Source organism: Miniopterus schreibersii, assembly GCF_964146895.1.
Source record: "Miniopterus schreibersii genome assembly, chromosome: 3".
Lineage (NCBI taxonomy): Eukaryota > Metazoa > Chordata > Mammalia > Chiroptera > Miniopteridae > Miniopterus > Miniopterus schreibersii.
Window position 1 is genome coordinate 33,545,169 of NC_138103.1, and position 144,179 is coordinate 33,689,347.

The following is a 144,179-nucleotide window of genomic DNA, read 5'->3' on the forward strand; positions in this document are numbered from 1 at the left end:
GGGAGGGGTCCCCCGCAGGGAAACTGGACGCCTCCTTGGTGCTCCCACATGTACAGAGGACGCCAGGGCCTCCGGGGCAGGGCTGGGCAGCCGGGGTCCGAGCGGGCGCAGGGCGCGCACCCTGCCCTGAGCGGGGTCGCTGGTGGGCGCGGGGGTGCGCGCGGCGGAGAAAAGCGAGCCCGCAGCTCCCGTCCCGGGTCCTTGATCACTGAGGCCAAACACCTGCCAGAGCCCTGGGCGCGGGGATGCTGGGAACTCCCGGGGGCTGGGGGCGGGGAGGTCGCGTGGGTGCAGGCCCGGCCTCCCCCCAGCTCGCAGAGGTCGCCGTCCACGGGGAGGGACGCCGCGGCTGTCGGGGCTTTGCAGTCGTCATTTCCAGGTAAGGGCGAGGCCACCTTCGTTTGTATGAGGCGTGGCTGCGTCTGGGGAGACAGAAACGCGGACGTGTCTCCTGTCTGCGGGCTCAGATGCGCGCAGCCGAGGGGCCGGCAGAGCCGAGGGGCCGGCGGAGCGCGCAGCAGCCGGTGGCCGGGCCACTACCTCCTGGCGCCGAGCCCTGCCTTCTAGACACGGCTCTGGGGCTAATGTTGAGGTTCTTCAGCCGTGGTTTTGTTTGCCGGCGCCTCCCTCTCAGATTCTACTAATGCAGGCCACCAGCAAGAGCCTGGGAGGCCTGAAGGGAATGAGGGGTCGCGCCCTCCTGTTTGCTGCCTGAGAGCGCCTTGAATTTGTCCTGTTCCTGTGAGTGTCACCTATTCGTACTTCACCTTGGCAATGGCAGTCGCGTCCTGTGGCAGCAGCTGACCCCGATTTGCAGCTTGCCGAGCGTTTGCAGAACAGGCCTCATGGTGCCCCGAGCCCTCAGCCCCGCCTGGTGCGCCCCTTCCTCAGCTGTTTCAGCTCCCTGGAGCCCCTCCTGAGCTTCCAAGCTTTAATAGTTTCAGCCACTTCTCATGGTCCCCAGACCTAGGTTTGCTACCTCCAGCTATCTCAGTGTTGTGTTTCCCTTTCCTGTCACCAAGGTAACAATTCTTTCGATCTGGTTCATGGTCCTTGAGGTCAGTTTTTCTCTGGTGTGGGATTTCTGTTTTCATCCCAGATGGGCTAACGGGGACTGGATTTGATTTCTCACCTGTGTGTCAGAAGTTCAGCAACAGCTGAAGAAAACCCCCATGAATCACTGAAGTAGTAATCAGTAAAAGTTTATTGTGCACACATCAAAAAGTTCCCAAACTGGGAGCACTCAAACCAAACATGGATTGGGCCTCCGGGGTTTATTGTTCTAAAGCAGCTTATAGAGTGAGAAGGCAGTGACTGTTTACTTTTCACTGTGATTGGTTCCAATGTTAGACTTTTCTTTTTAATGATAGAGGATTGGTCCGTGGTTACCCCGTATCAACCTTGGGAAACAGTTTAGGTTTTGCTTATAATTTCCAGAGGCATAAACAAGAAATGACCCAGGTCAAGTTAATCTTGCAAAATGAGCTAAATTAAGTTTCTCTTATATGACTTAACTGGTTTTGTCCGGATGCTCAGGGAATTTTCATGGCTGGTCTCCATTTGGTTTTTATTTTAATGTCTGAAACAACTAGAAAATCCAGACAAAACATATGAACAATGTTTTTCAAGATACTGGAAAGCAGGTAATGAACAACAGTTAACACCTGAGAGACGGGAAACAATGGAGAGGGGCCCCGTGACTGCCTGGAGTTTCCAGGCTGTGATGCAGGGCGGCAAACCCAGGCGGACATGAGCTACAGAAATGGAGCTGGGAGTAAGCCTAGGTAGCTGGAGTTTGTAGAACAGAGCACCGGAGAGGAGAGGACCTCTCTTTGAAAGACATAAAGAGAATGAAAAGACCAGCCACAGACTGGGAGAAAATGTTTATAAATTACATATCTGATAAAGGATCTTTATCCAGAATATATAATGAATTCCCAAAGCTCAAATAGTCCAATAGAAAATGGGCAAAAGATTGGAACACACGTCATCTGTATATCTTCTTCACATAGCACATGAAAAGATGTTCAACATTAATAGTCATTAGAGAAATGCAAATTAGAGCTACAATTAGATACCACAACACAGCTATATTAGAAACTCCCTCGAGTGCTGGCCGGTTGGTTCAGTGGTCAGAACATCGACCCTCGGACCTACAGGTCTTGGGTTTGATTCAAGGGCACATTCCTCTGTTGCAAGTTCCCTGTCCCTGGTATGGGTGAGCGTGGGAGGCAAGCAATCGATGCTTCTCTCTTTCTTCCTCCCTCCCTTCCACTCTCTCTAGAAATCAATGGAAAAAATATCCTCAGATGCTGCTTAAAAAAAGAAACTCCCTTGAAAATTTGAAAGACTGATCATATCAAGTGTTGGTGAGGATGTAGAGGAACAGTCACGCTCATACACTGTTGGTGGGAACGTTAAATAGCACATTTTGGAAAAACAGTTTGGCAGTTTCATAATAGGTTAAACATATACGTACCTTCCACAGACCTAGCCACTCCACTCCTGGGTGTTTACCCAAGAGAAATGAGTGTGTATGTCCATACAGAGGTTTGTACAGGAATGTTTATAAAGCAGCTTTATTTGTCATAAATAAAAAATAGAAACACCCAAAATGTCTGTCCATAGGCTGAGGAATAAACAATTTGGAATTTTTTTGGTCTGACTCCATGAATTTATGAATTAGAATGAGTTGTGGAAGGCAAGGAAAAGGCATCTTAGAAAAATGCCTGGGATGGCTTTATAGAATTGCATAAATGCATACCTGGGAAACGCCTTGGAGTGCTGTGGGGAATAGGTAGGAAGGCATCTTTAATATTTACGAAGCTTGAGAAGTCAATAATCATCGCTTTTCCTGTTTACGTGAGACTGGTATTTTCTAGTCACCAAAATAGTATATAATCATAGATTAAAATATCAGAATGTGTAGGAATAGTGTAATAAGCAATAATCTTTTCAGGTTTATTCTTTTCTGATTCTGTAAAGGTAATACTCAAGTTTTAAAGGGCAAGGTATACGGGGAACATTTGCTATTCTTTTGGCCACTTGGCATCTGAAACCCCTTCCTGTTAGAATTCCCTACTTTGGTAACTAGGTGTTAGAGCCGAAAATCCCAGATGCTTGCTTTCCATGCTGCTTTGTAGTTAATATGCAGACATATGTCCTGGGCGTCACCCTTTAAGTCTACTTGCACCAGGTTTTTTTTCTTAATTCTCACCTGAGGATATGTTTTTATTGATTTTTAGAGAGAGGAGACAGGGTGGGGGGTGGGGGAGAGAGAGAGAAAAAAAACCTGATTGGTTGCCTCCCATAGGCACCTTGACCAGGGATGGAACCTACTGTGTGCCCTGACCAGGAATGGAACCCATAACCTTTTGGTGTACGGCATGACACTCCAACCAACTGAGCCACCCAGCCAGGGCCACATGCACCAGATTTTGACTTAGGAGCTAGTTATTAAAAATAAAACAAGCAGTAAACACACAATACAATATACAGATGATGTATTGTAGAATTGTATACCTGAAACCTATATAATTTTATTAACCAATGTCACCCCAATAAATTCAGTGAAAAAAAAGACAAGCAGCAACATTCCCCAAAGGAAAACAAATAAATAAAATAACTAAGTCAGGGAATGATGGAGCACTTTCTTTCTCTTTGGAAGAGTCAACTGTAGTGATTGTCGAAAAAAACACTAAAAAAGTGGCTCCTGGTACAGAACTAGCAAAGATGTTGGGAGGGGGGGAGTACACAGTTGTAGGACCTGATTCCTTGAAGACCACTTAATATTTTAAATAAACTTAGCTGATTAAAAAAAGGTAGCAACTGTTCATTGTGCAAAATTTAGAGAAAATAGAGGTCAATGTCTGTGTATGCATGTGCACACACAGGTATGTAGGACCTTATACAATTGTGTTCAAACCACCTAGTTTTGTGCTTTTAATGCTGCTTTCTATGCCATTCTTTGACAGTACTTTTCTAAATAACTACATCATTTAACTATTGCAGGGGTGGGGAATCTTTTTTCTGCCACGGGCCATTTGGATATTTATAACGTCATTTGAGGGCCATACAAAATTATCAACCTAAAAATTAGCCAGCTATATTTGGTCAAACATTTAATTAACTCACCCCTAATGTGATGGCTGGACCTGCTTCTCTTTGGTGAGGCCTTGGCAGGGCCAGACCAAATGATTTCGCCGGTCTTATATGGCCCGCGGGCTGGACGTTCCCCACCCGTTTGAATATTCAGTGTCTCTAACGTTTTGCTGTCATAAAGTTTCAAAGAATATTCTTGTATATAAATCTTTGATTAGATCTCTGCTTACTGCTTTAGGATAAATTCCTAGACAGCAGATTAGTAAATCAGTGGAAAGTGAACCATTTAAAGGCTCTTCATATAGTTGTAAAATTTCTCTTGAGAGGTGGCTGACCCACTTTTGAATCTCTAACAGGTTTGACCATAAAGCAATGACGTAGAACTTTTATAAAACTGGAATGCCAGACAGGAAACATTTTTAAAAATAATGGACATGGTACCTTCTATGAGAGTATTTTCTACTGGCCTGACACGGCAATGTACTTTAGAGACATTATCACATTTGCTTCTCACAGCGACACTTTTCGTTGGTCCTTCCAGCCTCATCAATAAAATGGGGGGAAATGGCCAAATATCTTGCTTAAGGTCACACAACTCATAAAATATGGACCCAGGAATCAAGCACTGGTTTTTTGAATTCAAAGTTCATTTTCTTTCTCTCATTATTGCAACACAAGAATTTAAATACTTTCTGAGTTCTGCAGTGAATACTGGGAGAAAAGGAGTGCGGGTGAGGTGAAGTAGTAGAGAAGGTCCAAGAAGCAGTTGAAAAGCATATTGTCTTAGTTAAAAGAATTAAGAAACTGACAAAGCACCATGTTAGCAAGGTATTTTTAGCAATGGGTATTTATTAAAAGCCAGGGTGCACCAGGCACAATTCTTGTCCAGTAGGCTAACAGATACAAATGATGTAACCAATTCACTTATTAGCTTATCTGATTAAATAAAATACATTTCATAGAAATGATTATAAAATGCATTGCAGACAGAAACAGAATATCTTTTATATTATGGATCTTATGGTACCTAAATAATTATTAATAAAAACCAGGCAACCCTATGGTAAGTAGAAGTTAGCAAACCACCAGTTTCTTCATTTTTGTCAGCAAAAGAAAAAAAAGCATGCTCTCGTCCTGCTGAAATGGATTTCAACATTCAATACAGACATCCTTTTTCAAAAGTAACATAGTCCACCTATAATCTTAAAAATTTGGTGTTTTTCATCCTGTATCAAATCACATTATACCTTTTGGTTTAAAGATTAGTTTTGGTTTCAGAGTAAGTTTATTTAGTACTTCAGTCCCACATCTCACAGATTCTTGACTTGGGGTGGGTGAGAATCAGTCCAATTAAGCATTAGATAGAGGAACAAAACATAAACGGGATGGTTTATCTGCTTTGCCCAATATTCTCGCCAATATTCAACTGAGAAGATACACAGATGATTTAAACCAGAACATAACAGTAGACGGAGGAAAAAAAAGACAAAATGCTGGTGTTATTTCTTTGAAGCAAGCCTGTCCATTAGAGCTCTTTATTGCCTCTCGGAGAATTATGGCTAATTCTTTAAAGGACCACATCAGGTTTGTTGGCACATGATATACCCTTAGTTGGAAGGCTGGGGTGTAGGAGGGTGGGAAGGACTGAAAGGCGCGTTGTGGAGTGTGTTTGCTGACACAGTCACGATGGCCACTGAACCACAGTCATCCAAGAGCGTGTCCACCAGGTCCTTCCTGAGACCTCTGAGATGGGTCAGTTTCCTTCAGGCAGCAGCACTGAGAAATTCCTCAGAGAGTCAAGGTCAACTTTTACTTCACAGGAACCAGAATTATTCCCCCTCCCCCTTTCCTGAGCTGGAGACCTCCAAGTGCAAACGTGGCTGGGGTGCCTCTCTGGCCAGCAGGGAGCACTCCACCGGGACGCCTCCGCGAGCACCTTCTTCAAAGGGAAGCACGAGGTATCACGTTGGCCCAAGCAATCTGGTGGGTCAGTCACCATTCTCAAGCAACTTTTGCAAGTTGTTCTGTATCTTGAAATAATAACAGAGAAGCTCCTGTTATTAAATAGAATGGAGTATATTAAGGGCATATTTGCTATGGCCTATGTAATGCTTGAGATTATTCAAAAGAGCTACACGTGGGTTGAATGTGGATCAGGCAAACAAATGCTTTTTAATGGAATAGAACTCAGTTTGACAATCCACTTGAAAATGAGAAAAGGGAGGGCTGGAAAAGAAAGTGCCCAAAGATGAAAATGTCAGCAGAGACCAAGAGAAATCAGATGAAAGAAAAAGAACAGCAGCACAGGTGTGACCCCAAAGCATCCGGACATGATGGGGAGCTGGTCTTTACAGAGCCCGTCCGATAGTTCGGATCAGACAAACACCACACAACAATGTTTAACACTCCTATTGGAAATCATACAACATTTCCCAGGAGACCGAGTTTCACAGGGGGAGGGACCATGCCATATCACTGGATCTCAAGACTACAGTACAGCGTTGGGCGTTAAAAATGTGCTTAGTAAATGTTCGTTGAGTAAATGAACTTGAAAGAATCAGAGCAAAGAATTCTCAACCACCAGGTCTGTGACAGGAGTGAGGAACCCTGAGGGACAGAAGAAAGAACGTCCTGTTTTGGAAGAAGAGTCTGTGATGTCCTGCAGGCACATGCAGTGGGCGTGAAGAGGACGGGATCTATCACGTCTGTGCCAGGAACTCCCCACGTGCTCCCCTTAGCCACACACCACTACCACACAGGTGCAGGTCTCACACATGAGACCGAGGGCCAGAGAGGCTCTGCAACAAGACCAGTTACACAGATAGTAAATGGCAGAGTACAGATCAGAACAGAGGTGTGACTCCAAATTTATGCCCGCTCTTCTGTACTGCTCCACCATAAATGCCATTTCCAGTACTAAGAAAATAAGTATTTACTTCTTCACCCGTAAAAGCATTGCCTTCAACCTCCACATTCCTACCTCATGTCTTCCCTACCTCTCCCACAGGACCAAAGATAAAAGCAGGAGTGGGAAGATGGAAAAGAAATGAAACCAAAGACTGATGTCCAAATTATATAAAACATACCTACGATGTCAAAAAACCCAAAAGCAAAACAAAGGAGATAAATGGGCAATTTACAGAACAAAATCCAAATGGCCAATAAATATATAAAAAGCTGTTCACCTGCAGCAGTAATCAGGAAAATGCAAATAAAAGTCACAATGAGATCTGAATTCCCACTGTTAGACTGGTAGTAGGGGGTCAGAATGGACAAAGGTGGTGCCCCTGGGAAGAGAATCAGAGGAGACATCTGAAGATAGGCTGCATAGGACTTCTCAACTAATTAGCCAATCAGTGGCAAATGAAAAAGAGGAGGGAGCTAAAAGGTATTCTTAGATTTCCAACAAGGGCCGTGATGCCAGGAAGAGAAATCGGGAAGTTACAAGCAGGGCAGGTCAGGAGGCTCGGACAGGAGCAGTCCCTGAAGGCGAGCAGAAAGGAATTGGTGGCACCCAGTGAAACGAGCCGAGACATGGCTCCCACGGTCCCACCACCCGTAGCTGCAGTTTCACCACCAGGCTGTGCTGCGCTATAGCCAGACTGCCTCCGGCAGACCCATCAAAAAGAACACGGGTGTGGCCTGGTAACTTCTGCTTCCTTTCCTTTGAGCCATGTGTGCAATTTATAACTTTTTAGAACATCAACATATGTATTTTGACCCTAAATCCACTTCTGACTGCTTCTGCTTCAGGACAAAGGTTTCTATTGGCCTCTCAGCTGAGTGGCTGGACTCTATCTGAGTTGTTTTTCTGTCCCTCATTACAGAATGTGGTGTCCCAGCCAGGCCCAGCAGGAGAAGGGGAAGGAAGACAGGAGAGGGCAGCAGGATCCTGTATGCTTCCAGTCCAAAGAATATGCTAGAGTGAGCAAAACAGAAAATTAAAACCGGCTCATTCACTTGGTCAGCATGGAAGCCAAACATTGGTAAACATTTCATTACCAAAAAAAAATTATCTTTAATTCTCAGCAACTAACACTTTAGAAAACAGTTCTGGTTGCTACCCCAATCCCTTCTCTAGGTTGATTTTGACTGAGGAAAAGTTTTCGAGTCAGCCCACAGATACAATGATTCCATAGGAATTATCTGGCGTGCCTTGGTTTAAGGACAGAAGTTTGGAAACACCTTTGCTCTCAATACTTCAGTGGTTAAATGTTAGATAACATTTAGTAAAGCAAAACAAACACCTGACTCATTTGTATTTCATGTCCCTCCTCAACAAAGCGTAACTGCACTCCTATGGAAAGCTACTGGGTGTTTGTGAGTTCGAACTGAACATGTAACTCTAACACTTCCCTTAAGGATTAGGGTAAAAACAAAGTTTTAGATGGGAAGAGATAAACACGTTGAAAGCAGTAAGAAATGTTAATTAGGTTTTACTTTGGGATATTTCTCGCGTGACTAACCTTTTTCTCCTGTTCACTCTCCTATTGAGTTCTAAGAATGCCACAAGCATGGGGACAGGTCTGTCCTAAAGCTGCTCTGTAGGAAGATACCTGAAGCCCTACAGGTACATCAGTGGCCTTATCAGCAAGGACTAAGGTTGGATTCTGAGAACGAGTAAGGCAGGGGGTTTCCAAGCACAACTTTGCTTCAAATTCCAGGTCTGCTGACTTTCTAGACGTGTCTCCTTGGGCAAGTTAATAGAAACTTGGACTTTTCCCTGGCCAGACAGGATTAGTGCCATCCACCTCCCAGGGTTACAAAAGGGAATGAATGCAATATTTTATGTATGGAAACAATCAGCTTGGGTGGAGGTGGGGCTGCACTCTCTGATTGGGACACTCCCTACTGTGTCCCTCCCCTGAGTCCTGTGTCAGGGGTCACTTGCCACTGGGCTCTATGGCACAAAGAAATATTTCTAACCAAGGAGGAAAACCAGAGATAGACCAACAAGGAAAGTGAGACTGACACCCATTTCTTTGTGAAAGTGAAAAATAGTCTTTCTCATTGACCCCTGGCTGGGTCTGGTCATTCAGGCTGCCCGCTGCACTCCAGGAGTGTTTTAATGTGTAACCACTGACCTACCACAAGTGCAAGCGACAGGCATGACCACGACCACCCCCAACACAGGAAAGAAATCAGTCACCTTTTCTAATTTCATTATGTTAGCTGTAAGCTCTCGGCAGAGGACCTCCACATTTAATTGTACTTGTGACCCCAGGCCGGGTGGGGCTGCCTGTCTGTAAGAACAAAGAGAAAAATTATTTTGGCCAGGAATGGCAAAGAAAGAAGTGGAATAAACACATTTGAAGTGTCTTTGAACAGAAAACTGGGTTGTAATAGAAAAGAGGGAGCATTTCACTTGTTAACCTCAGAAAGGCCCCCACGGTAATCCACGGCTCAAGGCTAGAAGTTTGGGGACAGATTCTTAATGGCTCAGCTGGAAATCCCTTAGGCTATTTTTGTTTAAGTGGCTGTGTTGTGCCTTGGCTTCCGAACAAAAATCAGACAGTTATTCTCACCCCTTTTAATAGCCCCCACTATCCTCTCTATCGCAATGCAGCACACATTTGCAAGAACTGTGGCTCTTCTCAGCCATGGGTTTATTTTTTGTGGCAGCAGGAACCCTTTACACAGGAATTTTCAGAACCGTTAGGAATGTGTTTCCTAAAGTTTTGGTTGAAGTGTGAGACTTCTGTCGTTCTTTGAGACTCACCATACAAATGTAATTTGTCTTTGTCTTACAATCTCGCAGATGTATTCACTGTTTACCATTAGACTATTTATGGCATGGGCTCGTTCGATCTAACTCTGGGGCCTCCCGGGGTCCGATACCAGCTAAAACTGTAGGAAATGTAGAGATGTATGTACACTGCTCCCGGAGAGATGGTCTAAAAGCTCTTTATCAGATTTTTATGTTAATATTAAGAACCACGGTCTGTATCATCTCTGTATTTCTTGGTTGAAATTTATTTGTAGCCATTACGTTTTTAGTGGTTAATGACTGGTCTAATTTCTTTCACGTGTGATCCATTTTTGAAATATAGGCGCTGGCAATTTATTGATGATTATCTGAATATTAAGAAGGCAATCAGATGTTTTTCATTCACTAGTACTAAAACAGTTTTTTATCATTGACCCATACTATCAAAATCTTAGATCCTAAAAAGGAAACTGAATCTAAATCTTTCAGTTTCTAGGTGAGGGATCTGAGTACTGATTCATCAACATGAAATTCTGACAATATCTAGGCTATCCTTGTAGTAACAAAGCTGGTACAACGTGTGGGTTCAAAAGGATGGCTCTATAGCAACTAAACAATCAGGTGAGGTGTGTGGATTTAGTGACCAGGACAGCATGGCTGGATTTATCATCCTGGACGAAATAAGATACTGGGGAAGGTCAGGTGCTGTCAAAGTACTTTATTAACAGACCTTTCCATCATGGGTGTTCTCTGATCTCATGTCATATATGATCTGTGTGATTTTTCCTTTAAATGGTTATTTTTCAGATTGTACCTCTTCCTGAGTTGATTATTTAAATAGTATAATAAATGCTTAATTTGCCTTTGATAGTGGAATTGCCCTCTCATCATCACCAAGTTAACTGCATGATAACAGGTGTACATTTTCCTAGAATCATCAAGCCCCTATATGGTAGTGAACAGAACAGTCTGCTATAATCTAGAGGCACCTCCTAGTTCTAAGTGTATTAACATTCTGAACAAGACGGAAGAGAGTATGGGTGGGTATGAATCTATTCCAAACCATTCTTTAGGCTTCTGTATTAGTGGTTCAAATGTATATTTATGACTCAAAAAGAACCTGTATGCCAGCATACTATTAAGCCACAGAATAAGACTTTTAAGCAGTTGTTAGAGCATAAAGAAAGGCCCTAGAGCCCTGGCTGAGGTGGCTCAGTTGGCTGAGCATCGTCCCATGCACCAGAAGGTCACCAGTTCGATTCCCGAGTCAGGACACATGCCCGAGTTGTGGACTCAATCCCCAGTAGGGGGGATGCAGGAGGCAGCTGATAGATGTTTCTCTGTCTTTCTCTCTCTCTTCCTCCCTTTCTCTTACTCTCTTTCTAAAATCAATAGAACTATATTTTTAAAAAAAGAAAGGCCCTAGAATGATACAGCATAATTGTTCTCAAAGTGGAGGCCTCAGGCTGGTACCATCAACATTACTTGAGAACTGGATAGAAATGCAAATTCTCAGGCCCAATCTCAGATCCACTGCATCAGAAACTTTGGGGATGGGCCCTGTAATTTGTTTTAGCAAGCCCTCTAGAAGATTCTGAAGCACAATGAAAATAACCTGACCCAGTTCTAGGCCATTTCTCATAACCAAGTAGCCACTGGTAGTCTGGGCAGGCTACGGTCTTTGTACTCGCACAAATCTGCATTTGAATCCTAATTCTATTTCAAACTGTAAGACATTAAGCTAATTATTTCTCTGAGTCTCAGTTACTTGTCTATAAAATGGGAATAATAGTTATAAGGTATAGTGAAAGAAAACTGTGTGTGTATGTATCCATTCTAATAGAGTCAACAGCACACGGTGTGTACTCTGTAAAGGAGTATTCCTGCTTTTAAAAGTGTGCTAAAAGTATGTGTTTTTTTAAGACATGGAATAACTTATTTTACTTTTTAGGCAGTATGTAAAAATCCTCATGGAAATGGGTTGAGAGGAAAATGCTCTATGTCTGAATAGGCTTAATTAGGTTAGGCATGTAAAAATGCCTGTGATGGAAAAATTTCACAGGCACAACCAACCAATTGCTTGGTTACATGAATCCTGACAGCGATCAACAGTTTTGTAAATAAATGGGCCAACAGAGAGCTACCAGTGATGAAATGTGCTGAGTTACTTGAATTGCTTCTCTCCTATGAAGGTCTTGACTCCTTGCCATTTTATGAAGATAAACTTTTATATTGTAATAAATGGGCCAAGGTCACAACTGAGTCTGAGGATGACAGAACTAGATAATGTAAAATTAGGCTTGTTTCTTGCCTTATCACTGGCAACACTATAGCAACTCAAGAACATGCACAATCAGGTCACTCATTTCTGGGAGCTTCCCACCTCTTTACTCCCCAAATATACACTTAAAATGTCTCATACAAAATGTATCCTTAATTAATATTTGCCAAGAGGGTTGCTAAGCTCAAGTCAAACATTATACTAATCTGAATAGCAAGCAGATGACAGCACAGGAGGGAAGCCTTACTCAGTGTGATGGGTGTCCATAATGGAGGTCAATGACCCCAGCTGCTCCTCCAGAGTATTGATTCTGTATCTCATGTAGAAGGTCGAGACGATTAGTGCACAGACCCTGGAAAGGGATAACAGACAAATCTCAGTGGTCAATGGCCAGGCCTTGACGGTCATAAAATAATAAACCCAGTTGCTCAGTGGTTAGAGCGTCAGCCCACCCACTGAAGGGTTGAGAACTCGATCCCCAGTCAAGGACACGTACCTGGGTTGCAGGTTCGATCCCCGACCATGGTCAGGGCACATGCGGGAGGTAACCAATCAACATGTCTCTCTCACATCGATGTTTCTCTCTCTCCTGTTGCCCCCATCCCATCCACTCTCTCTCTCTAAAATCAATGGAAAAAATATCCTCAGGTGAGGATTGCACACAAAAAGCCACCAAAACCAAAATCAAAACCAAAATAAACCCTCATAGCCAATGTACATTCAAGGAAAGCTATTTTCTAAAACAACCCGGCCAAAGAGATTTTAGAAAAGATCTTTATTCAACAGGCTGATGCTTGTCACAAAACTTTAGAGCTCTTGGGGGATGTAAAATCCTTTAGCCCAAGTTCTTTGATTTATAAGAAATTCTAATAGGCTTTCCCGGGGCCACACCCAAGGGCCCTTCCTTCCATAGGGGCTGTCTCCCCGGCCAGTGAGTGCCCCGTCTTGTTCTCTGGTGACTCACAAATTCCCTGCTTTATCTGGAAACCAAACTGGGCAGGTCCTCCTTGGTGGCGAGGAATAGCCTAGAACTGGGTCAAGCTATTTTCAGAAGAACAACTGATTACAGACTGGAAGTGAGGGGGGAAGTTAAAAAAGTCAATGCCTCAGTTTTCAAGAAAGCGGATGACATTTTAAAGTTGTTTTGGCCTCAGTCCAGAGAACAAGGGTTGGATGGAACATGAACGATACGGACAAAGATGCTTCCTTATAATTCCCCACTAACACTGTCCGCTCAGGACTTAGTCCCTCTGCTGGACCTGGCAATCATTTCGCTTTTCCTTCCTCCCTTCTCACTATTTAACTGAGAAGGAGATGAACATGACAATGTGACTGAAGCCCAAGGGGAAGACATGTTGAGGCAGGAGACAAACATTGTAGAAAAAAAGATCTGGGTCACATTAGCCACCCCTGGTACTTATAATGGCTCTTGGCAACACAAAAAGATTATTTTGTTAAAGAACTGAACCGTTTTCTTAAGTCATGTTTAGTAAATTCATTTACTTACACAATTGCGTAGAATATAAGAATTTGGCTGAGAGTCGGATATTTCTGAGACTTGACTTTGTGTAAGATCCCAATGGATTCTGATTGACCTGTTGGGTAGAAAGTGAAAAGTGACTCCTCCGTCCAGCAATGCTGAGTGTGAACAGCATTTTTTGAATCACAATCTCAAAGTGTTCAGAATAACGGAGGGGCCTCCATGAAGGCTAGTCACCTCTGTACCCCCCACAGTAAGCAGAGGAGTGAATAAAGTTTGTTGAACTGAATAAATGAATTAATACACAAAGACCTACAATAGGAAAGAAGGGGCGGGGATGTGAAAGGCAGTCATAAAATGAAGTATGTGGGCCCTTTAAAAGGTACAAGCAGACCTTCCCCACACACACACTCCCCCAGAATCTGTTCCTTACCGTGTGCAGGGAGACTCTTGGCTTTTCCTTCAGGTACTCTGTTCCCGTGGGCATCTGCCCTGGCTGGCTTTGCTTCTCCTTTGGAGGCATTGAGAACTGTCTGGGACTCTGTCACGTGGAAATCTATCAGGTCAAAATGGGGCTGGGTGAGCTCTCTCCTCAAAACATTTAAAATGTAGTATCAACCACCAAAGCAAACCAAGCTCTCAACATACATAATGGCCACGTACATAAATGGGTCTTCTCAGAAGTTGGTTGAGTGGCTGGGGATTGAAATCCAATGATCGCGCAAATAAGTAATAAAATGAGGGCAGTTTGTCTTTACTCCATTGACTCATAGAGATGATGCAGGTATAACAATAATATTATTAACAGAGGGAAAGAAACATTATATGTTTCTCTTTTTCAATCAACCTAATATATAGATTTATGAGACATTTATTAAATATGTATAAATGGATTGGAATTTTACCACAGAGGCAATTCCGATTTCTGGAACTTGCAAACTACCCTTTCCCCAGATTCCCTTTCCAATTGTTAACTTGGAAGACAACAGTTTTGTGTGTGTGTGTATGTGTGTGGTTGGTTTTGTTTTTGTTTGTAAGGGGTGGGATGAAGATGTTTTGTGGAGAATTAGATTTTAGTCAAGATACAAAAATTTCCCAGACCTCTCGAGTTCTCGGATTCGGGAGTCTGAGAGCCAGAACTGCTGTATCCTTCCATGTCTTGCCTTCTTTGTTGAACCACTCCGTCCAGATCTGAGAATTCATCATTGAAATCCTGAAGGGAAATAATGAAATGAAGAGAGGCCAACTTCCCCTTATTAAAAAGGCAGACCTTTGTAACCCCTGGCCTTTTTACTTAGGCCTGACCTATAAAACATGGGAAAGAAGGAAGGATTACCCCATACCACTGGGATTTTCCCAATAGATTGCTAAGTATCTGGTTACTGAAACTGAGATTCTTCCGGGCAGTTAGAATTCTATCAACAAGGAGTGGCCAACTTTTTGAACCAACAAATGTCTAGAAGAAAACACTGGAATGCTGATGACTGAAAAGCTTCCAGGGTAAAGCTGCAGAAGCCGCAGTGAGCACTTTGTAATGAGCAAAGTGACTGAAATAGACATATGTAAAAGAAAAAAGGGGACAGAAAGCTCGAAATGCATGTTTGAATATGCAGACACAGAGAAAGCTATTCTTCGATTATAGTTTTAAAAGAGGTATTAGAAACAGACAAGGGCAAATGGCTTTAACAAATTGACCCTGAAAGGAAAACTTCACCTTTTTTCTTCCTGTCACCAAATCAAAACAGGTTCAGTGACATTACATTTAAATGACAGAAGGATGAGAGAGGAGTGAGGAGCAGGGGAGACAGCAGGAATGTTTTCCTTTGTATCCCACTCATTCAGAACTAAAGACCAGACCTGTCCTTGAGAAAACAGCCTGGGGAAGGCACAGTTAGGCGGAGAGCTCCACAGTTTACTTAGCTGTCGAATGGAGAGACCCAGCCTTCCACCTTCAACCAGCTGTTCTTTGGTCATTTCAACATTCATTTCAATTTCATGCAAGATTTTTACACAGAAAGAAAATGGAAAAATTTCAAGTCTCTTCAATTTAATGATTATTTATTGAATGCCTGTCATGTATGAGGCAGTATGCAGAGCTCCTTACACACACGACTGCACGTGACCTTCCCGGCCACATCGTGAGGCTGGCATTTTCCTGGGTGAGGAGCCCGAGTGAGAGCAGCGAGCGAGCCTGCCCGATGGCATAGCTCGGCGGGGCGGAACCCAGATTCGAAACCAGGCTTGTCAGATTCCAAGGTGTCTGTGTTTAATTCTGTTTTTTTACTTCTTCCCACTATTTTTTAAAGGTTTTACAAAAGGTTCTTAAAAATTTTTGTTTAAAAATTGAGATAAAATTCACCAATTTAAGTTACAATTCGGTCATTTTTAGAGTACAGTATTCACAGTGTCGTGCAACATCACCGCTATCTTATTTCAGAACATTTCCATCACCCTCCCAAAAAGAAACCTTTACTCATTAGCAGTCACTCCCAATTTTCCCCTCTCCCACATCCCTTGGCAACCACTAATCTACTTGCAGTCTTTGCCTATTCAGAACATTTTGTACAAATGGAATCGTACAACATAGTGGCCTTTTGTGTCTGGCTTTTTTCACTCGGCATGTTTTCAAGGTTCATCTGCGTTGTAGTGTGTAACAGTAATGCTTCGTTCCTTTTTAGGAAAATAATATTCCATTGTGTGGAGAGGTTGCAATTTATTTACCCACTCATGAATTGATGACCATGAGGGTTGTTTCTACTTTTTGGCTATTATAAATAACAGCTATGATCATTCATGTTCAAATTTTTGTGTGAATATATTTTCAATCCCACTATTTTTTTTAACAGTTCTCATAAAGAGATGTGTAGATGTTGAAACCATGGGCTCTACCACTTCACCAAAGTTATTTCAACATTTGACAATAGTCAACTTGGGAATAATTACTTGAATCATATGGCTAGGACTCCCCACTGGAGATTTACTCTACAGACAACGAAGTCTAAAGGAATCAAAGAATCTCTACCTTTCACTTGGGCATTAGAGCTTTCTTTTCTTAGTTATTTCTTCCCCACTAAGCTGTCAAGTCTCCAAAGGCAACAACTAGTCTAGATTTTTCCTGGTGTCCTTACAGCAAACGCTAGCACGGAGCCTTGAACACAGAAGACATTCAACCATTTGTGGGATGAATCACACCCCACCCCAAATAGACTGGTGAATCCCTCTAAACCAGCACTGACAAGCAAACACAGCAAGACTTCATGAATACCTCCAGTGACCAGTAATCCCCAAGGCAGCCTATTGTGTTTCGTTTTCTCTGCAGGACAACCCTTCAGTTACATGAACAAAGTTTATGACCTCCTAGGGTCCTCCTTTTCTTCAGGACAGAGATGCCCTGTTTCTTCAGCTCGCCTCGAATATTACTGTCCTAAGTTCCTCTTGCACCCTGGTTGTGGTGTAATTGCTGGACATACTCCCTTTCCTTTGCGTTTAGATACTGTGTAGGCAACTCACCAGAGGCAGAGACGAAGGGCGGTCAGCCCGGAAACTGTTTTCAAGAGAAGACGGATTAGGACTGTTACCAACGCTTGTATTCTGGAATGATCGAGATAAAATGAAACCCCAGATTAACTATGGAACTGTAAGAAACACAGCAGACAGACAGCAACTGAGGCTCGGCAATGTCATACTCACGTCTAAGTGTCCACACACAGATTTTAGTAGTTTGTAAGTTGAATCTCTGGAGAGCAGGGAGACAAATATGTACTGAAAAACAAAACACAGTAATTAATAACAGATATTGTCTGACAAGAAGTGAATATTCAGAGTTCAAAAACTTACTTGTATATACTTTTTCATTTAAAATGATATAGGCCTATATGCTCTGGTCTATATGCTGATTCTGCTCACCCACACCTTTGAGTTTTCATTTCCATTCCCACACTAAAGGAAATATACTCCCCAACAACAGCAACAAAACCCCCAAACCCAGTTTAACTCATTAACGCAGAGAAAAACAAAGGCTCCAATACCCTGATGAAGGTGCCCAAAGAAGCACAAGTAGGAAAAGACCTGAATACTAAAAAAAATGCCAGTGATATTTTCTAGACCCCTTTTTAAGTTTCTCTATCTCTCCCTCACCTCTGCTTTTTTTTTTTAAGGTATTTATCAATTCCTGAGGATCTGCTTTCTCTGCTCTGACCTAGCTTTCCACTGAAAATTTCCCAGGGGCCCTAATAGGCCCGTTCTTTTTCAGGCCACTTCCAGAGCCTGCCTTGTACAAATATAGAGATTTCTGTAGTGGATGCTTATAAGTGAGTTATGGGAAAGAAGTAAAACCAGAGCTAGACAAGTAATTTGGAGACGAATGACATAAGGAAAAATGCTTTTACCCGAAACAGGAGATTGAGAAAGTATTAAAACTAAATCTGTCTACTACTGTTTGAGCCACGGAATCTTTCCAGACTCACTTTCCAAAGTTTGTGATTACCCCTCTCATTCACCCATGAAAGGATCTGATACAATTTACAATACAATACAATACAATACAATACAATACAATACAATACACAGTATTGTATCCCAAAGTGGTTAGCATTATGGGTCCTGGCAGGAGACAGACCCAGCTGCAGATTCTGGCTCTGATGCCAAGCAGGCAGCATTGGGCAAAGTGCTTGCTTAAGCCCTCTGAGCTTCAGTTCTTTTAACAATACCTACCCCTTAGAGGGTGGTAGTATGTAATAAATGTGAAAACATAAGCGAAGTATTTAGCACATGCCGGGCAAAAGTACTTGATGCTTGTTAGCCGTTAGTATGTCTAAAAAAATTCTTCAAAAGTAGACAGATACTAATATATTTCTTAGCTCATCAGAATAGCCTGATTTCTCTTTCTTTCTGCCTCCTTCCTTCCTTCCACTATCCAATATGGTTAGGAATGGAATGTGGCTTCTATGCTTTCATAGAAATAATACGTAAAATATTAAAAGATAATTTCAAGTGAAATATGGGTAACCAAAATACTCGACTCCCTCTCTCTTCCCAAGCAGAAGCAAACACCTCTCAGTGCAGAGATTTCTGGTTGCATGTGTCTGTGTTATCCCAACAGTCAACAACAGCCTGAGAATCCCTGCATAGAAGTGGGATAGGGGAGGAAACCTGGAAGCCAAGAGGGGCTAGGAGCTGGTCCGAAGCTGCACGTGCATAGCAAGCACAAGTTTTATGTGTTTGGGATGCTTTTGGAGAGGTCCCAACTGAGGTTATGGGGCAGCTGGCCACCCCCACCCCAGGGACTCCCCAGTGTCACTCTGCCTTACCCTGTCAACAAAGTGGTGATGGTGGTTGTTTTAAATACTATTAAGGAAACTGAACAGCAGTTTAACCTGACCTACAAGATATTAGGGAAAGGGAAGTTGGGAAAGAATTTTATTTTTTTTACTTTGGTCGAGCAAATATAATTAAGTCAGCAGGAAATTAAATAATGGCAACAATTAGAAGATATTGTCTTGTGAGGGGAAACAACACTACAGGAATGTCTAAAGGCTAGGATTTTACAAATTAGTCTTACACGTATTTCCTGATTCCCTGTGGGGCGTAATGATATTTACGGTCCAGGGTCCTGGCCCTGGCAGGAGGCCCCAGCGCATTGGAGGGCAGAGCAGGAGCCCTTGCTCTGCTGCGTACTCACCCTGTCTGTGACCGTTGCTATAATCAGGGCATTTGGCACCAGAAGGGCAGTTTTGGTTTTCTTTATTAGGGTTACGGAGAAGGCCGGAATAGAGATCTGAAACAGAATCACCAAGTTAACACGCTGGTTAAGACGTCACAGAACAACGCTTCCAATCTTCATGTTAAAGGAAAAAGCAAACAGACTGATAACAAAGAAATAAAAAGCAGGCTCTCCAGCATCCATGAGGAAAAGTCCATCTTAAACAGTGGCACGGGCGGGTCCCTGAGCTCCTTAGGCTGGTGTGAATACAAAGCCACATAAATCTGGATCCTCAGTCCTGCTGAAGGGCTTCATGGGAAACCGCTATCTTTAGCCGGGGACTAGAAAGCAAAATTTACACTCATGTTAAAGATAAGTCCAAGGCTCTCAAGGTGTCACTTGCTGCTGGTGGCCATCTACTTCGGGCTAATTTCCCACACCCCCATCTCCTGTGCCCTTAGGCTTGAAAAGCACTGGTGTAACAGAACCATTATTGGACAGAAAGTCTGGGACTCGAATTCTCAGCTCGGTTCTGTTACTACCTATATGACCCCCTCTACCTTATGAGTTATCCTTTCTAGGCCTCAGTTTCCTGATCTGTAAAATGGGGACAGTTTTATCTACTTCCCAGGACTTTCTGTGGATTAAATGAGATAATATGTGGGAAATGCCTAGCACTAAATGAAAGCGTCCTTCATTTTCTCATTTGCCTCATGTAAACAGAACGGGTGAAATAGAGCAAATCTTATCCTAAGCGTAGTTTTTTTTTTCATACAATGTACTACAAGAATGTATCAGATGTCACAAAGAATAGTTGATGTTCCTGATACTTTTATGTTACATCCCTTGATCTACTCAGATAAATGGTGATATAAAAATGAGTCTAATTTTGTTTCTGAGCAACACCATGCACACACAGTGTCGAGGGGCTATACATCTGGATTTCTTTTCATAAACTAAGGCATGGAACATCCTTCAGGAGAAGTTTTCAATCAACTGCTTCATGAGTGTAAAATGACAACTACATAACAATTGAGAAATAAAGGAGAAATAACCTTTCAGTCTGAGCCTCAATGAAATGTGATACATGCATTTAATTTTATTAGCCTCTGAAAATACCAATGGGCTAAAAGGTCCTAATAAAATTAAGACTACACTTAATTAGTATTTTTTTTCCAGGGTAGGGTGCTTAGAAAATTCCCTTTCCTAGAGCAAACTGTTTGGCTGCCTTTAGTTCACACTGGACCATGTTGGACCAAGATCTGTTGGCAGGGAGGAAATCCTGCCACAGAGCCGAGGCCCCCATCTCCCCAATGTGATCCTTCCAGGGGAAGCAATGTACAAGTCACTGTCATGGTTCTATGCCCCCACCCTGCTAATTTTCAATCTCTTGTCTCTTAGATTTAGCACATGCAAAAGCAATCCGTGTGGTAAGTCTTTAAAAAACCAGGGTTGCTCCTCTTTTTAAATTTATTTTATTTTTTTTGATCAGTTCTCTCTTAAGTAGAAGTAGGATTGTGAAGCCACTGGCAGAACCATATTAGCTTGAAACTCACATATTGGCGTTGCAAATTCCCCTATTCTTAACAAGGATTACAACTTTGCTCACTAGTATCTTCAAGCCCTGCTGCTTCAGGCAGAGGTTCTGGCTTTCTCTGAGTCCCTGAAAATTATCTTTACCACCTTGAACTGAAGCTCAGTACTTCCCAACCCCCTTCCCCACTCCATGATCAAGTTCTCAGAATCCAGAAATCTAGGAATAGGGTGGAATACTGCTTAATATTACTTTGCATTATACTGATTCAGATAATAATGTGCCTCAGAATGTTTATCTAAACATAACTTTATCTAGTAAAGGAAGAATATAAAAAAATAACATGTTTGACCTAAAAATAGCATGCTAGGCTGCTGACTCAACACCAGCAAAATAAAGAATTTCCATTTTATTTGTTAAGCCGTCTTCATAAGATTGCCAGTGGCTTTAGGGAGAACACTTAAAACATATCTACCACTTAAAAAAAATTCTCAGTCAGCTACTTCGTGACCATAAAAGCTGCCTACTCATAATCGCAAATCAGAATACTGGAAACGCGATGAGGTCATGCACACCCAGGATGGTGTTTCTCTGACTCCTTCTTCTGGTGGCCTGAACATCGCAGCACAGCTCAGAGGGAAGGAATGTCAGTGGAATGGAATTATCTTTCTCCTCTTAGGCCACAGTCCCAAGGTCCCTGCTTTAGAAGGCAGTGCCTTGGAAAACTGCCAATTGCTTCAGGCAATTCTCCTTAGTGGCTCAGTGTGTCACGGGCCTCTGCTCCCCCAGCTCTGTACTTAATGGGAATGCAAAGGGATCTATCAGCATCCACTGGGGACTGTGGGCATACGGCTCTCTCAAACTCAGTCGTAAATGCTGCGATTCCTGCTCCTTCTGTGCTGACAACGGTCCAAAGTGAACTCTCATCAGTAGCTTATTTAGAAGCCTGTTTTTCTAGAGTCTTGGATGGTTAACAGAACAAAACAAAAATCAGTATTTCTTTAAAAAAATTGTTTTAGGTTAAATGTACATTTTTGAAACTGATTGTGAAGCATTTTTCATATGAACAACGTTGTGTTCTCAGGTGGCACCTGCGTAAGGATGGAGGGCAGGATTGTGGGAGGCAGGGAGGTGACATCCAGAGGCACTGAGAACCTGTAACGTTTGGAACCACCACAAAGGAAGCTTTGTATAGTGGCACCATAATGACACAAATATTTACAAATATTGCTACACTTAAAACAGTTCATATTCACACATACAGTAAAGTATAGGGCTAGCTGGCTTTCTTAAAAAAATATATACAAACCTTAGTGTCTTTTCCAAAGACCTTGGAATGAAAACAAATCCAGTTTTCTGATACGAAGAGCTTCCCTTGGTATAACAGTTCTTTCTGTAGAGCACAGGTAAAACCTGAGAAAATACATACAGGTGTTACATCAGTTAGAATTTACATTCAGAATGAGAATTCCATGTATATGCTGGTGACTCAGGGAGGGCCACAGACAATCCACTCACAAACTCCAAAGATCTATCACCCCCTTTTTCAATCACCTTTAGTGGAGATTAGAGTTTGTTTTTTCATTCAAAGTCTTACAAATTTTAGTATGAAAATCAAAAGGGAAGGGCAAGTCTATCGCTACAAATGAGGTTCAAGAATGGTGTTTCAAAAATCTCCAGGGAGGAAGGTGTGTCACCTCTGTGCTTATGTTAGCACTCCTGCCCCGCCTTCCCTGCGACTGTCACTAACGACTGCTCTAGAAACAGACGGTCCAACTTGGGGAAGAGCGCGTGCCCCACGCCTTCCTGCTTGGAGATCACTGCTGGAATCCAGCATCTTGCCTTAACACTGGCCCGAGAGAGGCTGGAAGGGACCCCTGGGCCCCGGTGAACCACAGCGGAGAGCGGGGTGCTTAGCTCGCCTGTGGGCAAGGTGTTCAGATGTGATCACTGCGCCCTGCACAGCGCAGGTATCGACGCACGTCTGCCCACCCAGACCTGTGCTGCTTTTTAACCTTCTTATCGTGGCCTCCCTCGCTCCAGTCTTGTTATCCTATATCTCAGGACAACCCAAACACAATGCCTTCCCGCTGTAAATACGGAAGGCAAGGACATCATTCTGGCATCATCTGGCGTCGATTCCATATCGTGTGGAGAGATTCACCTTCCCATCCTACTTCCCACCCAGTGAGGGCCAAATGAAGCCAGCATTGCTGCTGCATCGTGACTTTCAGAAACCAATCCCCCCTCGTGACTGAGTCCCCAGCCCTCTTCCTCCACCCCCCAAACCAATGAGCCTCTTTTCAAATATGTAGCTTGAAAAGTCAAACAGGTCAGAACTTACTTTGCCTCAGTGGTTCTTCGGTTGGGACATCGAGGAACAACTTGTGAAAGTGCATGTTTGCCTTGTACTACAGTGAGAACAAAACAGAGACATCGCTGCGCTCAGTATCTTGTGAAACATCACAAATCTGAATTACATAATACATTTTCCCTCCCTTATTATAGTATCTTCATGAATTCCATCTGTCTGATCGTACAGTCTCCATCACAACCCTTCAGTGAAAAACAGTGGATGGTTTCCTTTCCCAACAGGACCAGCGACCTGCTGGTCGAACACACAGCTATGACCACGATGCAGCAGGCGGTCAGCCTTCGCTGAGGCGCTAGACAAAGCATGTCCCGCGTGAGGCATGAGAAGAAATTCTAAGGACTCTCACCAGGGAAGGTAGTAGATCCCAGGGCACTGAAGGTACAAGTGAGGACTCTCAGAAGAGGATGGTGGTTAAAAACTTTGCAGTCACATCAACCCGAGTTTGAGTCCTAGCTACACCTCTCTTTTGTATGTGACAGTGGCCTAGTGGCTTAACCTCTCTGGGCCTCAGTTTCCCCTTCTGTGCCAGAGGGCAAAAACAGTACTTGCCTCAGTGGGATGCCTCAAATGGGACGTACAGCTAAACGACCCGCTACCTGGTATTGTCACTAACACAATTATTGTTGTGAAGGTGTTTCCTTAGCCAGTGCCAGGGGAAGATGACTGTCAAGACGAGTAGGATTTCTCTCAAGGGAGGCAGGAAGCCTGAGAGTCTGAAATGCTGACAGTCACTTCATGTTCAAGGCGTCTATTTCCACAACTGTGACAACATGTACAGACTGCACTTCACACTTTGCAAAATGCTTTCACAAACCACCCCCACGACAACCTGGGAACTGACTCCCCCAGTGCATGGGCCAGGACACTGTGCCTTGGAGATACTGAGTTAACTGGAACCAGAGCTACTCAGAGGTAGAGCTGGATCCTCCTGTCACAGGACCACACTGCCTGGCAGATGGTTTCGATGAAAAAGTCTTAGGAGCAAAACTGAGAGACACTAATTTAGGCACTTGATGCTCTATTATGCAAACTAGGTGTGGTCTCAATGGCAAAAAATGGCCCTACTATTGCTGGAAAGAAGAGCTTTAGATAGGCCAAGCAGATGACAGGCGGTCTGCCACAAGTTAGCTGTATTATAGATAAACGCCTCAGATAAAGTAGGTTACCTCACACTGTCTCCGAGGAGTAAACTTGCATCCAGGAAGTCACTCTGACTAAAGCTAGGTGTTAAAGGGGGTCTTACTGAGGTTTTGTTTTTAGTGGTTACAGTGAGCACTGGTTGCACACCTGACTTAAAAATATCCTGGGCCATGAACCCTCTTATATTGTTTTAAGAGGTTTAAATAAAGGTAGTGGGACTGATTGAAATGAAAAACAATATGACAAATACATGTAACACCTGGCTCTTGACTGGATGTTGGAGAGGGGGAAACAAAAAACCTTTATAAAGGACGCTCACTACTGGGATAATGGTGGAAAATCTGAAAATGGATTTTATATTAATAATATATATTTTATATTTACTATTTAGTTAAATTTCTTGGGTGTGCCAACCGTGTTTTGTAATAGTTCTTAGGAGACACGTATTCCAGTACCTAGGGATCAAGTATCAAACCCTGCTGTTGGCCTGTAAGTCCGTCACACTGTGGTGCAGAGCTGGGCTCTAAGCCCTGTCTGGTGTGTTTTAGAGCAGAAGCAAAATGACTTCTGGAGGAGAATCATGACTCTGTTCACAGGTTTTCCTCCTGTGTGCAGCTGGGGGGCCTTCTGTTCCCACAGGTGCCCTCCGACTCTCACTTTAGCGCAGGGATGTCACAGCTCTCCCGGAACTGGCCAATTATCAGACAAGCATGTGACTCAGTGCTGGTCCCTGTAGGGCGATGTCTGTGGGCACTTGGCAGAGTGAGGGGCACAGTGTGGAATTCGCCACCCACTCAACACGTTGAAAGGTCAGTTGTGAAATACGATATTGATGAAAAATCAACTGAAGGATCGGAGGCCTGTCCTTTTTCCTGGATTCTCTGAAATCGATGCCTATGCTAGTCCCGAGCAGCAGAAAGCTGCACACGTGTGCTTGTGCGCTTGCTCTTCCCATTGCTTTATGCTTCGGCCGCCCTCCGAGACCACACACCTCATTCCCCGATTACCTGGCTGGAAGACGAAGACTTTTTCCTTTCAATCTTAGAGTCATTTTTGCTTTCTGTTTTACAGTCGTTCTTATCACTTGCTAAAGAGACACCATCGAAACTGGATTTTGACCTGAGGAAAGAAAACCCAGGGAGGCTACAGAATGAATTTTTTTATGCTGCTCATTAATTTTACTGTAATCCATCTTGAATATTATACCATCTCACAAAGAAGCCTGGCATTTGCTTTTCTCTTCTAGATGTCAATAATCACTCGTAACCCTCGATGGGGATTTATAGAGCAAGTGTTGTAGGGCTGGGATGACTTCAGTAGGCTGGAATCTCAAACTGAAGAAATGGTCATTTGTAACAGAGAAAAATAACAATCTAGCTGCGAAAATAACTGTACCATCTCAAAAGTATTTTAATCAGCCTGGCTGGGCATGGCTCAGCAGTTGAGCGTCGACCTAGGATCCAGGCGATCGGGGTTCGATTCCCGGTCAGGGCACATGCCTGGGTTGCGGGCTCCATCCCCAGTTGGGGGCGTGCAGGAGGCAGCCGGTCAATGACTCTCTCATCATTGATGTTTCTATCTTTCTCTCTCTCTCTCCCTTTCTCTCTCTGAAATCAATCAAGATATGTTTAAAAAAAAAGAGTATTTTAATCAGTATAAAGAGTATAGGAGGCAAATTATGAAACAAAATTGCTGCTATAGTTCAATCAAAAATATTTTTATTTCAGAAATCTATTAATATTTAACCAGTGTTAATTAAGTGGGGCACTGTGTTAAATGCCTGGGACACACAAGACAGTCTTTATCATTAAGGAGCCTGTGCACACATCAAACATTTTTTAAAGTCCTCATCAGAAAAAAAAATTTGTTACTACGTATGAGGACAGATGTGAACTAGACTCACTGTGGTGAGCATTTCGCAATGTATACAAACATTGAGTCATGTGGTACACCCGAAATTAATATCATGTTATATGTCAATTATACCTCAATAAAAAATTAAAATAGATTAACAACAAAATAAAACTTCTTAGGAAGGCAGGACATGACTTAGCACCAAAACAAGACATAGCATAGGCATTAGGAGGAGGTATTAGTCTAACAGGAAGGAAGAGAAGAGGCCAATGGGATAATGTGGGTTTAATACACGGGGCCTAATTGGACGAGCAGGATTTGGGTGTGAGGAAAAGAGAGAGATGATACATCCCAGAGTGGGAAAACACTCGAAGTGAAATTAGGATAAAAAAGAACACGTATGGAAGTCAAGTCCAGGAATCCTTTCTCAGGTGGTTCTAGGCAAGGCTCTCCATTTAGTAGACGTGTGACTCTGCACGCAGTTTCAACCCAATGGCTCAACACAGATGACTGTGTGTGTGTGATTTTTAGCCGGGGGTGTGTGTATATATAAGTTTTATGATATGAGTATGCAGATTCTTTTGTTTATTGGGGGAAAAGGGCACATGAAACCCATGATTTCACAATATGATTCCTTAGAATGAAGCACAGTTAAAAAATTTTAGTTCAAAGTCAATATAAGAAGAATCTTAAGCAATTTGAGCAGTATATGGGTGTGACAGAGAGACAGAAATGACTGAAGTTAGAGAGACATCAGGCTCTGGTTTGCTCAGCTGTGAAAAGACGGACTATGTGATGCCCAGGCCCCTGCCAGACTCGGTGTGAATCTGTGATGCTCAAACCACAGGAGAAACACCTCTCGGCAATTCGAGGAACATTGATTTGGATTCAGGTACTGGCGACTGAACCTATTCACAGATAGACATTTCTTTAGAATTCTAGGGATTACTTTAAAAAAATTATGAGTAAACATTTGTACTGTACTTGAAAATAAAATAATTTTTTCAAATGTCAAATTACCTATTATATATACTATCCACTACTTTGAAATTTATCAACTCTACTGATTGAAATGAATAAACATCAGTGGAATTGTCAAGGCAATGATCAGGCCTTTTGAATAAGTATGGGCAGGAAGCAAATGTGACAACCGGGGAGCAGTACCCTAGACAGCTTCAAGGGGACCCGCAGAAGGGGCCCGTCTGCACAGCCCGGTCTCTGTAGTGGTGGTGGGGGAGGGGTGCGTATTTGCATAGTATTGATTTCTTTGAGTCTTCTCAACCGTGTTGTTCTCACTTCCCGCAAGTGACTATGAGCAGGACCAGTGCAAAATGAAAATGCTGGGCCCCTTATTCAAAAACTAAGAATTTCCAGACAGCGAGAGCAGAGCATTAGGCCAAGTGCTGGGATAGTTTTAACTGCACAGATCACACACCCTGCGAAGTTTAACAAGCATGCCCTGATGATGAGTGTATTGATCTCATCTAAAGCCTGGGGAAGCTGGAGTAAAACCAGCAGTGTTTTGGACGTGCATGCTGCAGCCAGTCAATAGTGGTGAAAGACACAAGAAACAACATGCGCGGTGCCTCTGTGGAGTGAAACAGGATGCTCGGACAGGAAACGGCTACAGAAAACATGGTTAAAGTGAGATATGAGATCAGGCATGCGGCACAAGTGGAGAGAGGGCGGGCAGTGACAGAAAGCTTTGGGGGAAGAGTGAAGACTTACACTTGGTCCTGCATGAAGTGTAGGTGTGGAGAGAAGGTATGGGCTGGGTGGCCAGGAAGAAAGGGAAAGCAGGAGTTATTTAATCACCCTCTAGCAGAGGCCAAAAGACCAGAAGGTAGCAGTTCTGACAGTTCTAACACCAGGGAGGAGAGCGATCACTCCTGAGCTCCTACAGATCAATGGCCGCATTACCGATCCTCGACCATTGGTTTAACCATTTGCTTTTAAGGATTAAAAAGCCACTCTTAAGTTCCTACTTCTGAGAGTGATGGGGACCATAGCTCCACATCTCAAAACTGCCAGTCCCCCCACAGCCCCACAACTAAACCGTGGTGCCAGCACTCACCCCAGGAAACGACCCCACCCATGCACACCCTGCCTGGGGATGCCAGGTGGGGTTCCGCTCCATCTGCTCTTTCCCCCTCCCCCGAACTGCCAGGAAAGTGAGACGCAGGTGTGCACACCCAGAGGCTAAGCAGACACTCCAGCCTGGGCGGGCCTCACCAGCAACCTGGCCAGCCTTCCCAGCTGCCTTATAAATCTAATCCGGAAAGAGGGCCACCCGGCTTTATCAGTTAGCAAAGTCAGTGCTTTAAGAAAAGGGCAGACACTGCAGCAGGCTGAGGCAGGAAGGGCAGAAAGGTGCTTCTAGGACAAGAGGAACAGGGAAGGCAGGTGCCAGTGCTGGGATTTCCACGGAAAAACACCCTACTTCTTTCTCAGGGTTATTTAAATCCTCAATCACTCTTTTAACCACCACCATAAGGCTACAAACACCAGCTCCTCCCAGCAACCCCTCCTCCCCAAAAGGGCAAGAAGGACAAGGTCGGGCATGAGGACTCACCGCAGGCAGATGACTCTCTTCGGGTCTGGGGACTCGGCCTCGCTGGACGGGGTGGGAGACTGGGCTGTAGGCGACCTGCAGGCCTTCTTCTTCTCCTCCACACCATTCTCAGCCTCTGAGCTGGAGAAGAGAGAAAACCGCTTCGCCTTAGACATCCAGAGGGGGTGTGGACTGAACAAAGCGGGGAAGCCGCCTCGCTTTCTGGAGAGTGGAATGATCTTCAGTGCCCACCAACAGGCTGAGGCCAACTCGGGCAGCTGCGCCCTTTCCAAACCTCCATTCTAACCCTCTCAGCTGGCTTCAGCAGGTAAACATCTGGCTTTGTGGGGACTCGCTGCGTCCCAGGCCTGCTCCCGTGAGCCCTGCTCTGCCCTGCCTAGCGCTGGAGTGGCAGATCACCTGGAGGCTGGGAGGGCCCTGCGCGCACACTCACTCCCGCGCTTCAGCCAGGTGTGAGCCTTCCTGCTGGGAACCCCCACCGCCTTTGTTTGCCCGGCTCGTGTCACTTAATCACCTTTTGTTGTCGTTATATGGGTCCCACTTTGGGTTGTTATTTTAAGCAAGTACCTCTTTCAGGCGAGTTATCTACCTGCACAGCCACCCGGGCCACGTGGGTGGGATTACTACCCCAATGTTACAGATGCGGAATCTGAGGCTCTCAGATATTAAATATCTTACCCAAGTGTGCAGAACTAGCATCTGTCTGAGTTGGGATTCAGACTCAGGTCTGTCCACCTGATAGGCCTTTCAGGACATGTGTTCTCTCTCTCTTTCCACCCTCCCCCCCACCCCCACCCCCTCAACCACCTATCTGACCATCTAGCCCCCTTATTAGCTCTTCAGTGTAAGAGCTCCAGGGTGGGGTGAGAATCTTACTGATTTTTATACTGACCACAGGGTCTAGGATAGTGGTGGTGTATAATCATGATCAATAGGCTGTTGGAAGACCAGGTCTGACCTTAGTAAAGAGGGAACAGAGTGGGAAGTCAGTCAAGAGGGTCTGCACACTGAATCACTATGGGTGGAGGTCAACCAGTGTGGTGGACATGGGAGTGTCCCCTCAACCTCAGGGACAGAAGAAACCATTTCCAGTGTGGGAAGAAGGAAAGGAAGGAACGAAGGAAGGGAGAATACAGGTGTTATACCTGGATCACACCTTCCTTGGTGCCAGCCTGCACGGCAAAGAACTCACAGAACATACTTCTGAGAATGTGAGAGCCCCATGGTGGCTGAGCATAAGGGAAGACATATTAACATAGCATTGCTATGACAGTTTAGCTAATTTTAATCCTAACTTAGTACCCCTTCGGTATCTTCACCTGCAGATGAACACGCAGGCAGGAAATGTTACTGGTTAGTTCAAGCTTTGTGGTTGCTGACTTACCACTTTTTACAGCACATGAACATTCCATTGTGGTGTCAAAATCAAGACCAAGTATCTCTGACAACGTACCCATTAATAATGCTCTCATTTTGTAGTTAGCATGTCTCTTTTCCTAGATTAAGTATTCAGCCCTCTACTACTTCAGTTCTTTTCAAAGTACTTAGAACACTTACGTACAATAAAAGGACTCAGTCCATAACCAAACTGCATTATGTAACAAAAGGAACATGAAAGCCTTGAAATATTAATAGGAAAACACTGCTTTGGTATAAAAGAGAGGTTTTTATTTCAGTTTAGCATCAAGTTTAATTTATGGACTCAAAGAATTTTAGAACTGCTAAAGGGCCTTCAAGCATATCTCTGCTTTTCCCTCTGTCCCCCAAGACATACATAGCAACCCTGTTCTTCAGAAGCATCAGGCAGAAATCCACATGAGAGCCCCTCCTGAAGTAGGGAGATGAGTGTGTGTGGAACTTCAATAATCCACCTCAGCATTCACTCAAATATTTACTGCATTTCAGGCAGGGTCAGATTAAGACTTAGAGGCAGAGCCACCACTGTCCTGCACAGCACCTGTGTGTGCTCAGAAAGAGCCACCCCCACTCATAAAGAGGTGCCTCTCTGTCTGGATGTAGCCCCCGATTCACAGCCTGGCAGAGATGAGGTGCCCCTTGCTCTGGGCAGAAACAGCCCAGCATCGAGGTGCAGGGAAGCAAAGCGTGGCTGGATTTCCACCTCTCCCTGCCTCTGCTGGTCAGGCACTGTGTGCAGGCCGAGAGCGCCGAGTGCCTCACCAAGCGTGGTCCTCCTGGTTCAGGGTCCCAGCTTAGCACTGGAAAGATGCAGTGCGCACCTCTGCATCAACCCACCCAGGCAATGCCTCGTAAGGACAGAACACACAGGTCTGCTCAAGTTAACCGGCTTCTTTCTAGGCACTCTCCACCCCACTTTTCCTTAAACTTGAACTTGGCCTCCAGCACTGGTTCTGTCCTTGAAGGCCGGCCTGGGGGAGGGGGGAGGCGGTGAGAAGGGCACAAGCTCTACAGAGTTTTCCAACCCAGTAGCCTGGGCTCTGCTGCTGCTGTTTCTGCTTTATCACTCACCAGGCCTTTAATTAATCAATGCCTTGTTCTGTCAACTTTTTTCTCACAAACGGCTTAGCCAACTACTAGGCTAAATTCTTTAAAAGCAGGGAACTTCTGTTTTGTTTTGTTTTTCCACTGTAGTTAGCTCAGCCTGTTGCTCATAGTGGACATTTATATGTGTTGACTGGTTTGGGGTGAATTCTGTAGTGTCCCAGAGACTACAAGTGAAATTCATCTATGGACCAATTCAGTTTTAGGTTTCTGTTGACTTAAAGACGCTATGGAAACTAACTCAAGCAAGGTAATTCCTACCACAGGAGAGACTGTCCCCAAGAACCCTACCCCTCCAAGGTCTTGTCAGCAGCAGACTGAAACTATGTAGAAGCCCAACAGCGGAGACTCCCATGTTGAGTGCAGTGTGGGAGGGAATGGAATGCTTCCTCAAGGCCTCTCGGTAACTAAGTTACTACAGAGGGGCTGACAATGGAGATGAAACAACAGGTATCATTTAAATCACGGAAATAAATAAATCAGGATTTTGTTTTGTTTTTAAAGAGGAAGCAAGGACCTTTCAGGGACACTAGAGTTAACAAAACAAAACTAAGAAAAAAAAAGCAGTCTTCTTTCAACACAGTTTACGGGAGAGTCGCTGATGGCAGGGCAGGACGCTCAGAGCTGGGCAAGTGGGAAAGATGAGTGAGTGACAATTACAAGTAGCCAGAGAAGCAGCAGAAGATGCTAGGAACACAGGGGCCACCCTCACCTGGCCACACAGCAGGTTATTTCTTCTCCCATCTCCAACCCAATTTAAGTATCCGTTATGGGCCCTGAAAGCTTCTCAGTAGGAATTTCCGAGCAGTGAGACCGACTGTCGTGCTTATACTGACCAAGCCTGACGTCCCCTATTAGGGGACAGCGTTTTTATTACCAGCTAGGAAGCGCTCGTTTTACTAAGACACTGCCGTACACTGTTACACAATCTACAAATAAAAAACAGGTTAGACAGTTCTTATCAACAGTCCAGTATCTGTCAATTCCCAAACCTCATTAATCTGATGACAGCTTGATTCGGATTTCACAAATATTCAGCATTAGAGTTCTTATAGGGGGTGCACCACCATTCCTCCCAGAGAGAGACTCTGGAAGTTTAAGGTAAACTCAGACTGCTCTACTGACACCTCAGCCTTCTGGCCCCACCACTCCTGCTGAGACTGTGTTGCACTCAGGCCTCCCCGCGTGCGGGTCTAAGCAGCTTCTGGGCACGATGGTGATTAAGCTGCATCTCAGGACATGCAAACAAGTGCCCCGCTGCGGCTCGGTCCAGGACGCTGTGCTCCCTTCTGATTACAGTGGCAGGCACTTGTGTTTGAGTCTACCCTCAAGGTAAATTAGTCTAGGCCAAGGCGTAAAAATGGCACCAAACTCCCTCATAATAGTATGGGGGAGGGTCGTTTTACATCCATTATCATTTTTAAAAACCCTGATCGCCATTTCCTAAAACCATAGTCTTGACCAACAAAGGTTTAGAAGTGACTTGAAAACTGGGTATGTTTCACCAGGGGGTCTCCCTAGGATTAAATCCTCGCAGTGGAACTGTCGTGATTCAGGCCAGGTCTGGGACAGCCCAGTGTTGCCAGAACCCTGCACGTGGACTCGCCAAGACCTGGGGCCTTGCTGACCCTGGCTTTTGGTGTGCTGCCTGCTTAGTGGCTCTAAGGCTGGCAGGCAAGGGTGGCAACACTTGGGAAGCAAAGAGATGGGCTACAGGGACAGGGGAGGGCGCAGGGGACTGCTGGGCAGCAGCCACAGTATAAAGACATCAATCAGATTGACTCCCCCCCCCCAAAAAAAAGCAGCAGAACAGGATGTGAAAGGTGCTGTGGAGACCAGGACCTCCCCAAGCCCCCCAGCCTCTAACTGCAAAATAAACTCAGAATCTCCCAAACTCAAAATTTATTTTTTAATCCTTACCTGAGGATATTTTTCCCATTGCTTTTTAGAGAGAGTGGAAGGGAGAAAGAGAGAGAGAGGGAGAGAGATGTTGATGTGAGACACATCAATTGGTTGCCTCCCGCATGCTCCCCAACTGAGGCCAGGGATTCAGCCTGCAACCAAGGTACGTGCCCTTGGCAGGAATCGAACCCGGGATCCTTCAGTCCGCAGGCCGACGCTCTAACCACTGAGCCAAACAGGCTACGGCTCCCAAACTTGATTTGTAAGTCAGGAAGAACAGCCTTTCATTCACAATTCTAATAATACACATTTTACTTCTTTATCCACCTACCCACTTATTTCTGAATAGGTACTAGAAGCACAAGTCCACAATTCAAAAGCTACAAATGGAAAAATAAATCCCCCTTCTACCTGTGTTTCATGGGGCCGTTTCTCTCCAGAGGGACCTACTGTTGTCCCAGCTCCTGTGCGTCCTTCGGGGGAGAGTCTGTGTGCCTGTGTGTATTTTTTTAAGCACAAATGATAGCCTGCTATTCTCCACCTGGGTTTTTTGGTTTGTTTTGTTTTTTAACTTACTGTGTCTTGGTGCTCTTTCCCTATCTCCACACACAGTTTCCTCATTCCTTCTTAATGACTGCACAGAGTTCACTGTAATGCGTGGATTACAGTCTAGCCAGTTCCTTATTGATGGGCATTCAAGTGGATTTCAGTCTTGTTACAAATATAAACAACACTGCAACAAACGTTTTTGTATGTTTATGACGTGTGTAAATATTTCCATAGGATAATTTCCTGGAAATGGAACTGTGTCAAAATGTACATCATTTTATAAGTCAGTCAGAGAAAGACAAATAGCATATGATCTCACTTACATGTGGAATCTAATGAACAAAATAAACTGATGAACAAAATAGAAACAGAGGCATGGAAACATGGAACAGATTAACAGCTGCCACAGGGGACGGTTAGGGACTGGATGAAAGAAGGTGAAAGGATTAGCCAAGAACATATATGCATAACCCACAGACACAGCAACAGTGTGGTGATGGCCGGGGGGGGGGGGGGGCTGGCTGGAGGTGGGCAAAGGGGGGGGAATGGGGACATCTGTAATAGTGTCAACAATAACAGTAAAGTTAAATAAATAAGTACATAACTAAAATTTTAGAGTTATCCCTAAGTTGCCCTCAGTAGAGGGTTTGTGACCCACAGCCACAACAGCGATTACGCAGTCTCACTAACAAAGTGTTAAACTTAAAAAAAAATCCCATTGTAGTTTTGACATTTACATTTCTCTTCTTATGAGTGAGGTTGAGTGTACTGTTTTCATATGTTTAAGATTTTGAAAATTTTCTGTTTCGTGAATTAGCCATTTGTATGTACATTTTGCCAATTTTTCTAGTGGGCTGTTGGATAAAAACATTTAGGGAAAACAATTCTTATCATAAATGCCTCACCAATTCTTGGCAATATTCTAGAATTGACTTTTTAAATGAATAATCTTAAATGTTTAGAAAAGTTAAGCAGATATTAGGGATGAGTGTAATGTTAAGATGAAATGTTAATGATGAATTAACTTTTGTTTTCCTTGATAGGCTTACAGGCCAATAGAAAAAAGGAATGCCCAAAACATTGTATTCTTTGGTTTCAGACCTGGCTGGTTTTGCTCAGTGGTTAGAGCATCGGCCTGCGGAATGAAGGGTCCTGGGTTCGATTCTGGCCAAGGGCACATACCTCGGTTGCATGCTTGATCCCGGGCCCTGGTCAGGGCTCTTATGGGAGGCAACCAGTTGATGTGTCTCTCTCACATCAATGTTTCTCTCACTCTCTCCCTTCCACTCTCTCTGAAAAGCAATGGAAAAAATATCCTTGGGTGAGGATTACAAAAAAAAAAAAAAAATCCTAAAATCTTTGATTTTAGCAAAACCTATAGTGGAATAGGACAGGTTTCCAGTTTAAGACCGAGAACAGGAGCACAGATGTTTGGCCCTCCCTTCTGAGCCCCTTTAAAAGAGTATTTATTAAAGAAGTAGTAACCCTGCTACAACATTGGAGGGTAACCGTCAACAGAAGAGTGATTTTCCCAAATTTTTAGAAAATGGAAAGTAGAAAGTGAAGTACAATTAAACTTTTGCAGGAAAGTAGAGGAAGCTGCGGTTGAGAACAGGGGCACACACGAGAGATAAGACAACAGTGATCTGTTTGTCAGTGTTCAGTGAGGTTAAATTAGAGGTGTTCTGGTGCGAAATCTCTGACTCCCCCACCCACTCTTGCCAGGTCAGGTACTTAGCCCTGCGGGGAAAATATCAGAAAGGTTGTCCATTAAAAATTGAACAACTTAGGTGCAGAAAACCAGAGAACTTAGTATAGAGGGTTGAGCCTGGGAGTAAATCTCTTCTCATCCTACCCATGCTCCTCCAAGGTTACTCTAGTCCCTCGTTTGTTCCCCCCCCCAGTCCTTCACTCTTAACTATGAAATGACAGCAAAGCATTGCTAGATATCTGAAGAAAATCTGAAGTCTTAAAGACGAAGGTAAACCAACAAGAAAGTAAACTTCTTAGGAAGTTGACCTCCGAGAACAGAAGAAAACAATACAAGGAAAGCAAAAACTCCAAACCTTCTAATTAACATCTTCAGAGCAAGAAGGCAGGGCCCATACATCAGATCACAATGTTGTGGAAACGGAAACCTTCCTTAACTCCTCAGTTCTCTTGAGTCCAAATCCGTAATAGCCTACAAGGCACTTCGTGACCTGCCCTGTCCACCCATCCTGACCTCTCTGATCCCCTCCCCTCACTCCACACGCCCAGGAGAAAACCTGTGCCTGGCTGTTCCCTGTGCCTGGAATGCTCCCCCCCCCCCCCCCCCCAGCCAGGTGGCTCTCTTCCTCCTCTCCTTTTTTACTCAAAGGTACCTTCTCAATCAGACCTACATATTGAACCAAAGTTGAAAGATAGCATCAAGACACAGAAACATAAAAAGAGAAAAAGTGAGGGGGAACAGTGAGACATGTATAAGCCATGCATTTCCATATCAAAGGAACAGAAGTTTTAAACAGAAAAAAAGGAGACAGTAGTGTTAAAGAAAAAATATGAGCCGTAAAAGAGTCAAAGAAGGACAGAGGTTAATAATTTCTTATCCAAAAAAGTGTGGAGTCAAGTTGATTTAAAGAGATTTATGCTGATGCATTCTTCAGAGACAAATGTACGAAAACAGGAACTAGAAAGAGCGGAATGCCTATTTAAAATTGGGAGTGGGAAGAGGGGGGCAGGGAGTTAGTGTGAGGTGACTCTTATGTTCCATCAAAACAGGAAGTTGAGAGATAAAGTTTAAAATGAGTAAGAGAGGAAGAGCAGGATGCATACATTTTTAGAGATAATAAAATAACCACTACACCTAAAATCAGGTACAATTCAAAGAAGCTACTGGGAGGCAGATGAAGAATGGGAAAGGGGATCGAGTTCATTATAAACTTTAATGCACTATATTATTTTGGTAAGCATCTACAAAACATACTTATTCATATTCCCATAGAGAAGATGTAAAATACAGAGTAGATCATAAAAGCGGGGGGATTTACTATCTTCGAGTCTTGGAGTTCCTACTACGTGTAGATAATGCCAGGTGCTGTGTTCTCAGGGGGCCTGGCTTCTATTGGGGATATCAGCTTATCACATAAATAAAGCATAATATAGGTTGTAAGAGGTATCTCTGGAGCATAAAGTGCCTTGGGAATTCAGAAATCTCTTCTAATGGTAAAGAGCAGAAACAGGAAAGTTTTGTGGAGGAAATAAGCATGAGCTTGTGTGTGTGTGGGGGGGTCCATTTCAGTAGAAACCAGAAGTATATATTATATCTCTATTTGTCCTATACAACAACAAAAATAAAACAGTTCCTTTGCATGGAAAAAATCAAAACCTTCCATTATCACATGGCAGTCATCCGTGCCACCTCTCTACCCAAAGAAACATTGTATTTGTGCAAAGCTTATTTGAGCTGGGTACATATAATCTGGACTTGTGGAGCTACCAGAAGGGCACAAGAAATACAAGGAAAGCCAGGAGTGAAAACACACAGACAGGGAAGAGTCACATGCACCAAGAAATTTGGTGCTTTGGTTTCATCTGGAGTCCAGGAAGTAGAAATTACGTTGTTGTGAAGTTTGATTCCCAATGAGAGAGGGCTACTTTTAGACTTCATTTGGTTCACAGTAGGGATTAACTGAAGACTTTTAAACAGAAGGAATGAAACAATGGGATATTAAGTGCCCACCTTTTCCCATACATACATCATTGGGGGCCTGATGAGATATGTGCTTCTGGAGGACTGACTATTCAAATCAGTGCACAAGAGTGGTGGGGGGAAGGGAAGGAGGTTGGCGACAGATAGGGGGACAAGTTTGAAGGCAAGAAGAGACTGCAGCCCGGCTGGCCATGGCTCAGCGATTAAGCGTCGACCTAGGATCCAGGAGATCAGGGTTCGATTCCTGGTCAGGGCACATGCCTGGGTTGCGGGCTGCAGCCGATCAATGACTCTCTCATCATTGATGTTTCTAGCTCTCTCTCCCTCTCCTTTCCTCTCTCTGAAATCAATAAAGATATATTTAAAAAAAAAAAAAGAAAAAAAAAAAAAAGAAGAGACTGCATCGGAGAGAGAATCCAGAAGTAACAACAGGAGTACAGAGAGCAAGCAATGGAGAGGAATATCCAAGATAACCCCAAGGTTATCTGAGGGATGGAGAAGATAGCCTTGCCACGAACAGACAGTTACAGGGAACACAAGAGGAAATGTAGTTTGGTGGGAGGGGTTTTGCGAATCTAGTTTTAGTATAATAGACTTACATTGTTAGCAGGTAGTGAACTGTATCTAAAACCAAAAGAGCCCCAAAGAATATCTGATTTTGCAGAGGAAGGGGTCTGCCAGTGAATACAATTTCTGTTGAGGCCCAAGCAGGTGGTCATGGCAAAAAGCAATCCCTAAAGCTCAGCTGCAATACCAGGGCTGGAAGAATGGCTTAGCGCAGGCCCCCAACTGCCCCCAACACACCTCTTTAACCTGGTCTCACTGAGCTCCTCTCTGTGCTCATGAAAATGGACAAGTCACAGCTCCATGAACAGCATGTGATTCATTCCCCCCTTTATATCTACTCCCAGTTCTGTTTTCCTAAACCATTGCTTTTCTTTCAAAGCCTAAGGCAGCTCAACCTCCAAAAGTATTTAAATGTCAGGATTCTGATTCTGAGACTATAGAAACCAAGCTCAAACAAGCTTATATTTAAAAAAAAAAATACACCCCACAGGACTTTTGTCACTGGTATAAGATGAAGTCAGCAGTGGAGAACAGCTGCAGATGTTTCCCTTTGACCCCTGGGACACACAGCAGTGACCTTCAGGGTCTCCCTCTGCAAGTCTGGGATATCAATGCCTGATTCATCTTCCGGAGACACTGCCTCCATTATGTCACGCCACAGGTCCAGAACCAACAATGGCTTTTCAGTGAGCATCACATTAAGGCATCTGGAGATGAGCCAAGACCCTCCAAGCTTTGCAGTCTCCCTCTACTTTTCAGAAAGAAATCTCCATGCCAGCCACGTTGGTTTCCTCACCTTGAACTCGCTTATACCATGCTCCACCCTGTGCACTGGCTCTTGCTCTTTTGGCCTGGAATATCCTCTCTGATCCCTCCTGACTGCCCACAACTATCCACTGTTCCATGCCAAGACATGTGCAGTTACATACCCTTCTGATATTGGCCCCATCGCTCCACTGCCAATGTCTGGATATAAGAAACTGTGCAGTTAACATGTGTTGACCAGACAATTTTGAGTGTATTTGCAGCACAGGACAACATGCAGCATTTAATAAAGGGCTTGGGCTTGAATTTTGTCTCAAAAGCTATGTGGTGAACTCCTTCCTGAGATTTACGAGTTCTTTTGGAAGAGGGCCATGTTGAAGTGGGAGAGGGGAGAGGAAGGCCATCTGTTCACTGTCTTTGTCTCTGAATCACCATGTGTGCAAACTTAGCTTTCAAACCGATCATTACTTAGGTGAGCAATAATCTGAAACCATATGGAAAACTTGATCACACTGTCTCCACTGTTGAAAGAAACAATTGTAAGCAAAATCATAATCAAACTAAAAAATTTCTCAGCAGTGGTATTTTGAGGCCAAACATCATTAGAAAACAACACGGATATGCATGAGCGAGGCAGTCATTGACTTTTCCAATTCCCAGAGAAGGTAGATTGGTGCTCTGATGTGAGCTGCTTTTCGGTATTAACAGCCTCAGCATGTAAACATTACTTAGTATACTGTACTGCTCAGTGCTAACAACATTTCTAAAAGTATATATTCAATATATCTCCTTCAGGCCAGAAGATAATTTTCTCAGGGGCGGGGACTTTAAGTATCCTTTTTTGTGTATCTATCTTCACTCCTGTTTTGAAGCTGTTCTTCAAAACAGCTACAAAGTCAGCATTGCTGAATGTCAAAATGAGCCACTTTTCATATACCTAAGATATAGTAAGGGACATCTATTTAATTAAGGCTTTGGGCCTGAAGGATGTATTTGGGGAAGAACTAGATTTTAAAAGTAGAACGAAAAACCAAAACAGAAAGATTGGAATGCAAAAGAACCGGGCATGAAATCCAGGAAAAATATTTAGAGAAATTATAATACTAACTTCTTCAGCTACCATGCCACATATTCACAATGTCATAAATATCAAATAAGATTGAAAAGTACCTCAGATACTTTAGAAATAACTCTAAGTAAAAACCTAGATTATGGAGAGCAACTGATCACTGGGAATATTTTGGGGGAAGGTAATATAGAAAAATAATATGCCATGCGATCAATTGAAATAGCCATGTGGAATTAGGGACAATTCTGAATGATAAAATGAAGCAAAGATGTTTATATAAACTGAACTTGCAACCGGTCAAATTCACAACTGTGACTTTAAGAATAATTAAGGAGTTCTTTCACCTAGCTTTGGGTAAGGCCACAAGTAAAAATCTCAAATGGGAATCTGGTCTCTTTGTAAGCACCTCTACACCAAAGAGATCCCATACCCATGATAAAATAGTCAGTGGGATGCTGAGGACTATCCCTGTTCTCAACAGATTTATAGTTGAAATGAAGAGATTAAGCACATATGAAAAACAAAACCCACTGTCACATCAACCGCGTTAAAACCCAGAATAAAAAACGTTAATGCCTCCATTTGGATTTTTCAGAACTAAGTGGGGGCCCATCACAGAGAACATCACTTTGGAGCCCCACTTTAAAGGAACCAAGGACCAAGGATCTCAGAACACTGGGAGGGTGAGGACTGTGTGAGGAAAGGGAAAGGAAAGAACAAATAACTCGTATATCAGGAATGCCAAAGAGAAGAGGCGTAAGAGGTATAAGAACCCGAGAGGTGAGCAGCAGTCTCGGGGCGGAGGGGTAGGGTGCAGCTGAGCAGGGGAGTGCCAATTTTATGAGAGAAAAATAGGGCACAGCTTTATGAAGATGATACTCCTGAGAAAGTTACTGCATATCTTCTGATAGATGGGTACTGGAAGAGAGTAATGGCAGAGAGACCCGAGTGAGAGGTACTGTGCTTGTCCAGGAAAGAGAAGGAATGGGGACCAGATGATAAGTGGGGCCGGGAAAAGGGAGGAGACAGAGACACCCCAGAGCGAGACATCACTAGTAAACTTCATGGGCAGAACATTCCTTTATGTCAACACATTTCCTCTTGAATTAAATTTTGCTTCTCCTGTTACCATACCTATGATAACTTATATTTGGAGAGAGAGAATGTATCCTGCCAGAAATACATGTATTTAGCCAGAAGGGAATACTTTACCTATTATTAGCACAGTAACATTGAAGGCTTAAAAAAAACCCACAATAAAAATACCCAGGGCCATTAGAAGCTGACTTAAGAAGAGAGAAGTGTTTGCTTTTGTTTTGAGAACCCCCCCCCCCGTCTCCACGGAGACGAGCTATGCTACTTTGGCGCTCAGCTGTTGGAAAAGGCATTTGGACTTAAAGCATCCAGAGGCAGGAGCACCTCCTGCCTACCACCCTGGCTGTCATCTGTGATGACTCAAGTGTTTCCTTTCCTCTTATACCTTTATTTCCTGAAACTCTATCTTTCTGTTCCACGTAGGGGGAGAAAAATCAGAAGCCAGAGAGCTCCAAGACCAAGGTTTGTGGGCATCGCAGCAGAGTTAAAAGTTGCCACAGGAGTCCAAAATAGCCCCAGAGAGCTCTCCCCAAACCTGTCTTTCCTTTGTTTCTCCCACTCAAAGCAGTCAGCATGACTTCCTCCACCTCCTGTGTTCTGATGTCAGGGGTCAGAATTGCATGTGTGTGAGGACAGCTCAGGATGTTCACTGGGCTGCCACACAGGAATTTCCCAGAAGTCAGCTTGCCCCTCAGGCCACAGCACCCACGGTGATCAAACCGGACAAGGGACGTATGCATCCCACTAGCACATGTGAACATTCTCTTTGCTTAAATGCTATGTATTATTAAAACCCAGATTCCTTTCTAATGAAAAATTAATGGGACTCACCTTCTAGAGAAGAAAGGTACTGTCACTTTTTAAAAATAGGTTATCTACAGGTTAGAGAAAACAGTTTTCTGTAAAAGGCTTTGGTTTAACTCAAACACTTCCAAACTAAGGAGAGAACAATTCATACTATTCTATGGCAAAATATAAAACAAGAGTATATTTTTAGTTATTTCAAGTTGTAAGGTTGAAAGTGTTAATGTAATGTACTTAAGAAAGTAAACCTATTAAATGTCTCTTACCTGTATTTGTTTTTGCCCTGAAATCTATCCCTGTGTTTTGTACATATTATTGTCAACGACATGGAATTATTCAATATTATTATCACAATATATCATATATGATATAAGTCATATATCATACTATTTATATTATGTTATATATTATAATTGTTACTATATATATAAAAATATGGAATAATTGTAGAACTAACAACTCCTCACTGCTGTTGAATGGAAATGTTTATCCTGCTATTTTAAAGACAACTAACTTGCACAGCACAGAAGAATTAGAATGATTGCAACTTATACATGACAATTAGTACCTTTTTCAAGGAAATAAGCAGTAAGTCTAAATAGATTTTTAAAAATCTTACATCTAACAGCCTTACTTCCTGTCCTTAACTTCTCCCATGGCAAGCATGCATTTTCTCTACTTGTGCTGAATCTATATTCCTTTGGAAAACACCTGTTCTCTGCCTCTTCCTCGCCACTCCTTCCTACTGGATTTTCCAGATGACTCTACCTTAGCATTGGTGTTCTCAAAGAACATTCACACCCACACCACGATACTGTACCAGCCCGCATGCCAACTTTATGAGGCAAGTATGTAACACAGGCGTTATCCATATTTCACAAACAAGCAAATTAAGATGAGAACGCTGAGGGGCCACACAACAATCTGAGTGACCAGAACCTCCATTACCCTCACTTAGACTGTCTCCCACCAAATCCAGTCAGACACCAAGACCCATGGATTTAACCTCCTTAATATTTTCCACTTATGCCCCCTCCTGTTGGCTTAGCTAGGGTCCTCAGTGTCTCCTGCCTGGACCACTGCACCTCCCTGCCTCATCTGAGTATGCAACACCCTCTTTTCATCTCACCTCCTTCCATCTATATGGAAAATCACTTTGCCCTGTGATCTCTGAAAAGCCCAAATATGATATGATATTCACATCATGTCCCAACCCCACCCCATGAAAATCTTTTGGTTCTCCACTGCTGCAGGACAAAGCTGAAGATGAGGACAGGAGGCCCTCTGCAATCTGGAACCGCCCTCGCTGGCTTTTTAACCTTCCGCCAGGTTCCCAAGCCTGTGTTCCGGCTGCCCAAGCCCTCCCGGGGCCTGGCAAGCACTGCTCGGCTTCCAAGATGTATCTCTGGCTGGGGTCTCCTCCTCTGGGAAGCCTGCCCCAACCTCTCCTGTGCCCCGAGGACTGACTCTCCTCCTCAGTACCCTCTAAGGTGTGCCGCCACAACTGTATGCTTTAACATAGGGGTTTGCTTTAAATGATCAATAGGCTATTGTTAACTTGTCTTCCCCCTCCTTAGACCATAAGCCCCTGGAGGGCAGAGTCTGGGTCTAACAGTGTCTCTGTATCTCTAGGGGGGAAGGTGCTCCCCTCATTTCCAGTAAGTACTCATGTTCCTTAAACCAGCACCAGAGGCCCGGCATTCTGATCTCCAGGCCAGAGCCCTTTTTGGCTACACCAGACAGTATAAATAGCAACAGGAAGGGATGTACTTCACTCGAAATTCCTGGGCTTGGGAAGACTGGCATGGGAAAGGCCGGAGACGTTTTCTACTGAGGGTCAGATCGTATTCTGGCAAACTTAGACTAAACGAGTCAGGGGCAGTTTTTGCAAGGCAGTGGCCCACCCAGTTCTTCCAGGCAAAGAGCTGACAGGTGCATCCCGCCAAGGTTGTGGGTGAAGAAGCAGCATTTTCCTTGCGGAAGCTTCATTGCTGCTTCTCACGAAGCTGGGTGGAAGTCAGCCGAGGCTGCCTTACTAAGGCCAGATGAGCTCCTTGTTAATGCTGGGGGGGAGGGGCTGGCTCAGGCCTTAGCTGGTTTTACTGGGTTAAGAGTTTAAAGGCAATGCTTAGATAGTATAGATTCCATTAAACTGGAAGAAAGCAGGACTGCTTTTCTTCATTTTACACCTCCGGAATGACACAGATAAGGCTCCAGGGGAAAAGCTATCCTATAATCTGTCTTCTTAAGAGTAGCCCAATGCACAGTTTCTGGGAGTGGCATCTTCACAAGGGATGTTTATCATATTTCAGTGTCTTAATAAGAGCCCAGCTTTCTCACCTCCACACCAGGTCCTCCCTCCCACAGCATGTGTTGCAGAGCTGCTATGTACAGTGCTGTTCTCTGTCACACTAAACTTGAGTTTAGAAAACACATCCTTTATCTTTGAAAAAAAAAAAAAATTGGGTATAGGAGCTTAGGGGATGTATGCATTTTAAAAAAATATGTCTTTATTGATTTCAGAGAGAAGAAGGGAGGGGGAAGAGAGAGAAACATCAATGATGAGAGAGTCATTGCTCAACTGCCTCCTGCACCCCCCCCCCCACTGGGGATCGAGCCCACAACCCGGGCATGTGCCCTGACCAGGAATCGAACCTCCACCTCCTGGATCCCAGGTTGATGCTCAACCGCTGAGCCACCCCAGCCAGGCCTGCATTTTCTTTATGACCCATGAAACTAGGTGGCATTCACAAGAGCAATAGTAGCAATGTCTGAAGATCAGTCACAGATTTCATCAGAGAAACTCAAACTGGTCTGCTTTTGGGGATTAATACTTAATTTACATCATAGCTGAGTAATTAAAGGTACCCATTTATTTTCATAAGTGATCAGAAAAATTTCCAACCACTTACTATGATAATTTTATGATATACAAAGAATGATTATCCACTCGTGGCCAATCTTGTTTCATCTGGACCCTGCCCACTCCTCCCACCTCCTATTTATTTAGAAGCAAATTCCCCCATTATCTCTGCATCTTTAACTATTGCAGTTTGTAGCCCTAGAAGGATGCTTTATATTTTTTAGGAAAAAAGTAAACATAATACCAATATTAAACCCCCCAAAAAGCAACAAGTGTAACTGATATTTAAAAAATTAATGAAATCGAGCTGCTCTTCAGGGAAGGTATTAGCATCATGTATTATTGTTGAAGAGTAGCAGGCCATGCCACCCCAGAAGATGCCACTTCGGTATATTGGTTATTTTGAGCTGTAGGCACTTGAACAGCAAATGCAGGGAAAGGCTAGGTCTGAACTTCCCTTACCTGTCAAAGGAGATCTTCCAAAAGGAACTGTCAAAAATTCCTCCCTGGGAGTTTCATCAACCAGAGAGGACTGAGTCATCACAGGAGATTAGACTAGAAGTCAACACCACACCCAGACAAACTGACATGAACTATCAGACCTCCCATCTACTCTATGGGCCCTTCATCTTTCCAAAAAATCACTGACTCTCCCCTGGGAGACTTACAGTCTCCCTCCCTTATTAAAATGGTATTTAATCCCAGTGCCACCTGACTAGGCACATTGTTGAATATTTGAGTGCCCAGTATGGGATTTGGGAGAGGTCACGTTCCCCACATTAGTTTACTTGGCTGTGGCCAGCTTGGCAACAGGAGGTACCTACCTGGATATCTCTCCTTTTATTTGGGAGCCTAGCTGCTCTGGCTACTCTGAGCAGAGGAGGAAACAGACATGACATTCCTTAATCTCAATTCCTGGGCCAGATTAAGTTTTCTTGGGGATGAAGGAAAAGAGGTTTACAAGTACATGGGTCAATGTGAAGCTGGTTGTAATTGTGAGCAGAATGCATCCAACTGGATGCGCTACCATGAGCCTAGGTGGGATGATGGAGCCACACCTGCATCCTGCCTGTGCATCTCCCTGGCTCACACCCAAGGGACGGTCTTGACAGAAACCTGAGCAGCAGCAGACACAGGTGATAGCTCAGCTGCCCGTTTCCTCTGGCCCATCAATACTATGTGTCATCACAGTCTTGGGCTGTGCTGGCACTTGAGGTTGTTGGGCTTTCCCACAGACACATTCATTTGCCTTTGAGAATTTGCAACTTTAGGTCAGGCCTCGTGAGCACAGAAATGTGACACTTCTGCACCTATCTGAAAAAAGCAAGCAGCATGTGGGTTTAGAACAAAATATGAAGTTCTAGGTGCAAAGAGCGGGTTTTTTTTCTTCAGAAGATGAGATTCTCAGAATTTGACAACTACAAAGATATGCCCCTTATCTATGCAAGAGGTTCTTGCCAATTCCTGGAACAAAACCCTATAGAATTCTGTTCATGAGAAACAGTTCTTATGTAACAGTAATTCCTACCCTCTTCTTGAATGGCTTTAGATATCAAACAAGCAGATTACCTTAGAATAGCCAATGATGAAAGGTCTTGTCTAAGCTGTAAGGCCAGCTATTATTTTTAAGGCAGTTATCTGCAGAGTATGGTTGCTCAATAGTGGGAGATAATTGCTAGGGCCCCTCTTTTGTAGTATTCCCGTATCCCAACCCCTGCACGCCTCCCTCCACCCTACCCCCACCCCAATGTGTTCCATCTCTATTTCTTTGGAATAACCTCTGAAAAGGTTAAGCCAGGATTGGGGATAAGGGTGCTGGAAGGCATCTCTATCTTTTACTGATGTGAATGTAACAACACAAATGCATGAAGTCACTGGTGGCACCTTTCCATCACAGCTGAGAGAAGGCTGGTTTTATGGAAGACAGCAAAGGTACTGTTTAGCAAAGTCATCGACTATGTCAACATCACCACTGGGCAGCAGCAGGTGACCTGGATAAGGGTGTCTCTGGAGGCAGATGTGGGAGGGCTCTACAGCCTCAAGGTTATGCCTGGAGGAGCCCTGTTTTCTTTGAACTAATTAAGGGGCCCCTGACTCAGGGCACAAATACACAGACTGAAATAACTCTTACCAAAACCAGGACTGAGGTTACAAACAAGGCTGAAGAACTTTTCTCTCCTTCATTTTAGGGGTGTTTGAGCCGTATGGTTTCCGGTAAGATCAGTCTGTGAACTCCATAAATTAGTGGTTCTCAAAGTGAGGCCTGAGGTCCTTCTGTGTCAGACAGAACCGCCTGGGGGTTGGGGGAGAGGGGCTTATAAAAATGCACATTCTTAGCCCTATTTCAGACCCTTTTAAGACCTAAGTCTTATATCCACTAAAGTCTTGTAACTAATGAGCTGAGATTATTGGGCCGAGTGGGAAGCCAATCAATACCTTTTGTTTCTTTCACCCAGCAATTTTATGTGAGTGGTAAATTTATCAGCAGAAACCAGCACTTCTGGAAAAACAATTCCCCTTAATGCTGAATATGTAATGCTCCTTTCAGGAATGATGTGCCTATAGTAGTTAAATGCACAATCCAAAATCAAAATGCGAACCATGTTTGAGTTTTCTTTGGGAGCTGCAATTACTGGTGATTTTTGTTTTATTTGTTGCAATGATCTGTAGTTGTCAAGGTTACTACAGCGGGCTTTGTAAAATCATAGGTGTTAATTTATTTAAAAGTTCATTTAAAAAGAGAAGGAAAAGGGACATTGGATTTTGAGACACCGGTTATGCACAATATTTTAAACTAGAGCAGATTTCAAGTAAATGTTTAGGGAAGGATTTTAAGCAGGAGGTTCACAAAAAAATCCGGAAGTTTTATAATGCATACATTTCAATACAACTTGGATAATGCATTTTAAATAGGGTTTTGAATGTGTGTGTTTCAAATTTATGACTGATGTAAATGCTCAGGTAAAGAAAGTGGTTGAAGATGAGATTTGGGGTAATGTGCTAAATTTAAATCCTATAGTTTGAGAATATGTCATGAGTCTATCTTCTGGCGTTTAGATTTAGCCTGGGTTTTCTTTTTATTTTAATCCTCACCTGAGGATATTTTTCCCATTGCTTTTTCAGAGAGTGGAAGGGAGACAGACAGAGAGAGAGAGAGAAACATCGATGTGAGAGAGACACATCGATTGGTTGCCTCCCGCAAACACCCCAACTGGGGCCAGGGAACGAGCCTGCAACCGAGGTGCGTGCCATTGGCCGGAGTCGAACCCGGGACCCTTTAGTCCGTGGGCCGACACTCTAACCGCTGAGCCAAACTGGCCCGGGCCACCAGGATATTCTTACATGCTTATCTTTTCAGAAGAATTTTAGACGCATTCTGTACTGTTTTCTTAGTGTCCTTGAGATTTGTTTGGTTGCGCTGAACTTACAAATTGAAGGAACACAACTATCTTTATAATGTCCTTTTGCTTTTAAAGAAGGTAAACCTCTCCGTTTAGGTTGTCTCCTTTAGTAGGTGTACTGCTTTACTTTAAGTCCTATCACATTTATTTCTGGGTGTTCTATATTTTTTGTTTCCTGTCTGTGCCTTTTTCTCTAATTTATTTTTTAAAATGTGTTATTTATGATAAGAAAGGTAATTGATTTAAAATTTATTTCTGGAAATCAGCCATCTTATTTAATACTCTTGTTTCTCATTGTTTTTTTTTATTAATTCACTTTTCAAAAAATTAAACAGATTTTCACCTGTACCCGGCATACAGAAAGTCCAACCTCCTGGGCGTGACTCTTGACCTCCCTGCAGTTAATGTCCCTTATTGCCTTATTCCTCTAACATACTGTTCACTTTCTTGTTCTTGAGAACTTTGATACCTGGATCCTTTAATGCCCATGTGGATGACAGCCAACAACTTGGCATTAACTCTAGTGACCTTTACTTTCATTTTACATATGTATCACGGTCAATGCCTGGCTTTCATCATTGCTCAGACTGCCCTACACAGAAGTGCTCTGTCCATACAACATCTCTCACCTCCACTGTCTGCCTTTAATCTTCTTTCCTTCCTGTTCCCATCCCTTACCACTCCCACTGAATGTGATTTTGACCCCAGAGACAGACAACAGTCCTTGGCATTTCCACGTTCTCCTAGTCTACCAATCCCTTCTGGACTTGTTTCCTAAAGCAGCTCAGACCATATATGTGATTGATCACCTTCAGTTTCCATATGTGCCAGTCTTTCTGCACTCAGCATAACAGAAGATCAGCTCAAAATTAGCCTATTTAACTTCTAATCCCTGGATTCTCAGCACTGTTGAGGGGGACAAATTGGCCCTTATTGTGACTGGTGTCTTTGTTGTCAGCTGGGCCCTCAGCATTCCTCATACATTTTCCTTTCCTATTCCCTCAATTTGTATCCCAAACACTCTCCATGATCCTGATGGGGATTAGGGCAGACCGTCCCCAAATATGCCAAGGTGGCACATTGAGTATTTTTGAATTAAAGTTACTTGAGGAACAGGCAATGTGAGAAGAATACTCTGACCTCCATTGTTTCCTTGATTTTCTCCTGTTAATCTGTCTCACGTCAATTTAATTCCTAGACAAGCCAGAAGAACCTAGGAGGGCAGAGGAAAAGTTTTTCCTCCCCAACACGTCTCAAGCTCCTAACTAAACACAACTCATCCCTCTGGGTGAAAGGGGCCATGTACTGACTTTGCTAAGGAAACTGAAAGTTGACGTATTCAGACAAGGGCAGCCACAGGTCTTCCCCTGACCTACAATTACCTACGTCTGCATCTACTGCATCTGTACATTCCTCTAGTTTCAGAAGACAAGGCCTCTTTTTTTTATATTCAAGCCCATTTTATAGTACCTCTGGGCTTGTTCAGTTATTCTGTCTTTGTGCTACATCTTCATCTTTTCCTTCTCATCAGGTACTTTCTCCTAGTTTACATAAATGCTAACATGGCACTCCCATCTGAAAACCAAAACTTCTTTTGACTTCATTTCCTCTAGTTAGATTCCTCTCTTTCCTTCACTTCTCATCCAAGTCTCTTCAAGCCAGTCTACCCACCCTCATTTCCCATTAACCCAGTCCTGTATAGCCTGGCATACAGGACTGGGTTAATATATATACATATATATTTTTTCTCATTAACATATATATAAATAATATATATGTGTATAGATATGTATATATCTTAAACCTTGTTACTGGAGTCATTTCTAAAAAACTCAAACCTGACTATCATATCCCTGGGTAAACCCGTCAGTAGATCCCTGTCTTATAGGTAAGTCCAAGCTCCTCCTCATGGCATAAAAGGTCATCCTCTGTGACCTTCCTCCAATCTACTGCTCCTGCCTCATGCATTGCCAGTCAGTATTATACATTTTATGTTCTAGTAATATTAGTTCTCCATAGTCTAATATGTAGACTATGTAATAGGCTGTTTCACATTACTTCATTTAGGCTAGTATTTCTGGGTAGAACATTCTCTCCCCCCCCCCCCGGTGGGGGAGGGGCTTATTCCTATTTCTCCTTCAAGACTTAGGTATTGTAATTTCCTCTAAGAAGTCTTTACTCAGTCCCACAATGAGCTAGTTTCTCCTCTACTATTCTCTTTAAAATGCCTATAAATATTCTTATTTATCACAATAGATTGAAACTCATATTTAATGTCATGTTAAGATACTGCTCAAATGACAGTGCAATCTGCTCTGATGTTCTTGAGGGTAGGGTCCATGGTCTAATACACCCTGATATCCTTATAACATAGTATAGTGCCTAACAGTAGTAGGTCCTCAGAAAAAATGTGTGTTTAATTCAACTTCTGATGTAAATAAAAGTATTTTAAAGAATACAAAGTGCTTTTAAAATGCTATAGTAATTATTAGGTTGAAGTGGTAAGCTAGGAACCCAGCTTCATTGCTGGGGAAAAATGCTTGTTAACTCTTCAATAGTATTCTGTATTCAAGTGCAATATACAATTATTTTCAGACCTGAACCATACCACAGAAACTTGCAATTCCACTGTTAATGAGTCTGGTCCCCATCTGTGCTCTAGGTTTTACATTAAGTTATTTGATTAGACAGTTCTACTATGACTGGTCCAGAAGGCACTGTGGCCCTGTCACCTGCAGCCAAACGTCAAGGCAGGGTAGAATGTGACATGAATGCTGATATGTATCTATAAATGCGTAAGAGGAGAGGTTAGTTATGTTCCAGCGGCAGTCCTGCCTTAACCTGGTATAGGTTTACCCAGGGAAAGAAATAAAAGAAAAAATAAATAAAAGAGGCCAAAGCGAGTAAGAAAGCAAGGATGCTATTCATATTCAAAACGCTTCCCTCAGTGTGTTGGGTCTGATAGAGTTCTTCACACAAAGGAGTGCAGAGAACTAGGGCAGTTTCTTCAAAGACTCGCACTCTTCAGGTTGGAAGGGATCTAACAAATCAGGTCATTCAGCCCTCTCTCCTTACAGGGGAGGAAACTGAAGACCAGAAAGGACGATTTCCCTGAAGTTTCAAAGAATCCGTAGTAGAGCCAAAGCCGGAAGTGAGGCAAAGGGAACAAAGCAAGAAGAATTCTGAGTGGGGGCCCCAAGCCCTTCCCATTCTGTTTTTTTTTTAATATATCTTATTGATTTCAGAGAGAGGAAGGGAGAGAGAGATAGAAACATCAGTGATGAGAGTCATTGATCGGCTGCCTCCTGCACGCCCCCAACTGGGGATGGAGCCCGCAACCCGGGCATGTGCCCTGAGCGGGAATCGAACAGCGATCTCCTGGATCCTAGGTCGATGCTCAACCGCCGAGCCACACCCGGCCAGGTCCCATTCTGCTCTTGCTGCTAGTTCTCCTGCCCTAACCAGTCTAACCACAGGAGACCCCTAAGTAGTCATCAAAAAAGGGAAGTTGAAATTTCAAGTAACCTTTCCTGTTCTTCCCTCACCGAGTGACTTATTTCCATCTAGCTGAGGCCAAATACTTCCCTACTCATCAACCTCTCTTCAAGCATCACCTCTTAGCTCACCTTAAGAAAAATAATTCCTACATCTCTGTTCCCATTAGCAGCTGATAGCTACTGTGGAATTCTTATCACACAGTATTAGTTGTGTGTGTGTGTGTGTGTTTCCTAATCTCCTCTCCCCACACTGGCAGCTCCTAAAGGGCATTGCATCCTAAAGGGAAGCTTGTTGAATTACGCTGGATTAGAGAAGACTGGAGACATATCACATAAAATGGAACAATACAGCACTACAATAAGATCTCAGATAAAAATGCTATGTTAATAAATCCATTCTGTCCAAAAGTCAAGAACTGGGAACAGGAAAGTATGATTGAACAAGCTGATATGCTCAGGGACTTACCAGTAGTAGACCCATCAGCTCACCGATATTAGCTAGCAGGTGAGATACTAAGGCGAAGATTGAAAACTTCGCACCCGTAATCGATAGCCACCATGTGGGAAGTTCAGGAGTAGGACCTTGTATACAATAAAAAAACTATGACATGGAGAGGGAGAGGGGATCTGAAAAAATGTAATTTGTAAATACATTCCCACATCATGTGATGAAGGAGATAGTCAGGAAGATTGTGATAGCTGACTCTTCACAGCCTAAATTTGTGGACATTTTTTCAAAAATTGTGTTTTCCACATATACATAGGGTATACTCAAGAAAAAGACTTATCATGTGTGACATTTGCATCCTCAAAGTATATATTTTTAATGCTTATGATATGCTCAACCCCACCTGGGTACAGTATAAACACTGAAAAATGATTTTAGGGCAGAATAATAACTATTGCATTTTACTCTTTCCATAATGAAGTTAAAGGTATCTGTTCAGCTTATTCACCAAATTTGGCTTCAGGCTGTTTTGAAAATCTAATTTATTCTCAAAGGAAGGGGGTTTGCCAACCTTATGACTATTCAAAGAATGGGCTCCGGGCTTTGAAAGTAACTCTGCAAGAAGAATTTCAAAAAGATTTTGTGCAACTGCAGCATTTTTGGAAAGGTTCTTGGGTTCCTTCAGTGACTACTTAAGAAACAACACTCACATGGTTTTGAAACAAATCAGTCACATTACTTTATCAAAACCCTCTGTACTTGTGTTTTTATTTTTATTTTGTATCTTTTCTACTCTCTGCTTTTATTTATTTATTGGTTTCTGTACTTGTGTTTTTAAAAATTGAAATCTATGAGTGACTGCTGTGCAAAACACAGTGCTGGAACAATTAAGTTCCCCACAGGTCTGAGCCCAGATGACTATAGAAGTATCCAGAGAGGCACCTGTGTCTGACAACACAGAAAAAGTACCAATGCCCTGTCCTCCACGGAACATTAGAAACCCTTTCAATGTTAGAACTGTAGAATGGAAATGAGTCTTAGTTTTATAGTTAAGAAAACTGACCTCTACAAGTTAAGAGATCTGCTCAAGGATGCATGGACACTTAATGGGAGACACTTTGCCCTGTGCATCTTCGGTCCTCCTAAATCCAGTAAGGTTGCATATGAATGATTTTAGGAAGCTGAATACTTCCACAGCTGTTATGACCTTGAGCAAATCATTGTGTCTCTGTGATGCATAAAATGTGATAACAATACCTACCTCATTGCATGCATATGTGTAAAAACACTTTGAACAGTGTCTATAGCACAGAGCAATATTACCTCGTCTCATCTGAGCTTTGATATAGTTTCTGGAGCTACCTACTCTGTTCTTTGAAAGACTAAATCTCAAAACAAAATAATCCTTTCCTTTATTCTATTTTCCTATTAGCAAAGGCCTTATCTTCCTCTTCTTGGTGACTGTTGACACTGCATGGTGCCCAACACATAACTACTTAGTAAATTCAGTTAGAACACCAGCAAATTTATCTGGTTATTATCAATTGTTCAATACTGTCTTTCTCCTAGCTCATATGACCTTTATTCTTCTCTCATAAGTCTGATGTTTTGTGATTTTAGAATTTGAGTTCAGAAAAAAAATCTGGGTTTTTTTGGTAAAAATTTCAGAAAAGATTCTGATTAAATCAAGGAAAAGCATAAGATATCTATCAACTTCATGTCAAAACTACTCCAAATTTATATACTACAGAACTTTATTATTAAGAGAGAAACGGAGAGAGAGCAGGAAAGAAATATATTCTTTTTTTAAAATCCTCACCCGAGGATATTTTTTCCATTGAGATATATATATAAAGAGCGTGTCAGGGAGGGGGAGGGAAACATCGATGTGAGAGAGACACATTGATTGGTTGCCTCCTGCACATGCTCCAACTAGGGTGGGGGAATCAAACTTGCAACCAAGGTTCGTGCGCCCTTGACTGGGAATTGAACCTGAGACCCTTTGGTGCAAGGGCTGACGCTCTAACCATTGAGCCATATCGGCCAGGGCAAGAAATACATTCTTGACAGTTCACGTAGGCTCTCAGAGCACCACAATATACATTATATAGAGCATCTCGCACAATATTTAAGTTGACAGAATCAAATGAGCTGTTTTCCAATGAATTATAGAAACAATACAGTGCTAAAAGTTATGATGAACTAGTTTTTCATTCAATTTACACATTTTTACAGCACTATAAACTAGGGCTTTCACAATAATTTTAGGGTCACAAGATAACTGTTTTTCAGATAATAATCCTTAGTAGTAAAGACATAAAAATTAGCATATTTCTGAGGTTCTTTGCAGTTTTTAAGTCACTGCACATGGAGGGCATACCTTGAAAAATCTAGAAGATAACAAATATGGAAATAATCAGACACATGATATATATGGACTTTAAGAAAACACCAACATCTGTACACAGGTCACTGTCTCCATTAGGGGAGAAGCAGCAGGTCAGCCACCCATCTTAGTGCCTGGGACTTCACTGACGGGCACAGAGTAGCAAAGGGAGAGAAGAGGAGCATCATCTGCCCAGATAGAAGCAGAAGATCATACAGGCTAATAGTAAGCAAGCATTTTTTTTCTTTCTCTTTTCTATATAACTCAACATTTCTTCCTCTCTTTTCCAACTCATTTCTTTTCTCTCCCCATCTCCTTACTTACTGTCTTTAACCTCACATTTCCATTTCTCCACTTTGGTCTCTTTTTAAACAGGTCATCACCACTGTGACCTCTATCTAGTTATTCATAGGTGGCCCAGGTACTGCTACATCATCAGATTAGGGGCCTGTCTAGGATGATCCGGTTAGAAGGGTGGGACAGAAGAGATAAGAAGCTGAATTGATAACTTGAGAGGGGCTCAGTCAGAAATCAATCCCTCCATTTAACACTATGAATTCACTTTGCAAAGGTCACCCTAACAAAGTTGTGTTTGGATGGATTTGTTTATCAATGTTAAAACTGAGTGGGTTATTTTACTGGGAGATAACTATTCTGCAAAGAAGTTTGGGGGAAAGTGATTTATGAGAATAATGCCCACCATTTATTGAGCTCTCCTATGGTATGCCAGGTACTGTATGATCATGTTTAATCCTCAGGACAAGCTCATTCGCCAAGTCCAACACACTTCTATATATACCAGGAGATGGATATAATAAGGAAAAACAAATCATAATGAATCAACAAAAATTTTATAATATTGTAAAATGTGTCTCAGTGAAATGATCTGTACCATGCCCCATGATGAATGCGGGGACCTATGACACGCATGGAGTGACCAATGAGAGAACATATATAAATTAGTTTATCTTAGGGGATGCAGTTTAAGTTGGTTCTGCTTCTCTTCTAAGGGTAAATAAACTTAAGTTTGGATAAAAACACTTTCTTTTCTTTAAAGAGAAAGAGTAGTCATTAAGATGGCTGTGGAGGAGTCTCTCTCCGGCACCTTTGCTTTATGCCATTTGAAAATGTGTTTAGTGCCTAAAACTGAGCATTTAACAAATGGAAAAAGATTCAGCCATTGGAAGATGAGGAACCATGAGAGAAAAGCTCAGTGCCAGGAAGGAGGACATGGGAATTAATGGATCACAGATAAAAGTACTGGACAACAGATGTAATAATACCAAATAAGTAAGAAAGATATAAATGTTAGCAAACAGTTATGGCATGAGGTCCTTTTAGCATAAACTAGACACCGAGATGCCGTGTTGGACTCATGGCAATACTCAGATGCCATCACAAGTGTCCCCAGACTGAACTGATGGTAGAAAGGCTTACTTAATGGAACACTGGTTCAGGCCTTTTGAATTTTGACTATTTAGTTTAATTACCTTTTATGTTAGCCTCCCACCTCTACCCCACAGCATGTCCCAGATCCTCAACAGTGAGGACTGGCATAGCTAAGGTTTATGGAGAGTTGACAGGTCAGACACTAGGCAAGGTGCATTTCTTACATTTCCCACCTAAACTTCAAAGCAAGCCTATATGAAACAGCTCAGGTCAGTATTACCCTTTACAGATGATGAACCTGAGAGTTAGAGTGGCTCAGTAACTTGCCAGAGTCACACTGCTAGGAGACAGAAGTAAGATTTCAGACCCTAGTTTCCTGGAGCCTACATTCTTAACAACATTATGTATGACCTTAATAAATCAGCAATCTCCTATGACATTAATCTCCAGAACTGATGTGGTTCATTGAATTTTTTTTCAAAACATTTAAACCAGAACACACTTTATATTTTTCCACTGTTTCAAACTCCTCTATTGATTGTTTTACTTTAATATAATTTTTATACTTTATATATATTATAATTTTTCTTCCTACCCCAAATTTTATATTAAAAAGTGCACGGGGTAATCTGTAAGAGTCAGTGACCTGAAAATTAAAAATTTGAAAAATTATGTTACAAATACACACGAATGGAAAAATAATAAATACATACCATATATTATAGAGATTCTCTTACTAAATGGGCACTTCCAAAGTCTGCAGTAAAATGAGCACTGAGAAATCAATCTATAGTCAATAATTATTTGTCTTTGCTCCTCTTGCTTCCAATTCAAGATCCATTTCCAACTTCAACCCTTATTCTGCTTGTCAGGTACCCCCAATATGCAATGTACAAAGACAGGATAACTGGATAATAAACACTTTCACTGTAGGTAACTTATTTTTACTTGAATTCACAATTTAAAATTAAAGGATGCTCCTAAAATCATGATCAGTTCTTGATAATACCAGAGAACTTCCTTTCAAGGTAAATGTTTATGTTGCCCACATCCACCTTCCTCTCTCTCTATATGGGGTTGAACACATTTCTAGAATTCTTACACCCCAAGTTATTAAAATTTAAATGTTAAAAATTCAATTTTCATTACAAGTATGTTATGTATAATGTAATTCATTATTTGAAATATGAATCAAAATAATTTTGCCCAGAAATATATCAGCATTAGTTTTAGATACGTTTTGAAATTGATTAAAAGTAACCTGGTCATTCCTAAAATCAGATCCACAGACGTTTTAAAAACAAAAGTGTATCTCATAAAATCTGTGTCAGAAAAGTTAAGCTATGTTAGAATTGTCTGTGTCCTGGGAACATAAAATTCGGAATGAAAAAGGTAATGAATGGGGAGAAACTAGGATCTCAAAAGGAAATAGGCTGCTAAATGACCTATTCTTGGTAAGAAAAGGGTTATCAAAATGCACTCTGGTGATAAGTGAATCTGCGGCCTCACTTCTAGCATAAAGATGAATGACTAAGCCACAGCTCTCGGGCAAGTAAATACCTTAAAATTCTAACTGCCACTGATAGAAAATTTGATTATGAGATTTTAAAAGATGGGATGAGGTTGAGGCAGGTATGTTCTTAGCAAGCTCTCCAGGTGTGTCAGCTTCATACTTATATTGCACTATTATTAGCCAATGGGGGAGGGGGGGAGAGAGGTAAGAGGACCTAATTTTACTGTCATTGTTGGCCAGAGGAACAAAATGAGTCCTTGCAGCTTCTCTGTGGTGCAGCTCAGCTCACAAGAATGAAGGGAATGTCCCTGAGATAGTCAAGCTGAATGTCAGCTATAAGCATATTATGTATCTTAATTAGGGGGAACGGGGTCCCAGCTTCCCCAGCTCACCAACAAATGGTTATTGAAAGTAATTATTTGTTGGGTCCTCTGAGAAATTAAGTAAGGAAAAAGATGACTGGAGCTTGCAATCTATTTAGGGAAAAGTTAACTAATAAACACTAGACTAGCATGTGAGTTAATACGAGCTAGCAGCTTAAACCACTGCTTTGTATATACGAAATGTTCAATAAATGTTAACTGTTAATTAATAGTAATAATAACAGCAGCTAAATTTTATGGGGCCAACCACATATGTAGAAGGTAGGCACTAATAGGAAGAGATGAGTATGGCCAGTGATAAGGGAAGGTTTTAAATGGAGGAAAACCTGAGTTGATTTACAGAAATACAGAGAAAGAAGAGAGGAAACTACCTGAGCAGAGGAGTAGAGATGAGAAGAGACGAATGAAGGGAACTTTATCCGGTTCTACCTGTTCCCGTTCCTCTGTATCATCACCTCTTGAAAACAGGGATTCCAGTGTGATTGTCTGGCTATAAAAGATGTGCATGCGGCTAGTATTAGGAAAGGAGGTTGAAATGGTCTTTGTGGGTTCAGCTATTTAAGGGTCTTAAATTCTTGGCAGAGGAGCCTGCGTTTTAGAGTAGGCCATGGAGGGCCATCGTGAATTCAGGAGTAGAGGGCAAATTAAGTGTTGAAGTTCAGGCCCGAGAGTCAGGAGACCTGGACTTGAATTTCAGCTGTTCTCTTATTAACTGTGTCTCTGTCTCGTTGCTTAACTTCTCAGAGGTTCAATGTTCTTATTTGTAAAATGGAGATAACGGTGCCGACCTCATTCTGTATGAAAATGAATGTAAAGTGTTGAGCACACTGTCCACCACGCAGCAAGCATTCTTGATAAACGGCAGCTGTTACTACCTAGGAGGCTAGGTTCCAGGAGATGAGGCCTATGTGGGTGCAGTTACAGATGCAGGGAAGTGGGGAGACATGAGCCATTCTAACATCCTTGGAAGAAAATGTCCACTGGGACACCTGAACTTCAACAATTTTCAGCTTAGTGACTGTTAATCTGAGTTATGAAGTTCAAAACAGAAGTGAGACTGGGTTTCCAAGTGTAACAATTTGGCTACTCAGAATGATTTAAGATATGGAATTATCACACCAATATATCACTGTATCCACCTCCCTCTTAAATTTACTCTTCTGTTACCAGAGCAAGAGTCTGAGAGGTCAGAGGAAGAGAGTGTCTAAGATCTTAGACTGAAGCAGAAGTGACTTCAGTAGGCCTGAAAATGACTACTTTGAGAGGAAAACAAACAAAAAATACCCAATAAATAAAGAGAAATTTAACAAGGACTGTCAAAGGGATAGACATCCTAACTATGGAGACTGTTATGGGCCAAACTTTTTATAGCATCTTGTTTGTGTGTTTTATGTGAAAATGACCACCAATGTCCCTAGAAGTACAGTAATATACCAATGCGCCTCTTCTCAAAACTGCTGTTGAAGTTCCAGAAGGGCAGATACCATCTCATATACATTCTTGTATTCCCCACCATTATTGAACAAATAGTAGGTAGTCCATTATCTGTTGAACTGAAATGAATTTGAACCTGGCTGTTTCAAATGAAGGGTTATGTTGGGACTTTGAGCTTCAATGCTCTTATCATTGACCGAAGTATTTTCCCAACATCTAAAGCATTCTGAGTTAAGATAATTAGTCCAAATGCTGTACTAGACTTTTTCAATCATTTAAAACAATTTCCTTAACTGAATATCTGGATGACTCAGAGTGTGAAGATTCTCAAACTCAGTAGCTGTTTTGCATAGAACTGAGTCATTCTACTTTGTGTAAGTACAACTAAATATTGCATGCAGGCGAGTTCAGGACTATAAGTTTCAAGTCCTGGGTTCCAGTCTTGCTTGTGCCCTTTAACACTCCTGTCACTTCCAACATCTATAAATGGTGATAAGATAATCATGCTCTGGCTGGTGTGGCTCAGTGGTGAGAGTGCCAACCTGCACACCGAAGGGTCGTGGGTTTGATTGCCAGTCAAGGGCATGTGCCTGGATGGAAAAAATATCCTTGCGTGAGGATTAACAAAAAAACAAACAAAAAAACTATCCACAATACCTCTTCTTCAGAGAAGTAATGTAACAGAAATAGCATTTGAGAGTTCATCTTTTTCTTGAACTTCAGTTGTTAGCATAGAGTTAGGCTTTTATCTTGGGGTGAGAAAACCAAAACATTTTTTGAAAGTTATACCCACAGCAGTTTTTCTCCATCATAGATTTGTACATAAAGAGTAAAGAACACCAGCTTAAGTTGACAGTGTTGGGAGGGCAAAGGAGAGACCAGCCAAGGAAAGCAACGCTGGACAAGAATATGACCAAAGCATTTGAAACCATAAATCAAAGCAGCTAATAAATCTATTCTTCCAAAAGTTTAGCCCAAACGTCAACAGACACACAGATGAAATATGCTTTTATAAACACAAGTCTTTATGTGGAGCCAGGCTGTGAGTTTTAAAAATCAGTAAATGCTGAAACAACGAATGATGGAGACTGAATCTTCATTAAAATAATTTCTCCTTTTCGCCCCAGCTGGGTGGCTCAGTTAACGGTTGGAGCATCATCTCAGGCATGCACCAAAAAGGTTTGCCGCTCGATTCCTGGGTCAGGGCACGTACCTAGGTTGTGGGTTCAACCCCTGGTTGGGGTGTGTAGGGGAGGCAACCAATCATGTTTCTCTCTCACATCCATGTTTCTCTCTCTCTCCCAAATCAATAAACATGTCCTCGGGTGAAGATTAAAAAAACAGAAAAACAATAATTTATCATCTTTTTATATTAGTATCAATAAAGCATTTTAAGTACTCCCAACAGCTTGGTGCCATTAAAAAAAAAAAAAAAGGGCTTATTTAGATAGTCTATCTTAATATCTATCTTATTTAGATATTTATCTTAACATCACTTAGTGTGATGGTGACAGCAAATAAGCAAATGCTGAAAGCTTCTTTTCCTTTTTCAAAGAAGAATGTTTGGAATTAACCACCATGGAAATAATGCTGCTCTGGATAAAAAAAAGAAAAATAAAGCTGTACAGGCGAAGACAAGTTTCATTACAGAAAGCTAATCCCTGTGACCAAAATATTTTAGTTTTCAGGTTCTTAAACCAGAATAGCGTGTAAAGCAAACAATGTGCACATCCTATCACCACAGTCACCTCTCAGGAGTCCCAGCCCAGTCCTTGAAGCGCTCCTTACAGATTCCTCGCACTCGACGCCGCTCCGCACCCTCTCTCACAGAAGTGTGCGCGAGTTTGTGTCCAGCCCCCAAGCAAAGGCGGGCAGTCGCGGAGGGGAAAGATAAAGCCTATGTCGTGTGCCCACTCCCTTGAGCGGAAACAGGGAAGGGACCGGGGACAGACATCCTCGAGGTCTGAACCCACAACACCGTGGGGCTCATGGCCAGTAACCCCCCCAAGACAACTGCATCTCCCCCTCGTCGTTAAGAAGCAGGACAACTGCCACAAATATCAGCGCTCCGTTTCCTGACAGGGCTTAAGGGACCTGCGCGAGGTCCCCGACCCTCCCTCGGGAATGACAAAACACCAATCGTGCCATCCGCTCCACGAATTCACATCCCCACGGGGCTGCCAGCGGCAGCACCGTCCCGAAACCCTGCCGAGCCTTCCCTCTGCCACCGAATCGGAGAGAGAGAGAGACCGGGCGCCGCAGAAGCCTTCGAGCCTCCAGGCTGTCCGCGTACAAGTTCCGAAAGCGGCTCCCACCCGGGCGCGCCCTGGCGCAGGCGTTCGGCGGCGCGGGGTACTCACTGCGCTGCGCCCACCCGGCTCTCCCTCTTGCCGAGCACCTTGGCAGGCTTCGAGTCTTCCACATCCTGCTGTAGCTCGGTCATCGGGGCCGCGTCCCGAGGGCACCTTCAGAGCTCCGCGCCGGCCGTCCCGCTCCCGCTCCTGCTCCCGCGCAGGGGCGCCGTGCACCCGCCGCCCCGCGCCCTCCCCCGCGCCCCGCCGCTCGCGCATCCAGGCCCGGCCGGGGCTGCGGGCCGCCGACCTGGCCACGTTCGAGCGGCCCGATTGGTCGGGCGGGCGCGGAGGAGCCGCGAGGAGGGAAGGGGCGGGCCCCGCCGGCGACAGCCCCGCGCCGGCCGGGGCGGAGCGAGGGCGGCAGGAAACCTGTGGAACTCGTCCTGCGGGGAGAGGAAGCCCATTGGCCGGGCAGGTGAAACGTTTGCCTGAGAAGGCGCCGAGCACTGTGCTTAACTTCTCGTGCAGAGGGTTTTTTTCCCTCCCCGCACTGTAAGCGGGGGACTGAAAAATGACCAGCCAGCTGCAGACGCAGGAAATGGATACGACGGGGGAGGCCCGCACCAGATGCGCTGCGTGGGCTGGTCCGCGTCCTAGCCTAAATTATTCACGCAGGATATTGCCTGGTTGGGGAGTCGTAGGGCCTTAGCCATAGGTTAGTTCAGCAGCGAAGGTAAGCCTGGGTGGTTGCCTTTGGCGGTTGTCTGGTTGGCCATTCCTAGTTCTGCGGGGGAGAAGCTTTCATCAGAATCTCATAACTTATTTTTTTATGCACCCAACCAATAAATGCATGCCTCTCCTTCCTGCCTCTCGGGGAGGTTGTGAGTTGCTAGTTTCGTCTGAAGTTTGGCCTGTGAAGCATCCATTTATTCACTGAGTAAAGGTTTTGAGAGCTACCATGTTCCAGGCATTCTTGCAAACATTCGCTTATTATAGCAAATCGCTTACGTGTTGGTGGTTTTCAGATTCGCCACAGAGCACTGGGGATCGGGATAACGTGTTGGAACCCCACCTTTACTCTAGAACAGTCACAGTGGCGGAAGCAGAGGATGACGCGGCTGGGGGAAGAAACGGATTCTCCTGACACTTGAAAAATAAGTGAATGAAAAACATTGATGTCAAATTCCACGAGCATTCTCTCTCTCTCTGGGTTTTCCTGTTTGTTTGTTGTTGTTTTGTTTTGTTTTGTTGCTTCCTGACCACTGACCCCCTCCTGCAGGAGCCCAACTGGGCAGGGTGGGGAGGGCACTGGGTGATCGGGAAGCTTGGATTCGATGCCCTTCTGTGTCCATAGCTGGCTCTTACTGGGAACACTGTGCCTTCAGCCTCCACAGCCTTTCTCTAGCTCCACCCCCTACTCAGGGTGGGGATGGGCTTGGAATATAGATAAGATTGTCACCCTCCCAAACTCTGGGTAGTGACTCTCTTCTTAAATCTCAGGTGCCCGCCAAGCTGCCTCACTACAGAACGCAAGTCAGAACTGACTTTTTTGGCTCTCAAGTAATTTTTTTCATTGCAGTAAAATATATATATTATTTATCACTTTAACCGTTGATAAGTGTACAATTCAGTGACATTAAATGCATTCACAATGTGTATAACCATCACCACTACTTATACCCAAAACTTTTTTTTAATCATCCCCAATGTAAACTCTGTATCCATTCAACCATAACTCTTCCTTCCTAACTCCTCCCAACCCCTGGTAACCTCTATTCTACTTTCTGTTTCTATGAATTTGTTTTGGGTACTTCATATAAGTAGAATCAGATAATAGTATTTCTTCTGTGTCTGGCTTATTTCACTAAACATAGTATTTTCAAGATTCATCCAACTTGTAGCATGTATCAGTAATTCATTCTTTTTAATGGCTAAATAATACAGTGGTACCTCGGTTTTCAAACGTCTCCGTTGACGCACATTTCGGTTTATGAACGCCGTAAACCAGGAAGGAAATGCTTCGGTTTTCGAAAATGTCTCGGAAGTTGAACAGGCCCTGCAACTTCTGCTGAGGGCAAGATCCTGAGGCCTAGCTGTCGGCTGTTGATCTCTTGGTTTTCCAACGTTTCAGTCCTCGAATGGTCTTCTGGAACGGATTACATTCAAAAACCGAGGGACCACTGTTTTTCATTATATGTTCATTTGTTTATCCATTCATCTACTGATGAACATTTGGGTTGTTTCTCCTTTTTTGGCTACTGTGGCTACCCTTTGTGCATATACCAATTAATGGAATTGCTGGTCACAATGGTAGTTCTATGTTTAACCTTTGACAAACCGTGGTCAGGCCTCTTTTACCGCATGAGCAAGGACAAGTGTTCCCCAGCATGGGCTTACAGCTCAATGAATGAGCACTTAAGTTGCCCTGAGACCTGTTTAGTGTATGGAATGAGGACTTCTATAGTATGGTCTTAAGTGAGAAAGTAGGTGGGGGAGTGGGGGCCTGTGGGGAAATAGTCCTTTCCTAGAGTGGGAAAGAATGAGAAAGAGAAAGAAGTCAGTAAACTGCATTATTTTACATAGTGACACTTGCCTAAGTTTAAAAGACATTGTGAAACGGCTTCCTAATTTATTTATTCTTGGGGCTATTATACAATGAAATGGAGTGCAGCATTTAAAAGGCAGCAGCAGCCAAACGAGAGGGGAAATTTCATTGTAGTGTGAGAAAATAGAGACTAGAGATTATGTCTAAAATATATTTTAGGAGGCTCTTTGATTTTGCTCCAATTAAAAAGCCCTTACCCTTTCTTCTGCCAAGCCCCTGGGGACATAATTTCTTGTTTTTAATGTCAAGGAGCAGTTCCAGCTGATATTTTTTCCAGTTATTGAAGCAGGCCAGTAGAAAATACATGCCTAACCCATCACCTTTCAGGAGGCAGGGGCTTCCTTTTAAGAGTTTAAATTATTGCTCAAATGTTGATTTCTTTTTGAAGATTGATCAGATACACTGTGCATCTGTCCATAGTCCCAGGGGCAGAGTTCATATGTGAGTTTGGAGATTTGAGTGGAGCTAAGGTTGCGATGTATTGTCAAGTAGTTACCTAATTTATGACATGTGGCAGGTTATGTACTTATTAGCCTATATAAGTACACGTAAAGTGTCGTCACACCTGTAATTGAACGCATATTGTCCGAGGACATGTTTTAGAAGATGTTGATGCTCTTATCAAGATGTAACCTGGAGCTCAGTAATAGTTTAACTATGCATAGTATTTAATATGTCAACGTCATAAGTCAAAGAATTCCAGGAACACCCATCACACCATTCCTGTTCCCAAATTAAGGTCAATATCCAAAGGAGGAAATAGGAAAAAAATTGAGAGTTCAGAAGAGAGCCATATATGGTGACACTGCAGAACTTAATTATAAAACTTTTTAAAAAAAATTGTAAGAATGGAAGTTGGGAAGCATTACATGAAGGGGATCTTTATTGAATGATTTCTGCCAAATATGAAAGAAAGTTTCCTGATGAATACAGTCATTAAACACTGGCAAAACAAAACAAAAACATTGGGATGGGATTCTCTAGTAGGCTATGGAATTTCCTTCTATACAGGCCTTTGAAAACAATATTTTAAAAAAATCAAATAGAATAGTTCTGCACCATCTTTTTCCTAAGCCAAGTTATACTGCAGATGGGGAAATCTGAAACATGTCTTATTTCTCTCTCTAGGGATGAGGCAAGAACTAAGCTTATCACCTGTGTGGGGAGGAATAGGCAAGATGGTAGGGCTTCCCAGTCGAGGGGCAGATGGCAGTTGGGAAGTACTAGTATAATTCTGACTCTGGGGGAAAGCAGATGCAATACAAACTCTTCCAGTTCAATATTTAAAAAAAAATTAAAATAAATGATGCCACATAAACAACAAGTTAAAATCTACCCCAAAGTTTTAAAATCCATGTCTATTTTCTGTATGGTAAATGTTATAGATCACAACATGTGAAGTGGGGAGGCCTCTGAAACCATTCAGTAGCGTGATTTTCCCACCAGGTTCTGAGGGAGCCCAGGGTCTTTGAACTAGTGAGGGGAGGAGCTCGTGTTTGAAATAAAGTCTTCTTGCTTTCCTGTCTGCCTCTTACCACTACTCCAATATACAGCTTCTCCTGCTTCAGTTAGAACTCTTCCACTAGTATTTCTTTCACATGTTTCTGTTCTGTATTAGTTTCTATATGAGGGTAGGAAAAAGTGTTGCCTACCCCACAGTAAACAAAATTTAAAAATCCAATCCTCACCATCATTCTTCAGAGAAGAGGCTGAGCTTCAGAGGGTTTAGGGGCGTGGCTAAAATTACAGTGTTCCATGAGGATGAAGACCCAGCTTTCCTGACGTCTAGTGGTGTGTTGTAGGGGCACAGGAGAGAGGACAGAGCAAAGCAAGGTTTGTTAATGGCAGAGACATGTGCCTTATAGGAGAGTGTGTGTGGCGGGGGGAGCCCAAGGACCCTCAGACATATATAATGTTTGTGGGGAAGGAAGTGTTTGAATCTAGAGCTGTCTTGGTGGGCTGCATTTTGCAGTTATCTATTGCTGTGTAACTAACCACTTCAAAGCTTGGGGGCCTAAAACAATATTTTTTCTCTCTCTCCTAGTGTGGTGGATTGATGGGGCTCAGCTGGGTGGTTCTTACTTGGGGTCTCCCATGCAGTAACAGTCAGGTGGCACCCCGGGGTTGGAGTCATTTGAAGACTCAACGGAGCTGGGTGTACACTCCTTTGGTGCTTCAACTGGGATGGCTGGGACAGCTGGGCACTAGATGAGCATTTTAGTCTCTCCACATGGCTAGCCTTGGGCTTCCTTACTGCATGGCGGGCTCAGTGTAGACTTTTTACTTGGTGGCTGGCTTCCTTCAGAACTTGTGTTCCATGACACCAAGGTAAAATCGGCAAGGCTTTCTGTGAGATAGACCCGGACATCAGGCAGCTTCACCCCTGTTGCGTTCTATTGGTCAAAAGTGAGCCACAGGGCCAGCCCAGGTTCAAGGCAAGGTGTGAATACAGGAGTGTTGTTCACTGGGGACCCTCTTTGGAGACCTGCTGTCACAGCGCAAATAATACATTAGGCCCTCTGGCTATAGATACTTTGCCACTGGGCATGTGAGTAAATGGGCATTTCTAACAGCACTGTTCTAAGTGCATGAGATAGATACGTGAACAAAACAGGCAAAACCCATTCTGGCATGGCTCTTATGCTCTAGTGGGAGGGAGCAAAAATTTAAAAAGTAAGCACAAAACACAGTTTCAACAGATGAGGGATGCAAAGAAAATAAAACAGAAAGCCATGGACAGTGAGGCCTATTTTGCACAGGAAGCCGAAGGAAGCCTTTCTGAGAGGTGACATCTTAGCTGAGACTTGAAGGAGGGGAAGGAAGAAGCCATGCGAAGTGTGACTGCAGAGCTTGCAGCCGGAGGGCTCGCGGCGGCCCTGAGCTTGGCACACTCTGGGAGCAGCAGGCAGGCCCCTGTTCTCCCTCCACTGTGCCTGGAGTACGCGGAGCGAAGAGAAGTTGGGAGGGGACGGTCTCAGAGAGGTATTATCTTCTCTGTCCCTTTGTTTATTATCTGTCCTCTTTCAAGAATGGAATCTTCTCAGAAACGCGGGGCATGTCTGTTGTGTTCACCACAGTGCTGGTTCATGTTAGACACTCAGTGAATATTTGTGTGTGTGATTTTTAATTCTCACCCGAAGATATTTTTTCCATTGCTTTTCAGAGAGAGTGGAAGGGAGAGAGGGACAGAGAGACAGAGAGAGACAGAGAGAGACAGAGAGAGAGACGTCGATGTGAGAGAGACACACGGACTGGTTGCCTCCCGCACCTGCCCTAACCAGGGCTGGGGATCGAGCCTGCAACTGAGGTACATGCCTTGGCCAGAATCAAACCCGGGGCCCTGTAGTCCAGAGGCTGATGCTCTAACCACTGAGCAAGACTGGCTAGGGCAGTAAATAGTTGAATGAACGAATGAATAAATAAGTGAGTCGTTAGGTGGGTTTTTCCAACCAGTGATTTTCAACCATACTGCCCTGGAACTTGTTGAATAGCATTAGTCTTTTTTTTTTTTTTTTTTTGCAACTTGCAGGGGAAGAAAAAGAGTGAATGAAAAAGAAATGTAACTTATATGCCCCCACCCCCACCCCACCAACTAAAAAAAGAAAATCTTTGGCTCATGCTGCTTATCACTTGTCTGGTAGTTGACTACAAGTGCTTCAGACAGGTCAGAGAGGTCCCATGACTCCCAGATGGTCCAGCTCCGGAGCGCATCCAAGAATCACTGTTTATAATCCACAGGCAACAATGTAAAGTTGTGGAGTCTCTCATGGTTCCTTAGAGAAACAGTCACACAGTTACTTCCTTTCCTTGTTTTGGGAACTAGCGGTCACACCGTCCGTGTGAGAGCTGGTCCTTCCCTTTCCTCGTACCCTGGTTGGGCACATTCTGTTTTCCTCCCCGTGAGATGCTTTGACAGTGCAGCCGGCGCAGTGCGGTCAGCAGGCACAGCGCTCTGAAGCAGTCACAGTAATATTTAATTATTGCTAAAGTAGTTTCTGCATGTTACGTTTTTCTTTCTGTCATGTATTGCACACCTTTTACGGCTTTTTCTGATTTTTCATTCCTTTTCACATACGTTCCTTTTATGATTCCTTCTTGACAGTTCCTGTTAGCATTTTGTTATCTTTCCTTCCAGTCTGTTCTCTCTGTAGCACTATTCATTTTTGAAAACTATCCAACCAATAAGCTGGCAAAGAAGGAGCACAGGAGAAGGGAATGCAGAAAACACCTCAGGCAAATAAAGTTTTTCTATTTCTCTCAAGTAGCTTCAGAATGTTTTGGTTGAATCATAAATAGACCCTTCATTTGAGACAAATTGAGCAGCCTGTCCTTACTTCCTTCCCTCCCTCCCCCCCCCCCTTCCTTTCCTTCCAATGAACATTTTTTGTTTGTTTTTTTCTTTGATGCCTATTGTGTGTCAGGCTATATTCTGAGTGATGGAGCTATAAAAATAAATGAGCACCGGCTTGCTATAAGTGAGTTCTCAATCCAGAAGGAGAGAGTTCAATAGACAGATATTCACAAAACGTACATACACAGAACTTTAGTCAAAAACTATCACATTCGTATGTCACAACCGAATACCTGGACCAAGTGACATCATGATGTCAAATGATAGGAATGGGCAGTAGATGGCCCTGTGATGCTACGTGTTCTCCTGTTTTGGATCACACACAACCCCCCCCCCCCAATCTGCACAACTTGTTGAAAGGCCCAAGACTGAAAGTCAGGAGAACTGGGCTCTAGTCCAAGCACTGTGCTTTGTGCTGGAATTAATGGGATACAGCATTTAAGTAACAGAATGCTGGCCTCAAGGAAAAGACCCTAGAGCTCATGGTTCCAGCACTATCACTCTCTGCCTTACATAGACTAACTCTAAGCATGAAAAAAACACCACCCGAACTTTTTACACAGGAATGTTATATCTACCAAATTGAAAAATGGTGGTTTAAATTGAATTTTATTTGGAGAGAGTGATTATTGAAATGGATTCATTTGAGAAGCTAAGAGCACTCACCCCCTTCCACAGGGCTTTGTGCTTCTTTGCGTTAGTTTCTACTTCTTAACAGCAAACCAGATGCACACAGAATGTTTCCCTGTGTGTTAAGATCATGGACCAATGAAAATCAGAACTTAATTTTTATTTTTATTACCTGTCCGTCACAGAAATGAATTTAGAAGTTCATCTTTCCTCCATACCAAAAATATATATATAATAAGCTCTTTAATAAGATACATAATATAGTAGAGGGAGATTCAGACATTAGGAACGCTTGGTCCTGTAAAATTCCAGGCCCCTAGGTTCTGAGAAAATATTGTGTACATTCGCAGTAGACAGTACCAAGGAACAGGAGGTGAGAGCTCGTGGGGACGGCCTTGGTTCCTGGCTTCTCAGCTGAAGCCCCTACGTGGTCCTCCAGCATTTGCTTTTCTGCCCTTGTCGAAGGCCCTGCCTGTGGCATTCCTTCAGCAAACAGCTCTTGTCTGAGCTTGTTCAGTGACTAGTCTTGGCAATAAAAGAGCCCTGACCTGGGAGGGAGGGGGTGTGGGGAGCAGAATAGGGCATGGCTAAGAGTCAGACTGCTCTGACAGTCCTAATACGCATCTTATTACCTCCTCTAAGCCTCAGTTGTCTCCTGTCAGAAAAAAAGGGGGGCAGTAGCAGTAGTACCTCTTTTATAGGGGAATTTATAGAGCTGCTATATATAAAGGAATTAGTACAGCATGCCAGGTACATAGTAAGCACTCAGTTCATATAAACTATTAATTATCATCATCACATTATTATTGAGCAGAATAATATTTTAATAAATTGAGGGTATTGCCCTCCCTTAGTTCATCAGCCCTCAGTATTTAATGAAAACACACAGTGTGTAAAATACTGTGTCACATGCTAGAGGGAGTTACTGAAGCTATAGAAGGTGTACCCTGTTCCCCTCTGAGTCCTCTTCAGGCTGATTTCTTTCTTTCTTTTTTTAAATACATCTTTATTGATTTCAGAGAGAGGAAAGGAGAGGGAGAGAGAGAGAGAAACATCAATGATGAGAGAGTCATTGATCGGCTGCCTCCTGCACGCCCCCCGCTGGGGATGGAGCCTGCAACCCGGGCATGTGCCCTGACCAGGAATTGAACCCGTATCGCCTGGATCCTAGGTCGATGCTCAACTGCTGGGCCGTGCCAACCGGGCTGGGCTGATTTCTTTACGTCACAAGCTAAGGCTGTAAATTCAGAGCAGTGGCACGGATACATTTAACTTGCTAGATCTCAGCTACAATCTCTCACGCATCCTTGGGTTCTTTTCCTCAGATGCCTTTCCCACGGCAAAAGGTGTAGCTTCGCTAGGAAAAGAGTCACTGAATTAAGAGTGAATGAATAAGGACTCTTATGGAGTGGAGGCTTACGATAGCGAGGGTGACCGTATGTCCTGGTTTGCTTGGGACACTCCTGATTTCGTCCTGGGTTCTGGCCTGATTGTAACAGAGTCCCATTTTGTTCTGAAAAGGCGTTCCTGTTTGGAAAATTTACTGATAGCCAATCTATCATACTCACCAAACTAAAATATCGTATTAGGTCAGTTATTGAGACTAGGTGTCTAATGGACCAAACTCTTGGATCTGATTGATTTGCTGCCTAGTAGGCTACCTTCTGTCACTCACTCACTCCCATCTTTTATTAAATGACCTGAAAGTGATCAGAATGATGAGGTAAAGACAAATGCATGCAAGAATGTCAAATTATTACAATCACTTAAAAAACAACGCAAAGTTCATGTTCCATTACTGTCAAATCAGAGGCATGACCTGCACAGAGTTGATGGCTTCATGACCCAATCAAGAGTTTGGGTCTAATGGACTCATGGTTATTACTTATAATGACTTTGCTAACCATAAGGCAGAATTTTTGCTTAGACCTGAATGAGTCACAATTATGTTGACACTGAGGTTGTGAACAATCTGGTTTAATTCTCCAGATGCTTTCCTTAATGGGTCATCTGACTTTTCTACAGTAAGAACTTGAAGGCTGCTTCTCTTAAGGCCTAGTCTCCTGTTTTCAGCTAAATCATTTCTTGGAGCCTTGGGCATCTATTGGTTACTACGCTGCCAATGAGTAAGCTTTGTAATGAAATACTCTAGCACTTAACAGAAAACACAAGAAAATCAGGTTTAGGCCTTTATTTTTTCTCTTATTTTCTATTTTTTGTTTTCTGCTGTATTTAAAAGTGTGAATAGTGGTTGCCTTGAGGGTATGGACTGAGACTAGAAGGTAGATGACTTTCAAGGGTGCTGGGAATGTTCTGTGTCTTGATCTGGGTGGTGGTTACACGGGTGTGTGCATATATAGAAATTCATGAGGAGTACACTTAAGATGTGTGCATTTTGATATATTTAAATTAAACCTCAATTTAAAAATGTTAAAAGAAAAGAAAAGCCTCAAACCTCTTTAGCCAAAGCTGGTTAAAAAAATGTATTCTGAGTTGGTAAAGTAAGAGAAAAAAGAAACAGAACACCTACTTACATACAGTTTTTAATCTCTTTTTTTCTCTTAGATATCAGTGTGATCATTGCCCTTTACTCTTTCCTATGGATATATGTCTCATTAGCTCTTTCTTAATTTTTGATAATAAAACTTGAAATGATGACCACAGTTTTGGGAGAAGACTTTTTCTGCCTATTTTCATTCACCTATTTATTTTGGCATCATAAAGTTTTAAACCCTTAACTGTGCACTTTTTGTAGAACCTATGAACCATCTATTGAAAGCTTCCTAAGCCCTATCAGTCACGGCTTAATAGTACGTATCTTCAGCTCCTGGTTTCCAGTTTAACATGTGACTGTTTAATAAGGTAGCTGACTTGTATGATTAAAAGGATCAGGAGAAACAACCAGTATTTTAACATAAAATAGATGTATTGCAAATTGAACTTTCTAGATATTTTCAGAAAATATTTGATACTCTCAAATATTCTTCTATTTTTCAACCTATGTCCAAAGTGTACTCTACTAACATGGAACCAGCCACACAATGATCTAAGGTTTAGGTAAGTTCAAGAAAAAAAGAAAAGGGAGGGAGAAACTAAAATTAATTGAGTGCCTCCTATGTGCCAGGCACTGTGTCTACTCCTTATAACAACCCTACGAGGAGTGTCTCATTGCGTCAATGAAGACACTACGGTTCACAAAAGGTAAACAACTCTCCCAAGATCACACAACTAATGACTCTGTGGAGTTGCTCTTTTTTTGTGTTATCTCTGGTGATATCACATGAGGTGAATTCCTAAGTGATTAAAAGATTTAAAGGAATTTTTAGAGATAATCTCATCAAGTCCACTTGATTGGAGGTGAGGAAACTGGGTCTAGGGAGGTTATATTTGTGTCCATCTGGGCAATGCACATCTCAATTGCCATTCCTCCTAGAAGCTTTTTTAACTCCTCTCCCCATATCCCCACATCATCCTGCTCCCTAACCCACCACAGTCAGAATTAAAATCCTTTACATGCTATATTGTGTGGTGGGCGAGGGTGAGTAGCATTTGGACACTGGGTGTAAATTCCTGATCTACCACTTATGAGCTGTGTGACCTTGGGTAAGTTCCTCAACCTCTCTGAACTTCAGTTTCCTCAGTGTAAAAAGGGAGAGAGCAATATACCTATCTCATAGAGTGGTTGTGATAATTAAATGAATTAATACATGGAAAGACCTCTAGAATAGGGTGTGGCATGTAATAAGTGTCTCATGACTATTAGCGATGAGCTTTTATTAATATGCTGCATACTACTTTTCTCTTGGTTTATGGTTACATGTGTACAGACTTGTCTCCCCCGTGAGATGGAGGTGGTATCTTGCACATCTATGTAATTTCCCCTCAGTGCCAAGATCAGTGCTTAGTAATTCTAGACACTGAACAAGGCCAATTGAATTGATTTCATTTCCCTAGTTAATGACTTTCTACATGTTCCCCATTTTCCAGTCTTCCCCAGTTAATGACTCCATCGAATACAGAATCCAAGCCTTCCGGACCTTTTTCTGCTACTTGAGGATCTTGATTATTGATTTCGAGGCTGGCATTTTCCCCTTGGATTCCTCATTGCTTTTAGGAATACAAGTTGCATATGCCCATGATTCAATTCAGGAATTAGTTATTTCTTTGTTGTTTCTTTAAGGGATTAACATCACGCATGGACCGACTTTCTATCCTTGGTATTATGTGGTTGATGCAAACTGGTCTAATGTAACAAGTAAGCAATTCTAATATGTGCTTTCTATCCACAGTTTCCCATCTCCATTGACACTGGTACCTTTAACTCCCCCTCTGAGCCTTTAGGAGGGAAAGTAAGGCTTTTAACTCTTTTTGCTTTCCTTTACACTCCCCCTCTATCAAATGTTGCCGTCACAAGAAGGACGAGGGTAGGGCTTCATTTCCTTGGGTTGTGTGGAGACTGTGGAATCTCGAGATTTCCTGATTTCAAGGAAATCTATTGTATTTTAACTTCCATTCAGACAGTTTTACCTCGGAATTTCAATAGCACCGGACCGTTGTTTTCAAAAGTGTGGTCTGTAGAAAGTTGTGACAAGCTTTCTGAAAATTTGGACTATAGCTATCGGATATTAGCATCCCATCCTCTTTTGGCGAAGTTGTAGATTTTTTATTTTTTTTAAATTATTTTTTTAATATATCTTTATTGATTTCAGAGAAAAGAAAGGATTATTAGCAGAACTTGGGGGATAAATATATATATTTAAACAGTCTCTCTGATCTTTACAGCGGTTTGGAGACTTTAATGTTACTCAAAGGTGTATCTTTTGGTGCTTCAAACTCTATATCAGGAAATATGAAGCTGCTTTAAAATAAGATGAAACTCATCATAGGAAAGTTTTGATGCATAAAATTACAACAATAAAAATGTAACTTTAACTTTACATTAAGATGAGTTTACTTTAACTCGTGTTACTTTTTCCCCCTGCTCTTTCTCCCCCTAGTGTCCAAACTGTGTGAGGGCTGGTTCATCATTTCCTATTGAGTCTCTATTTCTAGTACCTGAATTTCTTGAACAATAAATGATGACAATTAGAAAGAAGCTACGTATTATAGGCAACATCCAACTTAGAAATGCATTCTGTTCTAAATGGCATTTTGTATTTCATTATTTAAGACACAGAATATATTTTCTCATATAAAGAGTAATATGAAAAGAAAAATACCTAGGTTTACTTGTAAAAGTAATTTTATCCCATATTTAAAAGTCTATTGTTTTAGCTATTCCAGAATCAAACTTTTTTGGGTTAGCTTGGGAATCAAATCATCACGTTAAAACTTATTTATAAAATGAAGGTACTTATTGTATGGTGAAATTTTCACTAAATTTAAAATAAGTTTCCCTCTATGTAGCCTCCTTCCTGGGGGCATATTAGCCAAAGGGATGGAGGGAGGTGAGGAACTGCCCCTAAGGGGTAGATACTGTCTTCTGCAGGGCTTCAGGGGAGACTCTGCCCTAACTCCCAGCTCAAAAAATGTACTTTCCTTCCATTAAATTTTGACTCAGTTATGAGGACTTTCAATTTCTATATGTGACTTTCTCCTTTTAGCCACTCATCCTGTATAATTACATCAGCCCCTTGAGGAATATAGTGAAGGAAAACCCTGGAACTAATTTGGAAGCTACCACAGATCCACAGGACTTTATCCAAAACCTGTGGGGCCAGATGTGTTTTGGAATTCAGAGATGTTCTTGGATTTTCTAAAGGTAATAGGACACATGTGCTGCATGTTACAGAATATTTCTAGCTTGTAATTCACACTAACATTTCTGCAGCTAAGTGTGTGACTGTTCTCACTAAGTGAGATAAACAGATATTGCTTATAGCCTTGCATCTCTTCAACTCAGGTTTGGCAGTAAAGTTAAAAAGACTGTTTAGTTTTCAGAGCTCTTTCTATCTCAGAGTTGCTGGTAGGGGATTGTGGAATATGTCTTAAGGAAAAAATGATGACGGTTGTCTCAGTCCCAGAACCCTGGACTGGGTTTTCGAACCACAGGGATCCAATGAGAGGGGACAGGGGAGAATCACCTCTTTTGAGGAGAAGGCTGAGAATGGGCTTCCAGGTGGCATTTTTTTTTTAATCCTCACTGGAGATTTTTTTTTTTTCCATTGCTTTTCAGAGAGAGTAGAAGGGAGGGAGATAGAGATGTGAGAGAGATGCATGGATTAGTTGCCTCCCACCCCCCACCCCAGCTGGGGCCAGGGATCAAGCCTGCAACCGAGGTAAGTGCCCTTGACTGGGAATTGAACCTGAGACCCTTTAGTCTGCAGGCCTAACCACTGGCTAGGGCCCGGGTGGCATTTTACCAACGCTCAGCCAAGCCTTGGGCTCATTAGCGGTAAGTGTGTTATTAGTGGGCTTATTGCCAGGCTTTCTGAGTTGGCTGAAAGCACTGTCACACTTGGAGAGAAAACCTCTTTCCACTTGGGTTGAGATGACAGAAGGCACACGGAGCTCCAGTGGGATGTTGGCAGAAGCTCCACAGAGATGTGAAAAGGGGGTGAGGGGGGATGCTATTGAAGGTGCTGCAGGGGGGGGGGTCCATCCTGGAACAGCGTGGGGCCTGAAACCTGATTCAGGGACCCCAGCCCCCCTGGGCTTTGGATTTTTCCCTAAGGTTAGTCCAGCAGTCACAAAAGAGTGACCCTCAACTACATATGACCAAACACTGTGTTTTCATAGAATTTAAAAGCCTAACAATGAACTGGGAATGTTCAATTTATTGTTGGTCATGGTCCTTTATCATTCCTCCATGGTTTACACACTTATGTAACCTGCTGGGATTAGAGTGTCTGTCCCTGGGGTCATGGGGTTATCACAGTAGTTAACTGTCTGGGCCTCGCCAGCAGCAGAGACACCATCTACTCAGGACATGTGGTTAGACAACTCTATAATAATGTAAAGGATTGTTGTTCTATTGGATAGTAAAGCTTCTGTTTAAGTACTAGGTGAGGCGAATCTGTATCCAGAAGTTTCCATAACACATTCCCTCATGTTTTGGAAACTGAGTAGCATGTTCTTTCCTGCTGCTTTTGACTTTTCAGTCCCTGCAGTGTTCTTTTTCTTCTAGCTTTCTAGCATTGATTAATGTGTAGGTTGTTAATAGATTTTTTTTTTTTTGGATTAGTCTTAGTAATAAAAACAAAAAGCTTAAAAGATGAAATGAAATGAGCTTTTGTTAGTGCTAACTTATTTCCCGTGAAGAGATGCTTGTGAGTTCTGTTTTGCCTAGAGCCAAGCTGGGAGTTCAGCGAGGCTAACCCGGAATTTCCCCAAAGCTCTCTCTGTCCAGCTAGGCCTTTTAGCTACAACAGGTCATTTTCCCAGATCTTCATGTGATTCAAGTCTAAGATCACAGTTGTGACATTTAGATGAAGGTAAAGTGATCATATCTTGAAGTGTGCTGATTAAGAAAGTGATTAGAAAATGATTTTCACTTATTATAATTAATAAGCAAGACTAGATTGTACTTAATGAGCTTTGTGCATTAAGGAATTTGATTATGAGAATAAATGTTAACTCTTTTAAAAAATCCTTCTTAGTATTTCTCTTAAATATATACCAGCCTTGTGCTTCTTTCCTAATTACAAAACACAGTTCTTCTATGTTTCCAAAGGGAAAGCATCTTCTAACCATTAAATATATATAGAACTCTGAGTTATAAGAACTGCAACTTTTGGTTACACAGCTCACTTTAGGAAAATGAGTTTGAGGCTTTTTTCATTAATGTACTTTGCAGAGCCACAGTTTTAACTTTAATGCCCTGATCCCAGTAGTATCCTAAATATTCTTTAAACCAGCCTTAAGCTGTTTCATAGCTAAGGATTATTAATTTGGCAGTCTCATTCTTAGTAAGAAACCCCCCCAACATATTTGGGGCTCACCAACTGGAGAAAAACCATGACCTTTATTTCATAGAATTGGTCTCTTGAGATTAGGAAACACTTCACACAGCCTCTCTGGATGTATGGTTGAGTCTCCTCTATCCATCTAACTGAATCACCCTACCAGACTCTAAGCTGGATGAGAGCAGAAACCATGACTCTTTTACTCACCTGTGTGTAGCCAGTGTTAAGCCTCCAGAGTAAATATTCAATAAAGGAATGTAGAATGTTGAATGAACCTATCAAAGACTTGAATAGCTCTGGCTACCGGGAACTCATTACTGTTCAAGGAGGCCCAGTCCATCTTCTAGTAGATTCAATAGTGATTGGCCTGTCTGTCATCTCTTCACACTTATTGTTACATTTTAGTCCTTTAGGCATGCAGAGTTGCTGTGCCACATGACAAACTTATGATATCCGAGTTGACCCTCATGGCCTAATCCCCCCAACTGGCCTCTGAGCTTTGCTTCTGCAGACTAATATCCCTAGTTCTTTCACAACTGACATAGATCTGAGTGTCCCTTCGTGCTCTCACATGCTCACTTCTGAGCATGCTCCAGATGAGCACCTTTGCAGAGTATCTAGGATGATTCAGGGAAGGCCCGACCTACATAGGATATTAACTGATGCATTCTAGAGTCTTTTTATGTGATTTGTTAGTAAATTAAGTTTTTATGTTTTTGGAGGAATCATTTTTTGTTTGTTTGTTTTAGCTTTTCAGAGAGATCTTCTATTTTAGTTTTAATAAAACCCTGTCTCAATAGGAGGTAAATTAAATGGGAGATATTTAATATCTAGGAGGTAGGTTTAGCTTGCTAATGGTTCACTTGTTGTTTCTTGTTTCCAAGTTGACTTATGTGGATAAGTACATTATTAATTATTAAGATAATAATTATTAAGATAATTTGACTCTTTGTGAAGCTTAAACCTGGAGAGTTAGACGGAGGATCCCCTCCCTGGAGGATCTTTGCCGGGAATGTTTACTCCGTGGCAGCCAAGCCAATCATAGGGACTACCAAGTCTGATTTCGGGAACTAAGGTTTCCCCGTATGGTTGTTTGATATTAAGGAAGAACTTTGAAGATTTTTGTAAGGCTGCTTCTAAATAAGCACTTACTATCTATTTCTCATGGGGCTAAAGGTACAATTTAGCAAAAAAGTTATTAATTTTCATGAACTTTTATATTTACTGAAGGAAATTTAAAAATCAAACTGTCAATGCGGAAGATGCAGGCACATGGATATACAAACATGTAGGACTTTTTATTAGAAATAATCTATTAGTGAGATAATATCTTACGTTGGGGTAATTAGAGAAATAAAATTGTAAAGGAAAACAACTTTTCAGTTATTTAAAACTTTTCAGTTATTCGAATCCTTTGAAATTACAGTCAGTTTCTAATTGTTTGTGGAGGTGGGAGTGATGGGGAGAGGGGAAAAGTAGAGGAGGGAGCTGATGCGTGAGAGTGGGGAAGGGAAAAGGGGGGAGGGGGAGGAAAAGGGGGCGAGAGGGTGGGACCTCTCAGAAATTCTGAGTAGCCACAAGGTCCTCAACTGTTTTCTTACAACACTCTAAGGATATACTTTGTAACTCCCTGGTTGAAGTTAAAGAATTCTTATGTAAAGGAAGCCTGTTGTTCTGGGGGTAAGGACGCCCCTTCCACTTTATTTTTCAAATATATTCTAGTTGATTTGTGATGGTTATTGGTTCCAAAAAGAACTGGGACAGCAATAGCTCCTTTTACCCTTCCGCGAGATAGATGGTAATTCTTACCAAGCACTGGCAGTAAAGAAAAGACTAAGTTAGGGTCCTCCCGCTTAGGGTTTTTCTCAAGGCTGCCTCTTGGATCTGGGCTAATAACAGTGGGGCCTGGAAGTATTGCTCAGGGGCGTGTCATGACCTCTGTTCTTGGTGATAACCATTTCAGCACCTGTACATCTGTGAGATTCTTTCTTGAACGCCAGGGCAAAGGTAAAAGTCAAAGACGTTTTGTACTTAATCTATCCTTCCTTTTACCTCTCCTCTGAAGGATGTGCCCATTCCAGGAAAGCACCAAGGGTTTACTTCCGCTTGGAGGGCTGGGGAGGTGAAGGCTGTGATGGTCGCAATAGATAGGACTTAAGCTAGACACTCCTGGGACCACTTCAAAGTAATAGGGCCTGGAGGCTGTTCCTCGAACCAGTCCAACCTGCCAGTGTTCTGGTTGTCAGTAGACGTGTTACTTAGGAACCAAGCCTTATAAGGTGTCCCCTTGGCCCTGAAAACCTGTTGAATCTATTCTAGACTCTCTTAGTCCTTTTGCTCTTTCCCTCAAGGATCTGTTTTCATCAGACAGTGGTTATGAAATCTTCATTTTCCACCCCTGAGCAGAAAAGAGTTAACTTAGTAGGCCTGAGACTGCTGTTCTTAGAAAGGCCTATTTGCAAGGTTGCTTCTTAGCTGGCATTTGGGAAGTTGGATTGGGGAGTGTTCGCTCTATCCCCCAACTGATAAAGGCGGCTCATTGATCCTAGACTCCACAAACAATGTGGTTTATGCTGAACATCTGCCTTCCTTCTGGGAGTTTATATTTGGTGCATGTGCTAAGCATAAGGTGCTATGTGACCAGCTTCCATTTACAACGTTGAATTCTAGATCTCGGACTAGTTTCCCTGGGCAGAAACATGGTACACATATTGTTATATTTTTATCGTGTGGGAAGAATGTACTCTTGGTGACCTTTCACGGGAGGAGGGAGCATAAGGAAGCCTGTACAGTCATGAACCACATAATGATGTTTCAGTCAACAATGGTGTGCATACACTATGGTGGTCCCAGAAGATTATGATGGAGCTGAAAAATTCCTATCACCTAGTGATGTTGTAGCAGTTGCAACGCATTACTCACATGTTTGTGGTGATGCTGGTGTAAATAAAACTGCACTGCCAGTCATATAAAAAGTACAGCATGTACAGTTATGTACATACAGAACATAATTCTTGATCATGATAAAAATGACTATATTACTGATTTATGTATTTACCATACTATACTTTTAATTATTATTTTATTATTTTATTTTTATTTATTTTTTAAAATATATCTTTATTGATTTCATAGAGAGGAAAGGAGAGGGAGAGAGGTAGAAACATCAATGATGAAAGTCATTGATCGGCTGCCTCCTGCAAGCCCCTGACTGGGATCGAGCCCGCAACCAGGGCATGTGCCCTGACCAGGAATCAAATCCCGATCGCCTGGATCCTGGGTCGAGCTCAACCGCTGAGCCACGCCCGGCCGGGCTAATCATTATTTTAGAGTGTACTCTTTCCAGTTACAAAAGAAACAAGTTTTGGATCCAAGATGGTGGCAGAGTAGGTGGAAGTTACACTCATCTCCTCCTAGGACCATATAAAAATTACAACTAAATTATAGAACAATCAACCTGGATAACCATCTTAAGACTAGCTAATCAGAAATCTTATAACTAAGGCTATACAGAAGAAACCACAGAGACTGGTAAGAGGGGAGGAGACGCAAAAAAGGCTGACCCCGCACCCATATGCAGGGGTTGAAAATCCAGAGGGATATCTCAGCTGCATGCAGAGTTCCCTCCAAAGAGTGAGGGGCCTCAATCCCATGCCAGGCTCCTCAGCCTGGGGCACAAGAGCCAGGAAGAGAAACCCACATAACATCTGGTGGTGAAAATCAGTGGGAACTTTGTCTTGCCCGGGGGAACAAGAGGCTGTCTGAAACCCAGGCATCCTCTTAAAGGGTGAGCACACAAAATCTCATTTGCGCGGACTTGTCCTGGGCTCCTGTGATGGGACGGCACCTTCATCTAATCTGCTATTGATTCCTTCTAGTGTCTTCTTCATTTCAGATATTGTATTTTTTATTTCTGAATGGTTCTTTTTTATGGTTTCTCTGTCCTTTTTAATGTTTCCTATCTCTTTGTTGAAGTTCTCACTGAGTTCATCCATTCTTTCCCTAAGTTCATTGAGCAATTGAGCATCCTTGCAACCAATGTTTTGAACTCTGTATCTGGTATAACGCTCACCTCCATTTCATTTAGTTCTTTTTTGTAGATTTCTCCTGTTTGTTCAAATAGGGCATGTTTCTTTGTCTTCCCATTTTGGCTGCCTTTCTGTGTATTAGGTAGGTCTGCTATGCTTCCCAGCCTTGGTAGGGTGGCCATATGTAGTAGGTGCCCTGTGATGCAGTCTCCCTGATCACCTGAGCTGGGTGCTCCGGGAGCGTCTCTGTGTGGGTTATGTGAGCGCTCCAGTTGTGTAGTTGAGTCTTGATTGCTGTTGGCCCGTTTTGGGGGTGGGAGTTGACCCTCAGGCTGGTTGACAGTGAGGAGTGATCCCAACCACAATGTATGAGCTGCTGGGGTGGGGGCTGACCCCACAAAATGGAATTTACCCCAGCAGGATCTGGTGCCTGCCAAGACCTCCCTTTGGGGGTGCTGCTTGTGGAGCTGTACAGATTGTATTCTGATATGATCTGAATCCAGCTACTAGGTTAAGCAAAGTGGGAATAGAGTGAACATAGCTCAACATAATAAAGGTCATATACAACAAACCCACAGCTAACATCATACTGAAGGGGAAAAAATGAAAAGCATTTTCCCTAAATTCAGGAACAAGTATTTTCACTACTCTTATTAAACATAGTACTATTAAACATAGTACTGGAAGTCCTAGCCACAGCAAGTAGACAGGAAGAAGAAATAAAAAGCATCCAAATTGGAAAGAAAGAAGTAAAACTGTCATTATTATTTGCAGATAACGTGATACTATATATAAAAAATGCTAAAGATTCCCCCCAGAAAACTACTAGAACTGATAAATTCAGTAAAGTAGCAGGATACAAAACAAATATTCAGAAACTGGTTGCAAATTTATACACCAATAATAAACTATCAGGAAGAGAAACTAAGAAAACAATTCCATTTATAATTGCATTAAAAAACCAACAACCTAGGAATAAATCTAACCATGGAGGTAAAATACATGTTCTCAAAAAATTATAAGACACTGAAGAAAGGAATTGAAGAAGATACAAATAAATGGAGGCATATACCATGCTCATGGATAGGAAGAATTAACATCATTAAAATGTCCATACTACCCAAAGCAATCTATAGGTTCAATGCAATTTCTAACAGAATACCAGTGGTGTTTTTAACAGAGCTAGAACAAATAATCAAAAAATGTATATGGAACCACAAAAGACCTCAAATAGCCACAGCAATCTTGAGAAAGAAGAACAAAGTTAAAGGTAGCACAGTAACTGATATTAAACTATACTACAAGTCATAGTAATCAAAACAGCATGGTACTGGCATAAAACAGACACATAGATCAATGGAACAGAATAAAGAGCCCAGAAATAAACAGCGACTATATGGTCTTTTAATATGACAGAGGAGGCAAGAACATACAATGGGGTAAAAATAGCCTACTCAATAAATGGTGATGGGAAAATTATACAGATACATGCAAAAAACCCCCCAAAAAGAAACGAGATCATCTTCTTACACCACATACAAGAATAAATTCAAAATGGATTAACAACTTAAATGTGAGACTTGAAACCATAAAACACAGGCAGTAAAACCTTTGACATTTTTCTTAGAAATATTTGTTTGGTATATTTCCTCAGGCAAAGAAAACAAAAGAAAAAATAAACAAGTGGGACTACATCAAACTAAAACATTTTTGCACAGCAAAGGAAACTATCAACAAAACAAAAAGACAACCTACTGAATGGGAAAAGTTATTTGCCAATGGTATATCCAATAAGGGGCTAATATCCAAAACTTATAAAGAACTCATACAATTTAACACCAAAACAAAACAAAAAACCCGAATCCAATTAAAAAGTAGGAACAGGACCTAAATAGATATTTCTCCAAAGAGAACATACAGGTGGCTAATAGACATATGAAAAGATACTCAACATCACTAATCAGAGAGATGCAAATTAAAGTCACAATGAGATATCACCTTACATCTGTCAGAATGTCCATCATCAGTAAATCAATAAACAACAAGTGTTGGTGAAGAAGTAGAGAAAAGGAAACCCTTGTGTACTGTTGGTGGGATTGCAAATTGGTACTGCTGTTATGGAAAACAGTATGGAGGTTCCTCAAGAAACTAAAAATAACTACCTTATGACCCAGCAAATTCCACTTCTGGGTATTTATTCAAAGCAATCAAAAACACGAATTCCAAAAGATACATGCACCTGTATGTTCACTGCAGCATGATTTACAATAGCCAAGATATGGAAGCAACCTAAATGTTTATCAATAGAGGAGTAGATTAAAAATCCACTCCTCTATTACAGTGAGATGTTACTGGGCCATAAAAAAGACTGAAATCTGCTGCCATCTGCGACAGCATGGACAGACCTAGTGCTAAGTAGAATAAGCCAGACAGAAAAAGACAGATACCATATGATTTCACTTCTATGTGGAATCTAAAGAGCAAAGTAAATGAACAAACAAAATAGAAAACAGACTCATAGATACAGAGAACATTTTGATGGTTGCCAGAGGGGAAGAGAGTTGGGTGGCTGGGTGAAAATGTACAGGGATTAAGAAGTACACATTGGTAGTTACAAAATAGTCTTGGGAATGTAAAGTACAGCATAGAAAATATAGGCAATAATATCATAATACTTGAAATATTGGGGGATCACTTTGTAAAGTATGTGATTATCTAACCACTATGCTGTACACCTGAAACTAATACAAAATAATATTGATTGTAAACTGTAATTAAAAACAAACAAGTTTGTCGTGAACAATGTGATATGCCAACAGCAGCCTTATACATCTGTGTTTACCCCATCTCTTCATTGCATCATTTTCTCTTGTGCTTGATTTAATCTTGTTTTGTACAGTAACATGCTGTACAGGCTTGCAGGAGCAATAGGCTATACGGTATGGCCTAGGGGTGTAGTAGGTTGTACCATCTTGGTTTGTGTAAGTGTATTCTGTGATGTTCGCACAGTGAAATTGCCTAACGCGCCATAGTCCTAGAATGTATCCTTGTTATTAAGCATCATGTGACTGTACGTGGATTTCTCCAGACTCCTCCTACATCTTTTTCCCTGTGACCCAGTTACTGTATCACCACAGTGAGTCTTAGCCATGTGTTCAACTATATGCTGAGTTCTGTGAGTCCTTTTAGTGACCCTCCGAGTGTGGCTGGTCTTGGGGACCCCTGACGCGATTCTTATCTTCCTCCTTCCCTCTTATACTTTCATCGAAACTGTGTAGATTGTCTTTCACTTTCTTGATGGAGTCCTTTGTATTTAATTTTGATGAGGTCCAATTTATTTATGATTTCTTTTGTAGTTTATGCTTTTGGTGTCATATCCTACTCTCATGTCAGATTTTAATCACCCAACTTACTTTAGGAGATCTATTTCCATCAGCCCAATGTGTTACTCCATGATGGAAGGAGATCGGGGTGGGAGGAGTTGAAGTCGAGTGAGGTAGAAATAACATGGGTTTTAGAGTCTTCAGTTGAGTTCAGCTCTTCTGTCATGGGAATTAAGTATTTGGTCTTTTCAAGATTCAGTTTCTTATCTGGAAAATGGGGTAATAATGGTTTCTATTTCATAAGTTATTGTGAAGTTTGAATTAACAAATTTGTGAAAAGAGTTTAACATGTACCTGGCACACAGTAGACGTCTAATAAATGTGAAGTTGTCATTGCTATTAAGAAGTTGTGAATCAAATCTGAACTTAACCAAGAATTACCTAACAGAACTAAAGTACCACCCTGTTTCTAACTGTGCATTTCTGAAAGGCTGTTGAAATTGCATAAAACTATAGCTCTGCCTATGGTTATGTAGCCTTCAGGCACCATGGAAAAACCTGATTGGCACACACTAGAAGAATTTTATTTCTTTTGAATTCAGAAATAAACAATGTTGTTGCTCTTTGGAATCCAAAAATGAGCCCTAGTCCAAAAAACTGTGATGTCAGCATAATTGAATATTTCATCACAGTGTGTGCTTATTAATTGAGGGCCACTTATATAACTACTTGGACATCAACAAAACTCCTTCCCTGTCACTTAGATGTAAGACTTTAAGAAAGGTCACTTGATATTTCAGTTAAATATTTACCATGCTTTACAGCATTACCTCAGAATGTTCATATTAATGACCCAATCATTTGGTGTTCACATAGTACCACAGTGAAACAGACTCTGTTGTATTATTATAAATCTAGATATTGGTGAAAGTTCAAAGTCAAATCATTTGCTGAACCTGCTACTTCGTGGCAGGTGGACTGGTAAACAAGGTACCTTCTAATAGAGATATGCTTATTAATACTTAATAGAAAGAGGCCTTTTAAAAAAAACCTTTTGTTTAAACAACTCAGTGTAAAATTTTGCCACTTTCTTCATTATCAAAAGTTAAACTCTTGGTCAGTAGTTGACATAACTATATTTCCTAATGTGGACAATTTAGCAAATATTAAAAAACCCTTTTGAAAAACAACACATAATAATCCTTTGCTGTGACACACTTACTTTAAGCTATGTGTTTTTCTATTTTTGTTATTCCTATCTTAATTTGCAATCCAAAATAAAAAGCACTTAGGGATTACAACACTCTAAGGGGATAAAAAATAAGTATTTTTTCCGCTATAAATGTGGAAAGATGTTGTCACTCATGGGAGACTGACAGTGGAATAAAATGAAAAAAATTAATAATTACCCAGCTCGATAAAGTAATTCGTGGGATGACAGCCCAAATTCGAAGTCATCCAAAGGTGTTTTGAGTAACACTTATGTAGTGCTTCCACGTGCTATGTGGTTTTCTAAGCACTTCATGAGTATGGTAACTCATTCAATCCTTACAATAACCCTGTGAGGTAGGAACTATCATGTACCCTTTAACAGGAGAAGAAACTGAAGTACAGACATGCCAAGCCACTTAGATGAGATGGGCACCCATGTGTTCTGGCTGAGGAGTTGGTGTTCTTAACTACTCTTCTATACTTCTCAACTCCAACAGGAATTATTAGTGGAGTTGCTTTTGGATTTCTGGAATCTCTATTTTTTTAAAACCTCTAAATTGTGGGATATAATGTAGATTAATAAAAGTTTCAATAATTGTTTTCTTTCTTTTAAGAAAGAAAATAAAGATGCTACCACCATGATCTATGTTTCACTCTAAAATTCAATTCTACGTTAAATATATGTTATATATTCTAGTACATATGGTCTATATGATATGGTTATCTTGGGTAATGACAATATGGATAAATTTTATTTTCATATTTTCCAGGAATCAGTCACTTTGGAAACACCCTTTCATACCATAATAACAATTTCTTGTTTAGATTTGTTAACCTTTAGTAAATAATATTCCATTTCCTGATAAGAAATACTGATGATAATATTTAGAAAACAGGTCATGGTTGAAAAATGCATCTTTAAGTTAACAACAGCAACTGGAGCTGATTCAGTTTTGTAGGCCTGACGTTTATACAATCTGGGAGGCTTCTTTAAGAAAAACAAGACAAAATTAGGTGCACACAGTGAATATTGACTAAGAAGAGGTCCATTCAAGCGATAGGCCTCAAAGTTTCAGCTTTATTAGCTTCATGGTAAATTTACCACTTCAGATAGCAACTAAAATAAATTTTTAAAAATACTATGAGAGTAAGAATAAAATAATATCTGAAAAGAATTCCTCATCCCCCTCCCCCACCCATGAGGGGCTTGGAATTGCAAATTCCCTCATTTGATCCCCCCCACCTCCTTTTTATTTCTCCACTGTCTGGAAAAATCCTGTTCTCCATAGACAACTCCATTGTGTGAGAGGAGGGAAAAGGGAGGGTCAGTCATTTGCTCCAGGTCACAGAAGCCTATCAGACCAGGCCTGGGTGCTTTCCACTATCCTCTCAGTATATGAATTTGGAGAAATAATACTTTGATACGAAGAAGCCTCTTCTCCCAGTGTCTTTAGTCTTATTTGACCAGAGAAGACGCAAAGGTTGGAGAAATTTAAAACAAAGACAAAGCACAAATTCTCCAGTTCCCAAGTATAGCACATTGTTCAACCTTGTACACAGCAGCGCTGTTGGAAAATGTTTCATTTAGACAGAAGACAGAACTTGACCATTTGCACCCACCTTTTTTCTAGAGATAATTACATTTTTTTTTTTTTTTGAAGAGCTGTAGTTTTGAGAAAACTACTTAACTCGGTATTGGTGTTTCCCCCCCCCTACCTTATTTTCATGTTTCTTTATAGTCATCATAATAGAGACTCAGCCATAGGGGAGATGAAATAGCTTGGCAGCTGTTTAACTTTGGGTTTGGATCTCAGAGTCCTCATGTCTCTACATGCATTCAAATATAAAAAAAGGAACGTTTTAAACTTCATATTCTTTCCCCCCGCTGTGTTTAGCTCTCATTAAGACATTTATAAGTTATAAAAGAATGTATGGGGATAGTCAAACAAATAGGAAAAACCTCCTTAGAGTTTGACACAGGGTTGTGTGGATGATGACTCCCAACTGTGTTTCTATAGTAACACTTCACTTACCTTGTAACTATACAGAGAGTTAATAATTCTTGAGTGCTCCTACTTGCCAGCCACCATGTATGACCCACACCTAATCCTCAGAACAGCCCTAAAGGTAGGTGTTATTTGCCTCACCTCACAAATGAGGAAACTGAGGTTTAGAAAGATTCGTTAACTGGGCTAAAGCGACACAGTAAGAGCTGGAGCTATGATTCAAATACAGGTCTGAGAACTCCAAGACCAGTGCGCTCTCAGCATACACCACCTTTCAGATTAGGAATCGGTGGTAGCTCTGGTGTCACCCACAGCTGCTGTGCTGGCTGGCCTCCAAGGTGGCCCCATGTGATTCCCCCCTCTTGGCTTTCGCACACTTGTGTGTCCCTACCACACCGAACACACAGGACTGACCTGTAAAACCGACAGGATGTTGCAACAGTGCACGATACTATTGATTAAGTATCGTTTGAGGGAAATATTATTCTAGGCACAGGAAACAAGGGTGGAGGCGTGAAGACATGAAAGTTTGTGGCATGTGTGAGGGGTTATTTATGAAATTAAAAATCGATGCTTTATTAAATTAAATTCTTATTTCTTTCATGTCTAGTTTAATTCAATTTTACAGTAATTAAGTTTATTTTAAAACTTAATTCAATGTGAAATTAAGTTAAAATTAGGCTTACACTTACATTTATGGAAACAGAGATTTCAGCCTATATTGCTCCGTGTAGCCTTTTAATTGTGTAATTTCCTCCCTCTCTTTTCCTAATGGAAAAGAGAATAAAATGCACGGGACCTGTATCAGTTCACACCTCATAATCAGTCACTGTGGAACAGCGAAAGGTCCTGGCTCATGACCCAAAAGGCCCGAGGCGTCATTCGAGGTGCCACTAGCAGGTCTCCCCACAGCGGGCAGGTTCCTGACTTGTGCACCCTGCCTGTTCTGCTGAGCTCAGCCTTCCTGGGGTGAGGTCGGAGCCCCCAGCAGGGTTAGCCGTGCTGATAAACTCAGGGGAGCTCCTTCTTTATCTATCACCCACCACCATTTACTCATCCATCCAACACTTATCCATGTGGACTTCGTGCCAGGAACTGTGCTGAGTGGTGGGTTGGAAAGAAAAGGCAGAGCGAGGGAGAAGGACAAATCGGAGAACAGGTGGGATTTAGTGTGTGACAAATGCTGCACTGGAGGTAAAGGGGCAGTGTGAGCCCAGAGAAAGGGAGATCGGGGTCAAGGTGGGCTTCCTCAAGCCACTGATGCCTGCTTGAGCTGGGAAGGGCTCTGCCAGGGTGTTGGAGGCAGGAAAGAAGGTGCAAAGCCTGGAACTACCTGTATGGCCTGTGGTCTTCCTGGGGCACGAAGAGGGCAAACAATGGGACCTGGGAAGCGTCCAGGTCACAAGGGTCCTCCTCAGAGACCGAAAGAACCCTGTGAGGCAAATGAGCAACGGCTACGACTTCACCGACCCTACTTCCAGGTTCCCTTCCCCTTTGGCAGAAGCGAGTTTGGAGCAAGGCTTGTTCATGGCACATTGTTCTGCCTTACGGGTTTATTGGAGAGAGAACAGAAGGTTTCTTTTTCTCCAGTGTCATCCTGGCAGCTATTTGTTTTTCACATTAGGCAAAGTTTATTTTGTTCCACTCTGTATTGAAATGTGCAGTTTATTTCTAGATCTAAGTATTGCAGCATGGGGATTAACAGGAAATGTGCTGCAGAAAATTATAGTTGGGAGAGTTTGGCTAATCATTTAATCTTTAAAGTGCACGCACATTGCCTGCCTTCTATAGTAGCCTGGGTGTGTGTCTGTCACCCACAGAGCCTGGAGCCCCGGGAAGATTCCACAAGAGTCTCTTTTCACCACAGTTTCTTCTGTGTTCTAGGTGCTGGAGATAGAGAGGAAAAGATGTATGCCCAGCCTCTAAGAGCTTTAGGTGATAAGTGTATCACTCTGTATTCCTCTGTGGATCTCCCCCACTGCCTTATAATAACGACAGCAAGCATTAGAACATTTGCTGTGTGCCAAGCACTTTATATATTATCTCATTTAGGACTTGCCACAATTCAACGATTCTCCCCATTTTGCAGTTGAGGAAAATGACGCACAGAAAGATTGCTCAGCTAGTAAATACTGAAGCCAGGTGCGTCCAGCAAACAGTCCTCCTTATACAGAGAGAGCGTCCTTATGCAGAGATTCCAGAAAGTATTCCCTAATTGTTCATTAAATGAAATTGCCCATCATACGTATTGATTCACCATTTGTCAAAAGTATGTAGGGCAAATACCCTTCCCTTTTTACAGATACATTTAAACGAAACCCACAGAATCACATAATGAGCCAGGATAAAATTGAGAGTCCCAGGTAGGTCTTCTTAACTTTGCTTTTGCACACAGAGTAGCGTACCTATTTCTGAAACCAGTGTCCCCTCTCCGGTTGTAAAAGTAACCCTGGGTGAGATGAAGAGACACAATTAAATGACCTTTGAAGATAGATTTGATTTTTGGAAATTGCCCAAATAATTTGAAGCCACGCCAGGTGGATAAATGGGCCAGTGGAGTTGCATAAGGCTACTTTGGTCACATCTCTGACTGCGCGTTCACTCCTTGCGCTAATTTTGTTGTCTTAATTTTGCCCTGCACCAACCACAGGATGCTTATTATTCTTTTCTGTTACTTGCTTTCCTCATCTAAACAGGACAGAGAATAATCTCCATAATCCATCTACCACAGTGTAAAGCCACCAAGGTTTATAAGGTCACATCTGTAAAGAGTTCCCATGAGTAGGCCAGTGTGCAAATAGGAGAGATGGTTCTTCTTATTACTGCTGGGTTAGACGTAAACACTCATTCATCACACAGGTGCTTCTTGGCAGGGGTTCCCAATTTGTCCTCACGCAGCTCCTTATAGCTACACGTGGGGGCAACTCATAGAGCTTTCAGTTCAGTTACACTTGTGTGTTTTTGTTTTTGTTAAACACAGAGGAGAGAGAAAGGAAAAGGTATGAAGGCATGTAAATGAAGCTATTACCTTAAATAGCTCTTGAACTCATCCAAAATAGATTTCTATGAGGTTTTAAAATTTCATTTAAAAAGTGTTTCAAAGGCCCGGCTGGCGTGGCTCAGCAGTTGAGCATTGACCTGTGATCCAGGAGATTGCGGTTCGATTCCCGGTCAGGGCACATGCCCGGGTTGCGGGCTCGATCTCCGATAGGGGGCCTGCAGGAGGCAGCCGATCAATGACTCTCATCATTGATATTTCTCTCTCTCTCCTTCTCCCTTCCTCTCTCTGAAGTCAATAAAAACATATATATATATGCATTTAAAAAGTGAGTCAAAGACTAAAGCATAGATTATTCAGTTGCATTTTTTAAAAACAATTTTAGGTGTTCTGAAAAATATGAGAGGAAAACACTGATCAAAAACATTTTTGTAAAATTAGTTTTTCTATAAATATTTTCAAAATTGCCAAAAATGAGGGACTGATCCCAGGCAGTCACTTGCAAGCCAACAAGCATTCCAAGCTGGGGAGTTGATTCCCCAGCTGGCAGAATCGCCTCCGTTCCTTCCTCAGCACTACAAAGCACACGGCCCGTGCCAAGCTCTACAGGCACGAAAGCACAGGTCTGCTGGAGAAGACAGGCACTGAAGTAGCTGGCATCAGGGGCCAATCCAGGCTCTGTAGGCCTGAAGCTTAGACAACTTTTGGGTCTTCTTTAAGAAAAATTATGAATAAAAGTTAGGTACAAAAGCTAATGTTTATTTAGAATGAAGAAAGAAATAAAATTATTACTTTGAAAAAGCTGCCCTGGCCAGTGTGGCTCAGTTGGTTGAAGCGTTGCCCCATGTACTGGAAGGTTGTGGGTTCGATTCCTGGTCAGGGCACATACTTAGGTTTTGGGTTCGATCCCTGGTTAGGGGACATGGGGGAGGCAGCCGATCGATGTTCTCTTCCATGTTGGTCTTTCTCTCTCCCTTCCTCTCTCTCTCTGAAATCAATAGGCATATCCTCAGGATTAAAAAAGAAATAAATTAAAAAAAAGAAAAAGCTGACAAATTCCACCAACTTCTCCAAGTCCAGGAAAGTAATACAACACTCTTATGAACTGCCTGCCTGATGGACCCTATGATATTTTCTTTCAATTCTTAACTAATACTAATTGATCTCTTTATATGGCAACAATTTTGTAGTATTACCAGTAACGTGAACCAAGATAATTTAGTCGTTTCTCTAGAAAAAAGTTTCTTTTTTTCTATTGATAAGGTAGACATTCTCTTTTAGATTTAAACCTGTCCTTGATAATGCCATGCTAAGATGTGATTTACTCCGTATCACGCACAGAGGCAGTGGCTGCTTTTAGTATTCCCTTGGTTTTGTGCCCCATAAGCATAGGGATTCTGATAAATCGTGCAATTAGCATAAACATTTTTGGTGCACTTATAATCAGGCCAGCTGTACTGGGTGTCTAGTCCTAACTGGAGAGAACTTCTGTTTTGACTTGGCATTGATGAGAATGGAGGACACTGCCAATGCACATAGCTGAAGATGCGAAGAATTTGCTAGAGACGGGATTCTGGCTCCATACATCTCCAGTCTCGTTTGCCTTCCATTGCCCACATTCTTCCGAAGCATCGCACCTGTGGGACACGTTCACATCAGGATGCCACCTGTACTTCTGTGTCATTGAGCAGGGTGAATTGGCTCAGTGGGAGCTGAGCGTATTCCTGGAAGCCAGGAGGACTAGCAGTAACTTATGTGCGCATAGAAATGGTCGTAAATCACATGCATATCATTCACTAATCCCAAACTCAGTGCACCTCCAAACAATTCCCCTTAGCTCAGAATGTCAAACTTGCTCTTGGCTACTGGACTAGGGGGAATTGTGACAGAGGGAAAACTGGACTGCAGTCAGAGTGGCAGTTAAAGTATCGTCTGAGAAGTCTGTAAAAATGTATGACTATGGGAACAACTCGCAGGGCCTCGAAAGGGGCCTTTATAACCGAGGGCGGGACTCAAGCTTCACTGGCTTTGTAATAAATATATCCCTGATGGCAGTGCATTTGGATAAGTGGTTCAGATGGTGTATGGTGCCAACGAATAAGAAGAGGCTGCTGGCTCTGAGGGGCGGGAGAAGGAGAACACAGGGAAGTTATCCAGACCTTTCAGGAGGCACATCTTGAAAGCCAAATAGGAATTTCTCGGGCAGTTAAGGTGGACTTCCAGTATGTTCAAAAACCTGATGACAGGACAGAGCGTGTATGTTGAGAGACTATGGAGTGCTTTGTATAAGTGGACTGTGGGGAAGTGTGTGGTGAAACTGGGGAAAGAGACTCTAGGTCTCTTCTCTCCTGGCAATGACAGCCGCTGGAAGTTCTTTCCTCTCCTGCTGGGAAAATTCTAACTCTCCTATCAAAGGGGCCCGTTCCTCTGCACTTTGCCTCCTTACCTTAACATCGACAGGCCCCTTTCACTACATCCCGTCTGCCTTCTGACATCCGCTCTTCCCTCTCCTTTCCAAGGCTCCCTCGAGTTCACAGGCCCTGCCCTCAGCCTTCCCTAAGAATAGATTTACTCCACTCATTGAAACACTGGCCGCGCATTAGGACCAATACCGTTAGATATCTCCTTAGACAGGCCTGCTTTCTTTGACTGCTACCTCCCCATCGCTGCTCTTGGAGCAGGAGCTCACTTCCCAGAATTCGGCCTCCCTCCAGCTCCTAAACACCACCTTCATCTCTACAACTCCCTCGAACAGGAGCTGAGGCTGTGGGCTTTCTTAGTGAAATGGGTCCTGGTACTGCGTCCACATGTTCTTGGTTTTCACGTACCAAATAATGCTCCTGTCCTTTACTGAATAGCAGGAGAAGTGGGCTTGGCTGAGAAAAGCAAGGAGAAGTGGGTTTGGGGGGGGAGTGGAAAGGAAGAAGAGCAGACATTTCCTCTTTCCCTCACCGATGGCAGCTGGAAGGGGAGAGGAGTGGAAGCAGAGTCATTGCAGCCACTTAGTGGAGACATGAGTGTGACTACAGGTGACCTTGGACCTGCCTAGGTCATTGTTGACTACAGCCCGGAGTGGTTCCCAAACTACAGCATAGAGGAGTCTGGGGAGGGCTGGGCTGGTCCCACTCTGGCCCCATATCCCAGCTTAGGGATGCCTCACCTTTGTCTTCTTTGGTTGTCTTGGACCTTGTTTGTGCCCCAGAGCCCATAACTCCCCATTCTTTACATTAGCACTACTGGGAACCTGTCACCTATGCCTAAAATTGAAATAGACTGATACCCTAAAAGGAAATATTTTGGGAAAACAAATTTATTAAAAGCAATAGAGCTAATGGCTAATTTGCATAATAGTTCTCCAAAAGCCAGCTAGGTAATTCAATTCCTGATTTTTGTTTGCTAACTGACTAATTTATGCAACTATTAATTATCCAGAGCCTTTTTCAGTCTACTTATAAAGCTTACAGTAATTCATGGTTTTCAAGATCACCTGATATTCTGTATATTTTGGGAATTAATGATTTCTTGTGAATTTTAAATGTGCAAGTACTGTGCTCATAAATTTAGTGTCAAAGATCTTCACGTGAGGATCATCTCAGAGGAGGCCAGGAAAGCACTCAATAATTTTAACGACCTCTTATAAAACCTCAGTTAGAAGGGAAGGTTTTTAACCTGAGAAAGGCTGATAAAATCTAAAATGTTAAAAGCATTCATTTAAAAATCAAGAACAAAACAAGAATGCCTGGAATTACTACTTATACTCAACATTATAATGGAGTTCCTTGCTTGTATAATAAAATGAAAAATATTTAAAAGGAGTAAAGATCAGAAAAGTATAGACAAAATTTTTATTATTTCAAATAATATTGTCTACAAAGAAAATCTCATAGAGTCTATAGATTAATTATTAAGATGAATAAGAAGATTTAGCCAGGATGTTGAATATAAGATTAATTTAGAAATTTTATTACATCTTGTACAATAGCAACAAAATAAAATGCAATTTAAAATATACTTCCAATAGCAACAAAGGTGTGAAGCACCTAGGAATAAATCTAATAAACAATGTGTAAGGTCTTTGTGTAAAATATTCTAAAGCTTTATTGAAGGACATTAAAGAGGACCTAAATAAATGGAAGACATACCATGTGCATGAATAGGCATATTTACTACTATAAAATGTTAAATTTCTTCAAATTGAGCAATAGATTCAACGCAATTTCAATAAAAAAAGAGCCTTATTCTATAGGCTGATTCTGAAATTTAAATGGAAGAGCAAAGGGTCAAGAGTAGCCAATCACTTTTGAAGTAGGTAAGGAGTCTTATCAGATAACAAGACTTTTATTATAAAGTGATAGTCATGAAGACAGTGATATATGACAGAGTTGGCTTTGCAGATTAAAGTAGAGACTGTTCAATGAGTAATGTAGGACAATTTATTAACCATATAAAAAATTAAAATGATGTACTAATTCACACCAGGAACAAAAATAAATTCCAAAACCTTTATAGGACCCTGGTTTGAAAGGGAAACATAGTTTTAGAAAAAATACATAAGAACATACTTATGACCTCAGAGTAGGGAAGGGTTTTTTAAAAAAGTCACACAAAGTCAAGTCATTAAGAACATAATTAATAAACAGATAATTAAAAATAAGAACTTGGACATGATAGAGAGCATGAACAAACAAGTCATATGCTGGGATAAACATTTGCAACACATACAACTAACAAAAGATCAGTATCTGGAGTATTTTTAAAACTATCTAAAAATAAGAGAATGATAGTAATCCCTCTCCCCCTTCTGCCCCAAAAGTTCATAAGTCCATAAGGAGGCGTTTTACAGAAGAGGAAATGAAAATGACCAATAAACACATTGGGAAGATGTTCCTATTATGTTAATAAGGGAAATGCACTCTAAAACCACACTGAGATGCAATTTCACACGTTTCAGATTTGAAGAATTAAAAAGTCAGACAATGCCATTGTCATTGAAGCAAGGGAGTCACTGCTGGTAGTAGCATAAATAGCACAGAACTTTGGAACACAATTTGATATAATAAGTAAAGTTAAATATGTCCGTAATCTATGACTCAGCAATTTCTCTCCTAGGTACATACCTCACAGACATGGGCAAGATGTAGAATAGCTTGAATGAGCAAAAAACTGGAAATAACCCAGAAGGCGGCCAGGAAGCCCTTTTAAAGCGAACACCACATCGTGATACTCTCTTATTCTAAAGCCTCCGGTGGCTTCCCATGGCAATTAGAATAGAACTCTAAACACCTTCAACCTCTGCTTATCTCTACATTGGGCGCCACTTTCCCCAGGCTCCTCAAGACACAAGATCTTCCCACCTCCGGGCAACATACTACTGCTTCCAGATCATTCCATGGTTGGCTCTTTTTTCATGTTGTAAGTTGGCTTAAGTATCACTTCCTTAACTGTCCCTTACTTGCCACCCCATCTAAATTAGTTTTCCCATCTCATTCTCTATCTCAGCCCTGTATTTGTTCCCTGCAATAACATACATCGATATTTGAATTATAGATGTATGCATGTATTCATAATTTTTTTGCCTGTCTTCAGCATTAAACTAATGACCTTCACGAGGCCAGAGACTAGATCTAGCTTGTTCATGATTGTATCCCCTGTGCCTTCCACATAGCCTGGCATATAACACTTACTCATAAATCTTTGTTGAATCGGGTGATTGAATAAAAATACTGCATAAATTATATCTGTAGTTTGTTAATCTGAGAGTACATTTTATTAGCTCTTGTTCAGGGAAAGATAATGGGTTACCACAACTACCACATAAATTCTTGATATTTATTTAGAAGGTCAAGGGAAGTGTTTACCTGGACTTAATTTTGACCTGAAATAATTAACCAACAAGTGTCTGGAACACTTCTACAAATATTTTCAATGATTTTATATACAATATATTAAATAGATCTTTCAGCTAGACTAAAAGTCCTCCAATGCCCAAAGTGGAGATATGTGTAGTGTTTTTAGGTTGATTCTAATACATATTTAAAAAATCACTTATAGATATTAATAGAGAGCTTTTATGTTGAATATGTAAATATGCTGGTGAAATAGGCCTGGGCTCTTTTTGAAAGGGGCTTGAATTTAGATTGATGCAGGTTTTTATTTTATTTTATATTATTCTATTTATTTATCTATACTTATTTAAATCATATGTGTTATATTTATTTATGCTAAATGAAATAAGTCAGACAGAGAAGGGCAAATACTATATGATTTCATTTATATGTGGAATCTAAAAAACAAAATAAATGAACAAAAAAGCCAGAAAGAAACTCATAGATACAGAGAATATTTTGATGGTTTCCAGATGGGTGAAAAGGGGGAAGGGATTAAGAAATACAAATTGGTAGTTACAAAATAGTCACGGGGATGTAAAGTACAGCATAGGGCATATAATCAATAATATTGAGACAACTATGTATGGTGTCAGATGGGTAGATTTATCAGGGTGATCATTTTGTAAGTTATATTATTGTCTAAAAACTGGGTCATACACCTGAATCTAATATAATATTGTATGTCAACTGTGATTTAAAAATAAAACATTATTAAGAATGGCAAAAAAGTTCTACTTAGTGCAATTAATGAGTTAATTAATTTATGCATTTTAATTTAGTCTAATTTTTTTCTGGTAACAGATTGAGCTCCGAAAAGAATTTACATTACAATCTATAAAAAATATGGATTAAGCAGACAAAGTGATTTGAGAAATACTCAACTTTCAGCAAAATATGAAAATAATGCAAGAGTTTTTACATTTTCAATTACAGAAATTATGCTCTTGCTCAAACAGCCATAATGCAAGTTAGGCGGATTCATTTTAGTGATGGATGGAAAAACGAAGCTACCTTTAAAATAGGCATTAAGCAATATTTTGCATAAATTCAGACTCTTGGTCTCTAAAATGTCTTTTAAAAATTATTTAACTCATACTCATAGTTTGCATTCCGATACATGAATGCCATGAAATGAAATGGGGTTTCTTTGTTTTCTATTTTATTTTTAAACATTATTATTTTGAGCACCTCTTTGTGTCAATGACTTAAAATGATCACAATAAGACAGGTGATCCACTTTGTGGATGTGAAAGTGAACTCCAGGAGGTGTGGAGGTCCCTCTGCTTTCCCTTGAGCATTTACATGGAAGGCACATTCATGTTCACAGCTAAGTTGGGTGAGAAACTTTTTCTTGTTATTGATCTCTCCTTGCACTTGCTATCTACCTTTTATAGGTTGCTAGAGAATTATTATGAGCAAAATGAATAAAGAGCAATCAGTGCATTTTCATGAAAAGTGTGTAGTTGTTGGAGTGGCGCTGATGGGGACGTGAACACTTCCAGCCAGCAGGGCTATGTTCTGACCCTGGTCAGAGCTGTTGTAAATCACTGTACAGTGACTAGTTGAGCCAGACCATAGCTAGTACCATTTAAACATTTAACTTAGAGAACCGAAAAGAGCGCAGTTGCTTTAATATTTTAATAATTACTATTTTAATAATAATGCCGGACATTTTGACACCGAAGTAAGGCTTCTGGTTCAGTTATGGCTTCACTTCCTAGGAACCCGAGAGTGAGTGGGGAACTGAGGAGCTGTGTGGCCAGCAGGGGTCTGGGGCCCGAAAGCCCTAGAGCAGGCACAGACCGCCGCTGTCCCCTGACAGGGTAAAGCTCTATTTGCTCAGGAGGTCACATCCCTTGCTAGGCACCCCTTCCATCCACCGGCCCAAATGCCAAGGCTGTGCCTGCTCCCCCCCCAACCCGGGCACATTGCCGCTTCAGGGGGTGAGGAAGGAGCCCTTTAAGGAACACCTGTCGGGCGACAGAAGCCATCAACGGGACAGCCGCGACGGACCCACCTGAGAAACACGGAGCCCGGGCTGTCGGAGGGGCTGTGCGGGGCCTCTGAGCGCGCCTTCCTGGGGCTGCCGGGCGTGTCAAAGCGGAACTCCGTGTCGCTGGAGGACAGCCTTTTCTTCACCATGGTGCCCTTGTCCATCGCCAAGTCCAGAAATAAGCTCAAAGGCTCATTTCGGAATCTCCCCAGGAAGGTGAAAGTCTGCGTTTCCCTTTGCTCCGCTCCGCATGGCAGGAAGCTCGCTCTTCCTACGACTCCTAGTCTAGCTGAGGCTTTTTTTTTTTAAAGCTAGTTAATGAGTAACATGTAAGTATGACACAGGGCGGTTTTCATCCTACCCACATTTGCTCTAGAGGAAAAATAAATGTGTTTGGGAAATTCAGCTTTCAGTTTACTCGCGGGGACACAACACAACTCTGGGGGTTTAGGCAGAAAAGGCTACGGAAAAGGAAAGGCTTAAAACAACGAGGTGCAGAGAATGGCAGTGTCTCAACGTTAAAAGCAGAGATTCTTTTTCTAATCCCCTGGGCCCGAACGACAGGGTGAAGAGTGTGGACATCTTTGTGCCTTTGCACCCGCAGGAAATAACCACCCGCAGGCCGCGTTTGGCCAGATGTGCAGGAGCTATGCTGCCTGGTCCGTGGGCCTGACGAGCTTGGGAGTCGTTGTGGAAGCAATGTGTATCAAGTCAAGGGAACCTGAATGTTGTGTATTTTGCTGCATTGCAGGTGGCTGTGACCTGTATCCAAACAACAACGAAGGCAAACAAATAGAAACTGGGAGGCCAGGGCTCGGGTGCCACCACTGCCGCTTGCTGGTTGGGTAACCATGGGCGATCCCAACCCTGCTGAGCGTGGCGTCTGCCAGGCCTGTCACAGGGTTAGAACAAAATCATGTAGGAGAATATGTTGTGGAAATTTGCAAATAGTCTATATACGGAGGTGGGCAAAAGTAGGTTAATAATAATAATAAGAAATTCAATAATTAATAAATACTAATACAACAGTGAGTAAACTTCTTCCCATACTCACAACTGTAGACCTACTTTTGCCTGCCCCTGTATTGTTGTTGCTGTGAATTAGAACACATTTAACCTGTGAGTTCAGAAAATGAATTTTTTTAGCTGTTGTTCTTCAGTCACTTAATATTCACGCACAAGGAAAACATCAGTGTCTCTCCCGCAGTGTCACTAGCCACGGTGAAGGATTTGGTCCAAGCCGCTGCGCTCTCTCCTTGTTTGCCTCGTGATTGGTCAGTGGCCTTGGGGAATGACTGGCTTAAGCTTAAGTGAGGTACACAGATTCTGATTGTGGAAGAGAGCAAAGTTTCCTGGAAAATCAAACCTTTAGCCTTGGCCTGTTGAGCACTTTGTTCTAACCAGCTGATAACCAGCCAGGGACAGGCTTGTGCTGTTCTGTGAGCAGTGGACTCTAAACATATTTTTGAAATTAGACAAAGTGTCTTTTGGTTAGATTTCACTGGTGTCTAATAGGGCGACCAACTTTTCCCAGGTGTGTCTGGGATTTTCCTGGTTTTACACTGAATGCCCTGTATCCTAGGGACCCCTCGAGTGCTGGGGAAGATGTGACAGGTGGTCACCTGGCTCCCAGTGCTGTCCTGCTACAATTCTGATGGTGTTCTGCACCCAGCATGTCTCCTTGTCCTTCCTCATAGTGCACTATCTGTATTTCTCTTTCCACCTTACTTCTATGTTGCACTTATGTTGGAAAGATATTAAATAAGTTATAATAAAGTGTCAGATTAAGCAAACTCGTCACCGTACCTCATATAATGGCAATAACCTGCAAGGCAGATTCTGCTCCTTATAAACAAAAAACTCTAATGAGCACACTAATAGATAATGAAATATAATGTTACTATCCCCCAGGGAGAGATGGATTTTAACTGGGGGCAATGCTTAACTTAGAACAAGATGTTTGTAAAGGAGCAAATTCCAGTGTCAGCAGCCAGTCTCTGGAAATATTTTTTTTAACAGAGAAGCTTTCTTAGTACTCAGTCAATCAGCAATATTTTATCATCCAGGCTCCATGCTGGCTGCAATAAGGGATACAAAAAAATTTTAAGAAGCAGGTCCTTGCTCCAATAATGTAGCTAGGAAGAGACAATATACACATTTGAAAAGTCAACTAACAATAAAGGAGGAAGGAAGGCAGTAAATCAGGCTAGTATTTCTTGAGTCTCCGTATACCTAATATCTTTTGAGTCTATATAGCATTTCTGCTAGATACATAATAACATCTCATTTAATCCTTGCCCAAAGTACATTTTTACAGATGATAAAGCTATATCTTAAAAAGGTTAAGCGAGTTGGCCATAATTAAGTAGTCATAAGAATGTGGTTATGACAGAATTTATTCACTCATTCAATACATGTTAACTGAGCATTTACATTCAAAAGGAGGCAAGATCATTTGAGACTGGGATTGTTTAGAAAAGGTGGAGTTTGAGTTGGGCTCTGAAGAATGGGGAGCCTTTCGAGAGGCAGAAAGGGAAGGATGTAAGGCTCATGAGCAAATAGGCATGGGCCAGGTGTGTGTGTGAGGGTGGAGAAATTGTGTTGGTGAGGCAGGGGAATAGCTTTGACCATTTAGATGGAGGCTGAATTATGAAAGACCCGGAATGCCAGTGGGTAGTTCAAGCTTTATCTTGTAGGTAATGGAAATAAAATGATGAAAGACTAGTTTGATGGCCATGTGGATAATGCTTTGGAAGCAGAAGGAGATGAGTTGGCTCATTACAGCAATCATCTGTTGATATGGTTATTTCATTTAGGCAGCAACTACCAGTTTGTAGGAAGCAGCTCTAAAGTAGTTGAAACAGTATTGACTCAACTCTTAGGTAAGATGTTAATTCCTTATCATAAAAAAATTTGTGTTAATGATGAGATTGCTGAAAGTCTAGAGCAGGGGTCACAAACTCAAATGCCTTCAAGAGCCAGAAAGGTAAGTAAAACCACAAGATGGGGAGGGAGAGAAACCAGCAGAGAGTGGCAGAAAAGTGTGACTCATGCCCTCCCTAGTGGCACTCCCATTTTAAAGTACAGATGCTGGTGGGAGGGCCTGTCTGAGGGCAGGAGTTTTTTGGGTTTTTTATAATCTTTGTCTGAGGATATATTTTCCATTGATTTTTAGAGATAATGGGAAGGAGGGGGAGAGACAGAGATATATATAGATAGAGATAACCATCAATGTGAGAGAGATACGTCGATTGGTTGCCTCTTGAATGCACCCAGCCAGGGCCCGAGATCGAACCTGCAACCCAGGTACGGGCCCTTTACAGGGAATTGAACCTGTGACCCTTCTGTGCATGTGCTGACGCTCTAACCACTGAACCACACCGGCCAGGGCAGGAGTCGCTTCTTGATAGGAGCTGCCTTTGCTAAATCTTTCAAAATTTGTAGTAGTTATGTTTGGACTTTATGTTCAAACATGACCATTGAAAGCCAATGCGAATTCTGTCTGACGGCTTTATTTTTAAGATGAATGGCAGTTGACGGCTGTGCAGCAATTTACTGATGTAAATTTGCTGATGCCGGCACAGAGCTGCCACCATTTGACCCCCTCAACCACTTAGACATGAACTCTGCTCAAAGCATTCCTAGCCTTTGCCACAGCTTTCATTTTTATGTGTAAAAATGAAATCAGAGACCAGATGATCAAAGATAAACAACCAGAGTAGGACATTTATGTGAATATAGCTATAAAATGAGCATACCCACTAGCAAAAAAATGAATAACCTATGATAACAATGTAAATACAACTAAAATAAAGGTAGCAGAGAACTTTAATACCCTTCCATGGAAATTGAGATTTAAAAAAACATAACCAAATAAGACAAAAACTGTCAACTAGCAGGTGATTTTAAGTAAGACTACCAATGACTGAAATATCTCATTTTTCTGATGCTCTCCAATAAGTGACCACGTTACCTCGTTATAAATAGAGACTGTAAAAGAGAGTCTGGCCTGTGTGGCTCAGCGGTTGAGCATCGACCTAGGATCCAGGAGATCGCGGTTCGATTCCTGGTCAGGGCACATGCCTGGACTGTGAGCTCGATCCCCAGGAGGGGGTGTGCAGGAGGCAGCTGATCGATGACTCTCGTCATTGATGTTTCTATCTCTCTCTTCCTCTCCCTTCCTCTCACTGAAATCAATAAAAATAATTTTTAAGAAAAGAAAAGAGAATAACGAGTTTGGGCTCCCCTACTTGGGAAGTTCAGTTAACATCTCTAGACTTTTTCCCTCTTCTACTGAAGGAAGAGATACTAAGCTAGATTTGGCCTGCTGACATGTTCCATTTGGCCTTTACCAGGTTTTATAAGTGGAAATTTTTTATACATTTCCTATAAAACATGGTCCTCTGGCGTCGCCTGGAAAATCAGATCTGGCAGGGAAGAGTATGACTGGCAGGGACTGAGTAGCCCTGCTCCCTTGTGACGTGGCTGAACTGGCCTCGGCCTGCAGTCTTCCTCGGCGCTCACCCTGCCTGCTCTGCTTCACTGGTTTTCATTACCTGCATTTGGGTTTAAAGCCCCCAGCCTAGGTGATGTTGAAAGTCCTCTCTAGCTTTCATATTCTTTCCTTAAACCCCACTCATGAAAGTTTTACTGTAAGATTTTTTTGGTCTTCAATGAAACAAGGTTCATAGATAACTCCAAGAATTTAGTCTTATGTAATGATGATAATCTTTGCTTCTTTTAGCCAACCATTCTGAAGTCCACAAATAAGGAACTAATATACCTCCTGGTGCCTAGATAGGGGCTGGGGAGCTCACGCCTGTAGCTTCTCCTCCTGTGCTGCAGGTGCGGCGCTTGGATGCTCAGGCACAAGACCAGACTGACACCACCAGATAAGCAGAGCTTCAGCACTGAGCTTTCGAGGGGCATGGGCCGTACCTTTCCATGATAAAGAAACTAGGTTTCCTCTACAATTAGCTAACATTATAAATATTTGTGCCTTCAGATTTACCTGCTGGATCATGCTGTGTTCAGGCGAGTATTAGTAAAATTACTTCGGATACTCGAAGCACATGCTGCCGCCACTTGGGCTAAGTAGCACACGGTCTGGTGAAGTTACCTGGAGGTTCAGACTTCGTCACGAAATAGCCATACATGAAGTACCAGTGTTGGAGTGTAGTATGAGTGTCCTCACGCGCCTGCAGTGGGCTGTGCGACGCTGTGGCTCAGCATGTGGGTTTGGGGCTCAGGTGGCCTGGATTGGAAGGGTGGCTTCATTATTTCCTTGTTGTGTTACTTTAGAAAGGCACTTAGCCTGTCCAAGCCTCTGTAAAATAGTGATGATAATAACGCCTTCCTCAGAAGGACTTGGTGGTGTGTAAAGGTTAAGCATGAAGCCTGCATGTAGGAAGCACCGAGAGAATACTATGGATGCCGACGAGGAGGGAGATTGTGCTTTGAACTGCTTATATTTTCACTGAAGTTGAATGAAGTCTTACTATGATATAATGCAAAGGTATGATTTCCTTTCTGAATGTGACATCAGCTGTGTGTCTGCACGTGGAAGCCCTAATCTCAGAGGGAGAGCGAGCGCTACATGCAGTGTTGACAGTGGTGTTAATGCCCCCGCTGAGCAGTCTGGAATATTCCAGTCTAACTAATGGACCAGATCATATCTCAAGCCCCTTCCTCTCACCTCAAGCTTCTTTACTCTGTGGTTTCCGGTAAAGATTGGAGAGGAGATGAGTTCCTCCCCTAAGGTCCTGAGCCCTTCTCTGAGAGGATGCAGACAGGCCACTGTGTTTCCCTTGACAGAAAGCTCTTAGTATCTGCTGCAGCTGGAGGGAGTGGTGCCTCCAGAGGGATCAGCAGGTTGACTGTAGTTTTAGTAAACACAGCAGTATCAGACTTAAGGCAATCTTTCTTTTTGTGCGTTTGGTCTTTGTGATGTAAGGGAAAGAAATTTGAAGACCCATGTACTTACTCTAGTCCTACTTGGGCAAGTCTTTTCACTGCTCGCAGTTGCATTTGCTTAAATTTATAAACCGAGTTGAGACAGGTGATTTTAAACATTCTGTGAGTGTAAATCTCTGTCTACTGATATATTATTTAAACAGTGGTGTGCTGGTAAACTGGTTTTCCAGGGGGGAAGCTCTGCTTAGTAATGTTCACCAATTTCCAGAGTGAAACGCTCCCAGCCGGGCTGATGTTAGGCCACCAGTGCGATGCAACCAAAGATAACTTTGGAAAGAGGTGATGATAGCTCTTTCGAGCCAGGATGAGGTGACTCCCTCACACCACTGTAAATGTTTAAACACCCAGCTTCAGTGTTTAGTAAAACGCAAGAGTTTGGCCCCAGAGTTACCAGATTTAAATAACTGTTCTTTGATGTAAATAGCATTATATTCTGGCAAGTTGCATAATAGTGATTGTATAATCTGCCTTTGTTTGATTTTATACAAATTGGCAATTCTTTCCAGAAAAATACTTATGAATATCATATGATTTTTAATGTCCTCATAAGGGATTTTTTTTTTTATTGTGGTAAAATAGACACAGTTCAGTGGCATTAACTGCATTTCTAATGCTGTGCCATAAGGTTTTTAACATACACCTTTTGTTTATAAAACAAAATGCACAAAATATAAAGAAGAAAATTACAAAATCATCTGTAATTCTCAACCCCCAGAGATAACCACAGTGAACATTTTAGCATGATCAAAATTGTATTTTACTCTAAAGGATTGACAAAGTTGTTTGGTAATCCTGGAAATATATCCAACATTTACTAAATAGATTTTTATTATTTTCAAGGGACCTTACCATTCAATGTGAGGAACACAGAGACAAAGTTTTCTGTTCTTTCCTCCTAGGGGAGCTCCAGGGGCCAGGTAGTTGACAGATAACCAGACATATTCAGAGAAATCCATAACACGGGTTTGAGATTCGTTTCGGAGCAGACATAACACTGGCAAAAATGTTTTTGAGATTAGTCTGGAAACTAGATGGTAGATGATGAAACTTTAAAACAAATGGGGACCCTGGGAAGCATCTGATAAAGATACTTCGTGTTATAGATCTATGTGCCCAGGGGGGGTTAGGTGACCTACTGGAAGTGACATGAGTAATAAGTGGCAGAGCTAGGACTGCCTTCCTGCCTCTCTTCACTCCTGGCCTAGTAATCTGGCTCCTGTTCATACCACACTGCTCTACAGCACTCTCCTGTCACTCAGGGGAGAATGAAACACATACCAGGCACTGCCAGCAATAGCCCACATGGGATTCATATTGTCTTTATACAGGACAAGGGAGGGACACAATTGCATAATCTACAATCTTTCATTTTCCCCTGGTATTGTATGAAGTAACAAAAAATACTTTTTTACTCTTAGGCATTAACTTTCTTAGGCTCTCTCATGAATAACAATATTTTAAAATTTCACCAGTTCTCTAAATTTCAGGGATTTCCTCCCCATAGTTTGCTATTGGATTCCAGGGTGAGTATATATTTTACTTAAAAACACAGATTTTGTGTTTGAATCTTACAATGCCACTTAATAACTTTAGTTTTCTAATCTGTAAAATGGGGGAAATAATAGTGTACACCTAATAAGTTTGTTGGGAAAGTAAATTAGTTAATGCTGGTAAAGACTGAATATTACTTGGCACATAATCAGCACTCAGGAGGTGTTACCATTATTGTTGCCAACATTTATAATAAAAGCATAGGGCCTTATTTAAAATAACTGTTTTTGAAGGTTTTAAAAACAGCTTAAGATATTTATATAACATAAAATCCACTTGTTTAAGTGTATAATTTAGTGTTTTTTAGCACATTTTCACAGAGTTACACAGCCCCTTCATCTAATTTTGGAACATTTTCTCTCCCCCTCCCAAATATTTCTCTCTCTCTCTCTGTCTCTCTCTTTTGGAAAGAACATTTAAGTTCTACTCTCTTAGCCAATTTTTAAAAATTTTATTTTTCAATTACAGTGTACATTCAATGTTATTTTGTATTAGTTTCAGGTGTACAGCTTAGTGGTTAGACAATCAAGTACTTAACAAAGTTGTCACCACAATATTTCAAGTACCCACCTGGCACCATGCATAATTATTACAATATTATTGACTATATTTCTTATGCTGTATTTTATATCCCCAGGACTACTTTGTGACTACCAATTCGTAGTTAATTTCGGAACATTTTCATTGCTCTGAAAAGGTGCCTTGTAGACCCATTAGGAGTTACTCTTCATCCCCCCTACAGCTCCCCTTTTCTGCCCTAGGAAACCATTAACCTTCTAATGTGCTTTTTGTCTCTCTAGATGAGACATTCCCTATCTCATCTATGGAGGGAGAAAGTACCTCTTCTGGACATTTCATATAAATGGAATCATAGTACCTGTGATCCCTTGTGACTGGCTTCTTTCACTTAGCATGCTTTCAAATTTCATTCACATTGTAGCATGTATCAGTACGTCATGTATTTTATGACCATATAATATTCCACTGTATGGATATGACACATTTTATTTATCCATTCTTCAATTGATGGATGTTTGTTTTGTTTCCATTTTGGGATATTACAAATAATGCTGCTATGGAAATTTGTGTACAAGTTTTGTGTGGATATATATTTTTAATAATTTTGGTTATATACCTATGAAAGAAATTGCTGTTTTTAACTTTTTGAGGAATTACCAAACTGTTTTCCAAAGTTACCACAACATTTTATTTATTTATTTATTTTTAATTTTTTCATTTTTTAAATATATCTTCATTGATTTCAGAGAGAAGAAAGGAGAGGGAGAGAGAGAGATAGAAACATCAATGATGAGAGAGTCATTGACCAAGCCCGCAACCGGGCATGTGCCCTGACCGGGAATCGAACCCCGATCGCCTGGATTCTAGGTCGATGCTCAACCGCTGAGCCATGCCCGGCCGGGCGTACCACAACATTTTACATTCCAACCAGCAGCAGATGAGGGTTCCAATTTCTCCACATGCTTGCCAACACTGATTTTTTTTTTTTTTTTTGATTATAGTGATTTTAGTGGATGGGAGTATCTCATGCATTTAATTTACATTTTCCTAATCTGACTATGTTGAGCATCTTTTCTGTGCTTATTGACCACTTATATATCTTTTGGAGAAAAAGCCATTTAAATCCTTTGCCCATTTTCAAACTGTGTTATTTGTATCTTTATTATCAAGTTGTATCCTTTATATATTTTGAATACAAGTCCCTTATTAGATATGATTTCCAAATATTTACTTTTTTGATGGTGAAAAAGCACAAAAGTTTTTAATTTCAATAATGTCCAATGTATCGATCTTTTCTTTTATCACGCGTTTGTGGTGGTGTGCCTAAGAAATAATTGCCTAACCCAAGGTCATGAAGATTTACTTCTATGTTTTCAAGAATTTTATAGTTTTAGCATTTACATAAGTGTGAGGCCTCTGATTAACTCTGAGTAAATTCTTGCGTGTGTTGTGAAGCAGGGGTCCAACTTCATTCTTTTGCATGTTGTCCTGGCACTTCACTCTTGCCAGTTTTCCGGGCACTAGTGTTGAAAAGACTATTCATTTCTTATTGAATTGTCTTGTCCCCTTTGTTGAAAATGAATTGACCATAAATGTTAGGGTTTATTTCTGGGTAATTATTTTATTTTAATTAAAAAAATATGTTATCATTGATTTTTTTAAAAAGAGAGGAAGGGAGAGGGAGAGAGCGAGAGAAACATCAAAGAGAGAGAGAGAAGCACTGATCGGCTGCCTCCTGCATGCCCCTCTACTGGAGATCAAAGCCGCAACCCAGCCGTGCGCCCTGACCTCCAGAATTGACACCATGACCTTTTGGTGCATGGGACAAAGCTCAATCAACTTAGCCATACCGGCCAGGGTGCTAATTATTTTAAACAATGTAATCAGAAACTTATTCACAGTTGATGAATTTGATCGCCACTGTCCCTTCTGAAGACATGTATTTTTATTATTTTTTTAATATTTATTTTATTTTATTATTATTTTTATTTTTTTATGTCTTCATAGGTCCAGGGCCAAGATTTCTGGTATTTTCCCTTTATCCTTCTTGATAATCCCGAAATCATGTATTTTTTTCAGGTGGTTGTTTATTTCCCCTGTTTGTAACAATAGTGATAGCAAAGAAGACTAATAATGATGATTCTCTCAAACTCTTCCGGCATTCAGAAGAGCATGAAGTCTCATCTCTTAAAGACTGGCAAAGAGAAATAGTTCATATACTAATATGCTTCTATGTGACTGTTGATTCTATTTCTTCAACTCAGTGATCACCCTACTTTTTTTTTTTTTAAAACAGTGAAGAACAGTGAGGCTGGGCTGAATTCAGAAGAGGAGACTGAGATGGTGCTGTCTGCGATAGTTTAGTCTTGAGAATTTAGCTCATAGGGTCTTTTAAGATGTGAGTCAGGTCAAAAGCACGCAATTTAGGGAAGAAAAAAAATGCACATGTCTAATAACCAAATGAAAAATATTCTCTACTAGTTATTGAAAAATGCAGAACATGACCCAATTGGGTAACAAGTTGGACGAGTTTTTTAAAGGTCATATTTTTGTGCAATACTGGAAATAATCTGATAAAGGAGTTATTTTCATTTTGAAGAAGGCAGAGAGGCACAGATTGCTCAGTGAATGTGTCCCATGTGTCACGGCTTGTTTGTGAAAAGCTGAGACTGAGCCGCATTTACAGAAGCTTACTAACTCCTCCATAGCCACAGTGAGCATTTAGTCCAGACAGGCCAGAGGTGGTTCTGAGATTGCTGTAAACCTGTGTCTGAATTCTATACCTGCCCTATGCAGCTATGAAAACTCTAGCGTAGGTCGGGGTTTGGTGATGGGGCTGGGCCATCGTGGGAACTTTGGAGACATGGCTTGTCCTCTGAGAGACCGTGTTCCAGCATTTCTTATAAGGTTTTCAGGGAAGGAGATAAAGAGTGGAAGGGAACTTTATTTAATCCTCCTAACAACACTAGGAGATAGGTATAGTTCTCATCATTTTGGAGGTGAGAAGACAGAACTCAAGAGAAATTGTCTCTTTTCCTAGCCATGACATTCAGTTAAGTGGCAGCACAGCGTTGGCATTCTAAGGCAGGTCTGTGGAACCCAAGGCCCCGGGTCTCTCCACTGTTACCCACAGCCTCTCCCCCAAGGAAACAAAGCACGTGGTTCCTAGTCTCTGAGCCCATTTACATTTCATCTTATATTGTCTGCTCCCATCACACCTCACGCGCAATGTTTGCCTTCACAGTGTCTGTGTGTACACATGGCGATGCCTGCAAATGTCTCCCTGGAGCCTTTCTCTTTATTGCCCCAGGTCTGGGCTGAGCCGAATAACCTCCCCATAAAACCCTGTTTCCTTTGAAAATAGGATTCTTTGAGGGATACTTAAGCAATTGTAGTTGGAATTCTAGAGGAATTTTTTTTTTAATTAAATACCTCTACATATGCTTAGTACTCTGCTAGTAGTTGTGCAAAATTTAAACTAGAAAACAAAGCAAAAGCTAAAAAACCAAAAGCCTAACCATAGGCTGTCTGCTTACAAGGAAGTCAAAGAAAAGTAACTAAAACCAAACCCATCTTTCTAGATTAAAAGGAACTTAAAACCAGAACTCACAGAGCTGACACGGCAAGTATGACAGTGCAAGTAGGTTCTAATCCCATTTTCTCGGGTTCTCCTGAATCGTCTGAGTCCTAGACGGCAACCACGCTTTTCAAGCCTTTGCTAGCATTGCTCATCGGCTCCCTCTTGAGTTCTTTGTTCAGCTTGTATAGCATGAAAAACCTCAAACGCTGCCAGTTCTTCTATGCAATAAACCTACAGGCAAAATGCACTGTGTCGGTTTCCAGAGTACATTAAAGCGTGCGGGGACTATCTTACTGTTGCTCAAGCCCTTGATGATAAACAAGAAAAATGCCCCCACTGGGCAACCAAAGACCTCCTCCGCGTGGAGACTTTCTGTCCTTAAGATACCCAAAAGACCTTTCATATAGCAAAGAGGCAGCACTCTACTCTCAACTGTTTTTTTCCAGGTCTGAGACCTGTCACTTACGATTTGAGGTCTGCATCCATTTTCACTTTCTTCCAGGGCATAAATTGTATTTGGATTGTCTCCTGGACACTCTTTGCTGACAGAGCCTGCTGTATTCTCCACATCTTCTAGAAGCCAGCTGATCTTCCAGAAGCTCTGTGGAGTACCAGGAAGGAACGTTAAGTTGACTCCTGATCTGGCCAATGACAGCCCTTTCAGCCAGTGGCCTGTTGCTCTTCTGAAGGTTTCTCATTCTTAAGTCTGCTCAGAAGGACAGGATCAACCATACCTGAAAGTCACATCTGTATGGGTCAGCAAATGACCACACAAAGACATGGTATGTAACTCCTAAGATATCATTACCTTCTCTCCTCAAGAGCTTTATCTTATCTTGATGCTGGCGTGGGGTCACTTTCACTGACCCCTTACTCATAATGACCTATGTCTTACTCCAATCCCGATGTCTTTCCTCACTCTAAAAGGTACTGAGCACATTAAGTTCCACCCTAATTCTCCTTAAATGGTCTTCAGTTTACTCCTTTAAGTTTATGACTATACATCATTTAAATTAAACATGCCTAACACAACTTTGATATTGATTGCTAAATATTATTAATATTTTATCATCACCCATGTCTCAACTGTGCTTTCTATAATCAGAATATGCCTTTACTTATGCCCTTTATTTTTTAACATCATGTTTTATAATGTATTCATCATGGTTCTTTCCTCACTGTGGGGGCTCAGTAAATAAATATTTACTGATGATAAACCTGTCATGCTAGAAGGGGAATTCACCAGAAGTTGATTTTTAAAAATTCTTTCTTCTTTATAGCTGTTCCACCATGCCATTAAAGCAAACACTAATGTTGCACACTAATTAGAAGAATAATAAAATGTAACGAAGGGGCTTTTACTTTGTATAAAAAAATCTAATTGGCTGAACTCAATGATTAAATATTTTTAAGTATGTAATTAATCTAAGACCTTTGTAAAGCAAAATGTATGTGAGGAGATGGTTTACTTAAGCAGGAAATACTAGGATGAAGATTTACAAATGAGAAAGAAGAGCGCAGTTTGCTTCAGGTCAAGACTAGATAACAGAACAAGATATTTCCATGCATGAGATTCTTAGGAATGCAAATCTCTTTTATTCTCTGTCTTCCCTTTCCTGCTCTTCCAAAGTTTGCTCTTCACCCTGTGTTAGACTGAAGGCTTGATGCTCTCAATTAATTTAATGGCCTCTGTGTATCCATAGCCTTTGCCTGATAACTTTGTAGTCTGCCCCCTCTAACTTGGGCTGGCATTGTGACTTGCTTTGGCCAGTACAATGTGGCAAAAGTAATATAACATTTCTGAGTCTAGACTTGAAGAAGCCTTGCATGTTTCTGCCTCCTCCCTGGCTTCTCTGTGGTCACCATGATGACGTTCCTGAATTAGGGCCCTAGACCACACAGAGCAGAGTTGAGTACTTCCATCTATCATAGACCCCCCAGCTCCCCGTTGACCTGCCATCTGGCCTCAGACGCATGACCGAGCCCAACCAACATCTGGTTGGTCTAAGTCAACAGCGCTATCGACCAACCTGTAGACTCATGAGAAATAATAACTGTTTTAAACTCCTTTGTTTTGAGGTGGGTTGTTAGGCAGCAATAGCTAATTGCTTCAGGTCCTATATTCATATTACTAATAGGGCAAGAAGATAATAGCTCCTCCCAGGGGAAATTACATTTGAAATGTTGTCAAATGCCTGAGCTAAATGAGTGGAACTTTGAGAGTGTCTTCAGTTCTAGTAAGTGACCAGGGGGAACTTAGGGAGTGCAGTGGATCTTCCTGGGATGATAGCCTCATATATTTAAGAGGGCTGTTATCCTAAGGAATAAGAGAATAGTGGTAGAGTATGGTAGATGATATCTATTAAAGATCTCAAAGTCCTATTTGGTAGACTTACAAACGATTGCCACCACATCCCCACATGCCCTCCTTCCAGGCTCCCCTCAGTCCCCCCGCTCCCCTTCTTAGGCTCCCCACACGAAGCTTACAGCAGCACCCACCGCTCACTCTTCGCAGGCCTGTGGTGGAGGTCCTTCTTCTGGGCCCCTATCGACCGCACTCCAGGCTTTTGCACTGAAGGGACAGCATGCCTTCAGGGTGCGACAGAGCTGGCTTCCGATCCTGCCTCATGCCTGACGTGTTAGGAGCCTCCGGCGTGCTAAGGGTTTACTGTCCGCAAACTCCAGTTTTCTTCTCCGCAAAAGTGGATGAGTAAAGGCCCTCAGCAAAGCTCTGTTCTTTCTCTCCGCTGTTTAACTTTACAGTTGAAGAAAGAAATGAGAAAAAACTCAGAAGCTATTGCTTTTAAGAAAGTTAGCCCGAGGTTCTTTTGATCACTGGTAAAAATACTTTCTGCTGATTTAGAAACTTTGAGTTACGGGTCACAGCTTTAGTAAATATTAACCCTCATTTTACTGCCCTTATTATTAACAGTCAGAGAAATGAAAGTTCAGAGATTTTTGCATGATATGGACAGATCCAAAGTCACACATGTGATTGGTGACGAAGTTATAAATACAGTAATAATTTAATTATGTAATTTGTGCCTAATTTTTAAAAGCCTACTTCCCATTCCATATTACGCACATGTAACAGTTGTTAGTTAGGCAACTCTTCATAAACCACATGGCTACTACTTCAGGCAACTGAGGGAACTTAGGCCTTGTATAGGCATCTCCTTAACCTGAAAGCCTACTGTGGACGCCTTATAAACTCAGTTCCCTCTACAATCAGGAGCCCAGATGATCTTTAAAAGAAATTTAGACCACGTTACTTTTCTCCTGGAAAACCTTCTGATGATTTTCCATTTCACAAAAAATAAAATCTAAGTTGTGATCTATGGCCCTGACCAGGTCTTTGTTCACGTTGCCAACCTGGTTGGGCTGATGCCTCCCTGTGTTGGCTTCTTCCTGATCTGCAACATACCGGGCTTGTTCCTGCCCCCAGGTCTTTGCACTTGCACTGCCCTCTGCCTGGACAGCTGGACCTCCAGCTCTTCGCGCCACCATTCACTTTTAGCTCAGGTGTCACCCCTTCGGGGGTGCCTTTCCTGAGCACCCTGTCAAAAATAGAACCTTATGCAGAAACTATCACATTGCTCTGCTTTATTTTTTATTTTTCTCCTTCCTCCCCTTCTTCCCCCTCCTCTGCCTCCCCCCTCCTCCTTCCTCCTCCCTCTCCCCCTCCTCCTCCCTCTTCCTCCTTTTTCTCTGTCTTCTTTTTATAGAGACAAGCAGTTTATTTGGTTCCAAGGAGTGAACCAGGGATTCCTAATTCATTTTACCTCCTCTGGCGACTGAACTGCGATCACCTTGTGGGTAGCAAAATACGAGAATTCCCTTGCGGTCCTTGATCTTTTGCAGAAATGCAAAGATGCTGAATTATGTGACTTGCAGTTATTACTTTTGAGACAGAAGTGCCAGCTGTTGTGTTTTCCAGTGTATCAGCAATTGCTACATTTTCCTTCTTGTCTTCGGGTCTCATGGCCGGAAACAGAAGTGCTTCCTTTATGTTATTGGAGCCTGTGAGAAACACGGTGACTCGGTCGATGCCCATGCCCAGCCAGCTGTGGGGGGCAGACCATAGGCCGAGTGGTGCAGAAGCCTCCATCTACTAACATGGCCTTATCATTGCTAGTGGCCTGTTCTTGGAAAAGCTGCTGTTGCCACATGGGATCATTCAGCTTGGTGCAGGCATTGCCTATTTCCTTCTTCATGACGAAGTGCTCAGTCATACCCAGAGCAGTGCCATTGGCTGGAGGTCTCATTATCTGTGAGCGGTCACAGATGAACGTAGGACTGATGCATGTCCCTTCCAGGAACTCCTCAACAAGCTTTTCAGGAAGCTTGGCTGTGAGCTTCGGTGGAGGGCATTCAACAGCTTTTGCCACACCGATATCATCAAGAATTTTGAGAGTTTCTTCAGTTTCCATGAAGTTAGTGCCTGGCAGCTTCTGCCCCAGGGATTCCTCAAGCTCTTCTATCGTGCTGATTCTCTGGAAAGGTGGAGTCAGTCTCATAGACTTGGCCCACTGTGCCACCTGGATGGTAGGTGACCTTGTAACTGCCGGTAATGTACTTCGCCATCCCTGAAATAGTCCTCTCCGTGATTCCCAGGAGATTGTGATGGCTTGCGTAGGCCGCGTAGAACTCACAGGTGGTGAACTCAGGATTGCGAGTCAAGTCAACTCCTTCATTTCGTAACTGGCATCCAATTTCATAAACCCAGTCAGTGCCGCCAACCATCAGCACTGGCCTGGCTTAGTTGTTTCTCATTGAGCTCCCTCTTCTTGGTGTCCTTCTCTGCTACTTCCTTCTTAGTTTTCAAGTGACTCTTTAGCTTATTTTTGCTCACTTTTGGCTCACCAATGTCCACATTCACCTCGGGCTGTGCACCACAGCCATCTCTCTGGAGGGCCTGACCTGACCGGTCTTTGCTTTATTTTAAAAAAGAGTTGTCATTCTGTCATTATTTTGTTAATTTATTTATTTTCTTTTTTCTCCCCATATGTTTCTCCCAAATAGAATGCAAGTACATGAAAGCTCCTATGTTGTTTGTTTTGCTCAACCCTGTATCTCTGCTAGTATGTAACACAGTGCCTGCTACATACAGTGACTCAACAGATGTTTGTAGGATTAATAGAATAAATGCGTTATTTGTCTTGCTCAGCTTTACAGCAATTTCTGTTCAATGCACATTTAAAAATAAAAAGTAATTAAATTTTATTAATTTAATTACTACATACAAAGCTGATTTCAAACAAATTTACTCCAGAAAAATTTTGGAATGAGATTATCATCCACACAGGATTTTTAAACATGAAACAAATCTGAGAAAGAAGAAAAGATAAAACTGTTAAAGAAGTTGTCAAATATTTTTGCACTGAAACAGTAGGAGTTAGAAGAGTAAACTGATGGTTCTGGTATATATATCTTTATTGACTTCAGAGAGAGGAAGGGAGAGGGAAGAGAGAGTTGAAACATCAGTGATGGGAGAGTCGGCATTGATCAGCCGCCTCCTGCATGCCCCCAACCAGGAATCGAACCGCCATCTCCTGGGTCCTAGGTTGATGCTCAACCACTGAGCCATGCCTGGCTTATCCTGGTATATTTTTGAAGTCATGGATTTGGGTGTTTTTCAGGAAAGTGTCAGTTCATTCTCTCTTATCCAATCATTCATTGCTGACTGGGTTCTACTCCCGGTGGATTTCCTTTTTTCTAATATTTGTACCCAGAAAGGAAGATGCTAGGGAAAGAGGGCTGAAACACTGCCCTGAGTCCCTCAGAACAAGTCTGTGTATTATAACCAAGATAAATTCAAGGAGAAATTGATACTGAATGACATACTTATTTTGGTGTGATATAATCCTTTTCTAAAAGTTTGGGTAGATGTGGAGATGAGAGGAAAAAAATGAGCACACTGTACACTGAAAGGAAAATGCATGTGTTCCAGAAAGTTCTATCTTTGATAACCTGGCACCACCTAGTGGTTAATGAATCTCGTTTTAGAGACCAGTCATTTTCTTAAGTGGTGGTTCTCAAACTTCCCTGGTTTGTCTCAGAATCACTCAATGACCTTGTACAAATACTCTACTCTTATAGATCCTGATTCTATAGGTTAGCTGCAGGGCTTGGGCATCAGAGTTTTAAAAACAAGTTTCCAAGGCGATTGCTTTAGTTGATGGTTTTAAAACTCAGAACTACGTCTTTAGAAATTAGCCTGTTGTTGTTTGTATGATTAGCCCCTCCCCCTTTACCTTTGTAAAAAACATTTATACAGAATATTTTACACTTAAAATCAACGCTCAAGCTTTTGCCCATGGAGGCAGCAGGTCCCAGAGGGCGAGAGCAAAGTTGGAAGGCCGAGCTCAGTCACACATCACTTCCTCCCCACTCTGCTGGTCAGAGCAGTCACCGGGTAACTCACATGGTAGGGAATAGACTCCATCTCTCGATGAAAGGAGCTAAAATAACTTATGACCACTTTTAACTTATAATAGTGTATTTTAGTGAAATGAACATTGGGTGTCCTCTTATATCTGGTTTGGTTTTAAAACTAGAATTCAAACTACCCATGTGCTGGCAGATCACTCCTCCTCTCTCTTACTAATACTCTGGTAAATATTCTAACACCTCTATTCTTGCTCCTGATGAGTATTTTAAGCCAGGATCCTTAATCTGTGGTGAGTTTAGTGAACCTTCTGTAAATAGAAAAATGAAGGGAAAGCTTAGACTCTCAGAGTAAATATTTTCCAAATTCACTGTAATCAATATCTTTTAAAAACTGTAATAAATGACTTTGAATGGGTTTTTTAAACTGGTGATAGTTTTGTGTGAAATTAGTGTTTTGTTTTTTTTCTCTTAGGAGGAAGAAAAGGATGTTTTTATTTTCATAATTATGGCATCAATCAATACTTCTGGGGCCATTTAGATAATTATGCTAATAAAAATCTTCATAACAAAATAAAAATAATTTATGTTTTAAATACAGGTAGTTTTCTGAAGCACTAGTAAAATTTTAGTATCTTAAATTCAGAATCAGCTGGTAACAATTGTTTAGTAAGTTATAAACTTTCATAAAGTGATAGTTCCCTGTAATGGAAATACAGTGGCACCTCGGCTTTCAAACGTCCCCGTTGGCGAACATTTTGGGTTATGAAGCCATAAACCTGGAAGGAAATGCTTCGGTTTCCGAACACGCCTCGGAAGTCGAACAGGCCCCGCGGCTCCCGCTGAGGGCAGGACCCTGAGGCCCGGCTGTGGGCTGTGGATGCCTCGGTTTGCGAACGTTTCAGAGCTGGAGCGGCCTCCGGAACGGATCCCATTAGAAAACCGAGGGACCGCTGTATCCAAAACTTACAGAGAGCTTTTGATAACCTGGGTTTCAAAAAGACAGAAAGAGAAGGCAGTGCCTTTTCAGGTGAGGAACTGTTGGTGAGCTGTCGTACAACGTGTGAGAAGGGGTGGCAAGACCTGCTCCTAACAGAGCGGCCGCCCTCAGGCCGCTGGCCTCCGCAGAGAGAGAAAGCACCAGCCTGAATCAGTGCCTTTGCAGAGGCCAGCTTTCCTTTCTTTGAACCAAGATCCCTGACTCAGTTCTGAGCATTTCTTTCCAAGACTGTCTTTCTGGCTGGTCGCACAGAGCTCTTGACTATTCTATTTCTTTCCTCAAACAGCTGCTACTTAACAATTGACTTCAGGCTGCTTCCAAAGGTCCTCGAATTCACTGTTCCTTCTTTTGACTGAAGCCTTTATTTTCTAACACTGGATCCACGTGTCTCAACCTGCTTTCCTCAGAATTTTTGTCTAGATGCTCCTGAAACCAGAAAAAAAAGAGGCAAGTTTATATAGCAATGACAATGAACAAACTGTTGCTACATGCGAAAGCAAATATAATTTGGAGCAAAAGAAACCAGACAAAAGAGAAACTGCCGCAAGAGTCCATTTATGTAAAGCTGGAAAACAGACAAAGCTAATCTATAGTTTGACCAGGGTAGGGGTTACTTAGGGGGGCAGGCTGGGGCATGGACACAAATGGGGCTTTTGGGGTGCTGCTTATGATCTAGATACTGGTGACATTGGTGGGCTGGATTCGTTAAAAATTTTTGAGCTGTGGAGTTATGATTTGTGCACTTTTTAATTTCTTTGTTACAGTTCTTTAAAAAGTGGGACAGTAAAGGAAAAGTGGTTCTCGTTGACTTTCAAGGGAGGCCTGAGATTGGGTATCTCCCGTGGTTTAAGAAAAGAATTTTTAATTTGGCAACATTTACTTTTTTTTAGACTTGCTTTATTGCAGTGTTGATTTTGATTTTATTGGGTTTCAGTCTCCATATAAACCACACTTAGGAGGTCAAACATCCAATAAATCAGTGGCCATCAGAAACAGAATGAAAACAGCAAAAAACAAAGCAAAACCCAATGATTATGCAGTACTGGAGGGCTGTATGTTATTGAAAAAAGAATCATCAGGCTCTACTCAACCAAGAAACCCTAAGGGAAAACTGAAAATACACATTGATGTCACCGAAGCCAATGTTATCTGGACACCTTCTCCCCCCACCAACTTTTTTGGTTTTCTGGAAACACCTTCTAAGACTGTCATTTGATATTTCTTGGTTGATTCTGTTCAGCAGAGAGTTGTGTGTTCTTTCTTGGAAGGGGAAGAAAAAAAGAAGTGGACCGGTAAAATTAACGAACTATTTCACATTTGACAAAATTCACATTTAAATGTTAGTTATGTGTTGTTGTTGGGCTTTTATCGTTTTCTGTTGGCTGTGATAGAATGCTGAGCCTGATGCCCGAATTCATCTTTCCCTCCTACAGGCAGGAAAAGTTGAAATAATTTCAATGGTGCTATCCTTACGGCTCTATCCCCTGCATATCTGAGGTGTTACCTTCAAGCTGGAAGTTAGGGAGGGAAAAATAGCAATTTCAATTGCTGCTGCTGAATCAGGGATACAACCGTGATGGGTAGAAGTATATATAGGTCGTCCTTGGGCCCAGAATTTAATAAGCTGACTGAAAGCCTTATTCCATCTTTTCGTAAACCTGGTCCATAGATTGAAGGATTGAATCCATCTCAACAAACATTTATTGAGTGGCATTTACTGTACACGACATTAGGGATGAAGCTAGAATTGCAGGAGAGATAAACATGAACGTTAAAAATTATGACAATATGAGAAGTGCCATTGTCTAGAAATATAGAAGTGGATTCACACACAGAGAAAAGAAAGCAACCAACTCTCCTGGTGGCGTGGAAGGCCACAGAACAGGCCCTTAAAAGAGGGGTGCGAACTTGCCAGGTAGGCGGAGTGGGGAAGGGCATGACAGGTAGCGGGAAGGGCACAGAGGCTTGAGGCCACGGAATGAGCCAGAAATGGTGAGAAGTCTGAGTTACAGGCTTGGAGAGATGGGGGTGGGAGTGTATGTGCTGGGAATGGAGAGTAAATCTGGAATAGAGCCCGGTTTGGGGAGCGTCTAAAGCAGTTTGGATTTCATGGGCAGAGCAGCAAAAAGGGGAGATGATTCTCCCCTGTTCTATGACGGTGAGGTCAGCCATTATGTGGACTGTGGGCTATGGAGGGGGAAGGGACAAGGAGGCCGGTTAGGAATTGCTGAAATAAGGACCATTCTCAACTAGTCTAAGGAAGCAACTTCTGGGAAGATAGAATTCACCCAGGATTTAAATGAGATGGTGCATTCAGATAATGGACTGCTGTGAAAGCATGAAAGCAATAATATCGATTTATTTTAATGATATAAACAGATGCCCAAAAGATATTGTTGAATAAAAAAGTTTACAAAAACATGAGCAATAAGGCTATCTATCTATCTATCTATCTATCTATCTATCTATCTATCTATCTATCTATCTATCTATCATCTATCTATCAATCATCTATCTATCTAATCTATCATCTATCTATCATCTATCTATCTATCTATCTATCTATCTATCTATCTATCTATCTATCTATCTATCTATATCTCTATCATCTATCTATCTAATCATCTCTTTATCTGTGTGCCTACATACAAAAAACACCGAGAGACTATATAGTACACTAAAATGTTAACAATAATATTTACTTGCTAGTACTCTTTTGGGTAATTTGGAAAAAAACAACTCAGATGCCCAGTTAGGAATATAGTATGTGGGAGTGTAGAAAAATGTTCTTTCCCCTGTTCTGACCCTTATGGGAACTTAGTGGATAGTCTGGCATTTCGAGATGAGAGGGGATATACAGAACCAGGAGGAGTACAGAGAAGGGCCAAAAGATAACAGAAACAGAAAGTAAAAATATGAGAACAGAATGTAGAAATGCGATTATTGAACTGGGAAGAGAAGGCAGGGGGACAGTTTTATTTAAAGCACGTGTTAAGGTCCACCTCTGGGTGCCTTTCAAATTGCTTCTTATTGTCAGAGTCTAAGGATGTCGCTCTAGGATGGTGGTGGTTTGAATGGTCTCTTGAGCACTTTTCCTTGTATCATCTGGTTCCACTGTTTTCTGTTATCTCTTGTATTATTATATTATCTCTTGTGTTATTTTTAGCACTCTTTCCTGAGCTTTTCACTAAACAACATTGGCCACAGGTGCAAGATTGAATGGATGCTTTTCGATAATACAATTCACATGCAACTGCGTGGTAGCAAATTGATTTTAATAATTCAGAATAAAACCTCATAGAAGGGCTGGGGTTTGAAGAGGTAGCCAAGGAAGTGAGGAGGAGTTTGGAATTGAAAGAGAAGAAAAGGAAAAGAATCAGTGAGGTTCATTGGCAGGAGAATAAATGTGTTTATGATGGAGGATCAATCATGCTGCCATTTGTTATTTCACTGTTACAAAGGAATGTGATTGATGTTCAAAGGAAGAGGGACCAATGTAAAGTCCATCAACAAAAGTCCATCCTGGGTTTGTATTATGAGCTTATGAGGAATCACCTCTTTTTTTTTTTTTTTAAAATCCTCACTCGAGGATATTTTTTTCCATTGCTTTTCAGAAAAAGTAGAAGAGAGAGAGAAACTTCGATGTGAGAGGGACACATTAATTGGTTGCCTCCTACATGTCCACCGAGGTATGAGCCCTTGGGTGGAATCGAACCCTAGACCCTTCAGTTCTCAGGCTGAAGCTGGGCAGGGAATCACCTCTTGAAAGTGCTCATCCTCCTGAGTTCTGGGACAACCCAAGTTTACCTCCTTTCATAGGCCCCAGGCACTGGCTGCTTGCTTTATGTATTGATTTCCACCCCTCATTCTTTTACCAGTACTTCTCACTGGTTATTTAACTTCTCTATGCTTCTGCTCCTTCATTTTTAAAGGACTAGGATTAGACTAGATTGTTAAAAAATATACTGAAAAGTTATGGAACCGCTGAAGCAGATAAGCTTAGAGCTGCTCTGGTTGAAGTCGGGTGGAAAAGTTCCATCTGGCTCCTCTGACTCCCCCAGTGCTCTCTAGAGGGGCTCCACAGAGGCAGGTATGAGAGCCACTGGGCCTGAATCTGTGCTGCCCAGAGCCAGGAGAGACTGCTGTGGCCCGGAGTGCCTTGAGGACAATCAAGACCCTTGTTAAGATGATATTTTTCTTTTTCACATGACATTTCCAGCTGGCTTTCTAACAAAGAAAAATTTGTGCTACCATGGTCATCTAGTAGCTGGGCACCCAGGATCCGTTCTTGTGTTGGATAAAATGAAATGTAGCTATCAGAATCAGAAAAATTATTTTCCTTATCTGCCACCGTCTTGCTGAGTGGTCTTTTGAAAATCGCTCAGCATCTCCATACCTCATTTCCCCCTCACTTTTCCATAAAAACACTGTGAAGGCCTCTGCCTGGGGTGTACACCGCTTTGAGGTTCTGGGAGGAAAAAAGGAGCTGGTATCTGTCTCTTAAAGAGGTGTCTTCGTCCTTGATTGAGTGGAGGTTCTGGACCTTGAGGTCTCCCCGAGGCTCTCCTTGTCTGGTAGAATCCTCTTAGCCACTTCCCTTCTAAGGGCCTGAGTACAGAGAATCATCATTACACCTTTTGTGGAAAGCATTTTATGCTGCCATTTGGTCTTCCCTCTGAACACAGTGTATGAAAGGCACGTAGGATTATTCCCCTTTAAGGAAAAAAAACAACCCTGCCATTGTTCTGCTGCTGTATCAGGGATGCAAGTCATCCCCAGGACGGCCCTTCCCTGACCCTCCGAGCTGCTGGTGAGCACACACGGCCGAGAGTTTGGAGGAACACTTTAAGGGGAGTGATTCAAGGCAGAAGAAACCTCTTATGACTACAACCTCACTGACCTTCTTTGGGATTCACTCAAAAGCTGTATCTGGGACCTCTATTTTGTGGCTTTTGAAGTAATATATCTTCATTAGGACTTAGAAGTAAATATGTTTTTTTAAAGCTCTAAGAAGGAAGCAATTTGTCTTGAACACAGTGGACTTGACCTTTAGAGAGAGGTGAACAGCTAACTTTTTTCCAGTAAGGGCTAAGGATGATGAATGAAATGCCTAGGGCTAAGAAGGCCTCTTCATAGCAGAGAGGTTATCTTTGGAAGGATTTTAAATCAACACTCAAGTAGTTACCTGGCTAAGGAGCACTTGCTTGGCCCTGGTTGGTGACTTTTTCATTGGAGGTTTCAGAAGTAAAAGCCTCCAACATTGTAGCTTGCAAACCTGAAAGAGTCAGTATCCAGAAGGTCAAAGGAATATATCTTGCAAATTATAATTCCTTAGGGTCTTTGTCAAAAGGGTAATTCCTCCTTTTGTGCCAGTAAACTTTACAGAAAATACCTGAAGGTTGCCCTCTGGAAGTAGATGTGCTGTTAAGTAAGGACATGCACCATTTTTTGACTTTTCCTTTATGTGGGTCTTATATTTAGACACTCTTGTATATATGGGCATTGTCATCTAGTGAGAATGAGTATTGGAGTAAGATTTCTTAAGATGAAGCTTTCACAAATAGAGATTTGGTTGGTGTACTAATATGGAATTTGAGTCATATTACAATTTTGATTAATTACAAAGGTTTACATTGGCCCTATTTTCGTTTCTATAGAATTTCACAGGTCTAGCACCTAGTCATTAGATGCCTGTCTTTGTACAAATAAACAAATAAACAAAAACAAAAATTCCCCCACAAACCAATAAAACACACCTATATAAGTGTGTAGTACTCTTATAAAATAGTGTGAGAAGATGTGATTCACTTTAGAATGGTCTGCTTTATGACCTGATTTAATGGAAATCTTTAAAACATGGCCTATATTCATGCCACATACTTTTCTATGTGCTTGAGGTACATTATGTCATTTAACTCTTTAAACAACTCAATGTGAAAGGAACTCTTATTACCTCAGTCTACAAAAGAGGAAACTAAGGCATGGATAACACAAGTACCTTGCTCAAGATTACCCCATGAGTAAGTGGAAGGAAGAGCTGGTATTCAAACCAGCACTCAGCACTCAGAGCCCACCCCTTGATAATATGCTTTACTGTTGCCACCTTCACAAGGGAAATACAGGATGGCCTGCATTTATTGAACACCTACTACCGTGTGGATTGAAGGAGAAAAGAGGCACAAAATGTGCTATAAAGACCATGGTGTCAACCTTAGAACTAATACATCCAATTGGGAAGACAGCATACAGACCAGTGTAACTTAAAGCCAGATAAGTAACTGCTAAATCTAAATTAATTACTCCATGTTGTGTAATTTAGAAACACTAAAACATAAAAAAAAGAAAAAAAAAGAGAAAAAAAGAAAAAAGAGGAAGGTTTAAGAGAATTGAATAAAGATGAGTTACACTAGTTTTCTGTTACAAAAGACCTAGGATAAATGCGTAAGAACATGGTAGATATTAGTTATAGACTCAACAGAATGATTCTTTCCCCTTTTAGGGCAGAGATTCCCTCACTCATTGAATTCATCAGACATGGAAAGGTCACTTAATGTTTGGTTGAGGGGAAAAATACTTTTGGCACAAAGCTGGAGAACTTCCAAGTTTGCCTCAGTATTCTACCCACAGAGGTGTGGGTCCTCTCAGCCCCTGGGGGGGGCTGGGTATAGCCTGGGGGACACCTTTATGGGTGATGACAAAAAACCATGGAGTACACTTCTCAAGGCATTGGCTTTACATAAACTCCCCCCAAACTTAGATACAACCAATGAAAAGGAAGGAATTCCAAATTCATGAAAATTGAGTTTTTACCATCTTAGCAAAAATGGGAGCTCAAAATGTAGTTAGATTATTGTACCCATAGCATTGACGCTGAGTTATTGGTTCTAGATAATACAGCCATAAAGAATTGTCTTTAAGTCATGCAAATGAAGAATTCTTGATTTTTAAAAACAGACAGTGTTGTTGATGGGTTTGTGGGCTCTCTGCTGAGATCTGTGCTTTGAGGATGAAGTCTTAGAGCACCTTAGCCCATTGTGGAAAGGTGAGCAAGACTAGAAACAGCGTATAGGAGAAAAGCAGTCGAGGCTCACAAATAGTGCTCAAAATTGCAAAGGAACAAGTTCAAATTTCCTTTGTAAAAAGCACCATTGACAGCAAAGCTTGAGCCTATGATTAATTTTGTTTATCTAGGACAGAGCTGAGTTTTCTTCACCACACATGTGGCAATTTTCTCCGGAAAATAAAAATTTTCTTTTTCCCAGGCTAAGACTTTGGAAGCCACTTTTTATAAATCTATAGAAACTTGGACTTATTTCATGATCAGCTTTGTATGAAGAGAATTTATATATCAAGAATCACTTAAGTAGAAGGAGAGAATGAGTTGCTTGGCGGGTGTCAATAGCACCTGACCTGACCTTGGCTCATGGGATTTCTCCTTCCTGGGGTTGGCCTCTACCTTGAAACCTTGCTATCCCGGGATAAGTCTTGCTTTGGTTTCAGTCTTCTTGTTCATGCTTATGCTTGACAGGTGCCATACCTCTCTGGCTTTAAAATGTTCTGTTTCTTTTGACCATTGACTTTAATCAGTAAGGATATGAGTAAGGACTGTACTCATAGTTGGAACTTACTTATTAATTTTTCTTCATTACACAAGCAATATATTTTTATTGTAGAAAAACACAGATGAGGAAAAAAATAAGAATCAAAAGAAAAAGGGAAAAAATATAAAACCAACCATAATTCTGTAATCCAGAAGCATCCCTATTAGCTATTTTGTGCATATCATTCCACAAAATGTTATCAAAACCGCTATTACCAAAATAGAACCATATAGCATCGATGATTTTAGAACATGATTTTCCCACATAATATATCAGACATATTTCAATGTTATTACTTTTATCACACCAATATAAAGGGCTGAATATTATTTTGTTTAATGGCTATGCCGTAGTGGGTTTGATATTTCCAACACTGCCAGACAGTTTATTCCTAATTTCTAATGACAATCCCTTTGGCCAAATCCTAGCACAGACACAATTATTTCCTCAGGATGAATTTCTAGAAGGTAGGTTGCCAGGTCAGGGCATATGCAGAATTTGAAGTCTCTCCTTAGATTGCCCAAATGCCCGGCAGAATGTGTGCCCCAATTTTTCCACCCACTGGCAAAATCTGAGAGCCTGGCACGTTGCCTTGACTTTCTTACTTGCTTTCCTAAACAGTTTTCTCCTTTGACTCTCAGACCGTCCTGGTATTAGTGGCTGTCAGGTCCAGGAGAGAGATCCTTGGTTACGCTCTGCCTGGCTTACGTGTCCTGGCCCTGTCCTGTGTTCTGGCCCAGCTCTCACAGCGCCGTGGGCTCTGCACCTTGGGGCCAAACATGGGTCCCCGATCCCCAAGTCCTCTGAAAACGTGTACTCTTTGCGCCTGTCCATGTGAACATAGAGGGCCCCCAACCTTCCTCAGGTTTTCTAAGGGCCTTATAGGGCTGGTGGGGTCCCCAAGGAGCCGAATGATTCAATACAGTATTAGCTTCTGTCTCATTAAATAAAAACATAGTAAAAGAAGGAAAGAAAGAGAGAGATTTTCTTTTTCTTTACGATTAAAATATTGCTAAGCTTGCATCAGGGTGCTGTGAGAATTGACTTTATTATGTTTGAACTCATGATTTCTGGAATCAGGGATACAAATGGCTATTCTAAAATTGCCAGGGATTTGTTCCTGTGCCGCCTCTAAGAAGGGAGATGAGGTATATTTTTTCTCTTTTTGGAGGGAGCCCTCTGAGTCAGACATCTCAAGTCAAAGCCTGCTTATTGGCCTTGGTGCTGTCCCCCCCAACAATGATTCCCAAGTGCAGCTGTGAGGACTTGCGGCCGATGGAATGATGAATGGGGGAGGGGCCAGGAGGAGCGAAAGGTATGGACAATTGTTTTGTTTTTTAAAGAATTGAGGATTTGTATTAACCAATGTCACCCCAATAAATTCAATAAATTTTTAAAAAAAAAGAATTGAGGATTTGTGAAACAATTGAAAATTAGAACCCTTTCTGGGTATTTAATGATATTAAGGAATTATTGTTACTTTTTAGGTAGATAATGACATTATGGATATATATATATATATATATATGCATACACATAAACACCCATTTTCATATAATTTTTTTATTGTAGTGAAATATGTTTTGTTTTCTTTGAGTTGTGAGGAGATGGCAGTTTCCCCTTGGCAGACTGAAAGCCAAGTTGAGGATGGGTAGGTAGGAGAGGGGAGGGGAGGAGAGGCTCTGATTCCCAGTTGTCTGGCGACAAGTTTAAACATTACGGTTGAGATCTGAATTGGGGTTTCATTTCCAGAGCACGTGGAGGTGCAACTTCTGGATTTAAAGAGATGTTTTGTTTATTATCTAAGTTGTCTCCTGAGCTACTGGGCTTCCAGGACACGAATCTTAACTGTCCAGGATTTCTCTCACAAAACGACGCATTCCTCGCTCCCAGGAGCCCGTAACAGGAATAGGTTAATAATCGAAGATACTACTTTTTAAAAAAAGTCGTTATTATGCTGAGTGAAATAAGCCAGTCAGAGAAAGACAAATACTGTATGATCTCACTTATATGTGGAATCTAATGAACAAAATAAACTGATGAACAAAATAGAAACAGAGGCATGGAACATGGAACAGACTGACGGCTGTCGGGGGGGGGGAGGGGGAACTGGATGAAAAAAGGTGAAAAGATTAGCCTAAGAACACATATGCATAACCCATAGACACAGACAACAGAGTGGTCATGGCCAGAGGGAAGGGGGTGGGGGGGGCTGGGTGGAGCTGGGCAAAGTGGAGGGGCGCAGGACATGGAGACATCTGTAATAGTGTCAACAACAGAAATAAAGTTGAAAAAATTATTAAAGATTCCCCTTATGCAATTTTACGCCATTTAACCCCAAAGATATTGGTAACTCGGAACATTCCAATAATAATAGACTTCAAATAATAATAATAGGCTAAAAATAAATTCTAAAGACATTAATCAGCTAAGAAGAGATCTGGAGGACATGTAGATTGATTTGACATTATGCTAAGACAATTTTTAATAAAAATACCTCCATGTCAAGGTCTGAGCATCTTTAATGATATGCTGCCACCTGGTGTTTGTGCTCTTTCACTGCAGGGAGATTTGTGGAGTTCGCAAGCACTGCTTCAGTGACAGATTAGAATTTCCTAGGCAGTAATTATTTTCAATTTTATCTGAGAATAAATGGAATGTATTCCCTGTAAAACACAAATTTTAATGACTCACAGAAGCCTTGAATTCCCTTTATAGTTGCTTTCTTTTTATAGCATCACAAATGATCTCTGAGAGCAGGGCATCTGTCAATTATCATTGGCTCATTATGATAACTTTTCTGTTTCAGTTAATAGAAACAAAGTCACCTTCACAATCATGGCTTTATCTAGCAATCAGCATTTTAAGGTAGATCATGTTTGGAGCCAGAAGGAGAATTTGGAACTGTAATTTTAAACTGAGAGCAATGTGGGGAGGAGGTCACGCTAAAGGACAGAGTTTGAGGGCTCCAGGTTTTTAGTTATAATCTGTCTGAAGCAATCTCTGTCACACCCTGCCATAGATGGATTTTGCTTAGCTCACAGAGATTTTCTTAAAAATTGCTTTAGACTCCAATAATAAAAAGGATTTCTGAGGTCTCTTGGAAAATCAGAATCTCCAGATGATGGGCTGATACTCCAAGTTGTGTGATTGGCTGGGACATACCTTCTTCAATTTGCTCTAGGTCCCACCATTTCTGTTTGCAACCTCTATCCTACAGCTTCTAGATTTTAGTGGCAGGAAAAGAAAAATTAAGGTTTTAGAGTGGGAAGAGGGACCCAGAGCATCTAGCCTAGCCCCTTTCGTTTCAAGAAACAAAAGAGAAAGCTGGGCTTGTCCAAGGTCACATGCCCAGGGACAGCCAGAGCAAGAACTCGGGACTTTCTAAAGCTTTGTGTATATATTTGGGGATGGGTTAGATTTTGGGTGACCTGAGGCAAGGTGCCCTTTTTATTGCCTAGTCATATAACGGGTTCAGAATTGCTTTTAACTTCCTCAGAAAAATATTTGATTTAGCTTTGAACACCCCACATTCATGGAACGTATGAGTGCTGCAGGGCATACAAGCAGCACAGATTTCAAATAAATAGACAAGGAATTTCTTGGACAGTATATATCTGTTCTGCACTGTCCAATATGGTATCTACTACCCACATTTGGGCATTTAGATTTATATTGAAATTAATTGAAATTAAGTACAATTCAGTTGCTCAGTCTCACTAGTTGAATTTCAAGTGCTCAGTAGCCACAAGTGGTCAGGAGCTACCACATCGGACAGCCTGGATATAGAACATTTCCATTATCGTAGAAAGTTCTATTGGGCAGCATTGTAGCCTTACCTTGTTTTTTTTTTCTTTATGATAAAGAGAAATAATCAGAATTCCTTAATGGGCGGGGCAAGAGTGGGGAATTAAAGCCAGGTGAATGTTCAGTGTGAAAGTTAGATACCAAAGTGAGAAATTTTATGTTAAAGGAAGGAATATAATGCACCGAATGCAGGTGGTGGAGCAGGATGAGCTTAGCCATAAAATAAAGAGCATTTGGATGGACCTGTGCTTGTTAGAGCCGAGTCTACTAGTTGTTTCTCTGAGCTGCGTGTCCAGGTACATCCACGCAGCTGCGCTGGACGGCCAGGGGTGACGCCTGCCCAGCATCCACTGCACCTGCCTTCGGTACCAGCACTGGGGACCTTCCCCACCCCCACTCCAGACAGTCTCCTTGGGAATCTCAACCTAGGAAACTGCATCCTGAGCAGAATGACATAAAATGAAAAATAGTTGGTTTTGACTCACCCTTTTGGTGATCCTGAAGAGACTGTCCATGATTTCCCCAGCTTTATCTGGTTTTTATGCTTCCTGAGATCTGGTTACTCATCTTGTCCTTCCATTTGAGGTTCTAACCCGTTTCCTTCCAGAAGGTTAATTTTATGCTAACATTAGTCAGAACCCATTTTTGTTGAATTCTACCAAATAGTACAAACCAGTATGATGTTGTTACCTGGATGTCATGAGAGATGGAAATGAGTGTATAAGGTAAGAGAGAAAAGAGGGGTTCCCCCTGGAGCAAAACAAAGGAGGGTGAAAATGAAGGGGACCAAAATTACACAGCGGCTTTGAGTGGGCCACGCAGAGCTTGTGCTTGATGAGCCGCCGTGAGAGAGGAGAGGGCGTCATCTCAGTCCACGCGCGATGTTCGCATTTGGGCCCATGAGTAGGGAGGCGAGTGACTGCCCCACACTCCGTGGCCAGTATAGTCCCCCTACCATTGGGACCATTCTTTCCATTTTTATCGATCTCCCTTTCGTTCGGGGCCTTAGCCTCTGACGCCCAGGGCGGTCACGCGTGGTTTGACTTTCTTCTCTTGGGCCTGGCCCTTCTGTGAGCTCACATACCCACCCCCTCCACTCAGCCCCCTCCCAGTGCTTGCTTATGATTTAAAACACATCCTCTCCCACACGCTCCGGGGAGCATTGAGTGAAGCAGGCAGCAGGCATGCCCGCGAGCGCCTTTGGGGTGGAGGTTGTCAGCTGAGAAGGGTGGAGCCTGGGCCTGCAGCTTTAAACCAAACCTGGATGCAGAAAATGGGAAGCTCTTAAGGAAGGCCTCGGATCCACTAATGGCCGGTCCTGTTACTTGGCTGAGAGTGTCTTATTGATTTTCCGGGAAGCCTTCATGGTCTTTTCTCGATTCCTTAAGCTCTCCGAGTTTTATTGTTTTTGTTGTTGACTGCCAGCATATTTCCTAATGAGGGCAGAGGGGGTCTGCAGCGGCCGGGGCCGCACATTTCCAACAAGCTTGTCAGGGGCTGCGGCTGGTGTTGCTGCATTTCTACCAAAGGCAGTGGAGTTCCCGTTAGGAGCCAGCTCACAGAGGGGAAACCTTCACATTCACAGCGCAGCAGGGCAAGAGAAGGGCATTTAGAATTTACCTGAAATGCTGCTCAATCAAACTGCAGCGGGTTTTAGGGGGCATTGACAAGTATAAGCCCATTCATAAGGTATTTTTTGTGGGTTAAAAATGTACGGTGGAATCTCATGTTTAGTGAGATTCTACAATTTTATCATTAGTAGCCTTTCATCCCTCATCACGACTCTCTCCAGCCGCCTCACCAGTGTGAGCATCCGTTTTTCAGCCCAAGCCGTACTGTTATGCTTTCGTTGCTGTGCTCCTACTAAATTGTGACTCTCTTTTGCTTTACTAATTTTGAGGACTAAACCAGGCAAGTGTGTTTTAACTTACACTTTATGACTTAGTAGCCAAACTCAAATCAAGGTCACGAACATCAGTAAATATATAAATCAATAAAAAAGGGAGAACACTGTGCGGGACTACTTTGTGATCTTTATAATCTCATCATTATTTGAGTTTCCCAAAATGAGAGGATGCCCCCAAATAATCTACGTGGCAAATGGTATTTATTTTTGAAAGCCCAACATCAATGTGTATGATTCAGTTCTAATTGCTACTTGAATAAAGAGGAAATAAATTGGCAAACGTAGTGCAGGGCAGACGCCCTGATTCCATTAGAGAAACACCTCGTGGGACGGTATTGTTCATGCCGTCAGATGAAGACAATGGGCTTCCCTGCCCAAATCTTTACCTCCAGTGGGCTGTATTTCTTAGATGTCAAACATGTGAGCAGCAGACAGCTGATCATAGACTGGAGCTGTATTAATTCTCGGTCCTGAGAACATCTAATGGCATTGGACAAGGACAGCTGCTCTATAATGTAATGTTCCTGTTCCCCATTTCATGCTGTACCTGGTTTTTTTCTCTCCCTGTAACATTGATTGATTTGGTAATGTAGAATGTTTGCTTTCCAGCTGGCAGATCTAATTGTAAATAAACAGCTGCTAGCTGCATTTAGACAGCGGATGATGTTGGCAGGTACAAGAGCAGGGTGTGCGGGATGATTTAAGGCCGGGGCAGCGGAGTGTGCGGGAGGCTGGGAGACAGGCGCAGGTGGGAGGGCGTAGTCTCAAGGCTGAGTATTTTAATTCTAATGTAAAATGAGGACTGGTACGTGGGATGTGAGGGCCTGTGATGGCCAAGGTTATGAATGAAATATGAGGAAAGTGTAGGCCCTCTATTACCCCAGCGTCTGAAGGATGGAATCAGGTATTAGACTAGGTCTTGAGGATTGTTTCCTTGAACAAGGCAGATTTAAAATTATGAATAAAAAGGGCAAGAATATGAATGTGGAGAGGGGAATTCTTCCTCGTTTTTGAGATGATGTGAGAACAGTAACAATAGCCTTATATATTCTTACCATGGTAACAAGAACGCCAGGACCTCAGGACCTGCCATTGCCCTAGTTGTCGCCATGTCATTGCCTAATTTAACCCCAACATCCTCAGGTATGGGACGTTTAGCACAGGGAACAGAATGTTTCCACAGGCACTTATTGTTTTAGAGTTTGAACAATCCTTGAAAGCTTAGGGAGTAGCATTGTAAGTATCAGCCATTGTCACTGGTGTTAGCCAGAGCTGTGGTGCTGCATGTCACCTACGCCAAAGAGCTACAGTGACTGTCCTTTTCTTTGCTCTCACGTGAGGATCCCCCAGGGCCAGGGCCTGCCCATCACAATTGACATCAATCTGTGACCCATCTTCTTTGAGTGGAGATGTCCCTTCCCAAGGCTCAGAATAATCTTGAGTGTGACTCATTTTACCTCCCCTTATAATACCCAGACCGGGAGATAAAATGGATATTGGTGTGCAAGGGGAATTTCCCATGGCAGGTCAGGGAGGGACCCAGGAGCGACAGGATGGAGCCCGGTCAAGGTGTCCCTCTGACCTGGGACAGTAGTGGGGCACTCTTTCCCATTGCAGAACTAAGGATATACATTCTACTTAAAACAAGGAACATCTTGGCTATGAGACTGGACCAGCTGCAGAAATGAGCGAATGACTGGAGAGGTGCATAGACTCAAAGTACTTGGTGGCATCCGAAAGGTCTGCAGGATCTCCCAATACCGACCTTCAGTGGCTTCCCATCCCTGTGGTGTGAAGTCGGGCTCTGGGCAGAGCAGAGCAGCAGCAAAACCATGGATAAATGTGGAGGTGTGACCTGCAGGCTCGGGGTGACTAGGAGAGGCCTGTGTTCTGTCTGGATTCTCCCTGGTTTTTGTCATGGACTCTTGTAGAAGTTGTAGCACCTTACCTCAGAGTATCCTGGGCGTTTTATGTTTTATTTCTCTTCCTTCCTCCTCCTCCCTCCCTCCCTTCGTTCCTTCTTTCCTCCTTTCCTCCCTCCCTTTCTTTCATCTCTATCATCTATCTATCTATCTATCTATCTATCTATCTATCTATCTATCTATCTATCTATCTATCTATCTATCTATCTATCTATCATCTATCTATATCTATCTATCTATCTATCTATCTATCTATCTATCATCTATCTATCTATCTATCTATCTATCTATCTATCTATCTATCTATCATCTATCTATCTATCATCTATCTATCTATCTATCTATCTATCTATCTATCTATCTATCTATCTATCATCTATCGATTGTTACAAACAATGTCTAGGTCTTTACAACCTTTTCTCTAGTTTTTTATTCTTACCTGTTTCAACAGAGGCCCTGCTGTTTTTTCCTATTCATATCCCCTCTCAACCATTCACACACTGGCATGTTAAAAGTCAACTGCCAACTTTCCCTGGATGGAAATGGTTTTCTTCTGTAAAACATTTTATGGAAGGAGAAGGGGAAGGGGAGGCCAGGGAGCTCATTGGTTATCTCATTTAATAATCACCCCCCCCCCCCCCCCCCGCCGGGGCCCCTTACCTTTACCTGAATTCAAGAGCAGGACAGTCCAGCCTGGGAGAGACTTAGAAACTTGTCGGTGGTGACAGAGCTCATAATGGAACAGCCTGGACTGATTTCAACCTGTTGGGCTCCCAAGGCCTCGTGGGACACGGGATGTCTTGCCACGTCCAGTCTTCTCACAGTGCAGAGAAGCGGCAGGCACAGCACGCAGAAGGGAGACAGAGTAAATTGTAACTGTGTCATGTCCTAGCTTATGAAACGCCGTTGGCCTGGCCTGGATTTATTTTCCTTCTGAAGCAGCCCAGTGATCTGTAATGATGAGGATTGAATTCATAATCTGAATTTACTTAACAGGATAATTAAATATTTAAAGCCAGTTCATTTAGAGGCTGGAAGGGATTATAGATAGCACACTCACGATTTCCATCCCTGCATTAGTATGCACAGCGGCGCATTCTTAATTTTGGTTAGAGCTGTTTTTCTGTCCTCATATCTCTGCATTTGCCATGGCAATTAGGACTGGAGGGAGCTTGTGGTGTCCTTGGAACCGAGAGAGAAGAGAAATTATGACACTAAATAATACAAAATGGGCCTGTTCCTCATTGCCGTAGAAACCGCTCAGAAAAGTTAATTAAACTCAGGAAATAGGCTGCAAGATAATTAAGTTTAGGCCTAATTTTACACTGCAGGCCTGCTATATTGTTTTTGCAAGGGTCCAAAGGAACACGAGATCGAAAATCTCCAGGTTGTGGGCTTGATTCATAAGGGATCGTTCTCTGTAGTTAAATGGCGAGATAACCTGGTAACGCGCAGTGGCCGGTTCTATTTTCTAAGGTAAAAGTGATACCCCTGCTGTACACATAAGACATTTACTATTTCTTTTCATTACCAGTAGAACTGAGAGTTGTTAGTATACCTGGTATAGGAAATGATAAATGTATAAATCCCAAATCCAAGACATAAGAGACTGCATTTTCTAAAGTAATAGTTGGTCATCAACTCCTTCTTATATTGTGTGAGTTGGGTATATTTTAAACACTAAGGCTGGAGGCAGCCTCGATTATTACCTTATTAGCTTGTATGTGACAGAATAAAAAAAATAAACCTGTCACAAGTCAAGAGCAAATACGTCATCTCTCCTTGATCCATTCCCATCAGAGGAGGGATGTTTGCATTTCGACGGGACTTGCTTTGCACAAAGTCCTGCTGACTGTTATTCATGCCTTGTGGCCTTCAAGGGCACTGACAATTGATTACATTTTCAATTGTCTAATGTTTATCCTGGCTTTCTGATGCCCGATGTGAACTTGGCACTGCTTTTGGAAAAAGGCAAATTATTTAAAAATTGACCTGGGATTTGCCCTGTTCCTTCCATCTATTTATTTTTTCTTTGCTTAAAACAAAAAAACCCATATTATTCTGTAGGACAGAGGAAAATAAACTGAAATCTATCTGTTGGCTGCCAAAATGAATTGAATTCATTTTATTTCTTATTTACTCTTTGTGGGAAGTTCTGAGTTGAAACAACTTGCCTTTCTTTAAATTTGATTGGGGGCCACTCTTAATGCTCCATGCAATGCTGTTTCCCCTCCCCTTGACCCCAAAAGGACTCTTCTAGGTTTTTCGTTTCATTGTGTATAGCTTCACTGACATTTTGTAGATGACCTGGAATTTCCAAATACATTGGAAGGTAAAGAAGTCACCAGAACAAAATGGGTGTGAATATAATAGGATGTCCAATGGGATGTTTCCTATTGTCTCATAATTTGGGGGTAAAAGTCTAAGGCTGAGGGCAGTTGACAGGAGTGGTTCCATGTTCCACAGAGAGTGACAGGGAACTGCCAGACCTCCACCCCTCTCAGTACATAGAAGTACAAGACGGGGCTTTGACTGCTGCCCAGCCAGGCTCTGGAAGTGAAAATCAGACTTCATTGAAGGAGGGAATCTATTTGCTTTATTTGTGTCATGAGCTATCCTATCCAAAAATGGGAGCAAAGAGAGGGATGGTTGAATTTCCCCATTCACTTCTGGGAAAGATGTCCAACATGCCCTGCAATATTTAATAACATATTTGGCCAGTGCATTTATTTATGCATCTGTGTGTGTGTGCGTGTGTGTGTGTGTGTGTATAAAATCACAGTAGCAATTGCATCTGCCTGCACAGGACAGTAATATATTTTCACTGTCTTGCCCCAAGGGTGTGTTAATTTTCTTGCTCTCTGTCACACTGTTGATAGAAGGGATTTTAAATCACATGGAAATGTGAAGGCTTTGCTTTCACCTGTTAGAGAGATGACGTTTTAATTAGGAGAAGGAGGGGAGCTGTTTTCTCCTTCTTTATTGAGTTTATGACCTTCAGGGGATGGGTGATTAAAAACAAGAAAGCTCACAGACTCTCCCAGGTAGTCACCTCCTTGGGCATTCCACTATTTGGAGGTTACATCCACTCAGACCACAACCAAACTCCTCTGGCTTAAAACTCTCTCTTATAACTATGATACTGTACCTTAAATTTTTTTTGTGTGCTTTTTTATTGATCTGAGAGCGAGAGGAAAGCAGAGGGAGAGAGAGAAACATTGATGTGAGAGAGAAACATGGATCAGTTGCCTCCCGCACACGCCCCAACAGGGAATCAAGTCTGCAGCCTGCACATGTGCGGTGACTAGGAGTCGAACCAGGGCCCTTCCAGTGCCGCACCGGCCAGCGCACCTGTAGCATGTGTGAACAAAACAGAATAATATATAAAACAGTAGAGTATCTAGCATAAGGCAAGTGACTATTAAGTGCTAGTCGATACCGTTATTTTATTTATTTTAAAGAATACATTAGCATGGGTCAAAGATCAAAACATATAAAAGTGTAGAGAGTGAAAAATTTGCTTTCCCCCTCTATCTGCCAACCATCAGTTTTGCTCCCATCAGAAGTTTTTGTTTTTGTTTTCTATCTCCTTTCAGTAATTTTGTGTACACATAGTAAATGTGAATATACATATTCCCCATTTTTAAAAAACCTAAATGGTAGCATACTATATATACCCAGATTTTACCCTTGTTTTAAAAAAACTTAATACTATGTCTTTAAGCTTATATACATATATGTAAAGAGGCCCTCATTCACTTTAATACCTGTATTATACTACATAGAATGGATTTACCACAATTTAATTTACCTGACACCTGTTAATGGGCATTTAGGTTAATACCAATCCTTTGCTATTATTAACTATACTGAAACAAATAACCTTAGACATGTTATTTGCACATGTCCGTGGGATAAATTTCTAGACGTGCAATTGCTGGGCTGAAGGGTATGTGCATTTAAAATTTTGGTGGTTATTGCCAAATGGCCTTTGAAAGGGTTATATCCATTTACAATCTTAATAGCAATGAGTGAAAGTGGCTTTTCCCTCTGCTAAGATGGTGTTATCAAACTTCGGGGCATTTGCCAATCTGATAAGTAGAAAGCGGTATCTCTATGTAGTTATGAATTACATTTGTCTTATTATGAGCGAGGTTGAACTTTAAAAAAAATGTTTAAGAAACATTTTAATTATTTTTTATGATTACTGTTTTTCTTTATCCTTTGTAAATTTTTAATTGAGTTGTTTTTATTTTATATTAAGTTGCATTTATTTTTAAATGTTTAAAATATGTAATTGTAAAAATGCAAACATGCATATGAAATTTAAAAGTTACAGAAGGGAATAAAAAGATAAATAAAACTGTTTTTCTTTTACCAGCCTAATTCTTTTTCATGAGATAATTATTCCTAAGAGTTTCTTTTATAGTCTTACATATATTTTATGTGTGTGTCCAAGCATATATGTATGTATTCTTTACAAAGATGGGATCAAGTTATACATACTGTTTGGCATTTTGCTTTTCTTATTTAGATACCTTTCTTGTTTCTATTCATAGGACTACTTCATTTTTTCATGACTATATTTCTGTGTTTCTTAAACAAGTACATTCATTTCAAGGGGTGTGGGGAGAAGATATTGGATCTTCTACTTATGTTTATTTTTATTTCATTTAAGATTAAAAACATTCTGTGTATATTTTATAACATGCACACTTTTAGTCGAGTGTATGTATATATAATTGGAAAAGAAATACAATTCATGCTTTCATAGTAGGAGTGTGTGTTATTTAATTAATTTTATTATTATTATTTTTTACTGAAGGGTGTGCTATAAAAATGTTTGTACATAATGACCACACCTTATTTAACCAGTCTTTCATTAATAGATACTTAAGATATTTCCTGTAGTGATTTAAAAATTTTTGAAATATTCACTAATTCTTTGACATTCATTTTTTAAAGAGTGGAGCTTAATTTCTGTCCCCTTGAGTGTGGGCGAGACTTAGTAGTTTTCTTCTAAAGAATAGAATGTGGTGGAAATGCCAGTATTTGACTTCTGAGACTAAGTGATAGGAGACACCGTGACATCACCCTTGATCTCTCAGATCACTTTCTGTGAAGGATGCCTGCTGCCATGGTTCAAGATCACTCCATAAGCCCCCTGGAGTAATCCTCTCACCCAAAGCCAGAACCAGTGTGTCCACAATGTGCGGGAGCCACCCTGGATGTGGGGCCTCAGCCCCAGGGAAGCCTGCCCATGACCAGAGCCTGCCTGCTATCTTGACTGCGGCCTCATGAAAGAGCCTCAGCCAGACCATCTTGTTAAATTTTCCCCAAACTCATAACTCACAGCAGCCAGGCGACACAAGAAATATTTACTGTGGTTTCAAGCAGCTAAATTTTCAGGAATTTTGTTACGATTTTTGTAGATGGTGCAAGATAGTGGTTTAGTTTTAATCTTTTGTATGTGATGATCCAGTTTTTCCAATACCATTTACTGAAGACACTGTGCTTTCCCCATTGTATATTCTTGGCTCTTTTGTTGTAATTTACCATATAATTATGGTGTGGATTTATTTCTAGGCTCCTATTGATCTGTGTGTCTGTATTTATGCCAATATCTTACTGTTTCGATTACTATAGCTTCATAATATAGTTTGGAATCAGGATGTGTGATGTCTCCAGTTTTGTTTTGTTCTCAAGATTGCTTTGGCTATTTAGGCTCTTTTGTAGTTCCATACAAATTTTAGAATTCTTTTTTTTGGTATATATCTCTGAAAAAGTCATTAAAATTTTGTTAGTGATTGCATTGAATTTATAGATTGCTTTGGGTAGTGTGAACATTTTAACATTTAACTCTTCCAGTTTATGAGCATGTAATAACTTTGTGTCTTCTTCCACTTCTCTCATCAATGCCTTATAGTTTTCAGTGTACAGGTCTTTCGTAACTCCTTGGTTTAATTTGTTCCTAGGTATTTTATCCTTTTAAAATGAGATAATAGAATTTATTCACATCCATTTTTATTTAATATATAACACCTTCAGGATAAGTAGTAACTTATTTAAAGGCTATGCTAATTTTCTTCAGGCTGTGGGTAGAAGATTCTCGCCAGAAGAGCAGTAAATGCTGATGTGAAACCATTTAGGTAGGGGAAGAATTGCTGTAGTTTTGTGGTTTTTTTTAATGCATTTGTCAATTTTATTTTCTTAATTTCTCTTTCTGGTAACTTGTTGCTAGGTATAGAAATGCAGCTGATTTTTGTATATTGATTTTGGAGCCTGCAACTTTACTGAATTTGTTTATTAGTTCTAACAGTTTTTAGTGGTGTCCATAGCATTTTCTACATTTATTATGTGATCTGCAAATAGAGACAGTTTTACTTTCTTTCTGATTTGAATGCCTTTTATTTCATTTTTTTACTTAATTTCTCTGGCTAGGACTTCCAGTACTATGTTGAATAAAAGTGACAAGAGTGGGCACCTTGTTTTGTTCCTGATCTTAGAGGGAAGGCTTTTGGTTTTTCACCATTGAGTATGGTGTTAGCTTTGGGATTGTCATAAATGGCCTTTATTATGTTGAGGTACATGCCTCTTACAAGTTTTCACATACTAATAGCTTTTTCAAGAAAATATTTTTGGGTTTTCATATATGCAATCATATGTTTTACATATAATTAAATATTGCCTCTAATAATTTTCTAATATTAAACTATCCTTTCATTTCTGATAAGAATCTTATTTGGTCATGGCATAATATTTTCTTAAAACTTCTTCAGTCCATATGCTAATATTTACTTTAGTGTATGTACATATATAATCATAAGAAGATTGGAAGTTTATTTTTATGCTGTATTTATTAAGTTTAGTATCATTCTTGTGATGGCTCCATAAAAATTTTCTTTATGACTTAGAAAAGTGTAAACAGGATAAAAATATCCATTTACTAAAGGTTTAAAATATCATTCATGAAATCAACTATTTTTTAATACCCCTTTAATGACTTTTTTCAGTTGTTTTTCAGTGTTTACATTTCTGTTTTTATTTGTGTAGAAAATATGCTTTAATAAAGTTTATGCCTTTGCAAACTTATGTGATGAAGCCACATCATACTTCAAATATTGATTATCTAATAGAACAGAAATGCTAATAATTGTTGTTTATCAAATCTTGCTGTTCATTGAAGACAACAGACAAAATAAGGAATTTGAAGACGGTGACAGTGAAGAAAAGCTTTCTGGCAGGTGCTATTTCCTTGACTGAAAACTAGGGACTATTAATAAAGTGAAATCTTCGCTAGGCTTCTGAAAATGTAGAACAGTATTGGAGCTAAATGCAGCAGGATTTGGAATCATCATAGAAAAATTATACTACTTTAAAAATGAAGAATTGTAGTTTATATGTCAATTATACCTCAATTCAAAATTGCAGAATTTTATTTAAAGTATAAATGTAATTATTTTTCTTACTTAATGTATTTTTAAGCATATTGTTCTTTTATTACAGTTGTTGTCCTTTATAATGCAAAATGCAAACCCTCTTTGAAGTCCTTACTTGAACATTTAAAGTTGCTTCTAATATTTTCCCCTAATGCAGACAAAATATTAAAATGAACAAGATGCTGCATTTGCTATTTTCTTTGGGAGAAGTTTTCTTCATTTCTATACTCACTCAATGAGCATAACAGTTTCAAATGGGTAATGCCTGACATGTGGCCAGGTAACAACAAATGAACGTAGTTAAGTGACATATATGTGCCTATACTAACAAACCAAGACTTTTCCTTTCCTGTTCTTGATTTTCTTAAAAACATACTTCTTTGGAAAATAGGCTAGTCTCTAAGCCGTTTTTATGGACCTCCTAATAGCTATTTAGGAAATCTGGAAAAACTGGAATCCTAGTAATTTATTATGAATATAGTAGAACTAATAAAAATAGGACAACACCTTTTGCTCTTTGGGTTTTTTTGCAGCTACATGGGCCTTAGGCAATCTTTTGAAACTTTTGCAATCTGTGATATATTATAAACCATTTTATCTTCCCCTGCTTCAGAATCCGGAAGCCTAGACTTTGAAATTTTTGAGTAGGCTGTTTCTGCAACAGCAGTTTTTTTCTGAACCAGTTATATTGAAAGCTGACTTTTCTCTGTCCTCAGAAGTATTGCTACTAAACTTTATGAATTAAATTTAATACTACAAGCCAAAATATGTGTTTTTCTACTTTCTGCAACCATAAAAATATTGCTGGCAGAATTACTTTGTGAGTCAAGCCTTGAGCTCTGAATGTCACTGTGTTTCTCCAACGTAGGGATTTTTCATTTTCAATTAGGCTGGAGCAGAGATCCAATGCCGGTGGAAGAGCATACTCAAAAGCAAAACATATCCCTACAGTCTTTCTCTTCAAGGTAAAAAACCCTTTGCTGAGCTTTTCTGTTAGCAATTGCTTTATAGAAGGAGTTGGAAAGGCTCCTCGCTTTCTTGTTTTTTTTTGAAAATTTAGCTTAAAATAAAATATGTCTTAAATATTTGGTAGGGTATTTACTTCTCTGGGCACTATTATGGTGTCCGACATATCAAGACACTCAACGTGCAAAAGCCCTGAGTTTTCTTTTGCTGGTTGTCTTACTGCTCCACACTGTGTTACGTAGGAAATGGAAATTCATTTTATTTCTTCTGCATTCAAATCTCTGTTTTATAGGATGGGGAAATTCATCCCAGGGAAGAATTCTTCAGAAAGGATGGTAATATTCATGGCTTGTGAGAGCTTTGAATTCTTATGTATGATGGTGCATGTGTGGGAATTGTAATTATAATTTTCTGCAATTCAACATCAGGCACTGTGGCCTTGAAATTAAGAACTTTGATAAGCTTAGTAAGTTCAGGTAGTAAGTTTATTAAGAAGGCTGGGATATGAGGAGAGTGGGGAAGCATTTTACATTTTCAGTAGTAGGACAAGAATGCAGATTGAGCCTTGGTGCGGCTTATTGAAAAAATCTGGATTATATCAGGTAAGATTTTTCCCCTTATCTGTGGCTATAATCTGATATACAGACTCATTTTACATGTTTTCTAAAAGCAAAATCATTAGACATTTTTAAAAGGGCATTTATCAAAATCAGCCTTGACTCATGATACTAAAAAAATCATTTCAGTGGACAGTTGAAAGGGGAGAACTGTATTCCTCGTGCATCTTAGCAGAGGTATTTAAGTGGATAAAGTAATCGAAAGGAATTAAGAGGGACATACTGATAGCAGAGATACACTGGTGCTTAGGGTGCCTTCGTATTCTTTAATGTGAATATCGAAAAACAGTATTTTGTTTAAAAACTGTATAAAATATTTTCATGTGTTAAAAATCAGGGATTTGATTTGCGGACTAAATATAACATTTTACTTTATTCAGAACTGCCTTTCAGTCATGATTGTGAAGTTACCCATAACTAAGAAGTATACTTAGTACATGTAGACGACACTCACATGGATTTATTTTAAAAGCATTAAAATTGGCTCTAGCTCAATGAACAGAGAGCCGCCTTGCATTTCAGTACGTTCCTAAAACCCTTCCACCAGCGCCCTGGGGAATGGATCTTGTCCTGGTTGTTCAGTGTGGGGTCGTGCTTGGCGCAGCCAGGGGGAATATGGGCTTTGCGCTCTCTCCGTGGGCTGGGAACTGGGCTCTGTGATCTGGAAGAGGTTCTGCTTCTTCCCCAGCCACAGCTGTGCACATGGACAGAGGTGTTTTTGGTCAAGCAGCTCCCAGCTTTAATAGTAGGGCCTGGTTTGAGCCACGTCTCCCGTATGGGGTACATTTGATAGCAATCCCGTTAGACCATTGAAGCCCTAGTCTCAACATTCCAAATTCAGATCCCAATTCCTTTGAGCCTTGAGGCATAAGTATCTATTGATTATTGATTTCTTTGTTTCTAACCCATGAAGATTTTATTTTCTTGTCTTCAACTACAAATTACATATGTTTACTTCTCTATGTCTATATATCCATTGTATTTAATTTATCATTTTAAGAGCTAGCTGCTGAGAGGAGAATTTGACATGCTCTCAGTGAGCCATCTTGATATGTATACTCTTTTTTTAAAAAATTGATTTCAGAGAGAGGAAGGGAGAGGGAGGGAGATAGAAACATCAATGAGAGAGTCATTGATCAGCTGCCTCCTGCACGCCCCCTACTGGGGATGGAGCCTGAAACCCGGGCATGTGCCCTGACCGGGGAATCGAACTGTGACCTCCTGGTTCATAGGTCGACACTCAACCACTGAGCCACGCCAGCCGGGATGGATACTCTTTTTTAATGTCGGCAAAAATGAGTTCCATTTTCCTGTAGTGCTATTTGTTTTAGATTTTTAAAAAGGCTTTTCCTGATATAGGCTAACTCTTTAGGCATGGGATTTAAAATTTAGATACTAAAATAGATCCATTTTTCTCTGAAGACAGTCCGGTACCACATGCACTCTTAGTGTTGAAATTTTACTTGGCTGTTGACATCGGGTAACTCTCAGCTGGCTGCTTTTAGGTTTGGCTGGAGAAACTAGTGGCCCCCAAGCATTCTGAATTTGCATGTGTACATCACAAAAAACTCAATGGAAAGAGGTGAGTGCTAGGACAGAGGATTTATATTTTTCATTAGAGGGAGCTAATTCATTGGGAGTGGGACCGATTTACATTTTCCCCATTATGTAAGAGTTTCATGTGGAAACATGAATGAGTTAATTGGCACCATATTTCTGATGTCTTCCAGCCGTGTTTAAGGGCCTTTTATAGATTGGATCCCTAGCAGCTGCCCTGTGACCCATCTTTTAAGTCTGGCTCTACTTTCTTCTGGTTTTGAGTCATTTTGCTATGAAGACTACAGTTTAATGAAAGGAAAATATCATCAGTAACTTTTGCCAAAATGGATGTGAAGAGTCTTTGAACTGCTGGACTGTCCTTGTAGTTTTTTTTCCCTGGGTAGCAGTTGGTATAATGCAATCTTTTCATTCTATTAATAATATGTTATGCATGGTCACATCCCTGGTTAATTAGACTTACAGTTTTCAATTAGCAGCATTTTTTGATGATACATTATTATCTTTATTAGAGAGGTCGGAGACTATATTATAACAAAGACTGAAGACTCTATTGTCAGCATAATCTTGAAAGAACCATTTAACTTTATGAAATGTATCTGGTGAAGGAACTTCATACTTTATTTGATGTATAATTTGACCCCCATAAAGAACCAAATGATTCTCTTTTCCCTCCCCTTCTTAGACTAAAATATCCAGCACTTCAGATAGTTATGAATATTTCTCCCAGTTAAAATGAATAACATTGTCAGAAAATGAAATCTGAATTTTTAAAAATTGAGTAGATGAGCGGTCAGATATTCTTATTCAGCAATTTATCATGTCTTTGGATGAAATTTATAGTTCTATGTGAAACTGATTAACTCCATTAGATTTTAATTATTGTTCCAGAATCAATACTCTCGTGAGCTTCAAGCAATTCCACTCACTCATCTGAATGAGGTGGATTTGGGGGTGGACATAATCTCTTATGTTGACGTTAAAACATTATTTAGTTTAGATTGTTGTCGTTCATTGTTTGTTTTTCTTCTGTTCAAATACAAAGAGATTAAAACCAGTAGGGATCAGAGGAGATTTGTGATAGGTTTTTATCTAATCCGCC

General features: G+C 41.5%; 1 protein-coding gene and 1 pseudogene across 22 annotated transcripts; both read right to left on the reverse strand.

Annotated features, from left to right (window-relative positions):
• Positions 1-4,930: 4,930 nt before the first annotated feature.
• GRAMD2B (GRAM domain containing 2B) lies at positions 4,931-112,715 on the reverse strand. Of its 21 annotated transcripts, none has more exons than XM_081131825.1 (15): positions 112,375-112,715; positions 110,342-110,476; positions 28,745-28,864; positions 25,326-25,437; positions 23,149-23,215; positions 22,114-22,217; positions 19,250-19,345; positions 17,260-17,331; positions 17,080-17,160; positions 14,671-14,782; positions 14,003-14,125; positions 13,597-13,684; positions 12,337-12,441; positions 9,251-9,344; positions 4,931-6,125 (listed from the first exon to the last, which is right to left on the reverse strand). In XM_081131825.1, exons 2-15 carry the CDS (start codon positions 110,443-110,445, stop codon positions 6,090-6,092), a joined length of 1,314 nt encoding a protein of 437 aa, XP_080987951.1. In that variant the 5' UTR covers positions 110,446-110,476; positions 112,375-112,715; the 3' UTR covers positions 4,931-6,089. The 21 variants fall into 21 exon arrangements, with proteins under 21 accessions (XP_080987951.1, XP_080987944.1, XP_080987941.1 ...); XM_081131818.1 differs by having other exon boundaries at positions 4,931-6,131; XM_081131815.1 differs by lacking the exons at positions 110,342-110,476; positions 112,375-112,715 and adding exons at positions 27,901-27,943; positions 98,277-98,346 and having other exon boundaries at positions 4,931-8,020.
• Positions 112,716-113,680: 965 nt separating this feature from the next.
• LOC308554523 (lysine--tRNA ligase pseudogene) lies at positions 113,681-114,618 on the reverse strand (annotated as a pseudogene). Its single transcript has one exon. The product of its transcript is annotated as a lysine--tRNA ligase pseudogene (transcript).
• Positions 114,619-144,179: the final 29,561 nt, after the last annotated feature.

What these genes read in the sequence shown, in the direction of transcription:
- GRAMD2B (XM_081131812.1), bottom strand. Translation starts at nt 61,590, where the DNA reads ATGCGCGAGCGGCGGGGCGCGGGGGAGGGCGCGGGGCGGCGGGTGCAC. An exon ending in CGAATCCGAGAACTCGAGAG is followed by an intron (nt 14,126 to 14,670) that starts GTCTGGGAAATT and finishes TTGACCTGATAG; the next exon opens with ATTTCCACGTGACAGAGTCC. An exon ending in CTTATATTCTACGCAATTGT is followed by an intron (nt 12,442 to 13,596) that starts GTAAGTAAATGA and finishes ATCCCTTTCCAG; the next exon opens with GGTCTGTGCACTAATCGTCT.